Consider the following 142525-nt stretch of genomic DNA (forward strand, 5'->3'; position numbering starts at 1 on the left):
CTATAATTATTTTCAGGTGGGATTCAATGACATACTGGTAAATTAAAGTTGAAGTGCAACAAATCCACTCAAACTCAAGACTTTTTGTAAAAGAAAAGTGCAGGAAAATGCAATGGAAAGTGTGGGATAACATTTGTTTGTCTAACTGCCCCACATAGCTAGAATAAGCAGGTTGTCTGCAAGCTACCACACTGGCTAATGCCTCTCTTTGTACCTTGGGGTAGCTGCTCATGTTGTCTATGTCCATGCGTGTTTGAGAAATTCTTCATGCAATGTCATGTTATTGGTGCCTTTTAACCACACTGTATACACTTTGCCCCATTTTAACCAGAACTTAATGCTTCCTTTGACTACAACTTTGCTACTCCCTCCCTGCATGGCATGTTTTATGGACAGGACCAATAACCTGGCTCTTCTTCTACACGAGCGATGGACCTTGCATTTATCTTTATTTCAAGGCCATTATAATCATGGTGTATTTATAGAACATATTGCTTATTCCTAAATATTATGAAAACCAAACTATTAAAGATGAGGGGGGGTTTTTAGCAGCAAGTGATAGCTTTTGTTAGTACATTTGAGGTTATACTAAATATTATGACAACCAGTTTCCCCTTTGTAATCTTGGTCCAAGGTTCCTTTGTGCCTTGTATGTCCGATAATGATCTTCATTGCATTTCTCCCTCCAAACTGCTCTTGAAAATTTGCAGTCTATCCTATTCACATACAGACCCCACAATAAACTCTCCTTCTTTGTTCCAGTATTAGCTAATTTTAACAGAACATTTAAAAAACATCTTAAAAAGCTAACTGATCCAGCACCTCTGAAGCATATGTTTTTTTCCATCTGTAATAGGGGTAGGAACTTGGATACTTATCTTCCTCACCCGCTGCAGGCTAAGTTCAATAGGTGTCTGGAGCTACCCACCTGTCAATCACATGACATCAGGGGATCCATTTTTGTCCACGCAACTTGAAATCAAACTGTGCATGCAAAGGAACAGCACTTTACAAGTCCTGAAGATTAGCAAATCATAACCACTTAGAGATGGGTGCACAGGGCTTTGCAGAACCCTTTTCGGCCAATGGCTAAGAGAGGAAGATGGCCGCTGTAAGCCGACCTCAGTAAGTTTACTCTCTGATACATTATCTTAATTCATCTCCAAACTGCTCTTAGTATCTTATTATTATACTAAAGACTATTAAACTAGAAAATAAATGAATATAACTCAAACATGGTCCTTACAAGAAAAAGCTATAAAGAATTAGGACTCTCAACAGCAGTTAATGAGGTTTCAGCTAATTCTCAAGGATGCCGGACAAAGCAGACAAAAATAACTAACTTCTGCAGTTCAAAGATAGAAACAAGTCCTCCCACGCTTTCAAGGTCGGAGCAGAAAAATACATCTTATGAACACGATTGGTCAATTTCTAATTCGTCATGCTTGCATTTGGGGGAGTTTATTACAGAGGATGCAGCAAATTTAGCCCAAGAACTGATTCAAGCTACGGAACATTCCCCTCAGGATAAACAATTAGACTCAAAAAGCAAATTGGAAGATACCTTTTTCAACAATATGCCCTCTAACACTTCTATGCCTTCCCTGGAATCATCCCATAGGGGGGACTCATTTGAATTATCACACGCGACTGAAATTGATTATTTCAATGACCCAAGAAAGCCTCATTCTTCGTTCATGTATCCTCCACCATTAGAAGATAATTGGTATCATACAACCACTCAAATGTTGATGCAGATTGCGGACTTTGTGGCCGAATCGAATTTATTACTTTCCACCTTAACTGAGCTACTTCGGAAAACTCCGGTTATATCAAAAACAGATAATATGTTAAACACTGTTGAACCAACCTGGAACGTTGTTACAAAATTTACACAAACAACAGTGATACAACAGCCCCATCTAGTGACTTCAAGTGGAACTTGTAGTCGATCCAAAAAATCTTATAAACAGGAACAAAAGAAGAAACCAAAAAATCAGAAGACATCAAAATCAGAACAAACCAACACTAGTGTCCAAGTCTTACCTTTGAGGATACAAACCACCAAGAATTCAGAGGCACTACATAACTTAAAATCTAAGGGATGGAACCTAATCCTGAAAAGAAATATGCTAGTCATATCAAACTATCCAAAACCTTCAGGTTGGCTAAATCAACATTTGCGTAAACAACATTTATGTGATATTTTAGAAACTATAAGCCCTGGTATATTACATCTAGATCAGATTTCTTCTATAGAATATATTTTTTACAACTACACATCTGCTAGAGCCATGATAACGCTACGAGATGACATTATAACGAAATGTCTTTACAACAAAAGACAGAATCTATTAGAACAGGACTTACTGATTTCTAGAGTATTTATAAATACTGCTTATCCACAACCTTTGGTGCCGTCTAATTCTACTAGATCTGGTCCTTTAATGGAAAACAAAGCTGAGGCTACTGAATTCCTTGAGTTACAAGCTAAAGATAAATATGCTCCCTCTCTGGATAGACCCCATGCAACTTCTTCATCTCAGGAAGAGCTACGAGAAGTATCATATCCTACTATCAATAATCTTACCCCAGAGGAGTTGTTATTAATTGACTCTTATACATCACTGCCAGATAATTAAAAAAAAAGAGATAATAACAAATCTTGAATTTTTGTTATCGACTTTAAAAACTCAAATATCAAATAAATCCCTTAGGATTACAAAGGATGAATATACCAATTCAGACCATCTAAATTATGTCAAAGAAGATTTAGACATTTTAAAAAACTCATCTACGCAATCTCAGGGAAAGGACATGGTGGATATACTCCTTCCAACTACGTCCAGCAACTTTAACCATCTTCGATCTCCTGTAAAGTGACCAGGATTAACTGGTCCTAATTCGACACTGAAATTGGTGTCGTGGAATATTGCGGGTTGGTTTAGTAAAATGCAAATTCCAACAGTTAAAGATTTTATATCGAATTATGATATTATATTAATCCAGGAATCTTGGGCACTAAATGAAATTTATCTAGATGGATTTACACCTTTTTCTCTAGAAGCCTCGCCAAGTAACAGGGGGGAAGGCCCAAAAGAGGAGTTAGTATTTTAGTTACCACTAGATTAAGAGCAGAAGTGATTGCTCTGAACCCTCTTTTGGGACTGGCACTTCCAATATTAGTAAAATTTTCACAACTTACTTATCTAATTGTCAATGTCTACATTCCCCCTTGTAAAGATAAAAAAACGATTAGAAACCATCTTCTGAATTTGGAGTCTTTTCTGTTAAATCTGATAGACTCCTTTCCAGAAGCAATGCTAATATTAGCTGGAGACTTCAACGCCAGAATGGGCACCTCAGATAAGGCACTGTATACTAAGTTCCTTATAGAACCACCTGAACTGGACGGCCCAGTAAACATCCCTTTGAGACAATCCAAGGACAAGGGCATAAATCAGGCTGGATTATATTTATTGCATTTGACAATGAAATTAAATTTGATACTTTTGAATGGGCGTACAAATGGAGATTTAGACGGTGAACTAACTTTTATAACTAATAATGGTGCATCTACCATTGATATGATCTTTGTATCCCAGGAAATTTTTAACTTGATAGAACTTTGTAAAATAATACCCAGATTTGAAAGTGATCATTTTCTGTTGACTATCTCAATTTACAGTAGGAACGATCCTCCATTTTTAGATCAATGTACCTTTGAAGTTTCAGAAGTAGAAACACGTCCAGCTACAATAAAATGGATTCCTAAACTTCACTTGGAAATTACTGCTAGATTAAATTCCTCAGAATTGGTCTTTATTAAAAATCAATTTATTTCAACTTATAGTGAAATTTCATCTTATCACCATCTCTACCAATTGTTGAATAATATACAAGAAACACTTAGATCATTTTCAACTTTACCCCTATCTAGAGATGGTCATAGAAATAAAATTTGGTTCGACCAAGAGTGTCTTGAAAGTAAGAAACAACTTAAAGCTTTACATCAAGCATATAAAATGCAGGGTACTCATGACTATTTGGAGAAATTTAGGAAAGCTAGGAAAAGCTTTAAGCTGTTAATAAAAACTAAAAAGAACCTTGCTCTAAGAAAAACATGGCAAAGTTTAATCCAGGCTTCCAAATTAAAGAATCCTATGTTATTCTGGCATATAATAACCCAACATTGGCCTCAAGCAAGTTTTAAATTAGATTGTGCCATTGCTCCCTCTGTTTGGAAAAAATATTATGCAACTCTGTATCAAACTAGTGTGGCTAATATAGAGGCTCAGCTGGATCTACCTTCAGAATTTCCAATATGGCCAGCGGTTACAATAGAGGAAATTTTAGATCTTATAGCCTCTCTTAAACCAAATAAAGCCCCAGGTCCTGATAATATACCCCCTGAGGTTTTTAAATCAAATGCAAATTGGTGGGCTCCATTTTTGGCTGCCCCTTTTACCAATATTAATTCTTCTATGATTATTCCTGAGGGCTGGGGAACCGCAATAATAATTCCTATTTTTAAAAAAGGTTCTCGTCTAGACCCAGCAAATTATAGACCTATAAGTCTTCTTAATATAATATCAAAGCTATATGCCACCTACTTATACAGAAAACTTTTAGAATGGGTTAACCAAATGGATATACTAGCCCCAGAGCAAGCAGGCTTTCGGGTTGGTCATTCCCCCTACGATCACATCTTGGTATTGAAGCATATCATCTCTAAGTATAGTAATAGTAAGGGCAAAGCCTTGTATACTGCCTTTGTCGATCTAAAAGCGGCATTCGATTCTATCTCCAGACCGAGACTTTGGGCGAAATTACAACATCTGGGAATCGATAGCCGTTTACTAGCTTTGATACAAGGTTTATATCGAAATACATCTCTTCAAATCCGTTGTAACAACAAAGGCCATCTAACAAAACAAATTCCTACCTCTAAGGGTGTGAAGCAGGGATGTATTCTTGCACCTTTATTATTTAATTTATATATTAATGATTTAATAGCTACAGTTGCACCCATTTCTTCCCATCCTCCAATGTTGGCCAAAATGCCAAGACCCTGTCTGTTATATGCCGACGATATAGTGCTCTTATCGCAGACACCAATTGGACTTAAAAGATTAATGGCATCCTTAACATCTTTTTGCTCTAAAGAAGATCTAATAATTAACCATAATAAAACTAAAGTGGTAGTTTTTTCTAACAAAAGGACCAAATATCGGTGGAGGATGAATAACTTGCCTATAGAACAAGCTAAAAATATTAGATACCTTGGCATCATTTTACAATCAACAGGTTCCCAACAGCAACATGTTACTTCCACCTTGTTGAATGCCAGACGTACGACCAAATCTCTAATATCCTTTTTTCATAATAAAGGGGGTCGACTTATTTCCCCGGTTATAAAGGTATTTGTGGCCAAAATAATTCCACAACTTATATACGGAGCCCAGGTAAATACAACTACGAATTTTTCAAAGTTGGAAACGCTACAAAACTCTTAAGAGCTATATTAGCAGTTCCTACTTGTATACCTAACCACATTCTGAGATTAGAATGTGGAATGCAATCCATAGAGGCAATTATCTGGAAGTTAAGAATTCTTTATTGGTTAAAATTGATTTATAACCCTTCAAGTTTGGCCCCGCATGTTCTTTTAGATAACCATCATTCCCCTTGGGAAACAATGATTCATCATAAATTATCAATGTTAGGTCTCTCTCCTTTATATATATCACAACTGAACTATGAAACTGCTAGAGAACTAGTCAAACAACGAATTAAAGATATAGACTTTCAGAACCATCTTCTTATCAAGAAGCAAAGACATAACCCCAAATACTGTACATTAATGTCATATTTGACGACCTTGGACCTCCCTAAATATCGTAGAGCATTTACTCTAATGAGATTAAATATCTTGCCCTCTGCTATTCTTTTTGGCAGATATAATAAAATCCCTTATTCAGAGAGATTATGCCCTTGCGATATGAAAGAACCTGAATCTAATGCTCATGTCCTTTTTCGTTGTTTATACTATCAAGATTTGAGAAGCAAACTAATTTCTCCCATTTTACGATCATTTCCAGGCAGGGACCAAGCTTTTTATCTAAACTATCTCTTAGGTGATCATTTAACTGAGGTGTCTTTAGTAGTTGCCAAATTTAGTGCTGCGGCCATCCAAATTAGGAAAATCAAAATGACTCAACTATCTGATAATTAAATTTTACATTGTTTTTAATGAATTCAAACACCTATGTACAGTGATGTATTATGATCGTTTTAATATTTCTATGTGATTTTAACTGACTCTGTATGTCTTTTTCTGATTGGTCTATTGACTGTAATAAATCAAATCAATCGGCCAAGACTTGTCTTTATCTGCCCCACACCTGGCTAGCTATATATATAAAAATAAAAGTAGGAGGGTGTGACTTGGCCAACAGAGATTCCTCACTGCTGATCTCTTAAAAATAAAATTAATTTAAATGGCAGATCAGATTATTTGTTAAAGATCACAAACATAAGATTATAATTCTGCTTCTTATCACTTCCTCCCCCTTTACAACATCAATCTCTTCAAGTGAAACAGTAGTTTTATCACCTAATTTCTTGGATACTTAGACATCACCATTATGAGATTCTGTTTTCTTAAAGCTATTTGTTTCTTAGCATCACAGATTACTAAAGACATGTACAAGGATGCTGAATAACCAACACTGATGCAAGCCGTTAGGTTTCAGAATACTGATCTCAATATTACTATGTACCCTTTAAAACTGTTGGTTTCTGTCCCAATAGGGATGAAGCATACAGGCTGCTTATGAATGCAGCCCATGCTCAAAGGAAAAGTTATTCTTTCAAAAGACTTCAATGCATTTAATGCCTTTGTGTGGAGAGAGAAAATCTTGACTTTATATTATGCCAAACAAATTGCATTGTCTATGAACAGCGTGGTTATATTTTAATATTCTATACCTTTGGGGTGTTTCGGTTCAGTTGGGAAAAGAATTAATGACTTTCCTAATTACAAGCTCAAGCACCTGGGTCATTTTAAAGGCATTCAGCTTGTAAGTGTATATATACAGATATAGATATATAGATATATATAAATTAACCACCTTTTAAATAATTTTACAGTGCTTATATTTCCACATTCACGTTATTTACCACAAGTTGCTTTCCACCTTGCATAATTTTTTTTAATAAAACCTTATACAAAACATAACAGGTTAACAACAAGAGACAAAAATTGTATTATGTTGGAATAATTAAAACTTGAGCTTTCATAACAGTCCTGAGGGCAATTATTCCAGTGGTCAGTGCAAAGATGGGATGCAGGTGAGGTGGAGGGGACAAACAAACACATGTTGGATGGAAATCTGCATTTAAACAAGTACAGGGAGCTTGAGAGCATAATGACATGCCACACTTTGTACATAGGAAGACCTTGCCACAGATTCAGTGGCACTAATTTATCATGAGGTTAAAGATTGATGGGGAAAGTTTGTATCCCATGGAACAGAACAATGGTAAACATTTCAGATGCCAAAGTGATGCCTTTGTTTTCCATATTTAAAGGTCCATTACATTTTTTAAATAAAATAATGTATAAGTGCAAAATATTTATAGACTTGTTATAGCAAATTCTGATTCCCTGGATGGCTGATGTTTTTAAAACTTCAAGAACAAAATTGTTCTATAAGAGTTAGAAAATGTAGACTGCTATTAAACAGGACAACTGTAATGGTAGTTTGCAAAAACCCGTAAGCAACAACTGAAGAGCTGATCACAGATCATCTTCACTTATGTTTTCAAACACACAATCATCCTCACTTGGTCTACTTGCCGACATCCTTTTTCTTGGCTTAAAACCAGAATGAAATATCTGCACAGAATCAAAGATATGATATGTTACCAAGGGATAAAAAATGTTAATCAAGAATATATGAAACATACCCCAGTACTGGGAGTGGAAAAAAGTGTCTGAACCAAATTTATGAACCCAACAGCCTTATTAGAAAGATTATCTGAGAACCACCTAATTGTGCATTGGACAATACCAATAGCAGCTAGCCTAAAGGTATGTGACAGGAAAGAGAAAAGATTTGTGAAACCCAGTAACCCTCAGGCTTCTGACCCAAGCCTTTACCAACCTGGTGCCCTCCAAATGTTTTGGACTACAACTCCCATCAACCCCAGCCAGCATAAAGGCTGCCCAAGAGATGTTACAGATATAATACTGTGGGAACTGCATTGAACCAGCTTATATGAGGCAATGATAATTGTTTATATAGCACTATAGTGAGTTCAGAGCACTCCAAACACATAAGGTCAGTAATCCTCACAACCAGAAAGTAAGGGATGTTGGAATCATCATCACCATATTGCCAACTGGGAGTGTATGGGAGGCTCAGGCTGAGAGAAGAGCAACTTGCATTAGAGAGCTCCAGTGACTTGTGAGAGTCAACCAGCAACTTCCTGGTTCACAGTTGAGCCATCATGTTACACTTAGGACCCTCCGCCTGTCTGCAACAGGCCCATAACAAAAAAAGAATCTTGTGGTATCTTAAAGACTAACACATTAATTATGGCTTAAACTTTCATAACTATAACAGATGCATGTTTTGTTATCTCACATTATATACCTGTAACTCAGGATAACACTTCATGCCTCTGATGAAGTGGACAGTACTCTACGAAACCTTATGCCATAATAAATTTGTTAGTCTTAAAATGCCACAAGCCTCTTGGTTTTTGCAGCAATAGTCTAACATGTCTACCCTTCTGGAAATACCAAAAGGCTTCATTGTGGTGATGATGATGGCATGTAGGATTGCAAGGAAGTTACTAGCCTTGAGCAAGTGTGGCAGTCATCTCCAACTCTACCCCAGCCCAGCCCCTCTTAGGTCTTCATCCAGTTTATACAATTTAATTCACAAACCTGACTTAGCTGGATGCTTGGTTTCTTAGCTTTATCTGGTTCAGGAAGTTCAATCTGCTAAAACAGATTGTTTAAATGTAAAAATCACTGTTATACATAAAATTAAAGACAAAGCTACACGCAACATGTATTTCAAGTGTTTTCCCAGTGAACGCACTGGCAACTACAGTACAGCACCAGCAATCTTACCTACAATTCTCACTTGACCTTATCAGCAAGATCTCCAGCAACATTAAGCACCTTTGGTGCTAGTGGCATTCATATATTTATTAGGGAAAAGTGGATGAAAGCGATATGGGGTTTTTTTTTGCCTTAAGGAATTGACCAATTTCTATAGTGAACCTAGAATCAATCAATAGACATCAGACAATACTCACTACTGAAAAAGAAATAATTGTTAAAGTTACCCTGAGTTAGATTTATGACTCTTACCGAGGAGAACGTGGCATTCTATAATGCCGTTATGGAGAGGGCTTTCTCAGTAGTGGCCCCCAAATTATGGAATGATCTCCATGACGAGGTGCGCCTGGCACCAACACTGTTATCTTTTCGGCGCCAGGTCAAGGCTTTCCTCTTCTCCCAGGCATTTTAGCATGTTTTTAAAAAAAAAAAAAAATTTGTGTTTTTAAATTTGTATATTTGTATTTAATGTTTTTAATTGTTGTAAACCACCCAATGAGCTTTGGCTATGGTGTGGTATACAAATGTAATAAATAATAATAATAATAATTTAGGGCAGGCCAGAAGACAGTAGCGGAACTGGATATGAACAAATTTGCTGGGCAACTTCAAACAAATTTCCCAGTTCCTTGGCCTTCATTTATAAAATGGGAAGTACACAACTTGATCCAATATTCATGTTTACTTGGAAGTACATTCCAGTTCCATTGGACTCAGTAGGATTTGCTACAGAGTGCATAGGATTGCAGCCATAGAATGTTCAAGTGAGGATCTCTGGATCTAGTGATGGCTGGTGCCCATTGGGACTGGCAGGACAGAAGGCAGGGAGACCAACAGGAGGTGGAGCCAGAGCCAATGACAGGCAGAGTCACCTCCTGATTGGTTAAGTAAGAAGACAAGTAGGTGAGGGCTGGCTGAGGTTGGTGGGGCAGCACCCCATGTGCCCTAATGGATGAGCCTTCACTGTTTGGAGCAATGGACCTCACAACTTCACATCAATGGTTAGGTAAACTGGATTGCCAAGCTTTGCTCACCATTTCTTGATCATCTTGGGTTGCTGTCATCAGCTGCTCCGATATTATCTTTTTTAGGCAACTGCTTAAGAGAAACGCCTGGACATGGGATAAATATTGCATCTTAATTTTAAATAAAAATATTCTTTTACTAAACCATCTTATCAGGAGGTTCGTTCTGCACAATATAGGAAATGGACCTTTAGTGTGGCGGCACCTACCCTGTGGAATTCCCTCCCCTTAAATATTAGGCAGGCACCATCTCTGCTATCTTTTCGGCGCCCTTGAAGACTTTCCTCTTTCAACAAGCCTTTTAAGTTGAGACCTATCCCAGTCTGCGTCTGTATTAGAATTGCTTTTAATATGTTCTTTAATATGTTTTTAACGCTTTTTTAAAAAGATGTTTTTAAAGCTTTTTAAAAAATGTTTTTAATGTTGTTTTGTTTTAATGTATTTTAAGGTCTTTTTATGATGTTTTAAGGCGTTTCTGTTTGCTGCCCTGGGCGCCTGCTGGGACGAAGGGCAGGATATAAATCAAATAAATCAAATAAATAAATAAATAACACTTCCGGCTGTAACTGCCACTCCAAGTCCCACCACATGCTCCACCTTCAGGGACAGCAGGTGCAACTCTGCCCAGGCAAGGCTTCCATCAAAGACCTCGACCTCATACCTCCCTGATGGTTGATGTATGCTTTGTCAGAAATGTTGTCGGTCCTCATGAGGACATGGCATCCTATGGTGTGCGGTGTGAAGGCCAACAGTGCCAGTCTCACTGCCTTAAGTCCCAGCCAGTTGATACTCCGCTTGGTCTCACTGGTGGACCACACTCCCTGAGACACATACGTCTCCAAGTGTGCTCCCCAGCCTAGCATACTGGCTTCAGTTGTAATCACTTTGTGGACCAGAGTTTGTAGGCTCACCCCCTGTATCAGCCGATGGGGTTCCAGCCACCACTTCAATTGCTGATGTAGGACCAGTGAAACCATGATCAACATGTGCTTTGCCTTGGAAATCTGAGATTATAGTGGCATTAGACTTGGAAGCAACAGATGAGAGTGGAACCAGGACCAGCTTACTAGGTCCTGACAGGACATCAGCATGCCCTGCAGTTTGGCCAAAACCATCAGGTCCATTGAACCTGAGGCGTTCACCTTCTGTGTTAGGGCCTGAATCTTGGAACCCTCTCATTGGTAAGCTGGATCTGGAAACTCCTCAAATCTATCAGCACCCCAAGGTGTGTAATCATTTGTGATGGGTCCAGCATGGTCTTGTCCATGTTTACTACAAATCATGCCTCTGAAGGCACACCAGTGTGGTTTCCATGTCCTTCTTGCACCGAACTTTTGATGGGGCCCTGATAAGCAGATCATCTAGATATGGGTGCACTCTCACCCCCAGAGTCCTCAGGTGTGCCACCAGGGCAACCAGGACCTTGGTGAAAACCCTGGGGTAGGAGGCGAGTCTGAAGGGAAGAGCCCTGTACTGAAAATGGCGCTGACCATAACAGAAACGCAGGTATCTTCTGTGTTCCCTGTGTATGGGTATGTGAAGATAGGCCTCTGACAGGTCTATGGATGCCATCCAGTCCTTCTGAGTGATGGCCTCTGAGATGAACTTGAGCGTTTCCATCCGGAAACATTTGTAGACCATCCTCCTCTTGAGCCATTTGAGATTGAGTATGACCCTGGTATCTCCATTTTTCTTTAATACTAGAAAGAAAATGGAATAAACTCCTTTCCCCAGTTCCTGACTCAGAACGGCTCAATTGCTTGGATCGCCAGGAGCTGCCTGATGGCTGTGTTGAAATTCTGGTGTTTGCCTGGTTTCTTGGACCTTGGTGTTGCCACAAATTTCTCTCTTGGCTGTCTGGAAAACTCCAAGGAGTAGCCACAGGAAACGGTTTTGAGAACCCATTTGTCTGTCATGGTCCCAGCCCACATGTGCACAAACTGGAGAAGTCTGCCCCCAATGGCTCCTTGCGAGGCTGGGGACCTGGTGTCATGCTGACTGATCCTCCTTTGCTCCTTTCTGGAATTTACTTCCTGATGAATAGGTGGATATATGCCTTATACCATTGGTCCATCTAGCTCAATATTGTCTACACTGACTAGGAGCAGCTCTCCAGGGTTTCAGACAGGGGTCTGTCCCAGCCCTCCCTGAAGATGCCCAGGAATGCACCTGGGACCTTCACAGTCATTAACCAAAATGGAGACAATAGTCAAGAAATCATAAGGAGGCTAGGACTGGGGAGATGATGAAACTGAAGTTATCATACTTTGGACAATGAGAAGACATGATTCACTAGAAAAAACAATAATGCTGGGAAAAACAGAAGGGAGTAGAAAAAGAGGAAGACCAAACAAGAGATGGATTGATTCCATAAAGGAAGCCACAGACCTGAGCTTACAAGATCTGAACAGGGTGGTTTATAACAAATGCTATTGGAGGTAGCTGATTGATAGGGTCGCCACAAGTCATAATCGACTTGAAGGAGCATAACATACACACAACTAAGCACAGGATGGATGGCAACTGCTACTTCAACGGACGGGTTAATGCAATTGCTGTTACAAAGAAAAAGAACAAAACTTAATAAGTGAGGAATCTGGAGGGGGTGCTTAAGCATACCCACAGCTTCTTTCCTTCAAAATCTACCAATCTGTTTTGCCTCAATGTGGCAATGGAGGAATGCAGGAAATCGCATTGGCCAACATAAATTCTAACTCTACAGTAGAGAAAATGAACTGGGAAGAATGAACTGAGGCAGAGAAGTTGTAGATGAGGACGGGTTAAGCACCCTGGTCCCACTGCCTCTTGGTTTCCAAGTCCCTACTCCCAATAAGCCAGTACTGCCCTATAATCTCAATATGTGTACAGAAGACAAAGAGAATGGGCTCATCTACATCGTGGTTTACTGTGTGTTTGGTGCTACTAACATCTCATTTAAATTTGCATGGTTCACATGACGTTATTGGCAAACAGAAGCTATCACACAGTTTCCCCCCTGTAAATCTGTACTAACCCAATCCACTGATATTACAAAAAGGGGAGAAAAATATGTGTGGGCTTTGCTTCCTTCCTCCATGTAGGCACTTTGGTTCAAGGCTTTTAGGTTGGTGTGTAAATCATTCCCCTCTCCATGCCCACTGCCTTCTCCTCCTTTCTTTCATTTTGTTTTGTGTAGGTTGACAAACAACTTCCGGCTGCTCTCCGTTCTGCTGGCCTTTTTTATGTTGCTGCAAATGGTGCCTTCATTTTCTTTCCCCCCTAACTTGTGCACAAAAGCATAACATTGCTCAAACAGAGATTTGTATTTCTGCTGTATCCTACCAACCATAGGCACAGAAAACACAGATATTTGCACATCCAGGTTTTTTTTAAGGAACCTACTGCAGCTGGTAGAATAGACTGAACATGCTTGGTCACCTAGCAACCAAAGGGAGTGGAGAGGGCAGGGCCACAAGGAAACAGTGAGATTAATCTTTCCCATTAATTTAACCTTCCCATCAATTTAAGTAGGCGTACTACTTGTGTGAACGGGAAAAAGCAATTGGCAGCTAACACTGAGCAAGAACTGTGGATGATGCAAATCTATTACAAAGGTAAATACAGTGTATTTCCTAAGAAGAAATGCTCCCATGTAGATGAGCCCAGTGTTGTATACCCCTCAGGCTTTTCCTTGTAAATGCAGCAAAACAAACCTGCTTTGTGTTAAAGACAATCCATCTCCACATGTTGGAATCGTTGTACTCAAACCTGAGCTCCAAGAACTGGTCAAGGTCTTGGCCTGTAACAGATCCCTAAGCAGTTAAAAAAAATCAAGAAAAAATAAGTGTAATGTGGTAGTATTAATCCAGGGATTCTCTAGTCCATACTGGTGTCCAGTCACACCTATGCTAAAATCCTGGGGTTGTATCTGGCCAAGTTCTACTCACAGCAGACCCATTAAAATTAATGGAGGTTAATCATGCACATTAACTTCAACTGATCTCTTCTGACTAGAGCTATAATTGGCTACAACTTCTGATTTCTTCATTTGTTTTCTACAGGCAGCTGTCAGTTCCTCCCTGGGGACTGGGGGCAGAAAGTGTCTAAAGGAATCAGGAGTCAGGCAAAGTATCAACTTAAGTTGCGAGTATCAACTTAATCTGTTACTGAGAACATTTGGAAGAACACAGAATGTTAGGGTACCCACTGAAAAATGGATAGGTGAGTGAATGATAAAAAGGAATTGGCTTGCTTAAGCTCCTAACAGCTTTTAGTAAATATTCTGAAGGTGGGCAGACTAGGGTTGTTGCGATGTGTCAGACTGAATAAACAAAAATCAGTGAGTCTCTGCATTATATATATAGGGATATTTTGGGAGGAAGGAAATTAGAAGGGACACCTTTTGCATTTCACATTGTCTAAAACAGGAGTGGCTACCCAGTGACCCACCAGATGTTGTTAAATTCCAGCTCCCATCAGCCCCAGCCGGCATGGCCAATGGTCAGGGATGATGGGAGTCATCCAACAACATCTGGATGGTGTATTAGTTCTAGGTCATATAAATAAATATTTTTAGTCTGCCTCTCACCCGGAATGCAGATCCCGAGGTGGATTACATAGATTTAAAAATACAAAGCATACATAAAACCATATATAAATTTAAAAATACAAAAACATACAAAGAACCATACATAAACCAATCCATAAAATCCTTTAAATCCTTAAAAACATCAGTACAAAAGGATAACTTTTTTATCAAATGTTTGGATAAAAAGATGGGTCTTCAGTGGCTGTCTAAAAATGGGGAGAGAGGGGGGCTGATATCACCTCACAGGGGAGGGCATTCCATAGTCTAGGGGCCACAACAGAGAAGGCTCCACTGCAATAGAAGTGACAATCTCCTGCCCCCAACAGCCATCCCCAAACTTGAGCCATCTAGTGCTATATATCAGAGATGGGGAACATCAGAGAGGGGGGAATATTCATATTTAAATTGCATTTTATTTTTCTTATTACTTACATTGTATTTTATTTTTTATGACTGTATTCTATGGAATTGAAATTGTACTATGATAAAATACAGTATAAGAAAAGAAGCAACAAAAATACAGTAAAATCATATAGCATCTAGCACAGTGCATTATGATTGCTAATACAGGCAGAAAAAAATAGTCTGCCAAGACTCCCAGCAATTTTCAAGTGGCCCGCAGGTGGGGAAAAGTTTGGAAGCCACTGATCTAAAGAGAAAGGATGCCTTTTCACAGAAGTAACTCACATGCAAATCTATGTATATTTAATACATCTTGTTAAAGCTGTGATTAATTGCCTTGGATTTTTCTAACTGACAAACAGACTGAGGAACAAAATCAGCTTGGGATGAGATTAATCACTCTTCTCAACCTTGGGTCCCCAGATGTTGTTGGACTACAACTCCCATCAACCCCAGCCAACTTAGTCAGTGGCCAAGGATGATGGGAGTTGCAGTCCAACAACATCTTGGGACCCAAGTTTGAAGAATAGTGAATTAGATGACCCTGCTAAAAAGGAAGCCTCCATGCTCACTGTCTCATTTTAGTAAGTGGGAGTGCAGAGCACTCTTAGTCTCAGCAATCCAGAAGTATGGGTTGCGTCAAGTAAAACCTGCCCTTGCTGGTCCACATGTTTTGCAGAATTCAGCACAGGATGAGTATAGGTTGTGCATTAATGGTTCTTTTGGCATCCTAGAGGCAAAAGTGACTTGCCTATCTCTGGAACACTTCTTGCCCTTCCAGTTGTGGGTTATCCTGCCAAACCAGGAGTACAAAAATCCACCATCTGGATAAGCATTCAGTTGCTTAGAATTCTTAGAACCATTTGACTTCATGACACAAAAATCATGTAAGAGGGCACTTTCTAATGCGTTACAGACCACCACATTGGCAACAATCGCACATGTGAATTTCTTGCTGCATGTACATAGGGTGGAAAGCCATACATATGAATTCATTTTCATTGGCGATCACTTGTGGCCGAGTAAGATTGTCTTCCAAGATAAGGTCTTTAACAGTGGGTCTGTAAGTGACTGTAGAGGCCAATTCTGGATCCACACAGCCTCCCACAATGAGGACATAGGTTTCCAGATGGAAGATAGTAGCGTTGAGGATTTGTTTGACGTGCCTTCCTCTTAGCTCGTTTGTCCCGTTTGCCCTGTATTCATGCTTCTTCAATGTCCATAGCACCTTTGATAATAGCGAACCTCCATTTGGGACGTTCATGGGCCAAGACTTCCCAGATCGCAGTGTTCACGTTACACTTTTTTAGATTCGCTTTAAGAACATCTTTAAACCTCTTTTGCTGTCCACCGATATTCCGTTTTCTATCCTTAAGTTGGGAGTAAAGTAGCTGCTTTGGAAGACGGTGATCAGGCATTCAAACAACATGGCCAGTCTAGCCAAGTTAATGTTGAAGGATCATTGTTTCAACATTGGTAGTCTTTGCTTCTTCCAAAACACTAACATTAGTCCGTCTGTCTTCCCAAGTAATTTGCAGAATTTTCCGGAGGCAGCGTTGGTGGAATCTTTCAAGAAGTTGGGAGTGGCGTTTATAAATGGCCCATGTTTCACAGGCATACAGTAATAACTTCATCCAAACACAAGTACATGCAGCAAGAAACTCACATAAAGGCGATCGGCACATTGGTTTTGTGTGTGTTACTGCCTATCTGGAAGGAACTTTCCTTTTGGGGGTTTTCTAATGAGACATGTGGCATAACTCATTTTGGGGAAAGGAATCCCAGAATAAGAAAGTTAGCATAAAAAGTGGTTAAAGTAGTAAAGTTGCTATTAAGGTACTTACTAGAAATGTGACCTGCCAGCACCTCACCCTGTTGATCTTGAAGCTGACCTCTTTGATCTGGTTACTAGGCAACTTTATGCAGCAGCTAATCTCATTATTTCCTACACAAATAGCGGCAGTACAGCCTGCTTCAGGGTAGTCACAGGAGCAAGGAGCAAGCTGTATGTATCCATAGTGCTGAACCTCCTGAACCAACTCTAAAAACTGTGCAAGAGAAACAGAAACTGGAGAACAGTGGGTTATATAGTACCACATGATGCAGGAAGGTAGTGAGGGCTAGCAACTTCACCAAATGACTGGAAGCCAAGGACCCTGTTGTTATCTCGACAAGCTCCTGAAATCACTGAGGGTTACATCCCACATTTAAAATTAATGGAGGAATTCTCACAGTACTCATTTGAATATGAATGTCAGTGTCAGGTGGGAATGATTAATATGTTGGATGAAAATGTGTATGGTGGCTCAGCAGTGCAGATTTAATTCCCTACACTAGTAACTTTTCTTTCCCAGTGTCTTTAGAATAACTGGAAAGAGCACTTCTGTGTTGTTGAATTGTAAAATGCTGCTCTTCCGCTTGCAGACTTATTTATTTATTACATTTGTATACCGCCCCATAACCAAAGCTCTCTGGATGGTATACAACAATTAAAACATTAAAAACAAATATACAAATTTAAAAACACATTTTTTAAAAAAATAAAAATAAAAAACACATGCTAAAATGCTTGTAGGGCAGAACCTTCTCTCCCTCCTCTCCCCTGCAGCCCCCTCCACACTCCCAAAATATGCTGTAAAGGACTGGAGGACACTCCAGAGCACATTCTGAGGGCACGAAAGAAAGGGGAAAGTCCCACTGTGCAAGTGGAACTCCATGTGCAGTGTTAGATGCAATCTCAAGTCTCCAGAATTTATCCACTTAAATCTGAAATAGTCTTATTACCAAAAGTAATAATTTATCTATTTTTGTAGTAAATGATTTGCAAACTATACTCTTGCTTTGCATATCTAAGATTTCTTCAGTGTACAAGTACTACATGAGGTCCTGTAAGTTCTGATGGGATGAAAGAACAGGGCTGCTTCAGAACATTTCAGGCCGGGGCTGGGGGTATAAAATAAGGTTGGACCACCTGTGTTAAATAGGGATGAAAATAACAACACTTAACAGAAGGTTAACAGCATGCCTCCAGTCAAAGGGGAAAAAGGCAGAGCTCTGCAAATTGTGGCCAGGGCTATGGAGGGACAGTTCTCCAGGCCTACAGTATGTCCCGTTATTTCTTCCTCACTCTTGTCCCTGGAGGTAGAGTTGGAGGTGCAAATATAGAGTATGCTGGGGCTGCAAGATCGAAGGAAGGTTTTGTGGAACTGGCCATGACCCTCACCAGGTCAATTCCACGTCTTTTTTTATTTATTTATAAACATATTTCTATACCAGAAAATACCAGAGCAGTGTACAAACTAAGACACCATTAAAAACAATACAGATAATCATTGAAGTGACTGGCTAATAAAAATAAATAGATTAAAACAGCTACAAAGGCTGGCCCTGTCAGCATAAAAAAGTCTTTGGAAAATCACGAGGGTGCCTGCTGAGTCTCTGCTGATGGAAGAGTGCTCCACAGCATGGGACCAGCAATGCTACATGCCCAAATTCTAGCTGAGGCTGGTCAGGCCTCTTCCTCTTCCCACTCCTCCCTTGCCTCTGCAGAAAGAGCTTAATGGAAAGGCCAGAAAAAAGAGGTTCTGGTTTGCCAGGGAACAGCCTTTGAAACAGCTCTGGTGCAGGAAGGAAGGGAAGAGAGAGTCCTTCCTTCCTACCCCATCACTTGTATTACACGTGTGGGGAGTAAATGCTCGTCCAAACTTTAGATGGGACTCCACTAGTTTTTATGAATGGCATCAACAGATTCCAACACTTCTGTACACCCTGTGTAGTGGGGCCAAAGTTTTTGGGCGGTTTGGCTTGGATCCTAAGATTAGTAAACTTAAGGGAAGTTCATGGAAGAAAAGCTTCCCACTCCCTGCTCAACCCTGGAGCCATCTGCAACCCCTGAAAAGTCTCTCTGGAAGGTTGGGGGCCCAACGCTGAACAATTGCGTGGAGGAAGGGGGCACAAGTGTAAAGAGACAACAGGAAACTCTTGTTCTGGTTACCTCCTCAAAAGTTTCATAAGGATGTTCATGAAAGGAAAAAAATCTAGGTAGAACTGAAGAACGCAGTTAGCCTTTATTAGCAGATAGATTCTCTGCTATCTTCACATCATAGCATCTGCTCTGAAAAGGGTGTCAGCATTCAAGCATGTTACCTTAATTTTGTTCGGTGCTTTTTGTAGCATTTGAAGCTTCTGCATCTGTCCATCACTAGGCTTGATCCAGTTCTTCTCTATTTCCTGTAAAACCTTAACAACAACAAAAGCAAAAGCTATCTGTGAAGGTCCTTGATTCATTATTTTCGATGACAAGATTCAAGTAGCCGGCCTCCCAGGTTATTGAGCTCCATGAACTGATAGTCCTGCTGATCCATCTTGTTGCGCTGTGTGTAATTTGTGTTGCTTAATTTCATTTAAAGCAGCACCACAGCAAGCAGAGTAACAGCAGATGTTGAAATGCGAGTGTGCCAGCATGTGCGTGCGTTTACCTAAGAAAGCAGGCTTTTACTCTGCATCAGCATCACTGAGACTCGAGACTTAATAAAATAAGAAAAGCTACTTTATTTATAGAAATACATTGTAGATAGAAAAGCAAACCTAGTTCTAACTAACTAACTAAGTTGGAGGCATAATGCCCAGGTGTAGGGGTTAGCCTCATGGCTTGGAGAGAGCAGAGACAAAGGAATGTCTCCTCTCTCCCAGTCAGAGAAGGAGTGGAAAGGGCGGAAGGAGGAGGGGCAGGTAAGCTTCCCTAAAGATGTAACAGTCTAGCGACAGAAGGAAGTCAGTCAGAGCATCACAGGTAAAGGTAAACAAGCCTATCCATCTGGAGGATCCTAGCTCTATTTTTCCTCTGGAGCACAAACAAAAGAACAAAACAGGAGGTGTTCTTGCCCCACTTCCAACACATATGGGATTGGGTTTTTCTCATACTGGCACAGCAGCAGGAGCAGAGGGTGGGGAACAGGACTGAACTGCAAGACATTTCTCTGATGCAGCATAGTCAGCATGACTGCCAAAGCAGTTATGGTAATAGGTCCCTGAACCCCTCAAGTCCCACCATGCCCCAAAGCAGTGGTAGGTTGCAGACAACTACCCCAATGTTAGTACAACTCTGTGCATCACTGCAGCTCAAATGGCTTTTACAGCTGAGTTGCTATATAATAACACCTGTAAAATGCATTGCAGTAAGAGGGAGTCAACCACTGATTTAACTGCAATGCAACAAGGAGGCCCGTGACATCCTCACAGAGCCATTAAATAAGCATTTTCATGTTAATATTTATAGTTCACCCTGTCCACATGGTCTCAAGCCTGACAAGACACACATTAACAATTTTAAAATATGTTTTTTAAAATATTCTCTTCATGATCATCCCAGAGTGCAGAACACAGAATAATGGGCTCAAGTTATAGGAAGCCAGATTTCGACTGAACATCAGGAAAACTAACTTATAGCAGTATGACAATGGAACCAATTTCCTAGGGAGATGGTGGGCTCTCCAACATTGGAGGCATTCAGAAGGCAGCTGGACAGTCACCTGTTGGGTATGCTTTAAGTTGGAGTCCTGCATTTAGCAGGGAGTTGGACTCGATGGCCTTATAGGCCCCATCCAATGCTACTATTCTATGATCCATTGATTCTATATGCTGCTAAAAACCCTGAATTTTTTTGCAACTATTAGAGAACTAATTCTCAAGTGGATTGCTGCTGATCCACCTATTTCCTGCCTTCCACCCATTATGGGCAGAGTTTGGGTGAATGAAAAGCAACCAGGAATAGGATCTGTGGAAAAGCTCACTCAGGGCTAAACTGGAGAGGTTGGCACCAGATTCAGATGCTTAAGCAGAAAATTGTGACAACCATTTACAAACTGTGTGTCTGATTTATAACAGCAAATGGGATACACAGGTGGGGAGTGCTTAAGTCTTCCATCACCCACTGCTTATCTCCCTGAGAGTGCTCTCCTCATGAGGGAAGGGCTGTAGCTCAACAATAGAGTACATGCTTTGCATGCAAAAGATCATAGGTTCAATCCCCAGCATTTTCCAAGATAAGCTGGGATGTGTTCCTGCCTGAAACCAAGGAGAAGCTGCTGCCTTGACAATACTGAGCTAGGTGGACCAATGGTTTGACTGGGTATAAGCAGCTTCTTACATTCCTATGTTTCCTCTCAGCCAGACTCACTTCTGATATTTCAATATCCCAAAGCCTGGGGGGGGGGGAGAAAAAGCCATCAGGAAGTCACCCATGGGTAGCATTCACTGCCCTTCATCAATGTATCCCTTTTGCTATCAACATCTCCCTATATCCCTCACTCTTAAACACAGATCTACCACTCTTACATCTAGTTGGCTAGTGCACCTCTTGTGCATATCACACACATATATGGTAGCACTGGCAGATGGAGTTGAGAAGTTGTGTTTGTTCAAAACAAAAGTACTTTTAAACACAGTTCTCAATGATTAAGAGGTCAGTTTCATTTCATAATGACCATTCAGAAGTAAAAAGTAGCATTTTTTTTTTAGAGCTTACTTGCATATAGATAAAAAAACTTACCTGGATATAAAGCAAGTTCACTGAAGCTCTACAATCCATAAGCATTTTATCAAGAGAAGGGTCCATGTACCTGTCAAACAGGGAGAGAGAAAAAAACCACAGAAAACAAAAACATTGATCCAGTAACATATACGCAGAAAGGGCTATAACTGAAATATTGTTATAGCAGATTCAGGTTAAAACACATTTTGGTATAGATTCACTGCCCCATATATGCCAATATCTAAGAGGAGGTGCAAGACTCATTTAGCAAGGTAACTGACTTACTGATGAATCACCAATTGAAGCAACCACTGTTAAGTGCTAAAGAAAAAATGCTGCATCTTACATCCTTTAGGTGGCCATAAGTCGGAATCGACTTGAAGATAGTCCATTTCATTTTTCACAAGCCATAAATGAAGAAAACCAAATTAGTTTGAGCACAGCCCATAGAAACTGAACATATGTGTTTCTGCCCTCCTCCAGCATATTTATACATTTTAACGCATATTGCTAATTTCATCTTCCTACTTACCACTTTCTGATCCCAATCTTACAAGGCATTTCCTTCATACTCCAAAGACTCACATAGGGAAGTTCAAATTCTGCCAGTTTTTTCAATACTAGAGGTGAGAGGAAAAAGATACATTTTGGAACTCTGTTAAAAAGGAGGCTGTTTATACAGTAGGGCCCCACTCATACGGCGGGTTACGTTCCAGACCCCTGCCTAAAAGCGAAACCCGCCTAAAAGCAGATCTCATTCAATAGAATGGTGCTCGACGCCTGAAAAACACCGTAAAGTGGAACAAGCACTGTATAAGTGGGGCTTTACTCTAATTGAAAGCTGCCGTATTAGCAGAACGCTGAAAAGTGGGCCGTCGAAAAGCGGGGCCCTACTGTATAAGGTTGGACACGTTACAATACATACAGGGCTGTGTGCTGTCAGTGCTAAATACAATGTGCCCATTCACATTTTGTGCCTAGAAAAGCTGGATTCTGTGACCTATACAGATTAGCAAAGTAATAACAAATTATGCAAAATTGCTTAGGTCACATAACAGAGGAGGGCAAGGAGTTATGTAGAACACTTCTTCCAATATAAGACCTAAATGATCCATGCATTATTTCTATAGATGTTCTTGGTCTGATAATATGCCTACACAGAAATGAAAGAGCACTTCCAAAAAGTCTTATGTGCATTCTGAACAGAAGCCCACACCTGACCATGGGTTACAAAACTGAGACACGCTCATGTAGGATCCAAGGGGGAATAAAACTCCCTGGTAGCAGCTCTCAAAGAGGCCACAATTTGGAATCATAAACCTGTACCCACCAAAAAAAAAATCACCTTCAGTTCACTCTGCACATATTCACCTTTGCATAGGATAATGTTTTGTACAGCAGGTTATGACTGACTGGATGAGGCCAATGTACTTTCCCTTTGGAAACTAAATATTATGTGGTGGAGGAAACCACTCTAGATGACTTCTCACCCTCATCTCTTTCCTAAGTTTATCTATGCAGCTGTCTCTGAAGATACGTATTTTGTTAGAGATTGTTGAATCACTATCCAGGAAGATACTGGAGACCTCCCAGCACTCCAAGGAAACTCATGTCCTCTTGGGTACATGTGACCATTTTACACTGAGCACTGTGAAATATAGATTCTGGCAGACCATTAATATCATGTCATACTCTGCTTGCACTGCTACTTTCTCTGCAGATAAAATGGGAATGTTGGCATTTATGCTATGAGGTTTTGCAAAGTTCCTTCTTGTTCCCTGTGCTTAACAGATCGTTTAGGGCAGGTGTGGGGAACCTTTGGCCCTCCAGATGTTGCTGAACAACAACTCCAATCAGCCCCATTAAGTATGGCCAACTGTTGTAGTTCAGCAACATTTGGAGGGCCAAAGGTTCCCCACACCTGATCTAGGGATTTGGAGTAAAATGTAATCAGTATGCTCAGCTTCTTTTCATCCGAGTCAGGTGAAGCTGTGGAAGTACTAGATCAGTGCTTGGGTTTGGTAATGGGGTGGATGAGGGCCAATACACTGAAGCTGAATCCTGACAAGTCAGAGTATTGTGGCTGGATGGCTTTCATATCTGGGGTTCAGCCTGTTCTAGAAGGGTTTGCACTCCCCCTGAAAGGGAAGGTTTGTAGTTGGGAGGTTTTCCAGGATCCTGCTTCATCACTAGAGGCCCAAGTACCCTCTGTGGTATGGAACTATTTACCAGCTATGCCTGGTTCACCAGCTACAACCACTCCTAGGACAGTCTAGCCACAGTTATCTACAGTCTGGTAACCTCTGGATTTGATTACTTCAGTACATTAAATGTGGGTCTGCCCTTGAAAATGGTTCAGAAGTTTCTATGATTATAGAATACAGTGGCCACATTTGGTCATATTTGATTCTGATCCTATCATGCCAATACGAGGAAGAGTTGTAGCTCAGTGGCTGAGTATTTGCTTTGCATGCAGAAGGTCCCAAGTTCAATCCCTGGCATCTCCAGGTATGGCTGAGAGAGGCTCCCTGCCTGAAATCCTAGAGAGCCACTACCAGTCAGTGCAGAAATCATACTGAACTAGATGGACCAATGGTCTGACTCGGTATGGTAGATTCTTGTGTTCCTGTATGAGAACTGCCTGCCTGTTCACTTCCAAGCCCAATTCAAACTGCTGGTGCTTCCCTAAGAGCCGTAATGCATGGCTGGCAAACATTGTTTGGCTCAGGGGCCACATTCAGCCTTGGTCGTTCCTCAGGGGGCGGCATGCTGGCAGTGGGTTTAGTCACCGCAGACTCTCTCACATGTACTCAGATGTAGCCTACCACTTTGCTCATCTCTGCAGATCACTAAAGAGTGTATTCCTTCCTCCCTACTCTTTCAGTGACCGATCTGATGAGTGATTTACCTCTGGTTACCTCCCGACAGCACTTCAGCAGGATAATTTGGAAAGGGGTATGTGTGTGTCATTTTGTTGTGGCCATTGTTAAACAAGTGGGAGATGGCAATCCTTGCCAATTTACTTCAAATCATCCAGAGATCTGCTAATAGATCCCAACCCACCTTCTACCCACCCCTGAAGTAGAACACCCAAAGCAAGCAAGATGTTACTTGTTTATTTAATTTACTTCCTTTCCTTTATATATTGCCTTTCTTCTGTAACAGAACCCAAGGTGGTGTACATGCGGTTCCCAGACAGTCAACCATCCAGGTACTGACCACACCCAGACCTGCTTAGCTTTAACAAGGTGATGGCTTCATGTGCCTGGGACCCTATCTTGAGATCTTTCAGAAGATACACTTAACTCCTTTAGTATGCACCAGCTAAACGCAACTTGTGAAGCAACCCCAGCCTTTTTCACCTTAAAAAAAAATGTGCCAGTGAAACTAAACAAAAATGATTCCAGTTTTTACGTGATCAAACATTTATCTTTAAGAAATGTAAAATACAGCTTTGTTTTAGATTTTAAAGCCAACCAAATGTGAAGAGAGAAAAAAAGAGTTCAGCCAAAATGTTGCTTCCACAAAGAAGTCACCCATAAAGCTCTCCTACTTTATACAAATGGACAGGAATGTGAATGTTGTGTCTAATGTGCTACACAATATACTTCTTACCAGACAGCTCCCCGTTGTGATCTTGAAAAAGAAATAAGCTGAAGTACCCTATTAGTTCTCTTGAAAGCTCAATCTTGTATGATACAACCTGGGAGAAAAAGAAAAGAGGTACTTTCCTGTTAAGATTGCCAATGGGCTAAGTAGTCTAAGGCGATCTCTATTTTAAAATTGGAGGCCTTTGGGTAACAAGCAACTAACAAGTCTAACAGTAACAACACTTTTGTATCAGGATGGATTAGAAAAATGCAACAGTTAAATCTGTGTTGTGTCCCACAGAAGTTTAGAGAAGTTGAAATCACTGAGGTGGTATCTTTTTGTGGATTAATAGTACTTTAGAAATAACTACAAATTTTCAAATTCTTCATAACTGTTCATCATGAAAACTGAGAATGAAAAGGCACTGCATATCTACCTCACTGATTCTATCTACGGGAGCATTTGCAGCAGTTCTTTTTGCCAGGAATCACTGGTACAATCCAAATTGCTCCATTTTGATGGGGCTTTGTTGACAAGAAATAAGTACCTTCTTAAGCTAGTACTTTCTCCCAAAAATTCCTTGAGATATTTGGACAGATACAGCAGCAGCAGATTGCTTAATGTGCTTCTGAACATTTCATTTGAGGTACTGTAAAATACATTTGAAAAATCACTTACCTCTAGCACTCTTTCAGCAGTATCTGATGTCTGAATATCAATTCTGAGATACCTTCCATCAGCAAGGTAAACATCCAGAAAAGCTTGTTGGGTTTGGATTTTAAATGTATCCTACAAAATATGAAAACTTGGAAGTGGAATGCATACATATGTGAGCCTTGTGTCTGAAGGCAAAAACCTCAGCCTCTTTACTTTAGAAAAATATGGTGGATGTTAAGCAAACTAGCACAGAAATGGATGTTGTAACTGAGAAATAATATATTCACTGTATGAGCTTAACCAAGGATGGAGAACCTGTGGCCTTCCAGATGTTGTTTGATTCCAACTCCTATCAGCTCCAGCCCCCATGGCCAGTGATCAGGAATGAAAGGAGCTGTAGTCCAAAATATCTGGAGGGCACCAGGTTTCCCTTCCCTGCCTTAACCCCAAGAATAGTAAAAATGGACAACAGTAAGATTCAAAAAGCAGATATTAAGTCTGCAATATTTAATCAATTAACTGATTAGAAAAATTGATTTAAAGTGTTTTGATCAATTAAAAAAGTGCCCCAATTAAAGAGTTAGACTACAGGACTACAGCTGAACATCAGCTTTTCTTTTCTTTTTTACAAGTTTCCAACATATGTAACATTCAAAATGGGCAGAGGAGTAAAATGACCCTGCTCAGAGCTAGGAATAGCAGTTTTTTTCCTAGCCTGCCTCCTAGTCATTACAGCCCTGCCTGTGTGGTGCTCTGGATAATACAGTTTGGAGGGGGCACTGTGAAAAGGCCACCTGAAAGAGGGAGTTGTATTAAGTCTGAGAAGGGTCACAGGATTGGAAAGACAGGCAGAGGAGCTACAAGACCCATGTTCTCAGGTTGAAGAAAGAGGCTGAGTAAACTGAAATGGGTGGGGAAATTTCCCCACTACTTTAGGCTCCTCCAGACTGGTGTGGGGACTGTGGCGTAGTGGTTAGAGTGTTGGACTATGACCTGGGTCCAAATTCCCATATTGCCATGAAGTGCACTGGGTGACCTTAGGCACTGCCTCTCAGCCTCAGAGGAAGGCAATGGTAAACCACCTCTGAATACCGCTTACCACAAAAACCCTATTCCTAGGGTTGCCATAAGTCAGAACTGACTTGAAGGCAGTACATTTACATTATTCTGCAACATGTCATTAACTCAATAATAGTGCATTAGTAGTGGATTTATACTGGACCGTCCACACTTCATTCCAGTTTATTAGTTGTTCTGCAATGCTTCCTCAATATTATTGCATTATTGCCTTCTGGAGAGGCACTCTTGTACTGCAGCGCAACAACAACAACAAAACCTCAACCTGGAACATTTGTGGTGTAAAAAATTGCAGGATTTCTGCAGGAAGCTATGGAACATTCACTGACTGGAAATGAAGCAGTATGTCTGCCCTGAAAGTTTTGCAGGAGCAAACAGTATTGAAAGCAGGATCGTGTATAACCGTCCAGATACCATCATGAGCACAAATCACCATGAACGCACAATAACAAGGATGTTTGGAGAGGTCCTTTAAGTGTCCTGCACAGATGGGAGGCTGCTGTTGCCAGCCTTCTCGTAATCTTCCCCCAAGAAAAGGGGCTCTAGGGGCTCTATTAAAGAGATACGCCTGTTTTTACAGCATACCCAGTGCTATGACTCGCATAATAAGACTTTCCAGTCTGCCAGTACTGATTCCTATTCAGGTCAGTAACATTACAGAGTATCTCTATAGGTATGTAAGGTATTTCTGAGCTGCAATATTATAACACACTAGAGCATTAAAACCAACAAAAAGTATTAATAAGCGAGACTGAAGAATCAGCAAAACAGGCAATTTAGAACAGAAGTTACCAGGTAATTCCACTACTCTACTCTGATTTGGTATCGAGGGTGGTTTGCTGAGTTAGGCCTAAGGCAGAGGTGTCCTCCAGCAGCAACACCAACAATGGCCAGTGCCTAGGGTTCATGGAAGCTGTAGTCTAACAGTATCTGGAGGGAGCTACATTGGCCACACTGGGCCTAAGGCTCAAATTATGAAGCTAAAAGACTGTATAGTCACACATCTTTTTCAGAAGCTCACTGGATGATGTTGGCCAGTCAGTGGCCTGGTTCACACAACACACAAAGCCAAATCATGAGCTGTCACCAAGGTTTGTTCTCGGTTACAGGTCATGGTCAGCGAGAGGATAGCTTAGCTACAAGCCCCAGTTTGGACAACACACTAAGCCAAACCTCTCCTCTTTGGGAGCCCACATGCTTGCAAGGTCTTGCTACAACAAGGTTTGGCTTAGTGTGTCATGCAAACCAGGCTACTATCTTTCAGCCTAACCCATCTCACAGGGTTGTTATGAGGGGAAAATGGGTGAGTGCGTTCTCCAACACTGGAAGCATTCAAGAGCCACCTGGACAGCCACCTGTTGGGTATGCTTTAATTTGGATTCCTGCACTGAGCAGGGCTGGCAGGGGCCTATAAGGCCATCAAGTCCATCTCTAAGGATCTATGATTCTATGTCTGCCATCTGGAGCTCCTTGGAGGAAAGTCAAGATACAATTGTAATAGATTAAATATCTACCTACCTACATTTTTCAAAAAGGATATTGTTCAGTTTTTTGTTTGTGTGTATGGAATTTTCCTCTGGGATCCTTAGCCAATCAGCTGACCCATCCGATCTGGCCACGGTGACACATGCCTTAGTCACATCCCATTTAGATTACTGTAACGTGCTCTACGTGGGGCTGCCTCTGAAGACTGCTGGGAAACTTCAGCTGGTACAACATGCCGCAGCCAGAATGTTAACTGGGGCCGATTACAGGGACCATACAACTCCCTTGTTAAAAAAGCTCCACTGGCTGCCAGTTTGTTTCCGGACACAATTCAAAGTGCTGGTGCTGACCTATAAAGCCCTACACGGCTTGGGTCCAGGCTATTTGTCAGACAGCATCGCCCTCTATGTGCCTGCCCGGGCCCTGAGATCCTCAGGAGAGGCCCTTCTTTCAATCATCTGCACAAGTACAACTAGTGAGGATACGAGATAGGGCCTTCTCGGTGGCTGCCCCTAGGCTTCGGAATTCCCTCCCTAAGGAGATAAGAATGGCCTCTTCCCTGCAGTCCTTTCGTCGACAGGTAAAAACTTTCTTATTTCAGCAAGCCTTTGATTCTGAAGGCGGCTAAGGATAGGCCCAAAAGGAGGTTATATCGTTCTTGCTTATTTTTTAATTATTCTGATTTTATGAGTATAGTTTTTAATTATCAGAAACAGTTTAATGCTATTTTAAATTAGAGTTCATTTTTTAATTATATCTGTCTATATTTATTTATTTATGTATTATATGCTTTTAACTTTGGTAGGTTTTAATTGTATCTGTTTTTTATCTGGAAGACGCCGTGAGTTCCAATTTGGAAAAACGGCAGGGTATAAATAAAGTTAATAATAATAATAATAATAATAATAATAATAATAATAATAATACATGGTTCTCCCCCTTCCTTGTTTAATCTCCACAACAACCCTGTGAGATAGGTTAGGCTGAGGGACTGTGACTGGCCCAAAGTCACCCAGTGAGTTTCACGGCTGAGTGAGGATTTGAACCCAGGTCCTAGTCCAACATTCTAACCACTACACTGCATTGGTACAAGAGCCTTAGAAGGGGTAGTTAGCTAGCAAGAAACCCCCTCCCTCCCCTGTGCTTCTGTTACAGCTGCAGAGCCCCCTTCAGTCAAGAATTCTTTCATTAAACCTTTGACCCTTGCGCAGCTCCACCTAGGTACGCTGGAGAACATGATGTCCTCCAAACCTTTAAAAAATGGAGCAAATCAAGGCCAGCTCTGCTGTGCAGCAAGGTGAAGCAGGCTGTTTCAGGTGGTAGAATTTAGGAGAGATGACGGCAGGAATTGAATCATGAATGGTGTAGCTAGTGGTGCACTTTTCCCCAGTGTTCACCCTAGCACAGGGTGGAAGCATTTGGAGCTCTGTTTCAGGCAGCAAAATGACTTGGGCTGACATTGGGGGTACCTTTCTTTACTTAAGCTTTTATGGTCTAGTCCAGATGCTATAGTAGTCTGGTTCAAAACACTGAGCTGGGATGGTCTCCCTGTACCTGCCTCATTATGTTTGATTTCAGCTTATTATGGTTGATTATAGTGGTATTTTTATTGTGGGCTGTATCCAACATTAGTCCTACTTAGAGTAGTTCCCCTGAAATTAATGGACCTGATTAATTTTGGTCCATTAATTTTAATGAGCCTCCTCAGAGTATAACTGAGTTAGATATAACCTTGTGTTTCATTGCACATGAATTGGATGATACAAACATCAGCTTGTTATGGTTGGTTTGGGGAGTATTTTTTACTGTGGTTTTATTGCATTTTAATTTGATATGTTGTGTAAGCTGTTTGGGAGCCTGTTGACTGAAAATGGAATAGAAATAGAATAAATTAAAGAAAAAAGGATAAAGGACTTTTAGTAGAAATTTAAAAAATTAAAATAGAAGTTGGGCATGAGGAAACCTCCAGGAGGCATTAGCATCTTAGAAGGAGAACTAGGTGGCGCAGCAAACACCTTTCAGGTTGTTGGCACTGTCATCAACTGATAACAATAATAATGATGATAATAATAGGAGGGTAAAAAATAAATCCAATACAAATGTGTACTGCTTTTAACCAAAGATGACAAAAATGGATGATTAAACAGTTATCAGTTCAATAGGTAACACTTACAGCAACAATATAAATAAAAGGAGATTAAAATAGCCTTGCATAGATTTTTTTTAAGGAGGTTTCCTTTGATTGACATTTAATCCTGATTTCCTTGCACAAAGCTTACATGAAGGTTAGATAATAATATCTGGTCTTTATAGAACATTCATCCCGATTTGTTTGCAGGGTGTTCATACATCTTCCTGTTATTCATTCATTCATCCCACTCTTTTCAGTGCATCTCTGTCAATTTCCTAATTGTAAAAAGTCTGATTCTTTTTTAAAGTGCATTTGTTGCTCTAGGGCAACAGAACACTTTAATTGCACAAACCTAAGTCCTGGCATGCACTGAATCCCTCCCGCAAAATAGTTTTGCGGCTCCCAAAGTCACTTCCATAAGATTTTGCTCATGTTCGTATACAAACCTTATTACTAATGCATAAAATTAGAGATTTTGGTACCTAATACAGTGAAGTTTAGTGATAATGATCTATTTGTCCTATATACCGATACTAAATTCATTCTCCAAGTATGGATATGTAGCCAAAGCAGGAAGGCTTTTTTAAAAGTAACAGTTGTGTGTCCAAATGGATACTGAGTGGACACAAATGTACACATAAAATTTAAACAAGGAACCAAGAACACACATTTAAACTGGATTCTAAATAGATACTGGGGCTGGGGGGGAGGCAAGAAAAAACCTTTGCAGAAAGGTAAAGCATTGCTCTTTTACTGAAAAACATAAAATATTTTCTTTTCAGTCATGTCTAATCTCAGAACAATTCTTTTATGATCTCAAAATTCTGACATTAGCAGTTTTTATTGTGCACTATGCACTTTTTAATACATTCTTTTAAGTTACTGCAAAACAAAAAATAAAAATAATCCTCAGCTATGTTTTTTTTAATACCAGTTGTGTTTTTAACCATTTTTTCTAAGTTCTGAAATTAGAGTTCTCGAGATTATTATTATTTTGCTTTTTAATTAATGTATTTATGGATGGGTGGGCAGGCTACTAAGAATTTTGCTAGGTTAGTAACTTGTGTAAATGCATTTGCAATGCTGTAATCATTGATCCACTTTTGCCTCAATCCAAGTATCAGAGCTTGTACATGGGAGAGTGGCTTCCACGTGCAAACCATTTGAATGAAAGAATAGACACCCAGTAACAATTCCTTTTTAAAAAATGCTGTGCAAAGCAGCACAAGGAGGAGGTATCAGCAGGCTTTAGGGAACCCTAGAGTTTGCAGAAGTACAAAAACTATTTAGAAAAAAAGCCTAAAGGGTAGTGGGAGGCAAAACATCCCAAGGAGGAGAACTGAGGACACTCAGCGGGCATGGAACGTTGACCAAGTGTTGGAAGGGAGCAGGGGAGGAAGGAAACCCTAGAGGGAAGGGGGAATAGAATGGAGTATTTTGGAATAGGTCATGGCTGGAAGGTAGGCAACCTGATCAAGAGAAATCTGCACTACGACATTTTGATGCAGGTCCCATTTGTTACCATTTAAGAACATGCTGATTTTCAGTCTGCAAGGAAAATAGCTTAGCTTCCTTGCTATAAGTATGAGCAAAACTAAAGAAAGAATAGCATGCAAAGAGCTAAAGACAACTGTTTTTTCATCAAAGCACCTTATTGTGGAAATGTAGACTTACCTGCTGTAATTTCCTGAAGAAATTAATAAAGACATCACTGTTCGTAATACTTGGATCAACTGACACTGAAAAGCAAAAGCACAAAAATCAGGACTTACTACTTAAGGCAGCAAATATTTTGTCATTTTATGACAAATAGGGAAGCTGACAACATATAGATGTAATTTCACTAATAGGCAAAAAACCTTGCAGTTTAAGAACATGCCTATAGCCCACAGCTATTTCTATCAAACTTTAAAAAGCAGGGAAATTGGGCAGCCATAGTGAATGCACCAGTCTCTCTGAGATATTGTACTGCCCTACACATTTGTCAAAATGCAAACACAATTTGGGTTGGTCTTTCACAGTCCAATCCTCTTCCTGTGTAGCTTGGAAGAATTTGGTAGCGTGCCTCTGAGCATATGGTGAGTGGTGGCAACACCTGCAATCAGGACTACATCTCCAAAAATGGAGAATTACATTTTTGTATGTTTGTTGGTGTTCTTACTTTGCTTCTTTCCTGTGTCACTACTGTTTCTAGAGAGAATCTAACCTAGAAAATTATATTTCTCTCATTGTTCATCCTAGAAATCTGTGTCAAATTTATTTTTATTAATTTCAAAGCCTTTTTATTGGTCATTGTCATGTGATGGTGAAGACAGCATTTTGTGTTTCAAACTGAAGGTTATGCTCTATTTCCCTTTTGGGTGCATTAACAATTGATTCTGAAACTGCACTTTGATGTAAAATCAGACTGATTACAGTATGTTGCTACTTAAACAATGACTCTAGCTGCTGGAAAAAACAAACTTGGCCTGCCCAAGATGGATGTTTTCAGCCTGATATGTTTAAACCACTTCACTTAAGGAAAGGTGGCTATAGTCCATTAAAAACCTAGAGCACGCCTAGGATTTTGCTAGAATATATTTCACCTCCCACTGTTTTATCTTGTGGAAATTGAGACGCTCCTCATGTTCATTGAAAGTCAGTGCCATTATTCCACTATTGTTTTTGCAGTTTTTTAGTGTTGCAAACTGTTGCTATACTTCACATATTCATAGAAATGAAGCAAAAGAAAATGATTTACTACAGGAAACTTCACTAAAATTGCAAAGTAAATTAAACATCTTTAAAGTGACTATCTGAAGTATATCAACTGTTTTAATATTGTTGCTTCCCCCCTGCTAAAACAAGATCAGCATAGCACCTGTCTTGTTTCTGTTCTTTGGGCTGATTGAAGGTGTTGGCACCACTCACCATATGCTCAGAGGCACGTTACCAAATTCTTCCAAGATACACAGGAAGTGGATTGCGCTGTGAAAGACCAACCCAAACTGTGTTTGCATTTTGACAAATTTGTAGGGCAGTACAATATCTCCGAGAAGAGGTCAGGCTTCCTGTTCCCCTGGTGCATTCACTATAGCTGCCCAATTTCCTTGATTTTTAAAGTTTGATAGAAACATCTGTTGGCTATAGGCATATTCTTAAACCACATGGTTTTTTTAACCTATTAATGAATTTCTCTGCTTTTTAATCCGGGAGCTAAGAAATGGGATCCTGTGCAAGTTTGCTGAGAGTGGACTGATCGTTTGCATGCTTATTGAGTTCAGTGGGATTTATTCCCCTGCAATCATCCTTAGGATAGGTGAAACTGACCACAGGGGATGGGAGGAGGAAGAAGGGCAGGAGGAGGGGATGAGGAGGAAGGGCAGAGGGGAGGAGGGGGGTGGGAGCAGGCAGAAGGGGGAGGGGTGGAGGAGAGCAGGTTTGATCATTTGCACGCTTTTGAGTTCAGTGGGATTTACTCATGGTTAGGATAGGTAAAACTGACCATGGGGGGGGGAGGAGGAGGAGAGGGAGGGAGGGAGGGGCAGGGGAGGGGAGGGGAAAGAAGGATGGGAGGAAGAGGGGAGGAAGAAGAAAGGAGGGAGGAAGAGGGGACGAGAGGAAGAAGAAAGGAGGAAGGAAGAGGAGAGGGGAAGGAGGGGAAAGGCAGGTCTGATCATTTGCATGGTTATTGAGTTCAATGGGATTTACTCCCATGCAATCATGGTTAGGATAGGTAAAACTGACCATGGGGGAGGGAGAAGGGGGAAGGAAGAGAAGAGGGAAGGAGGAGGGGAGGGGGGACTGGAAGGGGATGGGGGAGGGAAGGGCAAAGTAAGGGGATAGGAGGGAGGAGGAGGGGAAGGCAGGTTTGATCATTTGCATGCTTTTTGAGTTCAGTGGGATTTACTGCTGTGCAATCATGTTTAGGATATGTGAAACTGACCTGGGGGAGGGGGAGGGAGGGAGAGTAGGGGAAGAGGGAGAGAAGGGGAGGAAGGGGAGGGGTAGAGAGGAAAGGTAGGTGAGGGGGAGGGAAGGAGATTGGGTGGGTGGGCACTGGGCAGAGGGAAAGCCCCTTTCCAAAAGGAAAACATTGTGAACAGTATCATTGCTTTTCAGGGTTTCACATACCTTTTTATTCTGCAGCAGGCACAAGTAGTCTCCCACCCAGATTTAAACCAAAGCTGTCCCTGGTCACATCCACACCAGACCTTTATTTCACTTTAGGAAGTCATGGCTTCCCCCAAAGAATCCTGGCAAGTGTAGTTAGTGAAGGGTGCTGAGTGTTGCTAGGAGACACCCTGTTCCCTACACAGAGCTTCAATCAGAGTGGCTGACTGTTAAACCACTCTGGCCACTGGAGCTCTGTCGGGGGAACAGGAGTCTCATCTCAGCATCCTTCACAAACTACACTTCCCAGGATTCTTTGGGGGAAGCCATGACTGTCTAAAGTGACATTAAGTGGTGTGAGTGTCGCCACCTGATTAGGCAAGCCAAGCAGCTGTGAGTATGGCTTTTAGAACACTGTTGGTTCTTACTGCGCATGCCCAAGCTTGTCATTGACTTCAATGCTAAATTTCTTAAATTAATTCAAAATCAGCAAGGAATTTTTTTAACTTTTAAACTGTAGATGATGAAGGTCAGAATATGGGGCAAGATCAGAAATAGGATTACAGGTACTCTGTGAACATGGCTGATTTTTAATTAATTTCAACAAGTTATGAGAACTCTGGAAAAAAAATCCAACAGGGGTCTGCTTTTCTCTCTGTCTCTTTTTACACTGTGAACTATCAATTCTCTGACTGTTTTGTGTATTGCCATGAAAATTTAGACGGTTGTTAAGCAAGGATTTCTGAGTTCAAGACAATACTTTTGTGAGGTTTTGTTTTGAAATGTGCTTATGGGAAGCATCAGAATGGCATAGGGGCTATTTTCAATTTAACATTGTGGAATGCAAAAAATCCATGCTAGCTATAGTATACAGCCACTCTTGTGGCTGTATACTAAGATTGTTGTTATGTGCCTTCAAGTCGATTATGACTTATGGTGACCCTATGAATCAGCAACCTCCAACAGCATTTGTCATGAACCACCCTGTTCAGATCTTGTACGTTCAGGTCTATGCTTTCCTTTATGGAATCAATCCATCTCTTGTTTGGCCTTCCTCTTTTTCTAATCCCTTCTGTTTTTCCCAGCATTATTTTCTTTTCTAGTGAATCATGTCTTCTCATTATGTCTCCAAAGTATCTCAGAACCTCAGTTCCATCATTTTAGCTTCTAGTGATAGTTCTGGTTTAATATTCTGATACCCAATTTATTTGTCTTTTTCGCAATCCATGGTATGCACAAAGTGCTCCTCCAACACCACGTTTCAAATGAGTGGATTTTTCTCTTATCAGCTTTTTTCACTGTCCAACTTTCACATCCATACATAGAGAACAGAAATACCATGGTCTAAATGATCCTAACTTTGGTGTTCAGTGATACATCTTTGCATTTGAGGACCTTTTCTAGTTTCTTGTAGCTGCCCTTCCCAGTCCTAGCCTCTTCTGATTTGTTGACTATTGTCTCCATTTTGATTAATGATTGTGTTGAGGTATTGATCATCCTTGACAAGTTCGATGTCCTCATTGTCAACTTTAAAGGTACATAAAATTTCTGTTGTCATTATTTTAATCTTTTTGATGTTCAGCTGTAGTCCTGCTTTTGTGCTTTCCTCTTTAACTTTCATCAGCATTCATTTCAAATCATTACTGGTTTATGCTAGTAGTATGGTATCGTCTGCATATCTTAAATAATTGATATTTCTCCCTCCAGTTTTCACACCTCCATCTTGGTCCAATCTCGCTTTCCGTGTATGTTCTGCGTATAGATTAAGCAAAAAGGGTAATAAAATATACCCGTCTCACACCCTTTCCGATGGAGAACCAATCGGTTTCTCCATATTCTGTTCTTACAGTAGCATCTTGTGCAGAGTATAGGTTGCACATCAGGACAATCAGATGCTGTGGCACCCCCATTTCTTTTAAAGCATTCCATAGTTTTCCATGATCTACACAGTCAAAGGCTTTGTTGTAATCTATATAGCAGAGGGTGATTTCCTTCTGAAATTCCTTGGTCCGTTCCATTATCCAATGTATGTTGGTGATATGATCTCAGATCTATGTGAGAAGGTAACTAAGAGAGGAGAAATTAGTTGGAGTCGCAATGCTCGATAAAATTGGCATCGTAGTAAAACATGAGCATTCGTTTCAATTTCTCCCTCCCCACATGGGCACAGTCGGTCCTTATACAGAGTTTTATTATATCGTCCTTCTAAAAGTGCCGAAGGAAGAACATTGAGTCTGATCCAGGTAAAAGCCTTCGGATAATTGGGAATAACTAAATCTGATATATATGACATTGGGATCAAAAAACGTAAATTGCATCTCTGGTTTTTAATTAGGATTTGTTGGTGTTGGACATCTATGTCTCTTATTCGCTGTCTAATATTAGACCGTGCAGCTTCTAGGCCCATTTCGTAGATTGTTTGAATTGAGAAGCCTATTTTTAAAACTTTAGTTTGGATCGCTTCAGCCCAGGTAGATTTATAATTATCAATCAGAATATGGGGGGGTTAAGCCTTCAGGATCAAATATGAGTTTTAGCCAAGTGTTAATCCTATTGAGCCATACTCTTGATTCAATAGATTGGACCCCCAACTCCAATCGTAAAACACAGTTTGGTACACACGAAGGGACGGCCATAATAGATCTTAAAAATATATTTTGTACTGTTTCTAGCTCCTTTAGATTATCACTGGCACTCACTTGGGACCCAAATGTAAGTTGTGGAATTATTTTAGCATTGGAAATTTTCAAAGCAGGAGGAAGGGATTGACCTCCTTTGGTATAGAAAAAGGTTGTCAGGGCTTTCGTTGTTCTTCTTGCGTTTAACGCCGCCAATTTGGTATGCATTCGATGACTTCCTGATGTTTGAAAAATTATTCCCAAATATTTAAAGGAACATACCTGCTCAATTTCTTGGCCTTCTATATACCAATGATGTTTAGTTCTTTTTTTGGTGAAGGCCATTACTTTTGATTTTTGGTGGTTTATTACCAGTAGTTCAGAGGAACAATAAGAGGCTATTTGGGAAAGTAAACGTTTTAAGCCTATTGGGGTCCTTGAAAGTAATACTATGTCATCTGCATAAAGAAGAGCGTTTCTCGGAATACCTGCAAGAATCGGTGAATGTAAAGAGGTGGCGTCAAGTTTTGAGACAACATCATTAATATATATATTAAACAGCAGGGGTGCCAAAATGCAACCCTGCTTAACACCTTTAGAGGTTGGAATTGGGTTTGTTAAATATCCCTTATTATTACATCTTACTTGGAGGGTAGTTTTTTTCTGAAGACCTTGTATCAAAATTAGCAAACATTTATCTATTCCTAAATTATTTAGTTTTGTCCACAATCTAGATCTGTCTACCGAATCAAAGGCGGCTTTTAAATCTATAAATGCAGTATATAGTGCATCGCCTTTGTTACCTGCATACTTAGCAATTAAGTGATGTAATATCAGGGTGTGGCCGATTATTGAGCGACGTAGACGAAAGCCTGCCTGTTCAGGAATTAGAATATCTTTTTGGTCCAACCACATAGTTAGCTTATTGTATAGATGAGCTGCATATAGTTTACTTATGATGTTTAGTAGACTTATTGGCCTGTAATTTGCCGGATTAGACTGTGGACCTTTCTTATAAATTGGAATGATAATTGCTGCACCCCAATCCTCTGGAATCCTCATTGTAGAGTCTATATAGGTAAAAAGGGTCGACAGAATGGGAGCCCACCCTTTTGCATTTGTTCTAAAGACTTCAGATGGTATATTATCGGGGCCAGGTGCTTTATTTGATTTTAATCGAGTAATAAGATCTAAAATTTCCTCGTTAGTTACTGGAGGCCAAGATGGAACATCGTTTATGATAACTTGCCTTTCAATTGCCATATCAGAATTAGACTGGTAAATTTTTGAAAAATAATTCTCCCAGGTAGTTGATGATACCAAGCAATTTGGTTGGGCATATGACTTCGGCCAATGGTGAGCAATTAAACGCCAAAAGATGTTTGAATTTTTCATTTTGGCAGCATCTAAAAGACGCTGCCAAATTTGTAAAGTTTCTAACCCTTTCTTCTTCCTTATTAATCTTTTATATTTTTTTTTAGCTTCACAATATAGTTGAAGATGAACCAAAGATCTACTTGACTTATACGTTTGATAGATGGCCGTTAATTCTTTTCTTGTTTCTCGACATTCCTTGTCAAACCAAGACTTAGATTTATAAAAAACAGCACTTGGTTTAGTTTTAGTGTTTTTTTGGATGGTCGCATAAAGAGCATCCATCAATTTATGAAGATCTTGAAAGTGATCTGTTGGGTGGTTGGGAGATAGAAGTTGGGCTTTAACATGCTGTATTTCTGAGGTGTTCAAAGTAAGTGTAATAGCCTTTTCTAATTTGGGCACCCATCTAATCTTGGCCTGGCGGATGTCAACTTCATCATCCACAAACGTTCGTTGGTTTAAATGGATATGTTCATCTATGCAGTTAAATTCCATGGATAAGGGAGAATGCAAAATTATGAATCGCCCAGAAAGTGACCAATTTCCAACCAGCTGAAATAACTCTTCAGATACAAACATTAGATCTATCGACAATGAGCCTCTAACGGAGCTAATATTGATCCTGGAAGAAAGAAATGCGATGTATATTGAACGCTTTCAGTCTGTGTGCCATCGTTCAGTTTTCCATATTTCTTAACACATTTTATTCAAACTTTGGACAGATTCAGTCTCAGTAGCTTGTAGCAACTCTGCTGGTATGCCATCTATTCCTGGTGATTTGTTTCTTCCAAGTATTTTAAGAGCAGCTTTCACCTCACATTCTAGAATTTCTGGTTCTTCCTCATACAGTTCCTCCATGAATGAATCTGTCATCCTGGCATCTCTTTTATAGAGTTCTTCAGTGTATTGCTTCCATCTTCTTCCATCTCTATCAGTCAGTGTGTTCCTCTGTTGATTATTCAGCATCCCTACTCTTGGTTTAAATTTGCCTTTCATTTCTCTAGTCTTTTGTAACAGGGCTCTTGTTCTACCGTTTTTGTTGTCCACTTCTATTTCTATACCATTACTATTGTAATAGTTCTTTGTCCCTACATACTAGTCGCTGTATTGTTGTATTTAGGGTTCTGTGTTTCTATCTCCTTTTGCTTTTGCTTTCCTTCTCTCTTTAACCATTTTAAGAGTTTCGTCAGTCATCCATTGAGGTCTTTCTTTTTAACTAGAGGTATTGTCTTTTTGCATTCTTCCCTGATAATGTCTCTGACTTCACTCCATAGTTCTTCTGGTTCTCTCTCAACTAAGTTTAGAGCCTCAAACCTGTTCCTTATTTGATCTTTATATTCTTCTGGGATGTTATTTTAATTGTATTTTGGCATTATGATTGTTTTGTTCTTCTTTAGCTTTACTCTGATTTTCGATACGACCAGTTCATGATCTGTACTGAGTCTGCTCCTGGTCTTGTTTTCACAGAAAGTATGGAACTTCTCCATCTTCTGCTACCAATTATATAATCAATTTGATTGCTATACTGACCATTTGGTGATGTCCACATGTACAGTTGTCTTTTTGGTTGCTCAAAAAATGTGTTTGCAAGATACAAATTATTGGCTTCACAGAATTCAGTCTTTCTCCTGCTTCATTTCTGTCTCCTAAGCCCCATTTCTCCACAATTCCTAGTTCTTCTCTGTTCCCTACTTTTGCATTCCAGTCCCCCATGATTATCAGCACATCTTGTTTTGGTGTGTGATCAATTTCTCCCTGTACTTCTGCTTAAAATCTCTCCAATTCCTCTTCTTCTGCGTTTACCGTTGGAGCATAGACTTGGAGGATGGTTATGTTAATAGGTGTCCCATTTAATCTCGTTGACATAACTCGCTCAGACCTTGCATTGTAGCTCCTAATTGCTTTTGCTACATCACTTCTCACTATTAAAGCAACCCTTAATTTCTCATGTCCTGCATAAAATATTTTGTAGTTGCCCGATTGAAAATGTTCCATTCCCATCCATTTTAATTCACTCACGCCAAGTATTGTAATGTTGATACATTCCATTTCTTGTTTGACAATTTCTAACTTTCCCTGGTTCATGCTTCTCACATTCCATGTTCCTATTGTGTGTGTCGTACAACTCCGGACTCTCCTTTCGCATCTGTGCGCATCAGCCTCTGGGCTTCCTTTCAGCTTTGACCCAGCTGCATCATTAGTCACAGCACTACTCGTACTTGTCCTTTGTTCTTCCCCAGTAGCTCAGTGAGTGCCTTCTGACCTGGGGGTCTCATCTTCCAGCACTATCTTGTGTTGCATTTTGGATACTCTGTTCATAGGGTTTGCGTGGTAAGAGGTATTCAGAAGTGGTTTATCATTGCCTTCCTCTGAGTTTGGATGCATCTTAGTCTGGTGTCTCAGCTTTGACCATTCCACCTTGGGTGCCCCTGCTAGGAGCCTAGCCTCTTGGTCTAGACTCCTGACGACATTGCTCTCTGCTTCTTCAACACTCTCAAACCCCCTCACCACGTTAAGGTGTGCATCCTAGAGGGGGATAATTAAGATGGTCCATACATATTCAAAACAAACGTAACAGAAAATAACAAAAGACGTGGATAAATTGCTTTGAATACTTTTACAGCACATTGGAAGATCCAGAAATGATTGTGCAGAATGGCATTCAGGAGAGATGATCACTACATTTTATGAACCACTGATAAAACATACAATGATTTTTGAAAATTATTTCCACATTAAGCATGACAATGTTCTCCTCTCCCTTTCACTCCTAAGTAATTATTCAGGAAATCAGATTTAATTCAGACATTGGGCTATATCCAGTGCAGCACAAGTGCAAGGATGTTCACACAAGGGGAATTCCTTGCTGTTCCTCCTGAAGACAACCTCTTGTTCCCCCCCACACACACCTCTCCTGAGGGTCAGAGCTGCTTCCAGTCAGTTTTGCCTCCCACTAAAGCCCATCACCACACATCCTAGGCTTTTCTTGAGGGCTGTAATGGGGGAGGAGGAGGAAACAGGGAATTCTTCTTTATGCATCAGATATTACCCATACTATATACAGATTTTATAGAAATTTGAATGGCTGTGGCGGTCTTTTGGGAAAGTTGATTTGAGGGCCATTAGTGGCTGGTCAACCAGCCAGATGGGCGACTAATAAATTGAATAATAAATAAATAAATATGAGAACAATATTGCAGAGTCTTATTTACTTGAGTTTGTAAAGAACAAGAAAGACTATAGTAATATAATAAATACTCTAAGGCTCAATCCAAGAGAATGGATGAGACAGCATCCAACAGTCGTAGTCCAATGAAATTATGCAAAAACATAATATTTTCACCGCATGCTTTGAAAAACTATTTGTTAAAAAAAATAAAACAAAATCAATCAAGATGATTCACTGTACCATTCTGTAGATACTGTTCTAGCTGAGCTCTCCTTTCATCAGCCATTGACTTAGTCATTGCAAGGTAGAATTTCGGAGGGAATGAAGGCATGCCTCTCCCAAAGATCCGCCTTAACTGAAAAGACAGGGCAACTGTTGGACTGGTTTACTTGTTAGAGACAAGAATGCTGACAAATAATGGACAGACCCAGGACATTCTAGGAATGTGGTTGGAGCAGAGCAGGACAAATGAACTGAGCACAACTGTTGACAAAAGCACATTTACAAAGCTGTAACAAGCATCAACAATGCAAGTCAATATATGCAATTCCTTAGGAGAATTTTTAAAAAAGTATAGAGGTGTAAAGCAGAGATGTGGAAACAAGTTAGCAGGATGGCTTTCCTAAATTATGAAGTTTCCCTTCCTGGCCAGTTTCCTTTGCCTCCATCACATTTGAGAACAAATATTTTTCCCTTCTTGGAAAGATAGTAATTAACATGCTTAATATTTGATTTCAATCTTTCAGAACTGGATTGTATTAACTAGCATGTTGTACAGCAGAATGGTGATGCCTCACATGGCTCAAATGCAAGAATTATACTGTACACTTCATGTACGCTTCCAGGCACCTTTTTTAAAATGTATATCTGTGTCTTGGAATCTGAATCAGTAATAGTATCTTTCCGATAAGAAAACTTAAACTGGGTTCTAACGCAATCTAAACATCTCAAAGGAGGCCACTGCTTTTCATGCCTGGGGAAGGTATTTCTGTATTGCTGGTTATAAGGTGTTCCCTCTTGTTAAGGGCATCTGAAAAATAAAGAGAAACCTGTTCTTCTCAGTATTACTCAATTCTTATCTCATAGCTGTTTGGAAGTTCACCAACACCACTTGGAATTAAAAGAAGAAACCTTAAACCTTTAATTGGGAATCTGAGTAAACAAGAATCAGTGGAGAGAAATGGGGGGGAAAGAAACTGTCCTTCAACTCTACATGTCATTTTCCCATGCAGTTTTTATTATTTGCTGCAGAATATATACCAGCCACCCTGAAATAAGCCCAAGAGATCTGCCACGGTGCTGTCCACGTTATGTCAATGAAGTCACTTGAGTCAAAAAAGTTGGACATACTGAGTTGTATCCAATATAGGTTCGACTCAGTATACCTTTTGAAGTTAATGGATAATAACTAAAACCCATTAATTTCAATGGGTCTACTCTAAGCAGAACTTAGATACAATTCATCAAGTGTGCTTTTTCCCCCATCCTCATATCCTTTTCAAAGCCACTATATCTCTAAACTCTGGCCACATCAGTCAGTTAAACTAAGATGCTGCCTGGTATGTTTTGCTTTAAATTAACAAAAATGTTAACACTGTCCCATCCTGAGATGCATTTATAAAGTTATTTATATGCCACCTTTTGGGACACAGCCCATCCAAGATGGCTTGCAGTGTTGTAAAAGCTCAATAAATACAATGATCCAAAATAATCAAAATTAACAAGACAGCAGCATTAACAATTATTAAAAGGACAAGTAGAAATGATTACAATGACTAATGAAACAACTGAACTACATTTGCAACACAGCTCAATAGATATTTGTTTGAAAAGTAGTTATTAAAAAGAAATACACAAAGGGCAATGTCCTATACATATCAACACTCTCTCCCTTCTGCAGTAAAGCTCTTCCATGTACCTTTATTTATGTTCCCACCCCCACCATTTCATTAGAACAATTAGTGCTGCATATATGCAGGCATTATTTATTCCTAAAACATATTGACTGTACACTGCCTAATACTTATGGTTCTTGACCTCTGCAATTGGAAAGGTCAAACTGATTATCTTTCTCCAATTCTGAGAATATTCTCAGGGACTGTTCCCCAAGGGCACGAAGGGAGAGGAGAAATGTAATTAAACACTTTTGAGGCACACACACACCAAGTTTCATGTGACAGAAAATTGCTAGTGTGAAGATATATCATCCATTTGTGTACGAATTTAGAAGGATATCAGATACTCCGAATCAAGGGAACATTTACACAGCCATCTATCCAACTTACATATCTGAACCATAAATATTGATGTACCTTCCCAAATTTAGGTGACACCCCCTGACATACACACACTCAATGAATATTATAGAGCAGGGATGGGCAGAAAGTACATTAGGATCTACTGGTTGATTTGCAGTAGACCAGCAATGATTTCAGACTCCCAATTACTTAATAGCAATAATAAAATAAATTCTACCTCCCCATCACTACATGGAAGAACTGTGAGTTCAGCTCAGTTCTGGTACTGAGAACAAATCTCTGTACTCAGCAGTAGCTCAAAAGCACCATGTTCTTTAATTCTAAATGAATGTGTTTTGCACCTGGCTCCAGTTGGTAGTTCTCAGGATCCTAGCAGAACACAAAATAGACCCACAAGGGCAGATCCCTAAAGTCTGCCCTTCCCTGTCAGAGAATACTCCATTGTCCATGCAAACATATCCTCCAAAAGGTTTTCTGGCAGAACATGAAAAAGGAGCAGCGATAACGGAAGGAGAAGAAAGGCAATGAACGGGAACATCTTACCTGTTCATTCCAGTAGTGCAATTGACTGTAACGCACCTTGCAGAAAAGGAAGCCTTCCAGATACACAGAGTACAGCTGAAAATACATGGCATCCCTAAATGAATCCTCTTGGGAGAGTTAAGGGAATTGGTGACTTCCCATTATTTTCCCTGAACAGCTGCCTCATATAGCCCAAATCTTCTCATGATGATCCTGCAAATCCCTCAGACCAGGGCATCGTCCTATATGACCAACAGCACACCCACAATTTCACCCCATACACCCACACCCGCTATATGGCCCCTCCCATAGTCTTTACACACAGTTAATCCCCAGTTCCCATCACACAGCTATTCACCCCTACGCCTTCCCAAGGTGCATATACACCCTCTCTGCCTAGTCTAGGCATGCCAGATACTTCTTACTTTCAAAGACTGATTGCTCCAGGTCATTTGAGTTCCAGATGTCTATTACTTCAGGAAACAGAGTGTGATGCTTACTAGAGAAATGGAAATGGACTGCCTTCAAGTCGATCCTGACTTATGGAGACCCTATGAATAGGGATTTCATGGTAAGCGGCCTCCCTCTGAGGCTAGTCCTCCCCAGCTGGCCAGGGCCTGCTCAGTTTGCCACAGCTGCACAAGCCAGCCCCTTCCTCGTCCGCAACTGCCAGCTGGGGGGCAACTGGGCTCCTTGGGACTATGCAGCTTGCCCACGGCTGCACAGGTGGCAGGGCACATAACCCCTGAGCCACGCCCTGTGGGGGTGATCTTTAGCTGGCCCTTGACACCCAGGAGACACGAGCAGGGATTTGAACTCACAGCCTCTGGACTCCCAGCCAGGCTCTCCTCCCCACTGTGCTATACCAGCTACCTACTAGAGAAATAAAATCACCTTTTCCTCAAAAGTAGTTCATGAGTCTTCATAGTTAACTTGAGAGGGTTCAAAGAAGTGGGCCACAATAGCCATTTATCTCATCTTCTCTCTGACAGTTGTATAGCCTCAGACTGCCCTCCCTCCCTCTCTCTCTGTACACACAGACCTCTCCAAAACACGCCAATCAGCAGGGTCCCTTTTCCACACATTCTACTCTCAAATGCTTCTCCTTTCTTACACTATGGCTGCATATGCACCATACATTTAAAGCACAGGACTTCGCCCAAAACTCCCACTGCAGTTTGTTACGGGTGTCTAGGAACTGTAGCACTATGAGCAGTGAACTGTAGTTGCCATGATTCTTTGGGGAAAGCCAGGTGCTCCAAGAGTGCACTAAATGGTATGGTATGTAGGTACGCTGCTGTAAATACAAATCTGTGCCACCTAGACGCAGGCTCCTTCCAATCTTTGCAACAGCCAAGCCCACAGCCCTCCCCACAGCCGCTAGGCAAGCTCTTCATCTCTGGCAGCCATTCCTTTCCCACAGAACGCACACGCTAACTGTGCATCCCACCCACCCCACTCCACATGGCACACCGTCATTTCCCACCCCATCTCAGCGACGCATAAACTCACCCTTACAAGATTTCCTCCCCCCCGCCCCGTCGAACAACTTCTGCGGATCCGTCCAGCAACTGCCTGCAGCGGGCAGCCAAATCCACACGCCTGCTCTGCCTGCCTCTCTCTGAAGCCGCGCCAGCTGAGCTGCCCGCTCCTCCATTTCCCCCTCTCCGCCCTCCACGCTTGGTCACACAAGCAGTAACGGGGGGGGGGAGGAGAAAGGGTAATGAAACTCTCGTCTTTTAACACGGATTAGGAGCGCACCTCCCGCGCGTTCCGATGGCCGCAGGCGCAGTTCCATGCCACCAACTTGTTTGCCATTGTGGCTTCTGGCGTCTAGACCAGGCGCGCCAGGTCTCCCTCGGCTCACTAGCCGCGCGCGCGCACTCTCCCTCGCAGCCTCCGCGCGCCCCTCGTCTATCAGTCCCACCACACACACCCCGGCTAGGGGCGTCTACCCCACTCCCCCTTTCTTGTTCAGAAAAGCTAGTTCACCACATAGCGGCCGCCAAACTTCTCCAGCAGCTCTTCGGAGAGAGGGATGCTGAAGTGCATCTTCATAATACCGGCGCGAGGAAGGCGGAAAGCCAGCCGCTTGTCAGGGCAAATGGGATAGGGCGGTCGCGGCAGCATTTGTTTTCCCTACGTGATGGAGACGAGGCTGTCTCCTCCCTCGCGAAGGAGGGAAGCGCCCACCGAGGCGAAGCAACAGCAGCAGGTGGGGCCTTAATGGATGTCTGGCTGGCCAGGGGAGCCAGGCTAGATTTCCTCTCCTCGATAATAATCCGAAAGGCGGGAGGAGGAAAAAGGGGCTAGGGACCTCTCATTACTACCACCACACACGCAGAAACATGTGGCACGTAAAATATCACATGGTCTATATTAGGGTGTTGTTTTTTTAAAGTCACCTCCTAGGAGGGGGGAGAGTGGCATGAACAAGTTAGGTCCTCTCATTTTATAAAGCCGCCCCCTAAATGGTTTTTGGAAACCAGGACTTCCTAATGTATTATTTTTATATCCCGGCCTTTCTTCCAAGAAGTTCAAGGTAGCGTAACTAACTAGGGATAAGGGAGGAATTCAATTAGGTTTGCATTTAATGACGAAACTACTTAATTTGCCCTTTCCGAAGCAATGCGCGGACTGAAACGTAGCCACCCTTCGAAATTTACATCTTTTCAATTTTGGCAGTGCAGTTTTTCAGCCAAATAATGTGTACACAAATGGGTATATGTTAGGATAAAGTGTTTATTCGAGTGCATATGTTAGGGAAATAAGGGACATGTAAAAGTCGGAGCAGAAGGGCTGGTTGTTATTATGTGCCTTCAAGTCGATTAGGATTTATGGCGACCCTATGAATCAGCGACCTCCAATAGCATCTGTTATAAACCACCCTGTTCAGATGTTGTAAGTTCAGGTCTATGGCTTCCTTTATGGAATCAATCCATCTCTTGTTTGGTCGTCCTCTTTTTCTAATCCCTTGGTTTTCCCCAGTATTATTGTCTTTTCTAGTGAATCATGTCTTCTCATTATGTGTCCAAAGTATGATAACCTCAGTTTCATCATTTTAGCTTCTAGCGATAGTTCTGGTTTAATTTGTTCTAACACCCAATTATTTGTCTTTTTCGCAGTCCATGGTATGCACAAAGCTCTCCTCCAACACCACATTTCAAATGAGTGGATTTTTCTCTTACCCAGGTCTTTCACTGTCCAACTTTCACATCCATACATAGAGATCGGAAATACCATGGTCTGAATGATCCTGACTTTAGTGTTCAGTGATACATCTTTGCATTTGAGGACCTTTTCTAGTTCTCTCACAGCTGCCCTCCCTAGTCCTAGCCTTCTTCTGATTTCTTGACTATTGTCTCCATTTTGGTCAATGACTGTGCCAAGGTATTGATAGTCCTTGACAAGTTCAGTGTCCTCGTTAACTTTAAAGGTACATAAATCTTCTGTTGTCATTACTTTAGTCTTTTTGACGTTCTGCTGTAGTCCTGCTTTTGTGCTTTCCTCTTTAACTTTCAACGGTAGTCGTTTCAAATCATTACTGGTTTCTGCAAGTATTAGTATGGTAGTAGTATAGCATGGAAGGGCTGGAAGGAGCCCTTTATAAAAGAAATTGATGTAAAAACATTGGGATGTGTCAGACACTTGAGAACAATATTGAAGAACAAAAACCCTTCTGATGTTATATTTTATTAACCCTTTAACAACCAAAATGCCATCCAGAACTGAACAAAACGGGCCGGAATGGCAACTTCCCAGGGAGCCAGATCTACCAACTTCACCAAGTCACACATGACTGGATGGGATTGATGCAATGAGCCACAAAATTTCTACAGAAACCACCTGTTCTGGGCCATAATACGTTTTTCCAGAAAACAGTCTAGAATGACAACTTCCCAGGGAGCCAGACCTACCAAATTCACAAGCTAGTTTTACACTGTCCTGTGAAAGAATGTACACAACTCCATTAGATTATGGGAAATTGCTTTTAAAAAATGTGAGAGAGTTGCACACAAAACTGCATACAGTTGTATATTAGGAGAAATTTGGACTCTAATGATTATGACCTTTCATGAAGACTTTTAATATATCTATCTATCCCTGTTCTACCAGTCCTAATACCCTAATAACAATAATAATAATAGGCATCACCAAATGGTCAATACAGGAATCAAATTGATTATATAATTGGTAGCAGAAGATGGAGAAGTTCCATACTTTCTGCAAAAACAAGACCAGGAGCAGACTCAGTACAGATCATGAACTGATAATATTGAAAATCAGAGTAAAGCTAAAGAAGAGCAACAAAGCAATCGTAATGCCAAAATGTAATTAAAATAACATCCCAGAAGAATATAAAGATCAAATAAGGAACAGATTGGAGGCTTTAAACTTAGTTGACAGAGAACCAGAAGAACTATGGAGTGAAGTCAGAGACATTATCAGAGAAGAATGCAAAAAGACAATACCTCTAGTTAAAAAGAAAGACCTCAATGGATGACTGACGAAACTCTTAAAATGGTTAAAGAGAGAAGGAAAGCAAAAGCAAAAGGAGATAGAAACACGCTAGAACCCTAAATGCAACAATACAATGGGTAGGGACAAAGAAAACTATTACAATAGTTATTGTATCGAAATAGAAGAGAACAAAAAGGGAAGAACAAGAGCCTTATACCAAAAGATTAGAGAAACGAAAGGCAAATTTAATCCAAGAATAGGGATGCTGAATAATCAACAGGGGAACACACTGACTGATGGAGATGAAATAAAAGGAAGATGGAAGCAATACACTGAAGAACTCTATAGAAGAGATGCAAGGATGACAGATTCATTCATGGAGGAACTGTATGAGGAAGAACCAGAAATTCTAGAATGTGAGGTGAAAGCTGCTCTTAAAATACTTGGAAGAAACAAATCACCAAGAATAGATGGCATACCAATAGAGTTGCTACAAGCTACTGAGACTGAGTCTGTCCAAATTTTGACAAAAAATTGTCAACAGCTATGGAAAACTAAACAATGGCCCACAGACTGAAAGCATTCAATATACATCCCAATTCCAAAGAAAGGGGATCCCAGGGAATACAGTAATTATCAAACTATTGCCTTGATATCCCATACAAGAAAGGTAATCCTCAAGATTCTACAACAAAGGCTCTTACCATATATGGAGCGAGAAAAATGTCAGATGTCCAAGCTGGATTTAGAAAGGAACGAGGTACCAGAGATCATATCACCAACATACTGTGGCACGCCTCCCCCAATCTCCGAGCGGTGAGATTTTGGGGGTCCCTGTGCCCCTCTAGGGTTTGATTTCCTTTGGGAAGAAGATCAGCGGACACTGCGGTGTCTTTATGAAATATGATTTATTTATTTACACACATTCCAACCTGAGCTCAAGAATGGAGAGGTTCAATACATCAGCAGTCTAATAGCCAGCTTTTCCATCTGGGTGCAGGGGCGTCCTATAGCCATGATTCAGCAAGCCAGCCTCTCTGCCTGCCTGCAGCCACAGCATAATCTCTAGACACTCTCCAAAACTACCAGTATAAAACTCTCCTAGGCTCCAGGAGGGGGGGAATGCTCTCCTGAAGAGTTTCAATAACAAAAGGATCTTCCTGACCCATTTCACCAGTTGCCGGGGCAACTAAATAGGGCCATTAACTACCTGGCCACTCCATTTGATTAACAAAGGAGATTCATCTGGCTAGCAGAGCTAGCCCCCAGGGCATAGGATTCCAAATCAGAGGCTGGAAAGGTGACCCATAGAAATCATCCATTCCATGCTCATAACAATACGTTGGATAATGGAACGGACCAAGGAATTTCAGAAGGAAATCACCCTGTGCTTTATAGATTACAACGAAGCCCTTGACTGTGTAGATCATGGAAAACTATGGAATGCTGTAAAAGAAAGGGGGGTGCCACAGCATCTGATTGTACTGATGTGCAACCTATACTCTGGACAAGAGGCTACTGTAAGGACAGAATATGGAGAAACCGATTGGTTCTTCATCAGAAAGGGTGTGAGACAGGGGTGTTTTACCCTTTTTGTCTAATCTATATGCAGAACATATCATATGGAAAGTGGGATTAGACCAAGATGAAGGAGGTGTGAAAACTGGAGGGAGAAATATCAATAATTTAAGATATACAGACAATACCATACTATAGCAGAAAGCAGTAAAGATTTGAAACAAACGCTGATGAAAGTTAAAGAGGAAAGCACAAAAGCAGGACTATAGCTGAATGCCAAGAAAATTAAAGTATTGACAACAGAAGAGTTATGTAACTTTAAAGTTAACAACGAGGACATTGAACTTTTAGTTCTACCAGTACTTAATAATCTAACCTTGAGTGGGGAACCTGTAGCCTTCCATTTACTTTGGAATCCATCCCTGTCTGTTTCACCCCCAAAGATCAGATCCCTCTTTCCTCACAATCCACAGCCACCCACTGCAAAAACAGACCTTTTACTCTGAGCCGTTGCCCCAAGGTTTTCCATTTGCTTTCTTCTGAATTTTGCCTAAAATTTGCCCAAACTCTCACTGCCAAACTTCCCTTATTCCTCTGACAACCTCTCTTTATCTTTCTAAAAACAAACAGCTCTAGTCAGCAGCACCCATTTCCCCCTTCTGGTACCACCTTCACCCATTCAGCCAACATCCTTCCCCCTTCCACCATCCATGGTGGATGAAGTGACTCAGGCAGTCCGTAGAGACCAGTAAAATTATCACATCCTAACCCTATGTGTTCTCAGGGATGCTTTTAAGAATAACTCTTGAATTGGTTTTAAACACTTCTAAACTCAGCCTAGCATTAGTGTGTTGTTTATAGATTTTGTTTTAATAGTTTTGGTAAATGAGCTAATTCCCTTTTTGATATACAGTAGGGCCCCACTCATACAGCAGGTTACGTTCCGGACCCCTGCTGTAAAGCAAAAACCGCTGTAAAGCGGAACCCATTGACTAACATTGACCAAAATGGCACCCAACGGCAAAAAAACACCATAAAAGCGGAACAAGTGCTGTAAGAGCGGGGCCTTTCTGCAATTGCCAACCACTGGCATTAGCAGAACACTGTAAAGTGAAGCGCTGTAAAGCAGGGACCTACTGTAATAAATTTACTTTACCTCTGTGTATGTCTTAACTCCTAGGGTGCCAGATACAGGAGTGTGCCACTTATCAGTGTCAAAAGAACCTAAAACTGAGAGTCAGGACTGCATGTGAAAATTGCAGGCTGGCATGCAAACACCACACCTCATAGCATAACAAATTATATCAGGGTTGCTCCAGTCAGAGCTAAGTCTTTGTGGGATCACTTGCACTGTTTCATTGCTGCTTGGGACCGGTCATATTACCGTTGAGGAGAGTGAGCTGGCTGGTTTTGGATTACAGGAAAGTGCTGCAAAATTGTTATTTAATTTCTTGTTGTTGTATTTTTACTGCCATGAAAGGGAAGACGCGCTTGTGGGATTTTATTTATTTATTTATTACATTTATATACTGCCCCATAGCCGAAGCTCTCTGGGTGGTTATGTTTCAGCTGTCAAAATAACTCCAGTACTTTGCACCTTGACACGGAGGCAAAATTTCCCTCAGGCAGCAAAGTATCTTGGGTTAGCCCTGGCTTCTGAGGAGCCAGTAAGGAGCTGGATGGACTAATAATGTTCTATCTCAGTATGAGGCATCTCCTTACATTCCTGTGGCTCATCTAGAGATAGCAAGGTCAAAACCTTTTGTTCCTGTGTCTTAAAAGCTGCATGATGGAAATCCAGCAAGGAAAAAAAGAGAGAGAGGGCATCTCTAAGGTACACAGGGAAATGGTTATTAGGCCCAACATATTTTGACAAATGTCTTCTTCAGGGGAAGCACAAGACACGATTGTAGACAGAGGAACACTAGCATGCTTTCTGCAAACTATTTTCAACTGGGTGTTGTTACTGATTTTTCTTGAGTCTACCATTTTGTTTCATGCCCCTGAAGACTTTTGCCGAAACGCTTTGGGGTCTAATAAGCCATTTCCTTGTGTACATTTTGTTTATTTGTTTCTGAATTTCTCCATTTCTTCTTTGGAATTTCATCAAGGTCAGCTGTTGTCCTGAACATCCACAGTGGCTCATGCAGTCTGTGTAGACCTGTAAACCGGGTAAGTGTTGTTCTCTAGGAAGGTATAGTTAACCCTGTCAGTGGTCCCTCCCCCTTGTCTCTTGAACTTTTGGGGTCACCAGATGCTGTATGGGGCAAGACTGCTGCACCTGTAATATCTGGATAGAATAGGGAACTTTACCAGGTATTGCAGGGTGTGAGAATCTGTATCTGCTCAAATTCTCACCCCCACTCCCAGCTGTAACATTTTAAAGCCCTCATGAGGACATTAAATCAATTGTTTAAATAAAAATGAACGATAAAAAGTTCATCGGTCACTCCCAAGCCTTAATTTCTTAATGTTTCCTTGTATAAGCCTAGCTTGACCTCAGTGAAAGGCAATCTAAAATATGGAAGTATGTAAATGACTTAGGCATGCAAATATTAAACAGGTTTTCTCCCACTTATATAGAACAGGCTGGACATGATGCTTCAGCAATCAGGGAAGAAAGGAAAAGAAAAACATCTTTAACAGTTTATTTTCTGAGGCAAAGGATATTATTTACATCAAACCTAGCAGTTCTGAATGCCATTTAGGGGAAAGTGCTGTGTGAAGATGTACATGGGTGTACTTGTAAGCACATGGATGGCCAAGAGGATGCTTGGCGCTTATGCATGTTTACTGAGAAGACTATATTAAAAGAGACTTGCATCTATGTAAGCTCTTCTGTTTAACTCCCGGCTGACAATACTTCCACCTATTTCATGTCTGTGTAAGGCTACTGTTAAGGGCCAGTAAAACACATCCATACACACACCCCAAACTGCAGTATGTGCTCTAGATAACACATTCATCACATTGGGCAACTGTAACATAGATTGTGATTGCAGGAGTGGCATCTCTAAGACTTTGTAAATGTTTGTGATGAAGATGTCAGAACTCTTCCCACTTGTTTAACCACATTCCATTACTTGCCCAAACAGGTTGTGTGCCATTTAGTGATTTTTTAATATACATTTTTAAAAGGTTGTTGGAGATTGTTCACTCCCTGTTTGCCCATGTCTTGGTTTCTAGCTTGGCTTCTGTTTTACGGAAGATGGTGTGCTTTGGAACACCAGAATCCATTCAGACAGAGATTTTGCACTTGTTGTTTTGTTCTCATCTTTTAAGAATTTTCAAATTCCCCACGTCTAAAATGCTATATTGCTTTGTGAATTCTGAACACTATTCAATCTGGTAGCATCAGAATCTGTTCTGAGATTATTATTCTTTACTTAGTTAATTCCTCTCTGCTTAATTACAGGAAATGCAGAATGCAACACTGGGTGTACAACTCAATATCAAAAGCAGAAAGTGACAAGCATCCAAAAAGCCAAGAATAAAAAAGGGGAAACGCCAAGATGCTGGAAAATGTGGTGTTTATTTTCAAAAAAAGCCCAAAGGTTTTGGTCACTATGTTGTCTGGCCTTCTTCAGGGGATGGTCTGCAGTATTGTTTTCTAGCAAAATTGCTTGAAATGATAGACGACCACAAAAAAGAATTCTCATAAAATAAATACCAAATTTTCCAGCATCTTGGGGTTTCCTCTTTTTTATTCTTGTACAACTCAGTATATGAAGAGGCTCAGGTTCGCTTATTAAGAGAAACAAAGCTTCTAGCTCTTGTGACTGTGCAGATATGCTTCCAAATTTATGGGCATTGCCTGGTGAAACCTCCATGATTAGAGAAGAGGCTCAGCAGGATTTCCAACTGGCAGGAACCCACTAGATCACATAGCTCTGCTATGTCTATAACTGAAGCAACACAGTATTGTTTTTAATGGTGTTTTATGTTTCATCATTGTACACACCACCCTGACATTTTATATGGCAGTGGATAGTAAAAAATAAAAACACATTTAAAAAAACAGAACAAATGATGAAAATAAAGAAATACATGGAAAATATGCACAGGTTTCTGAATTTAGGTTTTCTTGGTGCAGACTTTCAGACAGGGATTGCTGTTGGTTTTTGCAGCAGTGGACTGACCTGGGAGACCAGGATTTGAAACCCCGCACAGCCATGAAGCTCCCTGGGTGACCTTGGGCCAGTCACTGCCTCTCAGCCTCACAGGAAGGCAATGGTAAACCCCCTCTGAATACCACTTGCCATGAAAACCCTATTCATAGGGTCGCCATAAATCGGAATAGACTTGAAGGCAGTCCATTTCCATTTTCACACCTGTATAACCATTAGAGTGCATCATTCTCTAATTACAATGACATCCTTCAGACTGGTGGAGCTCCCTATTTCTGAACAAGGGTTCTTAAATTATCTTTGTTCAGCTAGTTTGAGTTGGCTACATTTCCCCATAATCTTAGCACCTGAAAGAAATGCAAAGTCGGTTGTAAAATGAGACAGGCAAACACTTGTGCATTTTCAATGCAGCTTCAGATCATCTGGAACAATTTTACCATTTGTGGTGAGTGGTCAAGGAGGTAGGAAACAGAAGTGCCTTTGAGCAAAGCAAGATTTTTCCCCACAGATAAACACAATTAATCCAGAATATCTGGGATTAGCGAGATGAGCCTCCAAGCTAAGCACGTGCAATTTTAAAGTATAATTTAGCTCCAGCACCTCTCAAAAGTTCTACACTGCATTCAACCGAATGAACAGCTAGAATAAAATCAGCAAATTAGTGTAAGCCCACATACTAGTCAGTGAGACTGCATCCAGTTAGTATTTTCTGCTCTACTACAGCAAGGGTAATGTGAGCCTTAGAACATTTATTTGTGGAATTATCCCACTCTCCAGCGAAAAAGGGTCCCCTGAAGGGGGTGGTCCCTGTCTCCCAACTTACCATCTAAGAGGACAAAACACAAAAAGGGAAATGGATTGGTAGGAAGGAGGAATCAAACTCAGACACAAGTGTTTACTTAGAAATGCACACTGGTAAATTGGAAGATAGAAGAGAACCGCTGACTAAGCAGGTTGGTAGCCAGAAAATAAAACGCTGAGCGCAAGCAGCAATGAGAAGAGCTGCAGCAGATTTTTCACAACCTTATGTAAAAATCAAGTTCATAGACAAGGAGAAAATCCTTATTTAAGGTGTCTCAATTGGAAACTGTGAATATGAGAAGACCACCACCAGGACTCCAACATTTGTTAAAGTTGTTAGGGTTATTGGTGTAACAGAAAATAGTAAAAATACTTTTAAAAAATTACACTGTTGGGCCCCCGTACATCAATATCACTCTGTTTGTAAAGTGGGTGACCTGCCTTGCCACACTGTGGATACCAAAATAGAGGAAAAGGCAGGATAGATCATAAAAGTCCCCCAAACTGTAGGAGGAACCCCTGAGATAGACAGGAAAACACACACACACACAAAGAGAGAGAGAGAGAGAGCAAGAGAGAGAGCGGACTCTCATGCTGGCAGAAAATGTTTGCAGATGGCAGGCATAAGGTTGCATGTTCTCTCACTTCCTGGGTTAGGAATTACTAAAGGGGAGGGGGTTGTGCATGCCCTTGGGTAGACTTCTCAAGCCAATTCCTCCCTTATGCAAAGGATTATTTAAAATGGGAAAGGCAATACAACCTCTTGAAGCTTGAAGGACTTCAGCATAATCAGAAGCCTCTGCAAATGCACAGCAAGTGAGGATACATCTGAGCATACATTCATTAAAAGCAATGCACATTGCCAATAAACAGCATCCACACTGAGGCGTGCATCAGAAGGCATATGTGATTTAGGCCTAGATTTCTTGATCTAGCAAGTGACATATCCAGGTAGGCTACTCATACACAGGTATCTCCTTAGCTGAAATAGGGATGGAAATAACTGTAGAGAGGAAAGGTGGAAATAAAATATGAGTAGTGCATCCCCCAACAGGAAGCGCACTTGTAGCCAAGAGCTGTTCTTTAAAAGATTCCTCTGTGGCAGCTAAGAGAACTGAGCAAGAAGGCAGAAACCACACACCTTGATGTATGTGCCTAGAGAGAGGCGAGTGCCTGCCAAAACCAGGGCTTGGAAGATTACTTTTAAAAAGTAATAAATTACAGTTACAATTACTTGGCCCCAAAAAGTAGTAATTACCGTTACAATTGCTCTGAAAGTAACATTACTTTACTTTTTCTCAAAAGTAATCACTACAATTACATTTCAGTTACTTTTTTAAAAAAACTCCTACAAGGTGCTGGCCTTGGCTGCTGCACATCTAAGAAGCCTAAAACAATATTAAAAATAAACACACACACACAGGGGGTAGTAGAATAAAAAAATTTATCCATAAGATTAACATAACGGCATAACAGAATCTCACATCCCCCCAAGCAATGAAGATACCCCAACTCTTTAAATCAAATTTTACACTTGAAATGCTTTTATAATATGTTTCTGTTATGTCTCAAAAGAACAAGATGCTCAAAGAGCATGTCAGACAAGGAATGTCTTTTTACAGTCATTACGTTACCACCAGTACTGAACAGGCGTTCTACTGCGGCGCTTGAAGGCATGCCTGTGTTGTGCTGCAAAAAACACCGCAGCACACGTGGAAAGCCATGGAGTGATGACACTTCCCTGCTGGGAGACCTCAGGTACCTCACCAGTTCCTCCTCAGCAGTGTCCACTGCTGACTTCTTGCCTGGGGCAGAAAGTTAAAGAAGTCATCTGCTAAGTCATCTCCTTCCTGGTCTTTATCTGAAGACTGATCACTGTCCTCATTAAGTACACCCATCTTTATTTCAGCTTTCAACAAGGCTTCCATTGTGTATCTAAGAAAGAGAGAGGATATGTTAACACATATATGTTAGGAAACCATCATCTGCTCTTCATTTCCTGATGCTTGTCATGTCCCCTGGTTCAGGGTCCAGCCTGAGCCTGTGGATGATGACATGGAAGGTAGGAAGGTGACCAAGTCACCACACTCATGGGGCAGCACAGCAGACCCGTAAGGATTACCTGCAGCAACCCAAGGTTGTGATGAGGAGCCCCAGGAAGAAAAGGCCCAGCCCCTGCCTACCACCTTAAGCCCTCTGATGCCTCCCTTGAGACAACATTTCCCTTGGAGTAATCCACCCAAAGGGCTTCCCTAATGTTCTTACTTGTTGGTATGGGTGGTGGCCTGACACGATTCCAGCCAATCTAGTTTGAAGCGAGGGTGTAGGCAGGCTGCCAGAAGAAGCCTCTTGTCCTCCCAGATAGCTGCAAACCGCTTTCTTAGGGCTTCGCGCACACCTCTCAGCAGCTGAAAACAGTATGTGTACCTCTCAGGTTTGTTTTCCAGTCCTTCTAACTTGCGGTCCAGATTGCAGAGCGTTGGTAGCAAATACCCCATGAACATGCCGTTCTCCCGTTGCAGGATATCTAGGGACTGAGCTAGTGGCTCCATAATCTCTGTGTATTCCTGTACCACTTCAATCTCGGCAGCTGTGATCCTGGACAAGGAGCAGCGGTCCATTATGGCATGCATTTTGAGTGGCACAGTTGACAGGAGCTCATGTAGTTGCTTCAACGCATCAAAGGTGGAATTCCACCTGCTCTTATTCGGTACCTTCAGATACACACCACATTGCGCACGGATATACTCAGCAATCTGGGCTGAGTGGTTGTGCTTGGACCACAACTTGCTGCACTTTCCCATCAAGGAACGAAACTGTTTCTTGAAAGGACCAAGAAGACTACTTTTGGAGGAGTCAGAAAGCATGGCCTCTATGTCTTGTGTTGCCACAAGGTTGAGGGTGTGGCTAGCACATCTCTGGTGTGGTGGTAAAACAAAATCCTCTCCTGAGTCTGCAGCTTCTTCCTCTGCCTCAGGTCCTGTGTCCAGGATCTCACAGATAGGCACAAACTCCACCTCAGCCTCCTCCTCCTCCTGGTTATCACCATCATCGTCACTGGTGCCTGCAGTTTCCACTGGTTCTTTGGCCATGAAAACTCTGAACGCTTTCACAAAGTTGGAGCCATTGTCTGTAGTAGTGCACATAACTTTGTTGTGGATCCTGTACTGCACATGTATATCATGCAGTGCTTTTGAAAGGACATCGTATGTATGGCGCCCCTTCAGACGCTTACAAGCCAAGGCCCCGACCTCACGTTTCAGGGTAGTTGGGTTGATCCAGTGGGCTGTTACCCCAAAGTAACTCTTCTTGCCATTGGTCCAACAATCTGCAGTGGTTGCTATATATGCCACAGCACCCATTCGGTTTGCAAGAGTTTCTCTCATGTGGCATGCTCTCTTCTCAATTCTGTCTCTCAGAGTCTTGGCACATATGATGGTGAGATCTTTGGGGAGTCCAATGCAAACCAGATTAATGAATGATGGTTTGTCCACAGTCTGAAGTGGTAATGTCTCCTCTACAATGAAATCAATGATTCTCCTGTTGAGATTGCTCTGGGTGACAGACTCCCTGCCAGATCCCCACCTCTCAAGGGTTGTCTGCTGCTGCTTCAGCATTTTGGGAGGAGGGGTGTCATGCATTGGTTCAGGAAGGCCACGTCTCCTTGCCTTTATTGCTTCTTCAATTGCTCTCAGCTTCTCAGGGTGTGCCCTCTGAGGAAGAAGAACAAAGTATGAATCCAAGAAAAAATGGAAGAGGAACTTCACAATTTAAACATAAATAGACAATGGACACTCTTTGAGGACCAGCATGACAAAGGCTTACCTCAAAATGTTTCTTCACATTGGATGAGGAGGAAACAGCTGATCTCAGATTTTTGATCCTTGGAAGGCAGTAATTGCATCGTACAACAACATTTTTCCCACTCTGGCTCACAAATGTACAAGCTTTCTCAAAGCCAAACCATGGTACTTGCTGTTCTGCAGATGTGGCTGTGGGCAACTGGCACTGCTTCATGCCCTCCTCCTCCTCATGCACAGGGCCTCATTTCTGAACCTCACTTTCTAGTTTTGCCTCCTCAGGATCAACAAGCTGTGACTCAAGTGGCCGCACTAACTGACTGCTGCTCTCAGCAGCAAAACCTGCAACAGGCGTCTCTGTAATAAACAAGAGATAATGCTCCTATATGGGTGAACTTCAGCTGTGATGTGCCCCCATCTCTTCCCCATACTGCAAGATCCCCCAGTCAGAGTGGAAGTAAGCAGGTCGATAGCACAATTAAAAGAGATCCTATTTGCATCATTTTTGCTCACTGAATAACCCTGCCTGGGCCAGTCTAACCTACTATCTCACAGGGTTGTTGTGAGAACAAAATGAGACTAGGGTTCAAATCCCCACATAGCCATGAAGCTCACTGGGTGACCTTGGGCCAGTCACTGCCTCTCAGCCTCATGAAAACCCTATTCATAGGGTCACCATAAGTTGGAATCAACTTGAAGGCGGTACATATTTTTTTTATTTTGAATATGATGATTATGATAATAAATATGCAGCATTTCAAATTAATTCTGTATGAGAAGCATTCCATGCCAAGCTTGGAAAACGAAGGATGAGGTATAAAATGTAGACAAAAATACTTTTGACAAAATGCCGTTTATCTTTTATATCTATATCTATAATTAGCAATACAGCTAAATGATGTATGTAAAGTATTTTTTCTTTCCCTTTTCTTTTTTATTAATATTTTAGTACTACTGCTAAAGTTCTGATGAAAGAATAAAGCATTCATTAGCCAAATTCAAATGATTAGAACACATCACATCAATTCCACTGAAGTTGGAGTTTTTGCCATAGAAAATGAAAAAAACGTATAACCTATGATAGCCCAATAGACAATCAGAACGAATATAACCCCCTATTGCTTCTCATTTGCAAATCTTGCAAGAGCTAAGGTAACTCTAGATCATGTGAGTTCAGGTGATGCATGTTATGTACATTTGTATAGATATTAGCAGAGATTGTCAACAGTCTCTCTCTGTCTGGGACTGGGAATCTCTCTCTTTCTCACAGAACATGAGTTTGAGAGCTGGGGGACTGAGAGGAGGAGCTGCAAGGACCCTACTTCTCACCTCATCTCTGCCAAGAACAAAAAAATCAGCCTTAAGCCATTTATTATACGCCTAATGATTTTTTATTTTTATTATTATTATTATTATTACTGAGACAGTTTTTGTCCCACATACAATTCAGTCTTGTGATTAAACAGGACAAAAATACAAATAAAAAGAAAGATGGAGTTCAAATAAATATACAATAAAAAGCTAGCCGGCATTTTAAAAGGCAGGAGTGCTCTGTCTGGATAAATACAGCACACAGGTATGCATGGGAACAAGGGGGAGAGTTCAAAAAGGGGGGGAACGAAGAGAAGCCCTACTTCTCTTCCTTCCCCCCCTTTTTGAACTCTCCCCCTTGTTCCCATGCATACCTAGGCAAGGAGAGGCAGGGGGGGCAAAAATGCCACGGGGGGGCAAAAGGGGCCGTGGGGGGGCACACACACACACACACACACACACACAAATCATCGTCACTCACCTCCACAGCTCTTCACCATTCTGCTGCTGCCTTCTCCTCCGTTGTCCTTGCCCTGGCTTTTTCCTCCGGCGTCCATTTTTTCCTCTCAGATGCTAGCAGGCCCTGCCTATTCACCTCTTCCCTCGTGCCTCCTAACACAGATCACGAGGGAAGAGACAGTCTGCACAGAAGTCCAATCAGTGTGAGGCACATGTCTTGTGTTAACCAATCACAGCCAGGAGCTGACTTCCCCTTGTTCCTGCCCCCAAGTAACATCCAACCTAACGTGGAAACATTAAAGTTGCAGCTGAAAAGTAGGGAAATTACTAGTCGTTCCGTTACTTGCCAAATGTAATGGAATTACCCACTCGTTATTTAAAATTGTAACTAATTACAAGTAACTCATTGAAAATAACAAGTTACTTCCAAGCTCTGGCCAGAACTCTAGCATAGCTTGAGTTTTCTGAATGAATCCTGTCCAAGCTCAGAACCAGTACATGTGAGAGCAGAGACCATAAAAGCTGCATGGTTGGGCAGGAAGAGTGAAGTTGTTTTTGAAATCGACAATGTAAAATTACAGTTTGCCGGACCTCTTAAGTAGAACTCAACATTCTCTATCTTCTAAAATGTGTCTTAGTTCTGCTTAAATCCGCCATCCTTTCCCTTCCCCCTCCTTTCAGCCTTAAACATATGCCTTCAGAAACTGTGTCAGTCTTTATAAGGAGGCCCACCCCCACCAGTATGAAAATCCTAATTGAGACAAAAATATTTCCCAAAACACCTAATTAGTCACTTTACATATTGGCAAGATTTGTGCACTGGATTTAAAGCACTCTGAGTTGGACTCAGAAGTGCCTTTTTAGATGTTGATGTCTTTGAAGGATGGAGGGCTTTTAAAAACACTTAATAATAATAATAAATTTAATTTTTGTGTCGCCTATCTGGCCGAAGCCACTCTAGGCGACGTACAAACTAAAATTCAGTAAATTACAATACAATACAATACAATAAAATCAGTACGATCATTAATCACAGCAGCATGAAATCAGTTAGGGCGATCAATAGATAATAAAATATCCCCAAAAAGTTAGCCCTCCCTGGAATTCCTGAAGGCCTGTCCAAAAAGCCAAGTTTTTAATGCCCGGCGAAATATATCCAGGGAAGGGGCATGGCGAAGATCGAATGGGAGGGAGTTCCAGAGAGTGGGGGCCACCACTGAAAATGCCCTCTCTCTAGTCCCTACCAACCTAGCTGTTTTCGTTGGTGGGACTGAGAGAAGGCCCTGTGTGGCTGATCTGGTTGGGCGGCTTAATTTGTGGTACTGGAGGCGCTCCTTCAGATAAACTGGGCCGAGACCGTATAGGGATTTAAAGGTTAATACCAACACCTTGAATTGGGCCCGGAAAACAACTGGCAGCCAATGTAGGTGAAATAATACTGGCGTGATGTGATCACGGCGGCGGCTGTTTGTAAGCAACCGAGCCACCGCATTCTGCACCAGTTATAGTTTCCGGACCGTTTTCAAGGGTAACCCCACGTAGAGCGCATTGCAGTAGTCTAATCGAGAGGTGACCAGGGCGTGTACCACCAGCGGGAGCTGATGAATAGGGAGGTAGGGTTGCAGCCTCCGTATGAGATGTAATTGGTACCAAGCTGCCCGGCTCACTGCCGAAATCTGAGCCTCCATGGACAGCTTGGAATCAAGAACCACCCCGAGGCTGCAGACCTGATCTTTCAGGGGTAAACTCACCCCATTAAACTGTAGGTCAACAGCACCCAACCTCCCCCTGTCACCCACAAGTAGCACCTCGGTCTTATCAGGATTGAGCTTCAGTCTGTTCCTTCCCATCCATCCACTCACGGATTCCAGGCACTTGGACAAGGTCTCCACAGCCATCTCTGGTGAAGATTTAAAGGAGAGATAGAGCTGCGTGTCATCTGCATATTGATGACATCGCAGCCCAAAACTCCTGATGATAGCTCCCAGCGGCTTTACATAGATGTTAAATAGCATGGGAGAGAGGATAGAACCCTGTGGCACTCCGCATGTGAGGGGCCAAGGGTCTGAAACCTCATCTCCCAATGCTACCTGTTGATGCCTGTCAGAGAGAAAGGAACGGAACCACTGCAAAACAGTGCCTCCTATTCCCAATCCTTCCAGGCGATCCAACAAGATACCGTGGTCGACGGTATCAAAAGCCGCCGAGAGATCCAGGAGGACAAGAAAGGTGGATTCTCCCCCGTCTAATGCCCTCCTCATATCATCCACCAGAGCGACCAAGGCTGTTTTAGTACTATGTCCAGTCCTGAAACCCGATTGGTATGGATCCAAATAATCCCTTTCATCCAAGTGTGCTGCCAACTGGCCAGCCACCACTCGCTCAATGATCTTCCCCAAAAATGGCAGATTTGAAACTTCTAGTAAAGTGTTGTGTGAGAAAACTGAAACTAACTCCAAAAGATATTCTTGTATTTGTGAGCTTGCACAAGTGGAAACAGGAGCGCTGCCTACTCTAGCACTGTAAGAACTCTTCTGCTATTGCTTACACAAGCATTTGTAGAATAGAATTAGTGGCTTTTATCTGTCCTGCAAGCCATGTACGGCTCCCAGCCAGTTCAACTGTAGGTCTTGGCACCACTTATTTGAGCTCTTTGCCAAACCAGATCTGTCTGCTTCAAAGTGAGAGTTGTACTTGGAAAGAACAAGGGTACATAATTCTTTACAGACCTCGGAACTCTTAGATCTTGGTGATGGAAGGAAACAAAGGGAGTAGGGAAAATCCCCAAAGGAGACCCATTGGTTAGTGCAAGCTGCAATGTTAAACAGTGCAAAAATATAAAATGAACTCCACTCAGACAGATGTGTAAATGAGCATGAGTTTCATGCATGGGCGAATCTCATCAAGGAGCTCACCAACTTTTTTCTCTTTAAGGCTCTTCTGCTTTTCACAGGGAGGTACTATCGGAAATCCCCCCCCCCCCGTATTCTACTAAGCCACAGAAGGAGTGGAACTGACATTGTCAACAGAGAAAGGTACTTTTAAGTTTTAAATCACTTCACATTCGTATATCACATACAAGGACATCACTGTAAAAGTACTAGCTGTAGATAAACCCATCTCTCAAAACATTATACCACAAAGGTGTATTGGAAAGAAAAAAGTAGAACTGAAGGAAACCAAAACTGTCTTAAACCCAAGACAAATACACCACAATTTCTTTCTTAATAAAAGCTCTGCTGCTGTTTCTCTACAGCTATGTAAAAATTTGGTATGGTGGGAAGACATAAACTGAAGGGAGTTTCTGTATTCCTCACAGCTACTATGAACTAAACATGCACACCTCAAGTGTAGAAGTGTACAGAGGTCACAAAGCAGCAGATATAATTTACAAAAAAACCCTCCTAAGTACATCTTCAAATATGGACATTTCTGGGATTACAGCACCACCCAGTGGCATAGAGACTCCTGCACAAGCTGCTCAACCCTGAAACTGCAAAATTTGAACTACAGGAGGTGTTTGTTCTTGTGTGTCAACTATTATGAGGACTTGATAGGCAATCTTATGCCATTTTTCCAAGACAATACTTAGGTTCCTACATGTAAATGACTTAGAAGAATACTTCTAGGACTCAGCTACTGTAAGATGGGAAATTCTCTCAACCATTGTTTACCTGAGATGTGGAATCTAATCAAGAGGGCATTTAAGATTGACCAGAAAACAAGCCGCTTTCTTTTATTTCAGGTTATCTGGGAAGATACATGACCAAATTGAGGCATTCAGTGGTATTTTTGATATTTTACAGCACTACATCCCCAAAATCAAGGGTTTAATTGCAACTCTTCACTGACATTCTCTAATGGTAGATAACCAATACCAGAATGGGATCTTGGGCTTGCTCTAACTGTTCTCACCCACCAAGTTGTCCATGCTCTGGTGATTTCCCATCTGGACTACTGTAATGTGCTATAAATGGAGCTGCCCTTGAAGACTGTCTGGAAGCTGCAGCTAGTGCAGAATGCAGTTGCTTTGCTAGCGAGGCAACCCAACGGGATGTGTCAGTGATGAAAGTGCAGCACTGGTTGCCAGTGAACTACCACGCCCAATTAAAGGTATTTACTAGCATATAAAACCCTTAAATGGCTTGGGATCCAAATACCTAAAAGAGCACCTTCCCCAGTATCAACCATCTCAAACCCTACAATTAGAGGCGAGGCCTTGGTTATGATCCTTGACATAGCATTTTCAGTGGCAGTTTCCTGCTTGTGGAATACTCTCTGTGTCCCTCATGATTGACCTTCAGGAGAAATATAAAAATATTCCCGTTTATCCAAGTATTTGGGTAAGGAAACCGTTCCTGGTAACCTGAAGATAATTGGTTGAAAGAATGTTAACTATAACTGTTTCTAGAATGCTTTTTATATTGATTTGTTTGCAGCTGTGGACTCCTTCAGGAGGAAGGGCAGGACAATCTCAAATATATACAGTAAAAGGACTGGAAAGCACTTCACAGTTTAACTGAAGCGTTCTGAACAGGCTCTTTTGTAGTGTTGGAAAAACTTATCTGCAAATGAGTGCAATACGACTTGCCTCAACAGTAATGGGGAAGTTTGCTTAATCCTTTCTCATGCATTTTTCAACTCAAAAGGGCATGCTCCTGAGCTGCCACTCCCCACCCCTGGTGCAAAATGCATGGATGCCCCTTGTGGATCCTATGTGCACTTACCTGGGAGTAAATCCATGTGAACTCAATGAGGATTACTTCTGAGTAAACATGCTAAGGATTGCATTTAGCCATTCTTGAAGGAAAGCATGTCCACAGCTAATATACTGAATTATCAAAGCATGCACTTATCATGGTATATTGTGTATTTCAATCCTGGGTATTTATTTTGTAACATTTGTGTAATTGGTTTTCTTTCACACAAGGATAAAAAGTTCAAGGCTGAGAGTAAAAGGGAGCATCTTTCCATCAGTAACTCCTCCTTTCCCTAGCCTGTTTCAAAACAGTATGGTTGTATTATTTTTAGTTGGTTCTGATGAATATTTGGGTACACAAGGTTCAGACCAGTTCTGAGGCCCATAGAATTTTAATCCCACACTTGTAAACTACTAGGTATTTTGGTCTTCTGCAATCCTTGGATTTCCCCAGCCCTATTAGTACCTCTTTCTTATGGCATCATTTTGGCTATGTAAGCAATGACACTTCTCAACTTTGGAAATGGAGCAAGTGGTTAAAGTAAAGCACTGGGGCATGTGATAACCACCTACTGTACAGAGGTAAAATTAACATTTGTTCACTTTTGCTTCTGGCTCTGCCCACCACTAGCATATGCCCCCTGAAAAGTTGGCCTAGATGGGAATGCAGTCATCACACTGAAAGAGGCTCCTCACTTCTGATTAGAGGAATTTGGATCAGAATTCTTTGTTATCTTTTAATGCACCCTCATAAAAACAGATAGCAGCACTTTGAGGTGGATTTCGATCAATACTGAACAAGTCTGACTGCCATTTTCATCAGACAGGGGGTCACATAGACAACAGAGAATAGTGCTGTTGTAGTGAAAATGTGCCAAGGACACTGATATTGCAGGAATGAAGGGAGGACGGATGGAACAGGGGGCAGAGCATCATTGCAGCATTGTAACATAGAATAATGCAATGTAACTGTTGCCATGATTGTGACGGAGGTAAAGGTATATAACTGTCTGTAACTAACCACCATTTTGAGGAAGAGAGTTGAGTCCTGTACTCTACTCTGGCTAAGCGCTTAGCTAAATAAACAACCTTAAAACAGGCTTTGGCTTCATTATTAAGTCTCCTCAAAAAGAACTCAGTCGTAAATTCCACGACAACTTCTCATGCTGTTGGTTGGACCACTTCAAGTTAAAAATACAGGACTAAAGTATGGAAAGCTGCCAAGCATCAAAACAAATTAATATAGTTTTACAAATGGATACTTAACAGCTGTTTCTGGAGCCCAGGATTACCATGTCCCATCAACTGTTTGCTCCCCTAAGTAATCAACTCTCCTTTACCAGAACCCCAGTAAACTATATGACAGCTGGAACCTGTTGACTTGCAACAAAACCCAAGCACATTGTTCAGTTCACTCTGTTACAGAACTCTCTCCCCCCACCCCGGTTCTCTTTTGTCAGGCCTGCTGCCACCTTTAAAAAAAAAATATTTTAATTTACAAGCTTAGTAGCTTTTTAAACTAGGCTTTTGCCTAGAATAAGAGCTCTAACTGTGATTAATTCATATCTATCTGTATTACTAATAAGAACATAAGAAGAGCCTGCTCGATCAGGCCAGTGGCCCATCTAGTCCAGCATCCTGTTCTCACAGTGGCCAACCAGGTGCCTGGGGGAAGCCCGCAAGCAGGACCCGAGTGCAAGAACACTCTCCCCTCCCGAGGCTTCCGGCAACTGGTTTTCAGAAGCATGCTGCCTCTGACTAGGGTGGCAGAGCACAGCCATCATGGCTAGTAGCCATTGATAGCCCTGTCCTCCATGAACTTGTCTAATCTTCTTTTAAAGCCATCCAAGCTGGTGGACATTACCGCATCTTGTGGGAGCAAATTCCATAGTTTAACTATGCGCTGAGTAAAGAAGTACTTCCTTTTGTCTGTCCTGAATCTTCCAACATTCAGCTTCTTTGAATGTCCACGAGTTCTAGTATTATGAGAGGGAGAACTTTTCTCTATCCACTTTCTCAATGCCATGCATAATTTTATACACTTCTATCATGTCTTCTCTGACCCGCCTTTTCTCTAAACTAAAAAGCCCCAAATGCTGCAACCTTTCCTCATAAGGGAGTCGCTCCATCCCCTTGATCATTCTGGTTGCCCTCTTCTAAACCTTTTTCAACTCTATAATATCCTTTTTTAGATGAGGCGACCAGAACTGTACACAGTATTCCAAATGCGGTCGCACCATAGATTTATACAACGGCATTATGATATCGGCTGTTTTATTTTCAATACCTTTCCTAATTATCGCTAGCATGGAATTTGCCTTTTTCACAGCTGCCGCACACTGGGTCGACATTTTCATCGTGCTGTCCACTACAACCCCGAGGTCTCTCTCCTGGTCGGTCACCGCCAGTTCAGACCCCATGAGCGTATATGTGAAATTAAGATTTTTTGCTCCAGTATGCATAATTTTACACTTGTTTATATTGAATTGCATTTGCCATTTTTCCGCCCATTCACTCAGTTTGGAGAGGTCTTTTTGGAGCTCTTCGCAATCCCTTTTTGTTTTAACAACCCTGAACAATTTAGTGTCGTCAGCAAACTTGGCCACTTCACTGCTCCCTCCTAATTCTAGGTCATTAATGAACAAGTTGAAAAGTACAGGTCCCAATACCGATCCTTGAGGGACTCCACTTTCTACAGCCCTCCATTGGGAGAACTGTCCGTTGATTCCTACTCTCTGCTTTCTGCTTCTTAACCAATTCCTTATCCACAAGAGGAGCTCTCCTCTTATTCCATGACTGCTAAGCTTCCTCAGAAGTCTTTGGTGAGGTACCTTGTCAAAAGCTTTTTGAAAGTCTAAGTACACTATGTCCACTGGATCCCCTCTATCTATATGCTTGTTGACACTCTCAAAGAATTCTAATAGGTTACTGAGACAGGACTTTCCCTTGCAGAAGCCATGCTGGCTCTGCCTCAGCAAGGCTTGTTCTTCTATGTGCTTAGTTAAATCTAGCTTTAATCATACTTTCTACCAGTTTTCCAGGGACAGAAGTTAAGCAAACTGGCCTGTAATTTCCGGGATCCCCTCTGGATCCCTTTTTGAAGATTGGCGTTACATTTGCCACTTTCCAGTCCTCAGGCACGGAGGAGGACCCGAGGGACAAGTTACATATTTTAGTTAGCAGATCAGCAATTTCACCTTTGAGTTCTTTGAGAACTCTCGGGTGGATGCCATCCGGGCCGGGTGATTTGTCAGTTTTTATATTGTCCATTAAGCCTAGAACTTCCTCTCTCGTTACCACTATTTGTCTCAGTTCCTCAGAATCCCTTCCTGCAAATGTTAGTTCAGGTTCAGGGATCTGCCCTATATCTTCCACTGTGAAGACAGATGCAAAGAATTCATTTAGCTTCTCTGCAATCTCCTTATCGTTCTTTAGTACACCTTTGACTCTCTTATCATCCAAGGGTCCAATCGCCTCCCTAGATGGTCTCCTGCTTTAAATGTATTTATAGAATTTTTTGTTGTTGGTTTTTATGTTCTTAGCAATGTGCTCCTCAAATTCTTTTTTAGCATCCCTTATTGTCTTCTTGCATTTCTTCTGCCAGAGTTTGTGTTCTTTTTTATTTTCTTCATTCGGACAAGACTTCCATTTTTTGAAGGAAGACTTTTTGCCTCTAAGAGCTTCCTTGACTTTGTTTGTTAACCATGCTGGCATCTTCTTGGCCCTGGCGGTACCTTTTCTGATCTGCGGTATGCACTCCAGTTGAGCTTCTAATATAGTGTTTTTAAACAACTTCCAAGCATTTTCGAGTGATGTGACCCTCTGGACTTTGTTTTTCAGCTTTCTTTTTACCAGTTTAGTAATTACCATCTCCAGTTTGCCCCCACCTTAACAGAACAATGTATACAAACACATTATTTCAAGTCAAAATACTATTTGCATGTTCAGTTCTAGAAAATGTTGCCATGAATTTTATGCTACAATGAGACAAATCTGGCTGTTCAATCCATTTTAGTGCTTATAGACACCCAATAGGTGATTCAATGTAGGTTAATCTTGTCTGCAACTGAATTTGCATTGCAGTATATGGCATTCTAGATTCATACTTGACAATGATATCTTATAGAAGCATAGAAAGAAACTGGCAAATATATCAGTGTTTAAGGAATTTTTATTAAAGCAAGAATCTTATAATCCAAATTATGGTTCTTTGCTCAGCTATCAATTCTTACTGTTAACTACAACAGTAGTGATATTCTGAGCATTTCCACAGTAAATTACAAAATTAAAGAAAGGAATGCTTTAAATTTTTTGTACTGTGCTGAAAATTCTTTTCCCCGGGTTTATAAAACATTAATTTGTTTTTTTAAAACTTTTGCTATTTTTTTGTATTTTAAATCAATAGGTAATCTAGGACTAACAGTTTTGCTAATCCTGGCATTTGTTGTGTACATAAGCTTCAAAGTTTCCTTTCCTTTTTTTATTTATTTTATATTTTGCAATGTTTTTCTCAATATTTAGTAGTTTTTCCATGTTTAGATATTTTTCTTCGGTGAAGCGAAATTATAATTCGTAGTCCCAGATCTTCTGCAACCAAGAGAATTAAAGTATTAATAATAAAATATAATTACCTTTGAAAAACAAATTCATTGTATTATATACTACTAAGTGGTAATAAAACCAAACAGTGTACTCTGACCAGGTACAGATACAGTATTTCTATTGTCCTAACAATGGCTAGGGATATTGAGAACATGCCATGGGTTTGCTTGATATCTTGACTGTGCCAGTCCATAGAAATCCGGCGTTACAGAGTTGCACTTATTGCACCAAAGTTGCCTGGACACAGATCTAAAGAACGATCTAAATACATTCCAATAAATCTTTTTTGCAGAAGTGTCACCAAAGTAATGCGTAATACAACACAAGTCATACTCAAGAGTAGAGCCACTGAAATCAATGAACTTGTCCACTGATTTTAATGGATCTACTCCAAGTGTGACTAACATTGGGTATCACTCAAAATGTATATACTATAACGTTGCACAAGGACAAAAATGCATCATATGGCTTTTGTATTTTCTAAGTTACTAGTAATTATGACTACCACAGACAGCCCTGGTTTTGGTTCAAAAAACAACACAACTTGAATACTCATCTCTGATCTAGAATACCAATAATGAAAAAATACCATGCCATCTAGGCAAGTAGTTTCCCCACTCTTTGAAATGGAAGTCCTCATCCATGGCTGTGCAGGATTCAGAGGGGATACTGCAACAATACAGCCAAGAGCACACAATGCAAGTGTAACCTCAGTCAGCAGTTGAGGGTGACAATCTCATTTCAGCAGAGCTGGGGCTGTTACTCATTATGATGTTCTGCTTATACCAGAAAGTACCACAAACATTAGGTGTGCATTACAGTGAGCAGATTCCTTTTATTAGGATACTGTGGTAAGCCACCAGTAGCTTGTAAAGCCTCACCATCCCCAAAAACACCTATTCTCTTTGGACCTGCCTGCCTTTAGAATGTACTCATTTTGGCACCTGCTTAAAGCTTTTCTGTTTAGGCAAGCCTGTCCGGACACATAGATGTTGATCTGTTTTAATCTTTTTAGTTAGTAGCTGTTTTAATTGTTTTAAATATGTTTTCAATTACTTGTTTTTCACTGTTTTATTGATAATGTTTATGTTTTTTAAAGCCACTTGGAGGTCTTTTTACTTCAAGTGGTATACAAATTTTGTTCAATCAATAAATCACTCAATCAACAGTGTATGCCTGCATTTGAAACCTATTCTTCAGAGTACTTACATTAGACACTTGGAACACCCGCTGGATTGTTAACTGCTTTTTGAGCAGCTTCTTTAGCTTGGTGGGCTTGCAATACGGCTACAGCTTCATCAACCTAGTTAAGGTAAAAACAATTTTATTAACATTCCTGTAAAGGTAATCAGTTCAACAGCTAATCTGCGTTTGGAAGAAAAAAAGTACCACTGAAAGAATCCACCTACCTTCGAACGAAGAGATTCAGGAGACTCAAGCATATGGAGGAGTTCAGAGTTGTCAATCTCTAACAACATACCAGTGATTTTACCCGCCAGAGTAGGGTGCATGTTTTGAATAAGAGGGAATAGGCGTTCTCCTAGAAAACAGTTGACGAGTTCATAAGATTAATACTTGTCTCTTTAGTATTCTGAATGCATTTGCTTTAACATACCTCAAAATTAACACATATTGGCCTCCTGCATACAAAAGGTACTTTATCTGGAAAACAGCTCCTGCAGACTTTTTGAGTAATAGTTGATGCCCACCATCAATTTAATTGTTTGGAAGATTATGAAAACACCTCTCTTGACACCCTAACACACTTTTTTGGCGGGACTTCACCCACCCATCTTTTACCCTCTTAATTGCTTCTTCCTCATCCTCCATGGCTCTTACAAACCCTCTTTTCATCCAAAGTCTACTGAGTCAAACGGACCTGCAGCACCTGACCCCCTCTCCTAAGCAATCCCAGTTGGAGCCACAACATTTTTAGAAATCCTGGCTCTTGAGGGTTGGGTCCAAAAGTGCAATTCTGCACACAAAAGAAGGGTTGTTTTAATCCCCAAACTCGAGTAATACAAGAGATAAACAGAATTAAATCCAAAATGTTTTTCCCTGTGCAACCTCTTGCAAAAGCGGAACATCAGAACTGCTAAACAACCTATTTCAGCACTGTGTGAGCTATTGCACCAGCATGTGCAGTACCAACAGCTATTGTCTTTGCACTCATGGTTCTTTGGTTCCAATCCTAGCCTTTTGGACTTCTCAATAAGACATACCAAACTGTATTGCTCTGCCTGCCTCCCCTAGGCATTACTGTGCCATTCCCACTACGCAAGTCCCACGTTCAGTCAAACACCAACTTACCCAACATCTGCTTTTGTTCTTGTGGAGGGGCAGAAGCCAACATGGAAGCAGTCAAAGGTTCCTGACCTTGCACATGGACAGCAGGCTAGAATTGGATAACATTTAACAAGATTAAGTTATGGGACAATTTATGTGGCACTCAAATTGTATCTGCATTCATGTCACTCAGGAAAGCTCACTTTGACACTAGCAAGGACAAACTCAAGTCCACCTACTGATTTCAATAGGCTTAAGCATGTTTGAACTCTGCATAGGTTCAGATTGCTTTATAATTTTGAAGCTCACCCCTAACATAAGTGCTGCTGTAATTGTTACATTTACCTGCTGCATAGCAACCTGAGGCTGTGTATTAAGATGTTGTTGAGGATTGCGAACACCAGCAGCATACTTGTACTGAGGAACGGTGCGCACGGCTGGAGTAGCTGCAGCAGCAGCAGCTGCTGGACGTGGACCCATGGTTTGTGTGGATGTGTTAGCTGGGGAGGGAAAGATTGATTTCAGCCAAAGTGGCAAATTCTGTTGAAACTGCATTTCACCAGATTTTGTTTAGGTTTAGGTAGTCTTTTGAAAACATTATATTTAAGTTTCAGACACAACTGAACTGCACACATTTAAGAATATAAGAAGAGCTTGCTGGATCAGGTCAATGGCCCATCTAGTTCTCACAATAGCCAACCAGATGCCTTTGTGAAGCCCACAAGCAGGACCTGAGGGCAACAATGCTCTTCCCTCATGTGGTTTCCAGCATCTGGTACTCAGAAGTAGTGCCTCCAGCTGTGGAGGCAGAGCATAGCCATTATAGCTAATAGCTGAACTAAGCCAGTATAATTAACTGAACTCCAGAGCTCACCAACACGCTGTGTTGACATTACTCGTGGAACCTGTGATGATGCTGGCCTCATGGTACTGAATGGTGGTCTGGGAGCTGCTGGGCGGATGGCACTTGGCATGTTCTGGAAAGCTGAATTTAAGATAATTCACTGTAAGTATGCAGTTTGGAAGCAACATAAATCAAGCTTCAGTTAGCCATACCCATACTGCCCCAAATCCCTTAAGAAATGCAAGTCACTTACGATGAGGTCTGGCACCCTGAGCAGTCCAGCGAGGACTTGGTCTGAGCTGAGTAAGTTGGCTAGTAGGATAGTATGCAGCACGGTTTTGTGTCTAGTCAACAAAACAATAATGTATTGTTTTATTCATCAACTTCTGTGCTTTATTACAGCAAAAAAACTTAATGGAATTATTCTATTCTTACTCAAATGCTTGATTATTCTATATAAAAGTATCTGGGCTTTCTAAAGTACTACACTCAAAACTATTTTAATACACACCTCGTGTCTAGTACTCTACCGCAACTGTACACATTTCTACTCATTGTATTAATAGGGACCATAGTCCGAATCCTTACCTGTGGAATAGCTGCCATGAAGTAACCTGAAGGAGGTGCTGGCTGGTAAGGGTTGATGACTGGATTGGGCACAGCTCTCACACTTGCCATTCTCTGCATGTATTGGTTGGTGAGGTGAGCTTGGCGTTCTTCTTTACGTTGGGCTAAGGCTACATATAGTGGTTTGGTGGCCACAATTCTACCATTCATTTCTGTAACTGCTTTGGTTGCTTCTTCTGGTGAAGAAAAGCAGACAAACCCAAATCCTTTACTGCGACCCCCTTCCATCATAACCTGCCAAAATAAAAATGCAACTGTAAAAATGCAATGCAGAGAATAGCACAGAGAATGTGAAGTTCTTTCACTATAGTTTGCGACTGAAGATAATCTAATACAAAAACCAATCATTTGTCAATTTCTTGGATGACTACCAGACCCTGCATTCTGGATTATTTTGGATTTATACACTGAGGTACGTTGCCTACACAGACAGGCAGATTGATTGGAAGGTTTAATGATGTTGGGATAGCTGGCAACAATACTGCAAGCATACTGAATTGGATCCAGACTTTGATTCTGTTGGCAAGACCATTCCTAGGGGTTTTCATTCAGGGGTGCACCTACCAGCAGAATGCAGGAGATAACTTTTACACTTTTACAGATGCAAAACTCCCCTCCCCTCTTTCAACTACTGCAATCCCCCCAATGGATCAAAAGCCTTCTGTGGACAGAAGGAGTCCTTTTGTTCAGACAGTGAAGTCTGGTTCCAATGCATATCCATGCAGCAGTACGCTAATTTCCCTAAAGCTTTAAATAAGAACCAGTCAACAGCTTTTTAAAGTCTTAACAGCATACAGATTTTGTTCAGCTGAAAACAAACTGATATTGTGTGTAGATATTGCATTCCGTGCATGTACTGTGCTTTCAAGATAGCTACCTAATGAAAAGTAGGTTATTTTCCAGTATTGTATTTTACTAATTGATATTCTGTCCTTCCTCCCAGGAGCCCAGGGCGACTAAAAACTATGTTTGGCACTATTCTCCCTGCAAAGCATAAGCCAATGAAAATTCCATTACCTTTGCACTAGTAATTGTACCAAATGGTGAAAATTCTTTACGTAGGCGCTCATCATCAATTCCATCATCAAGATTTTTCACATAAAGGTTTACACCCTGAAAAGTTAAATTGAACATATGAAGTGATCAACTTGCAGAACATATGACCCAGCGAAAACTATGTGTCCTGTTCATATTCTACCTGATATCTGGTTATCCTGTCCTGCTTCATTTGCTCAAATTTGCGCTTGAGCTCTGTTTGTCTTTCTACTTTTTTCTGAGCTCGGCCAACGTATATTTGTTTTCCGTTGAGTTCCTTTCCATTCATCTCATCTACAGCCTTCACAAATAAAAAGGGTACTTTAAAATGCTTATCATGGTTGATTTCAAATGACATTGGTCCCACAATCAAAGAGCAAGAGTGAAAGATAAAAAGAAAAAGGAACCTAAACACATACAGACTAGGTGGACAGTATGTACAGACTGAAGTAGTGTGCTTCCATTTTCTAAGTACAAGAGAAGAAATAATACATAGTATGAATATCCATCAGAAGAGACTTGACAAAAGATTTAGAGCAAGGGTGGAGAACACCTTTTAGCCCATGGCCCAGATCTTTATCTCCCCCACCGTTTTCAATAATTTGATGCCATACTGATAAGTTGGCCTGTGTGTGTGTGTGAGGGGGGAAAAGGACAGAGATAGCAACCAAGCAGGACTGAACTCCCCATGCATTAGATGAGGCACAGGGAGATCCAATTCTACTTTTTGCAAGGTTTTTTGTGCCAGCAGGTTCCCCATGGTGAATTTGCTTGAGCACCCACACCAAGTAGGATTGAATTCCTTCGGCATTACCTGATGTGTGTGGGGTTCAACACTACTTTCTAGTCACAGGATCCAGCCATGCCTCTACCTGCCCCACACCTGATGTCACATATGACATCAGATGTGGGCTAGTTGGGTATGGTTTGGGGAAACTGGACCAAGGTCCCCAGTCCTGATTTTGAGAACCGATTAGTATTCCCTGGCTATTAGATCCATATTAGAAAACCAAATATGCACAGAAGTGAATATAATTAATATAAAAGCATCTAGAAAGGCAGATTTGGCATAGTTTCGTATCCGTTTACACAAAATAAAAGGGTCCAAAACCACAAACTTAACCACTAACAAATTTAGAATGCTTGACAAAGTTCTTATAAAGATGCGTTCACTTACTTTCTGAGCATCCTCATGTCTTTCAAAACTGACAAAGCCAAAGCCTTTGGATTTCCCACTCTCGTCAGTCATAACTTTCACACTTAAGGCAGGTCCTAAGAAGTATACAAGATTTAGTTTATTTATAAGAATATTTACACACAAGAAAATCTCAGTTGGTATACAATTATATCATTAAAACAAAATACAGAATAAGCAACACTTAATTAAATTCTCTACAAAACACTTGACTAAAGAATGTTTCCAGAAGATGACAATTTTTTATGTATTAGAATACTTATAACTGGCTAACTCACAATATATGCATGCCCTATTTTTAGAGAAAGTGTACTCTGTACATCAGGCATGTGGAGCCTCACATCTGGGGGCCAAATGTGGCACCGCCAGGCCTCTCAGTATGGTCACTGGAACTCTCCTGAAACCACACACAGAGTGTTTTTGCCTGGCTGAAATGTGTCCTTGACCTCTGATAATGCCTCTTACTTCCCTGGATAGAGGTCAGACAGAGGGTGTGTAGAAACTAGCCTACTTGTACAGAGGTAGTATTTATATTCATTACTCCACCCACTTGTGCCTCTGGTTCCACCCACCACTGGCACACGGCCCTTTGAAGGTTGCCCAGAAGGGAATGAGGCCCATAGGCTGAAAACATTTCCCCATCTCTACTGTACAACATACAGCATACTGAACACTAAATAAAACACTGGAGGCAGCTGGACAGCCATCTGTCAGGAATGCTTTGATTTGGATTCCTGCATTGAGCAGGGGGTTGCACTTGATGGCCTTATAGGCCCCTTCCACCTCTACTATTCTACGGCTATTTACTACCAAGTCTTGGCAAAATCATTTGTAGCTAAGGCGACTGATTCAGGAGACTAGTTTTCCAACTGCAGTTAAAAATCAATAGTTTGACAGTTAGATGTCCATGTTAATCTCTTGTATGATTTGTTGAACTCATTTTATAATGAATGTTTGGATTTCACAGGCATACTACATTAACCCACAGAAGAAAATTCACTATAGTCATGAAATGAACAGGCTATATTTTACAATTATTAACACACCAATAAAATGCTTTAAGTTTTACATTAAGTATGTACATTAGAGAGATTTTATTCTGCCCTGCATGAAATCACCTGGCTATTTTCAGTGTATGGAAATCGAATTTTTTTTCTTATTTTATTTAACATTGCTAATGACAATGTATAAGCAATTGGGAACAAGCTGCGCTATCAAGCCCTCTTCTCTCTTCTGTTCTGGAGAGAAAATTCCCATCTCTGGCCTTACTGGAGGTTAAGTGTTACACTGGCAAGAACTTAACATGGTTAAGATTACCAAGGATCTGAATCCAGTGTGGAACCCTAGTTTCAAATCCGTAAGTGACCGACCCTACTGGCAGCGAACAAATGCTGCCAACATATCACAAAATGAGGTCAGTGTTAAGATCCAATGGCAGGAATTGCACTCCAGAAGGGAGTCAAGAACGTAAGCAAGTGAATGGAGAAAGTGCTTAGCTCAGTTTCTGGCATCTCCAGTTAAAAGGACTAATAGCCTGACATTGTATAAATCGAATTATAATAATGAGTTGGGGTGGGTAAGCCACAATTGGGTGAGAGCACACAAGAACCTAAGTGATTTTTATATACATGAAAAACTAGTGACATTACCAAACTTGCCAAAGAGTTCCTTAAGCCTCTCATCGTCCATGTCTTCTCCAAAATTCTTGATGTAAACATTAGTGAACTCCTTAGCACGAGCTCCAAGCTCTGCTTCACGTTCTTTACGAGATTTAAACCTTCCAACAAATCTAGTTTAAAAAACGAGAACAGCTGCTTAGATTTTACAAGTTTCAGGGCACTAACTTTCTTTTCATAACGAAGAACTGTATACAGTAAGAGCTACAGAGGTGCTTACCCATACCCTGCTTCAGTTCCCGGCGCGCGAGCAGCTGCCATAGCACACTGCAATATTCCCCAACAAGGGAGATAGCAGAGTAAGCGTCTGCCAGTCTTTCTGTCTGTCTTGGAAGACAGATTATTCAGAATGGGGCAGCCATATTACTCCACTGTTTCCCCAGCCAGATAAACATGGCAATGTGCTACAACTGCCCCAATTGTGACATACTGTCACTCTCACAGTTCCTATGTAATGAATGAGACAATCTCCTCCCTTTTGTTTTCTGTACATATATTTCCAATTACTAAACCAACACTAGAATCAGAGCTGAATTTCAGCTCAACGATTATGTACTCACACTTTACGATCATTAAGCAGCATTCCATTCATTTTTTCAATAGCTCTTTCTGCCGCTTCTTGTGTCTCAAAGTGTACAAATCCATAGCCTTTGGATCCATTTTCATCACATACAACCTATGAAAATTATTAGGATGTTTGTGAGATGACTGGCATGCAATTATGCTAATTTCAATGCTGAATTACTGATCTAGGTTTCAATCTCTGCTGTGGGTTTTTCTTCACTTCAACTCACCTTACAAGAGAGGATGTTTCCAAATGCAGAAAATGTATCATACAAAGCTTTATTATCAATTGACTTATCCAAGTTCTTAATGAAGATGTTTCCAACGCCACTCTTACGTAGAGATGGATCACGCTGAGACCACATGATACGTACTGGTTTGCCTTTAATGACATCGAAATTCATAGTATCTAAAGCTCGCTCAGCTGCAAAATAAGTTAATTAATGTTAAATTACTTTAATCTGAAGGCAATGCAAATTTTACATACAATATTGTTATTCAGAAAATAAATTGTTCTTGCCTTTATAATCAGCCTACAAAATTCAGTTTGTTCTTGGCTTCCTGAATTCCATAAAATTCAACACTATTCTAATCTGTGATGTTCAGGAAGGATTGTGCTATTCCAGATGATGGGGTAAAAACCAGACCCAGGGGTAAGCATTCTAAATAGAAACACGATGAGGGGTATCCAACGAAGTAATTCTGCTAGCACAAAGACTTTTAGCTATGCAACTGAACTTCCCCTCCCAATTCTCACCCCCCAACAAATCTATTCTGAATTTCCCCTCAACCCCGTGGAACAGATTTGGGGAGTGCAGAGGTGGCATGCACAGAGAAGAGAGGAAGGGAGAGTTGCACTGCACAAGCAGAAATCCTTACACTAGTGGAAGTACATTGTTGGATACCACCCAATATAATTAAACTGCCCCAAGGGTATTGTGTACTAAAAAATTCCATCAATTTTCACCATCTTGTGAAATGAAAACTACCATTTTTGAAATCTGAATATGAGATGCAAGTCACTAGCAACACTGGAGAACAGAGCACTTGAACAATAACAATACTTGAGGAAAGGCTGTAGCTCAGTGATAAAAGCATCTGCTTTGCGTGCAGAAGGTCCCAGGTTCAATAGGCTGCTGACAATCAGTGTAAGCAGTACTGAGCTAGATGCACCAACAGTCTAACTCGGTAAAAGGCAGCTTCCCTATGGTTCCTCCCATGTAATGGCAGGTAAAAAAAATATGGTCTCCCAATCTCCCTTGTAATTTCTTTGGATCCATCTAGAAAAATGTTATATTGCTCACTGAAAAGAGAAGGCCAGTTTATTGACCTGATACCAACATACAAAATAAAAATTCAGAGTTGTAAGCAGACAAAGAAATTGAAAGCCGTTATGGATCTCTAAGTATAAAAGGTTACCCACTCTCGATCAGAATCAGCCATAAAATCCCAAAATTACCACTTCAAAGCAACCCTTTCTGTACAGTACAATTATAAAGATAACAGGAATTTTTCATGAACGAAGGATCTGGCAAGACTGACACTTAAAGCCATCCCTTTTTAACAGATTTCAAACCTTTGTGAATTCCAGCCCTATTATACAACAGTTCCATACCCACAGCCAAAAACCGTTTTCCATCCCAGTGTCTCTACCATCCACTGCAGTTTTGCTGCACAGCCCAAAAGGATGTCAGCACACAGATCCTAAACCCAAAAGTGTTACTTCCCCCAATTCCATATGATGATGCACTTTTTGCCTTGTATGCTGAACATTCCTTGACCTGTGAGAACGTTTGAGACATCAGAGTACTATGGGAAATGGCCATAGCTCAGTTACAGGGCACCTGTTTTACATAGAAACGTTCTCAGGTTCAGTCCCCACCATCTCCTGGAAATGGCCTGTCAGAACACCTGGAGAGCTACTGCCAGTCAGTGTAGACCAATGGTCTGACTCAGTATAATGCAGATTCCTATGTTCCGATATCTGTATCTATTATAAGATGATCACTGATGAGCAATATGGCTAGAACAGGTGCACTCACTGACCCTCCTCAACTCAGAAATTAATTTGGAGAAGGGGGAATATTGTCAATTGAACAAGAAACCTATCGATGGACAGGCTCTCTGTTCCAGATTGCACCTTTCCTCCCTAACCACTCATGTTCCAGATGAAGCAATTGGAGAAGACCCACCATGTCTAATTTCATCTTTGTACTGCTTTACTGTCCAGCAGCTCCTTCAATCATCATTAGGCGCTGCCTACATTAAGATTAGAGTTGTCATCTGTGGAAGCCAACGCTGTTGGAGCCCTTCATCCCAGAATACATATCCCTTTCTAAATTTCATAGGTATATATTTAGATTCTGTGTAACAATCTGCCAGGATTAGTATCAGATCCACTGTCTCTGGGTGAGCATCTGAATGACAAATTACCCAAGGTGTGAATTCAGCTAGCCAAGCAGTGCCACCAAATGCCTGTGCAAACTGAAAAAGCCTGAGTGGATGCTACCAATTAAAGGTGCCTTTCTGTCTAATGGTTTCTTGCTCTTTAAAGAAAAGGCAGAATGCTGTGGCAACTTCAAGCTAAAAACCCACTGGAAAAAACAGCCAGTCTCTCGCAGTTGGCTATTCCTCTGGTGGAGGGGAGTGGGAAGCAAAGGTTACTGCCTGAGAAGCTCTTTGCATCCCTTCTGGCCTCAACCTGAAAACAGAGCCAGCCAACGCTGTCGCCTCAATTTTTCAATAATGCAGCACTGACAACAGCTCTGCCTGCCTCTTTCCATGCACTGAGAGAACTGCCAGCTCAGCACAAGCACTGCTGTAGCACAGCTCTCTTCCATGCCTACATCATCTGTACTGAAGGGGGTAAGATGGAGCTAGAATTCAGCAAAGATCAAAACACAGATGGTTGTGATCTTGTTTGGGACACTGTTTTAAATGCGTGGTTACTCTAGCAAATGGTAAAAATGTTTTTCCATTGGAATACTTATTCATGAGCCACGGGGTAAGTAAGATGAAGCAAATTATAAAAAAGCACAAAGACACAGTTCTATTACTGGTTTATGACGGAATAATGGGGCAATTGTTGCCCTTCAAATAAGGTTATGCTTTGCTTATACAAATTTTCTGTGAACTCAGAAGTATTACTTGTTCCAAAGGCAGTCCTTCAAATCACTTGAATTGAGAAACGTTTATTTTAATATGTGAGTGCCAGAGTCTACACAAAAATAAGACAGGCTGCTCCATGTCTGTATGATAATTTCCTAGCTAAGGAGAAAAGGTTATTAAATTAACCAAGTTGAATTCCTTAATTTTTAAAATCCATGACATGTGTCTGAATTGGCTTACTCTTGCTAAGTATATAAACTTAAAACTTGACATATGTAGACTCTCCCATTTCTCTCTTAAATATCTGGGGTGAGGAGAAGGGAAGAATTCTGTACAACTTCAAAGTCAGCTTTCAGGATTGAATACTATTTGGTCCAAATTAAGTTGCTGTTTTACATTGACCAATCTTCCACACCAATGCAGCTACAAAAATTTATTACAACTGTGTTAAATCTATCAGAATCTACACGGCTTACTGATTAGTAGTCAAACCTACTCTCCACTTATGCCTGCAGGCCAACTGCTCTCAAAGTGCCAGTCCTAAGGTAAGACTGGCAGTTGGGTAAAGAGAAAAGTCCTCCCAGAACTTTCTCCGCTCCTATTTCTGATGTCTCAACGAGGCAAAATGCCCACCCACCAGTAACGTGGCCAGCTTAAAGGCCCTTACATTCCTGTCTAGCAGCAAAAGGGATGGGTTGTGCAACTTCCCCTCTTGTTTGAACTATGGGCTATCTATGCAGTAGCAGAAAGAGGGAGCCAGTAGGAGAGTAGATAATTTTGAAAGACATCCCACCCATGTTAAAATCCATTTAATGACCTTTTCATTTAACACAGGCATTGTAAATTAGCGCCCACAACCAAGAAGCAGAAAGTACCCCACTTTAGAAACACATAATTAAGCGTGGCCTGCACTAGTTCCTCCTTTTATTTTCTGCCGGCACACGACTCACTCGCGCCCCATCCCTCCATCGCCATTTAAGGTACTAATTATCCTGGCATTTCCTCCAAGTCGCTTGTCATTTCGCCGGTCCTTGGTGAGCCGGCGGAAGCCAATGCCTGACACGCCCTTGCTGGGGACTTTTTTCCAGGGCCCTGCCTCGTGACCCGAAGTTGGGCCGGTTCGGTGGTAAACGCAGGCCCTGGCGGTGACGAGGCCTTCTTTCCCTTCCATTTCGGTGTAATGGAGGCACCTCCCCGCCACGAGGCCTAGCGTCGTGTCTTCCCCCCCTCCCCACAACGTGGCGTGTGTCGCGCGGCGGTCAAACTTGCTCGAACCAAACCGAGGTTGGGCCTCATGCGTGCCTGTCCCCTGCCCACGCCTCTACAATTATCCCCGCTCTGGACCTAAACGTTAAGAAATTTCACGGAAAGAAGGAACAGAAAAGAAGAGGGCGGCGGCGGGCTGAGAGAAAGGAGTTGTTAGGCGGCGCCGCCGCGAGGCAGGCCCAGGACTCTGAGAGACTGAGTTTACTCTGTAAAATGGATGCTCTAGGGATGACTCGCGCGCGGGGGGGAGATGAAGAGAAGAGGCGGAAGGGGAAGAACGTGCGGCAGCCCTCGTAGGGGGCGAGAACATGGGTCCGAGAACAGGAAGCCGTCAAGCCGGGCCGGGAGGGAAGCTTCAGGTCTCCCTCTCCAAACCGCTCTGGATTCAGTCCCGGTCCTCGAAATCGGTCTGACTGCACCTCGAAGTCCCCAAATCCCGCGCCGCCATCCCTCCCGGGCTCTCCTTCCACGTGTCCCGCCCCCATCGCACCTTCCCCTCTCCCCATGTGCCCGCTCCTCCAGGTGGCTCCAGCATATGCGTGGGGAAGCGAACCCCCCCAGCCATCTATCTCTTCCACATCACGGCCCTCTCCCACCCCGTCTCCGCCATCTCCCCCGGTTCCTTACCATCGGCGGGCTGCTGGAAGTTGACATAGGCGTAGCCCAGGGAGCGCCGGGTGATCATGTCCCTGCAGACGCGGATGGAAAGGATGGGCCCGGCAGGGCTGAACTTCTCGTAGAGCATGGCTTCGGTGACATCGGGGTGCAGGTCCCCCACGTAGAGCGAGGCCATCGGGTAGCTGGGGGCGCTGGGGTTCATGCTGGGGGGACGGGGAGGGGGGACGAGGAGGCAGGGCAGACTCACGAGCGCCGAGGAGGCCGCGACGGGTCGCCGGGTTCTAAATTCAACGGCTCCGCGGAGACGGTTAGCGACGGTTGGCGGCTCGTTCGACCGCTCGTTGCTGCCGGCGGGAGAAGGAGTGGGCTGTTGCTGTTGCTTCTTGTGGCGGCTCTTCCTTCTGCTGTTGGTTGTGGCCTGGGCGGGTCTCCTCTCTGCTGCCCCGGGTCTGGGACTTCGCTTCGCTTCACCGGGTTATTTTATACCAAACCGGCCGGTTTCAGATAGGGACGGGTGGTAGTCGAGGGATTTTTTTATTGTTTTTTTCGGGCTTTTAAGATTTTTTTGGATTTTTAAAGGTTTTTTTTCTTTTAGTAATAAATGGTGCGGCGGAGCTGGTGTGCCCGGGGAAGGCCGGAGCACACACACTACGCACACAGCACCGTCAGCGGCCGGGGGACAAGGGGAAAGCCACCGCCCCGGCCGCGCACTATATATAGACGCCCCGCCCCCAGCCGCCTCCACCATACAGCTCGCCACTCACTGAAAGACCTCAATGCGCATGCGCCGCAACAAAAAAGGTGGTGGGAGGAGAAAAGGAAGGGAGGAGAAGAGGAGCAAAAGCTCGTGGCGGTGGTGTGTGACGCCATGCTTTACTAAAAGGCATAGGGGCCCAGGTTGGAGCAATAGGTTGCGCATGGGCAGCTGGTAGACGCAAGGAAGAATGGTCGGCGAGATCATAGGACTGTTGTGGGGAAGGACAGGACAGTGGTAAGGAGGCAAAGAGTGCCGCATGCGCTCTTGGCGTATTTGCGGTATAAAAAAAGGCTAGTGACCTTTGTAGAGGACGCATGCGCAAGGGGAGCACTAGGCTATTATAAGTCTACGAATGATAAGAGCAAGCATTTTCGGTAAAGAACGCTTCAGACAGGAATTTCTGGGAGCATGTGATGGTCAGGTTTTAGACGCATGCGTAGATGGTTTTTTTAAAAGTACCTATAGAGAAAAAAGTTGTTAAAATTAGGGAGGGGCCAGGGAACAACTTGTGGTTGTTTACCGTGCTGCCAGTAAAGAAAGGGAGGGAATCTTTCTCTATTAACCTTATTGATATTGTTTCTGTCGTAAATGCCTATCAGTAGGACTAAATATCAACCTTGTTGATATTTAGCTCTCTCCTCCATAACTAGCTTTTCAGCCAAGGTTGACTACTAAAATGGCTTGTAGCAATTAAAACACAATACAAATCAATAGTAGAGTCTTTGGAGGCTGTTCTTTTAAAAATAGTTCTTCTGGTTTGTAAGATGAGATGTACTGGTTTTATTCTGATAGTCCTGCTTTATTAATTTTTCTTCTTTTTCTGTAGAAACTATTGCTAATTCTTTTTGGAATTTTAAAAACATGCCTAACAACTTGGAGACTGCAGGGGTGAAATAAGAATATAGGAACCTGACTCACACCAGGTCAGGTTATTCAACTATCTAGTTCAGTATTGTCGTTCTTTTCTTAATTTATATGCTAGCAATTTCCCCGGTTTATTTGCAAATTCAAAAGTCCTTTGTTTAGCAAAATTTAATTTCCTTTCAATTTCTCTAACTGTCAACATTGACACTTGTTTCTGTAACATTTTAATTTGATTTACAGTAGAAGCTTTAGTTGGATTCTTTTTCAATTCTTCCTCTTTTTGTTTTATTTCTTCCAAGATCAATTGCATTTTCTGTTGTTTCTTCTTTTTTAATTCAGAATTACATTTAATAAAATATCCCCTCATAAATGTTTTACTTGTATCCCAAACAATATTTTCATCTGTTCCTTTATGTAAATTGTGTTCAAAAAACTCTTTTAATTTCTTCTTACATTCCTGCACTATTTTATCATTCTGTAATAAAGATTCATTTAGTCGCCATCTAAATCCAAGATTTATTTTTTTTAAAGTCAATATCACTGGATTATGATCCGAAAAGGTTTTTGGTAACACATCCATCTTGGAAATATCTTTCACTAAATTTTTAGACATCCAAATCATATCAATCCTCGAAAATGTTTTATGTCTTTCTGAAAAGAAAGATACAAGAAGGAGATGAGATGTTGACAGACAATTTAAAAATCCAAAGGGTTTTCCATCAATATTATTCAACTTTGTATAAGTGTCGGGAAATTCCCTCAGAAAAAATAGAAGAGTATATATCCAAACAGAATTTGCCCAAAATTACAGATCTTCAGAGACAAGCTATTAATGGTCCTATTACATCAAGAGAAATATCTGAGGCTATAAGTAAAATTAAATTAGGAAAGGCGCCAGGACCGGATGGACTATCAGCAATGTATTACAAATGCTTGGAGGAGGAACTTTTACTACCTTTACAGTATACAATGAATTCTATTTTACAAGAGGGGAAGATACCGGATAGTTGGAAAAATGTCAATATAACATTAATACCTAGAGGAGCAGGATTTAACTAAAACAAAAAATTATCGGCCAATATCTTTACTGAATAATGACTATAAAATTTTTACAATGATTTTGGCTGAAAGAATGAAAATAATATTGCAACAATTTATTCAGGAAGATCAAGTGGGGTTTTTACCTAAAAGACAATTACGCGATAACGTCAGGAATGTTTTGAATGTGTTGGAATATCTAGAACAACGAAATGACATACAAGCTGCTTTGATTTTCTTGGATGCTGAGAAAGCATTTGATAATTTGAATTGGAAATTTATGTTTAAGGTTCTTGAGCAAATGGACTTTGGAGATAATTTTATAAAATGGATCAGATCGATTTATACATCACAGAAGGCACAGATAATTGTCAATGGGGATTTAACGGACTCATGTGAAATACAAAAGGGTACAAGACAGGGATGTCCATTGTCCCCCCTTCTATTTATTCTGGTTTTAGAAGTGCTGCTTAGAGACATAAGGCAAGACAAAAGGATTTCGGGAATAAAGATAAAAAAAGAGGAATATAAATTGAGAGCATTTGCTGATGACTTGATAATTGTATTAGAAAATCCCTTGGAAGGAATCAAAGTATTGATGGATAAATTAGAAGAATTTGGACCATTAGCAGGATTTAAGATCAATAATCAAAAAACGAAGATGCTGGTGAAAAAATTATCTTTAAGAGATCAAAAAGAGTTAATGGAGAAGATAGATTTTAAAATAGAAGAAAAGGTGAAATATTTAGGTATCATTATGACAAATAAAAATTCAAAGTTGTTTCATAATAATTATGAAAAACTATGGACAGAGATTAAGAAAGATTTGTTAAGATGGGATAAATTACAGTTGTCATTAATGGGTAGAATATCTGTAATAAAAATGAATGTATTGCCGAGAATGATGTTTCTATTTCAAACAATACCTGTCATATCCTCTGATCTACCTTTCAAACAATGGCAAAAAGATATTTCTAAATTTGTTTGGCAGGGGAAAAAACCAAGAGTTAAATTTAAATTATTACAAGACGCCAAAGAAAGAGGAGGGCTGGGATTACCAAATTTGAGACTTTATTTTGCTGCTTGTTGCTTAGTCTGGATAAAGGAATGGATTCTATTGAGGAATAAAAGATTATTGGATTTGGAGGGTCACAACCTGAAGTGGGGATGGCATGGATATCTATGGTATGATAAAGTAAAAGTTAATGTGGATTTTAATAATCATTTTATAAGACGTCCTTTGTTGAATATATGGAATAAATACAAAACAAGGTTTTTTTCGAAAATATCACTATGTGTTTCAAGTCAAGAAGCATTTTATAGAAGAGAAATGGCTGGAAAAGAGAAATGGTTAACTTACCAAGAACTATTAAAAAATGTGCATGGTGAATATATAATGAAAGAGAGAGAACAATTAATAAAGGAAGGATATAGTTCACAATGGTTTGCCTATTTACAATTGTTAGAAAGATTTTAAATGGACAAGAAAATGTATGGGTTTGAAATAAATAAATCTGATTTTGAAATAGGTTTGTGTACAAATGATGAATGCATAATTGCAAAAATGTATAAATTTTTATTAAAAATGGACATGGAAGAAGAACAAGTAAAAGAGTGTATGGTTAAGTGGGCAAAAAAATTTGGTTATAATATACAAATGGATCAATGGGAAAATATGTGGAAAAAAGGTTTGAAATTTACATTATGCTATAATCTTAAAGAAAATTTTTATAAAATGATGTATCGTTGGTATATGACTCCAGAAAAGTTGTCAAAAATGTATAGTAATGTTTCTAATGTATGTTGGAAATGTAAACAACAAGAAGGATCTTTTTATCATATGTGGTGGTTGTGTAAACAGGCAAAATTATTTTGGGCACAGATAGGTAGGATGATGCAAAAAATCTTAAAGATAAATATTCAGTCAAAACCAGAATTTTTTTTATTGGGTTTTATGGATAAACAAAAGGAAAAGAAATATGGAAGAATAATATTATATACGATCACGGCAGCAAGATTACTATATGCACAAAAGTGGAAAATGGAATCGATACCAACAATGGAAGAATGGCTATTGAAATTAATGGACTTAGTTGAGATGGACAAATTGACATGTCTTATTAGAGAAAAAACGACAGATACATTTCTTAAGGAATGGAAGCCTCTTTTGGACTTTTTGTTGAAAGAAAAAAATGAAATGATGATAATGGGATTTGACGATTAATTAAGATAGACTTTGGAAAAAAGTGAATTTCGTATGTTCTAGGAGACAGGTTTGATATATATTATATACTTATAGCTGATCTGTAATAAATCGGAAGTCAAGTTTTTCTTTTTCTTTTATTTTTTTCTGTTGTATTGTTTTTGTTGTATTTGTATTTGTTTTTATAAAAATTTGAATAATAAAAAAAAATTATAAAAAAAAACTATCTAGTTCAGTATTGTACATCCTGCTCAGACTGGCAGTACCTCTCCAAGATCTCAGGCAGAATTTTTCTATCACTTGCTATCTTGTCCTTTTTAAATTGGAGATTCCAGGAAATGAACCTAAGCTCCATTAAACTGTGATTATTTCCCTTAAGGCAGGGGTGGGGAATCTGTGGTGCTCTAAATGTTGTTGGACTCCAATCCCATCAATAAACCCAGCATAACCAAAGGTTCGGGATGATAGGAGTTGTCATCCCAACAACATCTAGAGGGCCCCAGGTCTTCCACCGCTGCCTTAAGATAACAAATATACTAGAGACAGGATAGTCTTTATTTTACTGTTGTTTCTGTCCTTTACAAAGGACAATTTTTTAAAGTTACATTTATAGTCAACTCTAACCTGAAGGAGCTCAGGGAGCATACATGGTTTCTCTCTTTCTCTTCCCATCCCCACCTCATATCAACTCCAAGCTTTCTACCCTAAAGCAGGAAATTCTGTGCATCTTAACTTTACCATCAGTGACAGAAACTTGTGGTGGGTTCCTGACATTATGGTTGGATGACAACATTAGATGAGCACTTACTTATTTGATTACATTTTTGTCCCACCTTTCTTCAAGAGAACTCAAGATGGCACAGAGAGAGCTCCAAAGTGGTCTCCCAACTAGGTGCTGACGAAACTATGATCTGCTTGACTTCAGCATAATGCTGCTCCTATTTTCTTAAAATAGATCAGCTACCTTTTCACGGCTCTTGAAATAGCATTAGAATTTTATTTCCACCCTTTTAATACATGCTTATGGGCAAGGTGGAGATTATCATTCCCTTGTGAATATGCTGTGTCGGCATGGGGTGCAAAAATGAGAGGAGAGAGAACAGAAGCAGATCCCAAAAAGCAAAGAGTTATGTAGGGAATTCTTGCATTTTTGACATGTCCCTGCCAGCCACCTTAACCATCACCTTCAACTTGTAAAGGGCGGAGGACTAAGCATGTATGCTGCCACCAAACATTTGCTTATATATGTTTGTTTAAATATTTATTAAAATATTTCTATCCTACATTTTCCATCCCAATCACAGAACCTCTGAGGCAACTGGGGACTGCACAAGTACAAAGTCTCCACTTAGAATCATACAGTGAAAAGGGACCTTCAGAGTAATTTATTTCAACCCCCTGCCAATGCAGGAATTTTTATTTATAACATTTATTAGTTGCTTTTCTTCATAAAAATGAACCCAAAGTGACATACAATTTAAAAAATTAAAACAATATAAAACTAGCACAACTAAAAGGTTAACCAACACAATACTACATGAATAAGACAGTGGAACAACCCACCCCCCAAAAGAGGCTACAACATCAAAAGTCCTCCAAAAATTAAGAGCCTGGGAGAAGAGGAATGTTTTTGCCTGGCAGCTAAAGATACATAATGATGGTGCCAGGTGTGCGTATCTGGGGAAAGCATTCCATAAGCTATAAACTAGGAAGAGTTATTTTGTTATTCCAGATATATTAACATGGAATACTCCAAATTCACATTTGAACGGGATGAGGGATAGGGATGAGGGATAGGGCTGGGAACTCCCTGCTTAGAGAAGTCCACCTCACCCCCTCCCTGATGTTCTTTTGAGACAATGCAAAGACCTTCCTTTTTAGCAAGACCTTTGCTTTTTAACTGCTGAAGGTCTTCATGGAAATTTGATTGCTTTTAACTGCTGTTCTTATTTTAATATGTTGTTCTTCTACTTCCTTCTAATCAATAATGGTACTTTTAAGTGTTTTTTAAAATTAGGTTTGTGTTTTTATTGTACTTATACATTCCTTGTTTGTTCACTGCCTTGAAGGTTTTACAAAAGGCAGTATATAAATGTTTTAAATAAATACATGCAAGAATGTGTAGCCATATTTGTGGTGTTAATGTAAATCGTGCTGCCTTCCTACTTGTTAAATATTCTTTCTGCACCATGTGAAGATCTCACCTATTTTGAGGTTGCTTTTTTGCTATCTTTCTGGCATTTTCTGTGCATCAGGAAGCATAATTCAATCTTTTCTCCCCTGACTTGAACTTTGCCTCATGCCTCTCATTACTATTTGTGAGTACGAATCCTGAAGAAATTGCTAGAGTCATCAGTCCCATTTGTCACTTGGTTGTTATGGTTTGGCCTTCTCGGTGGCTTGTGTGTCACTCCTTTAAAGGTATTTGGCCTATTCAGAGCATCTTTGGGGTTTGATTGCTTTCTTCATTACTTCAAGGTAACTTAGCTCAAATGCAATTAACAGTTATCGTCAGAACAAACCATTCAAATGGCATTCCAGTATAAAGAGAGAAATAACTAGTTCCACTGGTAAAATGGCCAGCTCAGGCCTCTGAATGAAAGAGTTTGGGGGACTGTGGTATCCTGGAATTTATTAGGTCTGCTAACCATCCACTTTGTCTGTTTTCTTGAGTGGTTTCAATTGCACGTTCTGAGATTGATTGATTTCTGTCACTTCTGGACATTTATGATTTAGTGTGAGGGCTTTGAGCATCGAGCCCTTCTCTTTGCTTCTTTTTTTGTTTCATATTGTTCTGCAAGCTTCCTTATTGTCATGACGGTAATGTAGAAATCCCCTCTGTAGAATATTAGTTGCATAACTGCTGAATGCAATTTTTAAAAAACAACTTTTAAAAAAAACCTGACTCTGAAGCAGAGTAGCTTCTGGCTGCTACTTTGGATTTGCTCCTTAAGAATGTAAGAAGAACCTGCTGGATTAGGCCAGTGGCTCATCCAGTCCAGCATCCTGTTCTCACAGTGGCCAGCCAGATGCCTATGGGAAGCTCAAAAGCAGGATCTGCTTTCCAGTGCCCTGATAGTTCCAGAGCATTGTGAGGAATAATGATGGTAACTGCTAAATAAACATGGCAGCTGCTGTCTCTCTCTTTCTCCCCCCTCCCTGCTCTGTAGTGTCACATTGGGAGCGAAATCCCATATGGTGGCTGGAAGATGCTCATTGCTCTGTTGTTACCAGAAGGTGGTCCACAAAAATTGATGAGTCGTCTTCTTTGGAATGGCAAAAGGGCAACTCCCTAGATAAGCATATCGCACAAAGACAGTCTGTAGGACGCAGATAATTAGTTGGTGTCATGGGTGGGTGGGTGGGTGGGAGGCGGAGGCTGTTCACATTGTTTCCCAGTTTACAGAAGAAGAGATGCAATGTGAGTCTGTGATTCTGATGTTACATAGAAACATTACTGCAGTTTGTGTAAATATTTCTCTTGCAATAGTCACTGACCAGCCTATGGTCAGAAAACCAGCTCAGATTAACTTGGAATTCCATGAAAGCTTAGCACACCACATTTTTTTTTGAATCCTGAGTCATGAGTGCACATTTTGTATTCACAGTTTTCCCAGTAAAGACCAGCTGTGGCCTAACATGCTGAGTGGCCTTCTACAGATATTCTGACACACCAACATAGCAGGTGTCCACAAACTTAACTGCATCAGAATGGTGCTGCTTACAACACCAGCATTCCCTTACTGTTATCTTGGACCTTTTGGTGGCTCTAGAACCAAATTGTTATAGGATTGCTATCTGATTACTGATGATAGGGCTATCACTGTGTGTTTGCAGTGCTGGATTCTACTTTGGTGTTTGAACAAAGTGTCATGGGACAGAGTGACCGCTTGATGTTCCTTAATGGCTCAAAGACCTTTCCACAAGAGGAACTAATGGTTGCTGTATACAGAGAATGCCTGAAACTTAAGAGCTTTGTGTGTTGAATAGGAAGTAGATTTGGAGTCAGAAGCTACAGTTTGAGAAGGAAACAATGAGAAATCCAGAGAGAGATGTAAGCTGAAAGCATCTGGGGGGCCTTGCTGTGGATCTGATGTCGGCCAGTGGATTTTCTGCTTTTAGAGAAATGTTTACGCTGTTTGTCTCCACCTCTCTTCAACTTATACAATTGTAAATAAGCTCAAATATTACAACAATGTTGTAAACGTCCAGTGATCTCCCCTTCCAAAGGAAACCATACTCCCTTTTCACCACTTATTGTGGATATCTTCATAAGGAATGATGGTTGATCTGACTTATTATTTATATACTGTGCTAGATACATGACACTTTACAAAGAGCAGGTATGACAGGTCCCTGCCCTAAGGGGCTTGCATTCTAAAAGAAACAACAGAGGAAGTAGGGAAATTGAAACTGGTAAGACAGGAAGAATATGTGATCATTTTAATAACATGGACTTTGGCTTAATTACATTAAAGTGTAGAAACTAGGGCATGGGTGGAGAACTGGTGGCCCACCATATGTTCTTTTTTTTTTTTTCAATAATTTTTATTCAGATTTTCATAAAACATACAAGACAAAATCATAAAACATTCAAAGACAAAAAACAAAATCAAAAATAGTTAAACAAAAAGAAAAAAAAAAGAAGAAGAAAAAAAAAAATAAAAAATAAAGAATAAAATATTGACTTCCCATTTGTCAAAGATCAAATCAGTTATAAGTCTATAATATATAGCAATCCTGTCTCTTAAGTCATATTATAAAATCACTTTCCTCCAGTAGTTATCTTACTTAATCATCAAATCTCATAAACATTACTTTATTCTTTCCACAAAAAGTCAAAGAGAGGTTTCAATTCTTTAAGAAATATATCTATCAATTTTTTTTTCCAGATAAGCATATCGATTAATCCATCTCATTACTAATTATGATAATCTTATTGTCATAACCATAGTCAAAATAAACATTTCAATTAATCCATCACATCAGAATCTGTTAGGTTCAGTAATTTCAGTAGCCATTGTTCTATTATCTCTATTAGTTCCATTTTCCATCTTCCATCTTCAGTAGTCTTGTTAAGTCCAGTAATTTCAATATCCAATCTTCCATTATCAGTATTCCATAATAATCTTGCTGTCAAAGCCATAGTCATATAATAAGAGTCTGATGGGAATTACCTCTATCCCAAATATTTTCTTGCCATCCATTCTGAATAAGTTGCTGAAATACTGCTGTAAAATCATATCTCTGTTCTTTTTTTCAAAATACACTGGGTCATCTCTTAAAAGTTTTTCCATTGTCACATGGCTGCAGTTAGTTCCATAGATTTTCTCTATATTGGGCTCCATCACATCATTCCAGTCCAGAAGATAATCCATGCCATTGATAACTTTATCTCTAGAATCTTCATTAGTTTCTTCAGAGATAACATTGAGTTCCAAACAATAGATTTTATTTCTAAAGTCCATAGACTCCAAATCTTGTTCCTGTTCCACGTTTGTTCCAATCTCCGGGATCTCCTCTCTCACAGGGACCCCTATTCCAGTCTCCAGGGTCTCCTCTCTCACAGGGACCCCTATTCCAATCTCCGGGGTCTCCTCTCTCACAGGGACCCCTTCCAGGGTCACCTCTCTCACAGGGACCCTTATATCTTTAATCTCCTGCTTCATTTTACTCAATTCAATTTTCGTTATCTCAATCTCATTCATTATTCTCTGAAACATAGTTATTTCCAGATTCTCAGCCACTTTCTTAATTGCCATTTTAAAAGAAAAATATAGGAAAACCACTTCTTATTTCAGCAACAATTGGGTTAATACTCCAAACTTGGTGACATCACAGTATAAACAGAGCAGACAGCCTTATCTCTCCAATAGTTAAGTAAACAAAATGCAGTTCCCAGGATCGAAGCAATTAATGGCAATCGTCAAGAAACAGATTCGTCAAAATAAAATAGACCAAAAAGAGAGTAGTCTCAAAACAGTATAATATTTTTCAAAATAAAAATCTGGAATAGAAATCCCTCTTCTGTGTGTATCTTTAGAATGCAAATCCAGGACAGCTTTTTGCAACAAAAACAGAGATAAGCTATTAATTAGTGCGTAGCAGAGAGAAGTTACGGCTCCCCAGTGAGATGTCAAAAACCGATCAATCTGGCAAATCTCTTTTAAACAGCAACAATTTAAGTCAAGTAAAAGAAAAATATAGAAAGAAGGGTGCTTGCCTGTTAGTGCGTTCTCTCTTAGAAGATAAGATGAACGTTCGCTTTAACAGATAGAGCTTGCTGTTGAAAATCCGTCCCACCTTCGTCGGCTGGACCTCGTCCCATAAATTAATGAGATCTGGTCGTCCCAACAAAAATAGGCTTTGAGGTTAATCTCTTCGTTTCTCCCTACCCGGGAGAAGTTTAATCAGTCAAAAAAAAAAGAAAAAACTGACTGATATATCTGAATAAGCTTCTTTTGAGGCAGGAGCCCGTCTCAAAAGCAGGCACAGGCTAAGTCACCCTTCCCGGAAGTCCGGCCCACCATATGTTCTTGAACTCCTGTTCCCATCATCCCTAACTATTGGACATGCTGGCTGCAGCTGTTGGGAGCTGAGTCTAACATCTGGAGGGCCAGAGTTTCCCCACCCGTGAACTTGGGAGAATAACTGAATGGCTTTCCAGAAAAGTATGGTCTCTTCCTAAATTTGCTTGTGTTCCACCTTGCTCACTTGTATCTCTCATCAGCCCCTCTTGGGCTCCATCCAGAGTCAGTAGCATGAGAAAGTGATGTAATTTTATTTATTTATTATTTAATTTGTATCCCGCACTTCCTCCCAGCAGGAGCCCAGGGCGGCAAACAAAGCACTAAACACACTTTAAAAATAATAAAAACAGATCTTAAAATACATTAGAACAAAACAGCGTTAAAAATATTTTTAAAAAAACTTTAAAAAGGGGGGTTAAAACATTATTTAAAAACATTAAGCAATTCTAACACAGATGCAGACTGGGATAGGTCTCACCTTAAAAGGCTTGTTGAAAGAGGAAAGTCTTCAAAAGGCACTGAAAAGATAGCAGAGATGGCGCCTGCCTATAGTCAAAGGGAAGGAATTTCACAGGGTAGGTGCTACCACACTAAAGGTTGTGCAGAACGAACCTCCTGATAAGATGGTATCTGCAGGAGGCCCTCACCTGCAGAGTGCAGTGATCGACTGGGTATGTAAGGGATAAGACGGTCTTTCAGGTATCCTGGTCCCGAGCTGTATAGGGCTTTGTACACCAAAACTAGAACCTTGAACTTGGCCCGGTAGCAAATGGGCAGCCCGTGCAATTCTTTCAGCAGCGGGGTGACATGTTGGCGATACCCTGCTCCAGTTATCAGTCTCGCCGCTGCATTTTGCACCATCTGCAACTTCTGGACCAACCTCAAGGGCAGCCCCACATAGTGCGGATTACAGTAATCCAGCCTGGAGGTTACCAGTGCATGGGCAACAGTGGTCAGGCTATCCCGGTCCAGAAATGGCCACAGCTGTCTTACCAGCCGAAGCTGGTAAAAGGCACTCCTAGCCACTGAGGTCACCTGGGCTAGTGACAAAGATGGATCTAGGAGTACACCCAGGCTACGGACCTGCTCTTTCAGGAGGAGTACGACCCCATCCAAAGCAGGCAACTGACCAATATCTGAATTCGGGAGCCACCAACCCACAGCGCCTCCGTCTTGCTAGGATTCAGACTCAGTTTATTGGCCCTCATCCAGCCCACCACTGAGTCCAGGCAGTGGTCCAAGGCTTGTATGGCCTCTCCCGATTCAGATGTTATGGAGAAATAGAGCTGGGTATCATCAGCATACTGCTGACACCTCACCCCAAAGCTCCTGATGACTGCTCCCAAGGGCTTCATATAGATATTAAACAGCATGGGGGACAAGATGGTACCCTGCGGCACCCCACAGCACAGCTGCCAGGGGGCTGAAAGACAGTCACCCAATGCTATTCTCTGAGAGCGACCCTGAAGATAGGATCGGAACCACTGTAAAACAGTGCCTCCAGTACCCATCTCACCAAGTTGGCCCAGAAGGATACCATGGTCAATGGTATCAAAAGCCACTGAGAGATCAAGTAAGAATAACAGGGTCACACTCCCCCTGTCCTTCTCCCGATAAAGGTCATCCATCAGGGCAACCAAGGCCGATTCAGTCCCATAACCAGGCCTGAACCCAGACTGGGTTGGGTCAAGATAATCTGTTTCATCCAAGAGTACTTGCAGTTGCTGCGTCACAACCCTCTCAATCACCTTCCCTAAGAAGGGGGTACAGGCGGGCCCCACTTATACAGCAGGTTCTGTTCCAGACTGCTGCCAAAAAGCGGAACCCATTGAAGATAATTGTGCGTGTCGCGTGAAAATGGCGTGCGACGAGCAAAAACCACTGTAAAAGCAGAACAAGCGCCTTAAAGCGGGGACTTTCCCTAATTGAAAGCTGCCGCATTAGCGGAACACTGAAAGGCGAAGTGCTGTAAAGCGGGCCCTGCCTGTATTTGCAACCAGTCGGTAGTTGTCACAAACCAATGGGTCCAGGGTGGGGGTTTTCAGGAGTGGTCAGATCACCGCCTCTTTCAAGGCGGCCACTCTCTCCTGCAATGATGCATTGACCACACCCTGGATCCACTCGGTCAGACCCCCTCGGCAAGCTTTAATGAGCCAAGAAGGGGAAGGGTCAAGAGGACACGTTGCTGGCCACATCATCACAAGCACCTTGTCCACGTCATCAGGCCGCATCAACTGAAACCGTTCCCAAGAAGTTGCAGCAGACGGTGCACTGGACACCTCATTGAGGACTACAGTAGATGTGGATGGGGCATCAAGACTGCTACTGAGGCGAGCAACTTTACCCTCAAAGTGCCTTGCAAAGGGCCTTGTAATGATGGGACACGAAATGAACTTAGTAGTAGATGCCTCTGAGGTTCCACCACATACTCAGAACAAGAATTTCTCTTTTCGTCTGGCTGTGTCAAGCAAAATAGTCGGCTTTGATTCACAAATTTATTCAGAGTTTCTGTTTGATAAAACGGCAGAACTCCCAAGCTTTCCCCCCCATCTTAGCAACCCCCAGAACACACAGTCTCTGTAATGAGGCTAAGTCTTTTCCATGGCAACTAGCAATTCATACCTCAGAAAATTAACAGAAGGAAATCGCTGTTTTTAACGATATTTAGCGAAAGGATGTTAGGTGGCACTGCGGAGAAGTCTTGCCAGCTCTGTTTGTCAGGGTGCTCATCTGAACTGCAGAGGAAAGATGTAATCCTAGGGTGCAAATAGGGTCAAAGCAGGAGCTCTAGTCCAGCAGGGAAAAATCAAAGTTCCACAGAAACAGGAACTAGAGAGGAATGCAGACAGGTTACTCTTGGTGCTCGGACATTCTGTCAGAATGGCTCTTGGACATATTATAATTCAAACATGAGATGCATTCAAAAATTTGCTTTCCACTCATCTATGTGGCTTTCCCACCCTTTCCCCATTGTATTGCCCTATTGTCCTCCAAAAGTCAGGGGCTCCTCAGGAAAGCAATGGGATGTGGCATGGGGGGGGCTGCAATGGGAAGACCTCAAAGAGAACCTTTTGGGGGAGTTCAGGAGTTTGCAATGGGAAAAGGAAACAGGAAAGCCATATTGTTCAAGTGGCTTCCCGCCCGCATAATGTTTCAGTGCAACCCTGTTATTTCTTGAATACCTAAAAAAGATCTAGAGCATGAGGAACCTCCAGCAACAGGCCTAATTAGGCCCACCAAGCCTCTCTGTTTGGCCCACAAAGCCATTTTAGCCAAGCCTTGCCCACCTGTCCACCATCTGACATCAGCTGTGGGACAGGTAAAGTTGCAGCACAGCTGATTTGAAAGGAAGAACTGGGAGCACATTTTTAAGGGAGGGCGACAGGGAATGTCATCAAATTCAGAAAGTGCCAAATTCAAGCCATGGCTTGAATTCAGTCCGGGGTGGCAAAGGAAGAGAGTGTCCCTGGTTTTTTCTTTGCACTGAAGTTCCAGTCACCTGATTGTCATACGGCATAAAGTGATTGATTGGAGGGTGGGCCCATCCACCAGCCAAAGTGGCCCATGGAAGGTTGGCCACTTCTGGATCTGCCCCCCCCGCCAGATGCAGTCCCCCCACCCCCAATCTAGACAGTAGACACTGTATGTAGAACACAGTAAAAGGCACAGGCCCTTCCTTGCAGCTTTCAGTGGAAGAGAAGGCACAGGAGCAAAGGGGACTGGAGGAAAAAGTTAAAGGCAAGAGATCAGCAACAGAGTGGACAGGTTAATTTTTAACAGCCATTTTAACAAACATGCAAGGCAGGAGCCAGAAGAGTGCCAAGAGGTAGAGGCACTGTGGGGAAATGTCACCCTTGGCCAGCCAGTTTGAGCAGATGTGTATGAGGAAGCTATAACTTGGCAGTAGATCAAACTGCATATGTAAGGGCTCAGATTCACCCCTAGCATCTCTTATTAAAGGAGAGGTCATGGGAACCTGTTTCCTTCCAGGTGTTGCTGGACTACAGCTCTGATTATTCCTGGCTATTGGCCAATCTGGCTGGGATTGATGAGAGATGGAAAGCCAGGAACATCTGGAGGGCCACAAGATCCCAGTGTTCAAGGATGGCATGTAGCAGGGCCAGCAAAGGCCTTCTCTGGAGATTTTGGAGAGTGGATTGAAGTATGGGTAGCCAGTTCATCTCAGCTGAGTTTGCAATCCAATAAATATGGTATAGTATGTCCATGTTATATCCAGAGCTGAATTAACTAAAAAGCGAAATATAGTTTGGAGTAGGGTACTTAGTGTGGTACAAATGAATCTGCAAAGATTATGTTTGTTTACTCACATTTATATCTCACATTGAGAGTAGCATAACCTAACATTCATATATTTTAATTTTTAAAAAGAATTAGCAAAAGATTAAAAAAAAACTCTTGTTCCCTTGAGAGAGAGAGAGAGAGAGAGAGCGCTATATAATAAGGATGAAGAGGTGATAATGGTGTTGGAAGTCAGAAACACAAACAATTCCAATGCAAAGCATTTTTCACAGTCCACAAAACCTTATTTTGGGGATCAGCCATGGGAGGCTATCCTACTCCTTTTGCTGGGCTCCTTCAAAAGTCACAATCTCACAACAAAACAAAACCACAAGAAAGAAGAAGCCAGGATTCCTAGCTTCAGGAGCAATTTGACTGTGAACTTATGCTATGGTGTGGATTTAACCTGTTTTTTTCCAGTGAGAGAAGCGACAAAAAGAGAAACGTTGAACTTATTAAACTGATTGGAAGGAGCCCTACCACTGTATCAGGGGTGATAGTTAACTTTTTTTTTGGCCATATGTGCCACATCAAAGTATACAGCTGTTCCTTTCAGTGCCTTACCCCCTACTTCCCAGGGCTTCTTGCCTGAGCACAGCTTAACCATTTTATTTCTGGCAGCCCAATCCATATGAGTGTGCCTGTTTCCACCAACTGCTGTATGCTGAAGGCAACCTCGGAGGATAATAATAATTGCAGCATATATTATCAGCACTTCTGTTTGAAAATATGGAGGTCTTGCACAAGACTTCTATATTAAAAAAATAAACAAAAATATATATTGGCCCATTGGAAGTCTCTGCAAGGCAGTTCCTTGGCCAGCTATTTGTTGCATGAGAAAAAGCATCAAGCCTCCAGGATGGCTGTGGAGTCCCAAACCCACTATCAGGGTCTGCAGCTCTCATGAAGACCCTGCTGGCCAGGGCAAATAATGTCTGTGACAAGTGGCCACTGAGTTGCTGAGATCCAGTGGAATCCAGTGCAAGTGGCCACTGAGTTGCTGAGATCTAGTTGGAAAAGGAGGGTCACGTGGCTGCACAGAAGGAGGAAAGCAGCTGGACAGAAAATACAGGAGGATGAACTTGGTAGCCCCATCTAGAGTATCTGGATTAAATAAATGGGGCAAGGAATAAAAGGAATGTTGTGGATATAGCCTACTATTGACCACCCAATCAAGGAGAAGACTAGGATGAAACTTTTCTAAAGGAAATTGCCAATGTTTCAAGGAGGTATGATGTAGTAGTAATGGGAGGCTTCAATTACCCTGATATCTGTTGGGAAACAAATTCTCTCAAACACACCTGCTCCAATAAATTCTTGACTTGTATAGCTGATAGCTTTCTCCTACAGAAAGTGGAGGTACGAACTAGAGGATCAGATATCCTTGACTTGATTCTAATAAGTAGAGATGACTTACTGGATGAAGAGGCAGTTATGCGAACTCTGGGGGAAAGTGACCATGCTTTACTTGAGTTCTTGATTTTAAAGGAAGCAAAAGCTGAGAGTAGCCATTCATGTATCCTGGACTTCAAAAAAACAAATTTTAATAAACTCAGCACAATGATAAGTAAGGTCCCATAGGAAGAGACCCTGATGAGAAAAGGAGCTCAAGATGGGTGGGAGTTGCTAATAAAGGAAATTCTAAAGGCACAATTGTAAACAATCCAACAAGGAAAAAAGGGGAAAGACAGCACAAGAAGCCAATGTGGCTTCACAAAAAGCTCAGAAATGACATGAAAACAAAAAGGGCACATATAGGAAGTGAAAGGAAAGCCAGTCCACAAAGGAAAAGTCCACAAAGGACAGGTAACACAGAATTGCAGGGATGGTGTGAGGAAGGCTAAAGCTGAGAATGAGGTGGTTAAAGATGCCAAAAGCAAGAAAAAAGCTTTCTTCAGGTACATCCATAGTAAAAGACAGAAAAAAAGAAATGGTAGTACAGCTACTAAATGAGAATGGCAAAATAACAGATGACAAAGAAAAGGCAGAAGTGCTCAGTTCCTACTTTGGCTCAGTCTTCTCCCAAAAGAGGGTCTGTGATCCTCCTAGGAAACATGAAGTTGAAGGGGCAGGATTGTAGCTTGAAATCGATAGACAAATGGTCAAGAAATACCTAAACATTTTGAAACAAGTTCAAATCTACAGGGCTCAATAAACTGCATCCTAGAGTATTGAAAGAACTGGCTGAAGAACTCTCAGAACCACTGTCTATTCTTTGCAAAATCATGGAGGATGGGTGAAGTGGAGGAGGGCTAATGTCATTATCTTCAAAAAGGAGGAACCTGTGAACTACAGACCAGTCAATCTGACATCAATCCCTGATTCTATAGATTCTATAAAATTCTAGAGCAGAGAATAAAGCAGTCAGTCTGTAAGCATCTTGAAAACCATGCAGTGATTACTAGAAGCCAACATGGATTTATCAAGAACAAATCCTGCCAGACTAATCTTATCTCATTTTTTGATCAGGTAACCTCCCTAGTAGACTGTGGGAATGCTGTGGACATAATATATCTCAACTTCAGTAAAGATTTTGACAAAGTGCCACATGATATTCTGATAAGCAAGCTAGCTAAATGTGGGCTGAATGGAACAACTTTCAGATGGATCCACAGTTGGCTACAGAATCATACTTAAAGAGTGCTTCCCAATGGTTCCTTCTCAAACTTGGGAGAGGTAACGAGCCAGGTACCACATGGCTTGGTCCCTGGCCCAGTGCTCTTCAACAGTTTTATTAATGACTTGAATGAGGAGGTGTAGGGGATGCTTATCAAATTTGCAGATGATACAAAATTGGGAGGGTTAGCTTGGAAGACAGAAACAGAATTCAAACTACTCATATTCTTGATAGGCTGGAGCATTGAACTGAAAACAACAGAATGAAATTTCATAGGGATAAGTGCAAAGTTCTACACCTAGGAAAAAGAAACCAAGTACACAGTTATAAGATGGGGAATACTTGGCTTAGCAATACTCCAAGCGAGACAGATATTGGAATTATTGTTGATTACAAGCTGAATATGAGCCAACAGTGCAATATTGCTGCAAAAAAGGCAAATGCTATTTGAGGCTCCACTAACAGTTTCCAAATCGTGTGAAGTACTAGTTCCTCTCTGTTTGGCTGTCCTGAAACATAACCATGTATAATTCAAATCTGAAAACTGAGTTTTACACATGAGAGAGAGCTGCTTTAGAATGGATGAGAAATCCATTGTTTCTTTAACAGTGTTTCTTCAGTATCAGAGACCCTGATCCACAAAATAATTTATATAGGTGAGTATAGGACAATCAATCCAATTCAAATCAACAGGCACAAATGGGTTTAAATCTCAGAACTGTTATTGAATTGAACAGCGGTCTGTGTAGCTCTAGCTCCTTTTTAGCCTTAAATGTTTACATTCTGAGATCAAAACTGCTGCCGCATGACAGTCTATAACACAGTCCTTCTAGATATGGCCTAGTTTTGAGAAATGCTAAACATCTCAAATTCCCAGCACCTCTGAAAATTGGGCCATTGTTTGGTTGCCTGACTTTGCCTAGCCTGACAGTTTGGGCGTTGGGACTTTTTCATTTTCTCTCTCTCATCAGATTCAAAGCTTTAAAGCACACACAGTGAGGCTGCTTTGCTGTTCCAGAATGCCTGACTGCAGCAGGGAGGATTTCTGCCTTTTCCAGTGGTCTAAAGATCTGATGAAAGAACACGGCTGCTCTCTGGCTTTTATCTTGCTTTGTACTGATTTTATACAATCTGCAAGACAACAAAAAGAAATTACTGACTAACTCTGCCATGGGAAATTGTTTCTACCGTCCTGCAAATAGGTTCTTTTAGAGTGTCATCTTTGTATACTGCACAGACATACACACACCTAGTTTAGCAATCTAAAACTTTTGAGGGTTCATAACACTGCACATGCTTTATTTCCGTAATCATAATTATAACACGGTAAGGTAGGCCAGTATTATTACCCCGTATTACAGATGAGTAACATATGCAACTATTTGTTTGTGGTGTGGTAGGCACTGTTGGTGTAATTAGAAAATAAAATTCTTACATCTATGTGGATTGGGCTCTCAAAGACAACACCAGGCCCAGGGTAGGCAGGATTGGCTCAGAGCTGGGAGGAAAGCAACAGAGCATGCTTGAAGAGGCTCACTAGCATTCCAAATGGCCTTAGCAGCTGCTGGGGTGGCCATGCCCCTACTTTACAGAGAACAGTCCTTTATTTGAAGGAATGTCTGGCTCAAGTCCAGTTTCAAGGTAGAGTGGAGGGCAGGGGCCATGAAGCTGCCATCAACAGCTCCTGGAGAGCAGACCGAGCAGGCTTTATCTGACCACACCCTTACACTCGTCGGTGGGATGTATGTATTCTATTTAAATTATAGTAATTATTTGTAAAGGTAATTAAATTAAATCCAACAAAGTCCTTCCACCAGCCAAGGAACTTCTCCTTCTCATCTCCCTGAGCCCCCACCCAAACTATTTTGGAGGGCTGGGGGGAACCCAGAACACATTTGGGGGTGCAAAGGGAGAGGAGAGGGAGGTGGAGTTCTGTTGCACAGCCAAAAGTCCTTACTAGTGAAGGGGTGGGGAACCTTTTTGGTTCTGAGGGATGGACTTTCAGGTAAGAGCCAACTTTCTCATCTGGCCCCACTCCATGGGCTAACTTTGACAAGTGGGTGGGGCAACCCAATGTCAATTACATGACATTGTCATGTCATCACATGATTGACATGTGGGTTGCCCTTCCCACCTGTCAAAATCCTGGAGTTGCCAGCCCTATGGTTTGCAAGCCACTGCTCCCCACCCTGATCCTTTCAGCCTCCAGCACCTGAGGCTGAAAGGATCAGTGGGGGGGAGGCTTCAAAGAGCAACTTTGGGAGGGCGATTCTGTTTCCATCCAATGGAAACCCTTCTCCTTGAGCAAGGAATGCTCCTACTGCCTGCCACTTCATGGGTGGCTGGGAGCGCTCCTTGTTCCAGCAAAGGAGCAATCAGGAGCCCACTCTAAGTTTCCAGTTTTTCCTTTGAAGCCCTGACCTTACCCACCCCACACCTGATGTCATGTATGTCATCAGGTGTAGGGTCATGGGTGTGGCTTCCCCAAAACGGCCTCGTGAGTCAAGCAGGGAGGCCTTGTGGGCCAAGTTTTGCCCGTGGGCCAGACGCTCTGCACCCTGCACTAACAGATGCATTTTCTTGAAAACTGCCCCCCAAATTAGCATATCCACATTCTATGTAAATCTGTGCTTTTTTGCCCTTTTTTGGGGCAGGTGAATTCTAAGTGGCCGTCCTACCAGCTACTGTTTGGGTTCTCCAGTCCTGTCCTCCAGGTAGCTCCCTTTTTATGGACAGGCACACGTGGCTCTCTCTTTTCTGTGCCAAACCTGCATGGCCTGGACACCCCTGGAGCCAGTGTGACTCCACAACTTGATGTGGGGCCAGTATACTTCACCATTCACTTCCTATTATTCCTGGCCATGTTCAGCCAAGTTCAGGAGGAGCTTCAATAGGAGTACTCGGATGGAGAAGGGCTGGAACTCCATGATGGAGAATCTACTTTGCATTCAGAAGGACCCAAGTTTAATCCCTGGGATCTCTAGGTAGGACTGGAAGAGACCCTGGCCTGAAACCCTGGAGAGCCACTGCCAGTCAGTGTAGAGAATACTGAGCTAGATTGACCAATGGTCTGACTCAGTGTAAGGCAACGTCCTATGTTCCTATTCTCTTGGAGTGTAGCCTATGCTGGTAGGAGCATATGCCCAGAGTAAATCCTATAGCAGCATACCTTCACTTGCATCTCTGAGAGCCAAAACAGACACAGCACATTTGAAGCACATGACTTCCCCCCAAGAATCCTAGGAGCTGTAGTTTGCCCCTCACAGAGCTACAGTTCCCAGCACCTGTAACAAACTGCACTTCCCAGGATTCTTGGAGGAAGATCAGGTGGTTTAAATGCATAGTCTGTGTGCTTGTGTTTGCTAGACACATGCTTGTTGCCCCCCCTGCATTATCTCCCCACACTCTGCTTCTTGATGACTCCATGCCCAAACCTGTTCACTTCCCATGCTTGTGGGTGGGAGTGGTGGTGGTGGGTTGTAATCAAAGCTGTAGAACACAAGGAGATAAGGTAGGATGGGGGTAGGTTTCACTCCCATTTGTCCATGCGCTCCATTTAGTAATAATTGTACTATATCCAAAGTGCGCATTTAGCAAATGTGTGTATGTATGGTTTGACTCTGAGTTTGCCTTTTTTGTGCTTTGTAACATCAGGCTGCTGATCATCGACAGTATCCTATTCACATGCAGACAGGAGAGTAGTGGCAAATTCAGAAGCGCAGGGTCCCTTCATGATAGTCACAACCATGGCCCCTCCCCTTCCCCTCCTTTTTTTTTTTTTTTTGCTGCTGGGTAGAGAATGAGATCATTGTTAATGCCTTTGCTCACCACAACAAATGTTCCGAGGAGCCAACGAGCACGAAAGTGGAGTGTATTAGCTATGTTTTGTTGTATTATATTGTGTGATTTTATTGTATTTCTTGTGTTCACCGCCCAGAGAGCTATTGCTAGTCGGGCGGTATAAAAGTCTAATAAATAAATAAATACTGAGAAGAACCTTCTCAGTGACAGACTCACCTCCTTTCACTCTGATTGGCTCCAATCAGCGGGAAAGGACAAGGAACCATATTAGAAGACTCTTCTCAGTGGCTAACACTCTTCCCTTTCATGATGATTGGCTCATAGGATATTGGAAGCATAGAGACTTTGCTGGGACCCTGCTCCTAAAAAGGTAGGGATCTAAGACCCCCCTGAGACTCTGGACAACTACACCCCTGCATGCAGATCACAAAGTTAGGCTTAAATATTTATTTGCAAGCTTGGTGCCCATATTCAATAAGACTTTTCAAATGGCAGCAAAATTGTTCTTTGAGTTAACTGTAGTCTAAGAGTATTCCCCCCAAAAGCCAATTTTCTTCACTGATCAGTTCTGAAAATGAGAATCTTTCACCCCATATTTTAAAAGTTCAACTTTATTGTCCAGAAGCCTGTTTGGTTGCTGTCAGAGCATGTGGATTTATTTTCTGCAGTATTATGCTCACTTTTTTGCCAAGCAGTTCAGTTTGCTTAGCGATTGATCCAATCATGAACAGTGACCGTCCCGCAGAGTTTACCTTATCACCATTTACTGTGGTTCTGAATAAGGTACTGAAGATGTGGGTCATGAGCTGTTGTGTGTCACCTTGAAAGGTCCAGACTTTTTCTTAGCTTTTCTCTTTAGACTTCTGTCACAGAGTTAGAGCAAGCACATAAGGATCTAATTAGTTTGGGGAGGGGGGAGAAGAAAATAAATAACTGATCTGAATATTTTGTGCCATTCATGGAGGCAGCATGACAGTGTTGCTTGCTTGAGCTATCTCACACTTTTGCATCCTAACATGTAGCATATTTAAAGGGTAGGAGTTTCAATTTCTCTCTCTCTCTCTCTCTCTGAATGTATAATTGTGTTATGTGGGTAGCAGTTTAACTGAAGAACATTTCAGATATTTTTATTGAAAATAATGCCATTTTGAGACTTTGGACAAAAGCTAGGAGATTTGCAGGAAATACAGGATTTTTCAAAGGGTTTACTGATGGGCAATCCAGGTGTAGCCAACATTTTACTGCAGGATATATCATTTTAAAAACACATTTTTGGCAAGAGCTCCTCCTTCAGGCTGCAATTTTAAACCCACGTTCCTGGAAGTGAGCACCACTGGTCTACATAAGACTTACTTTCTAGAATATGTGCATAAGATTGTGCTGTCAGTCGTCAGTTACAACAAACTGCAATTTTTATTGCATTTCTTGAAACTTGCGCAGTAGGAAGCATTTTTCTTTATACAGTAATGTTTTTGGGGGTGGGGGATTAATCTTATTTCTGTTATGGGAACACATTTTTTTGCCAACAGTCTTTTTTTCCCTTTCGGGATGGAACCGGTCTGCATCTGTCACCATGTATGCACACACAACTGTGTACATATGCTTACACAAGCACACACATTATCTCTCCTTGCTCCCCCCAGTGCCCCTCACCTTTTCCCTTCTATCCTCTTATTTAGAAGAGCTTTTCCAGTATCCTGTTGAACCTAGAGTGTCCCTGCTTGGAGGATGGAGACCATCGCTCATGACCTCTGACTGTAATTTGAGACTAAACTGTTATAATGTGTTCAACATTGGTCTGCCTTTGATGACTATTTAGAATAGAGGTTGCCAACCTTTTTGGTCCACTTGGCAAATTTGGATTTTTGAGAAAGTGCAATGGGTGGCAGTCACAAAATGGCTAGCTACCATAGGGGCATGGTGTAATACAAAATGGCTGCTGTGGGGACGTGGCATAACAAAATGGCTAAAAGCAGAAAACGGGACAGAATGACAATCAACTGGAGAAAAGACACCTATAACAACTGCAGTCGCTCACAGAGAGAAGCTCTTTGCAATTCTGCTCTGTTCAGAATGGATGGGAGGATAGATGTCGGATCTGGGCAGCCAATGGAATGTTGGCATGTTTAAGGAGACATGTTCAGTGGAGGGGAGGCTGAGCCAGTGGAAACAGGAACTGAGCAGGAAGAGCAACAGTCTCTTGTGCATTGTGAATGTTTGAGGGGATATTTACTGAGGCCTTTTGTGGGCACCATAAGAGGCTCTGGCAGGCATACTGCTGCCTCCAGGTGCCACGTTGGTGACTCTGGTTTACAAGCTGCAGCATCTAATGAAGAATGTGCCCCTAGAATTTGGCTGCTAGGAGCACATGAGCCTAGTGCTGTCTGATCTATTCTTGTTCTCTGTTTTTGTTTTTGTTTTTTGATGTGCTGTTGATGATATATAAAGCCCGAAATACCCAATACATTACAATGGCCAGATTCTTCCCTATGGCCCAGACATCTGACCATGCCATCTGTGAGTTGTCTAATTGTTGCGGATACATTGAGAAGTGTCATTGGGAGCAGCCCACAATTATGGAATGCCTTCATCTTAGAAACTTGCCAAAGTCTGAACTTGAGCATCTTGCAGAAGCATTGTCAGACCTTTTAATTTGTGTCTGGCATACAGCAGCTGAGGAGGACTGTGTGTGCAGTGAAGATAGCAGTATTCCAACTATTTGGAAGACAAATGTAACTTTTAAAAAACATACTGGAGTCCTAGGAACTGGGTACAGTAGATTCCACCCCCCAAAATATTTTGCTATTAAAGAAGTCTGCATACTGCTTTACGCTAGAAATAGAAAATGTTGGTGTTCATATGTGGTAAAATTGCCATGTTCTTGAGCTCCAGTACATCAGATTATTTCTCACTCTGTTTTCCCCCCGTTTCTAAACTCTCTGCAGTGTTATGGTGTGTACTTAAATGCTATTGTGAAAGCTAAAAGGCCAGAGATCTGTACCAGCGAGATAAGAAAGGAACATGTAGCTTTCATAAGGGAGTGCCAATTTCTTTAAACTGATATGGTGTGCTCTTGATAGTACTGTATGGCTTACTCTGTTTGTACACACTGTTCTGTGATGATCTGTTAGCCATTGCCAGTTCCAAGTAAATTTTAAAGAATAAAAATGTTAAAGCAATGGATATAGTGTGAATTCTTTTCTTTTTTGGGTGTGTGTATAATCACACTTCCCTATTATGATGAACTATACGGGTGTATATTTTTCCAGTACTTCAGCTGAGTTGGGGAAGGATACAAGGAAGTTCTTTTGCAACCAATAAGAAAATTCCCACTTTGCTTCCTGAGTAGATGCTATGCAAATGAATTGATTTACAATGGAGCACAAAACAAATAATTCAGCAGGCACCAAGTGTAGGAAGGTAATTAATTCTAGTTCCTACCTAGATAAAACTAAGAGCTAAACTAACCATGATGCTAACTGAGTGATTGCAAAACAGCGTGCATGTTTTTTGTTCTGTAAATATCAGCCACGGGGAACCTGAGCAACTTCAGAACCACAGGGAGTGGGGACGAGCACTTTCGTTCTCTCTCCCTGCCAAAATCCCAACACTCTGAACCTGCTATATGCATTTTACTGGAATTCTCCATTGTCATCAATGAAGAATACCAATAAAATGCAAACAGCAACTTCAGAAGAAAGGTTTTTGTTGGGGCTAAGCTGCCCGTCTCCACTCCCTGTTTTTCTGAGACTGCTATTTACATAATTTTAAAGGCACATTATTTGCATTCATGCAATTAATATTCCTACTAGTTTGGGCCTTGAACTACTGATAAGGACAAAAGTGACACTACACAAACAGACTCATTTTGTCCTGTATAGTGCGGCTGTGAAAGGAAGATCAGGGGTGCAGGAAGAAGAGGAGGCCAAAGGTGGATTTCCACAGATGCAGTGGTGACTGATGCTCATTGGGACTGGCAAGGCAGATGGCAGGAGGGCCAGTACAATGTGGAGCCAGAGCCAATGATTGGCAGAGGCAGAGCCAATGACAGGCAGAGCTGACTAATTATGGTTTTGCCCCTATCCTCCCTCTTGTTCCTCTCTCCTCCTCCTACAAAGGCAACACTGAGAGTAAGAAGGAGAGAGGAAGCTGACAGCCAGTGCCACCCACTGGATGGGATGCAAGTAAGAAGGTAGGCAGATGAAGGATGGCTGAGAGCAGATTGAGGTTGTTGGGGCTGTGCCTCATTTGCCCTAATGGACCAGCTTGCAGTGGCGACTGGTGGCAGTGGGGCAGTGGTATCTGCTTTGGGTTTCAGTCCAAACTTTTAAGGAGCTGTCCAAGGTAGCACCTTGGACAGCTCCTTGAGAGTTTGGACTGAAGCTCGGAGTGGATTACACTCCCCCACAGGCACGGAGTTGCCAGCCGCCACTGCCAGCCTGCACTGAACGCACATACCCTCCTAGCTCTGATCAAAATTTGAGAAATCTGAGATAGCGGGATGAGGATTCTACAGTGATAATCTGGTGACATGGCTCCAACAGGCTGTTTTATATAAGCCAGCCCATACTTCAACAGGAGAATACTACCACATTCCTAGTTGCCCACAACTGATACTCCCTACAATATAACAAAGAAAATGACAATAACTTGGTCATTTGGTGTGCATGTGGTCCTGTACATCAGCTCGAGGTCATAATCCTTTCTGGCAATCTTATGGGGACTGTGTGCCATTGGTGGGTGGGTCGGGCCCAACACAAAAGCGGGCAGAGCAACTGATGTGAATTTTACCTTTGTATGGTAGTTGGGCTTCTTCACACTGACACACCCCTTTCTAACCTCCATCCAGGCAAACAAGAAGCATGATCAGAGTTCAAGGACTGAGTGGGATGTGTGGTCTGTTGAGAGTCCCAAGGGTCAGGCAGAGAGGGCTGCATTTGGCCCCTGGGCCTGAGGTTCAACCTGCATTAATGGTTTCCCTATTATACTTTTATATCTTGGGGGGGATGAAATGTAACCCTCTACTCTGACAGTAAGGTGGTCGATAACATTTCACACATAGTAATGTTGGGCTAGGCCTATCTCTGGTCATGCTGCATTGACTGGGGGCTAGATTAAGAGAGAGTTTACCTACCTGCAATCCTAGGTAGGCCAAGGCACTGGTGCATAATAGGCCTCAGTCAGGACTGGAATCGGCACCAGGCATTCTTGGGCAGTTGCCTGGACCCATTGCCAATGCCACTCTCGCACCCCTTTTTTTGTGACACTTTGATGAGTTTGGTACCATTTGCTTTTCTACAAATGCAAATGAGGAACGGATGTAGCTCAGTGGTAGAGCATCTGCCTTGCGTGCAGAAGGTCTCAAGTTTAATCCCTGGCATCTCCAGGTCAGGCTGGGAATGTTTTCTGTCTGAAACCCTTGGAGACCCACTGCCAGTCAGTGTAGACAACACAGCGAGGCAGAACAATGGTCTGACTTTTTACAAAGCAGCTTTCTTTGTTCCTATGCACAATGCTCCAGAGTGCTCCAATGTAGTATCACTCCAGGGCATTGTGGGACATGTGGATTATGACTCCAAGTTGCCATAGCATCCATGGGATCACTACTGTGGCTGCTTGCTGCCAGGTAGGCCTGCTGGGGGAGAGGTGCCTACTGACATAGGTGGGGGGCAATTAGAGGACATCATACACAAGACACTCTCATATCTGGAGCGGGCCCTGACCTCAGTAAAATGCTATAGAAACTATTAATATCAAGCCATTTCTCAGAAGAAACTGCATTTGCTACAGATGCAAACAATATGGCTGTGGCATTCCCTTGCAAAGAACAAGCATGCTGCTTCGTGCGCTAGGCTAACATCACATCCCTCTAGAAGGTGCCAACAGGTTGAGAGGACAAAAGGTTTTGATCATTCCACTTTTCTTGTTGTTCAGTTTGTACTTTCCCATTTAAAAGACATGGCCCTTTTGATATGTGAGAGGACTTCAAAGCTCTTCATTGTTACATGAACCAGCAAGCAGTGACATTTGCTAAAATGTCTAGGCATCCTCTTTTTATGGCAAGGGCTAGCTTCCGTGTTTCAGTGGAACAGGGTGTTTGTTTTTTGCACATTGCATCTGCAACCACAGAACTAGCATTACGTTTTGGAATGTGGGAAGTAATGGGTGTGCCATGGGAGACATCTGAGGTATCATGAGGTTCACACATTACAGTGTCCCCATGAAGAAGTCCCTGCCAGGGAAGAGGAGGAGGAGGAGGCCAGTGGCAGAGGCAGCTCATCAACCACTGGTTGCAAGAGGTGAGCGCTTCAGTATTTTTTCCAGCTTCTTCACTCTGTTCATCTGTCCTTATCTCCCTGGCCCCTGTGGAGTTTGATAGGTGGGTGAGGCCCCTTCATGTCAATCACCGGATGTCAGGTGAACCACTTTTGCCTGCCAGGTTTGAAATTGAGCGGTGTTTTGTAAACCCCCCTGATCAGTGATGGCTGGAGATTGCAGGGTGCACAGCACTTTGCAAGCTCCACTGAGCTGCTGATTAGCAGGGCCTGCAAAACCCCTTACGGCCAAGCCCCAAGAACACATGCCCCACACCTGACATAATAAATGATGCCAGGAATAGGGAAGGTGGACTTGGTTTTGCCAAAACAGTCTTGTGGGCCAAAGGAGAAGGCCTGGCAGGCCTAATTAGGCCCATGGGCCGGAGGTTCTCCGCCACTGATTTAAGAAATGTCTGGCCCTAAAGGCTTTTGGATGAGTGGGTGCCAATGTCTGTTACAGTACTTAATTAGAAGAAGAAAGTATGTCCAAAAAAAATCCCCAACATGGAACGGAGGAATCCCAGGCTAAATAATACGTAGATGGCTGCTGTACAGCTTGACAGATTGTTGCAAAAACCCCTTGTTATCATCAAATAGATTTTACTCTTCATCAATTTAAATACATGCTTGGCATGCAGAAGGTCTCCTGTTCATTCCCTAACATCTCCAGCTAAAGAATTTCAGATATCAGGCCTGGGAAAGACAACTGCTTGAAACATTGGGAGGGCACAGCCAGTCTAGCAGTACTAAGCTAGATGGGCTTGCAATCTGAGTCAGCATTACGCAGCTTCATGCATTCACATTTCAAGCATGTGCCATGTAAAACCTTGCAACACTGCATCGCTATGTGAGATGTCATTACCGTGATGCAACATTACAGAAACTGCAGCTATTGCAGCATCATGCTGATTCTTCCTGGAATTACTAAATTAGTGAAACCCTTTACATCCTTTACAACAGTAATGGATGAGCAGTGTCATTGTTCCTGAAGGGTTGTGAGACAACATGGTGCATTTCAGAAAAGGGACATTCCCAGCTCTACCTGTGAACGTCCGGGATTGAACCAAGGACCTTCTGCATGCAAAGCAAATGCTCTACCACTAAGCTATGGTACTTCCCAGTTGTTGCTTCAGGCACTTCACACAAACGTTTGGACAGAACCAGCAGCAGCCATGATGCCGGCCGGGGCTGGTACCAGCGGTGTGTCTGTGCTCCCAGGGATGCCCCCTTCATGAGATTCACATGCAAAAGGGGCTCTACTTAAGTGAACTGACCGCTGATAACTGTTAACTTTGTGTAAAGTGTAGCTCCCTGCAGGATGCCTAGACTGTAGCCCTGAGCATGTGCCATATGAGACTCTGTGAGGCATTTTTTGGTGACGCCATTTTGAGGGATAGTGGGAGACATGAGAGTGAAAAGAGACTGGGGAGACCACAGGGAGCAAGAAAACAGCAGAAAATTGCAGCCTTCTGCCCTCACACAGTATTAATCCAGCTGCCATTCCACAGCCAAGGAGTGACAGAGGCTGAGGCCTACAGCAGCATTACAGCCTAGGACTAAATAGCAGCAGATAGGGTTGCCAGGTCTCCGGTTTTCGGCCGGAGTTTCAGGGAAAAAGGGGCCGTCTGGATGATCGGCTTTAAATTGGCCGCCTTCCCGCCCTTTGTCATTGAGGCAGCGAGAGCTGGTGCCGCCGGGGCGGGCTCTGTCTTCCCAGCCAGAGATGCCCTGCGGCCGAGGCCAGAGGTGCAGCCTGTCTTGGACAGGGGCGGGCGGGAGCGGCAACGAGGGGCTGGCCCTGGGCGCACGAGGCGGGCGCTGCTTAAAAGGCCGGTCGGGCGAGCGCGGCACTGTCATTCTCCCTCCTGCTGTGGGCGCCGCTGGGCGGGAGTGGCCGCGATGGAGCTTGGCGGTGGCGGCGGCGGCGGCGGCCGCAGCATCTCTGGCTGGGGGGGGCATCGCGGCTGCTGCCGCCCAGCGGCGCCCACAGCACGAGGGGTGAAGCGGCCGGGCGTCCTCGGGGCTAAGAAGGAGCTGGCCCCGTCCGGCGTCCACTACTGCTGTGGGTAGCAGGCTGGAGAGAGAGAGAGAGAAAGAGAGAGATGCTGGAGAAAGAGAGAGAGGCTGGAGAAAGAGAGAGATGCTGGAGAGAAAGAGAGAGATGCTGGAGAAAGAGAGAGATGCTGGAGAGAGAGAGAGAGAGATGCTGGAGAAAGAGAGATGCTGGAGAAAGAGAGAGATGCTGGAGAGAGAGAAAGAGAGAGATGCTGGAGAAAGAGAGAGATGCTGGAGAGAGAGAGAGAGAGAAAGAGAGCGATGCTGGAGAAAGAGAGAGATGCTGGAGAAAGAGAGAGATGCTGAGAGAGAGAGAGAAAGAGAGAGATGCTGGAGAGAGAGAGAGAGAAAGAGAGCGATGCTGGAGAAAGAGAGAGATGCTGAGAGAGAGAAAGAGAGAGATGCTGGAGAGAGAGAGAGAGAGAAAGAGAGCGATGCTGGAGAAAGAGAGAGATGCTGGAGAAAGAGAGAGATGCTGAGAGAGAGAGAGAAAGAGAGAGATGCTGGAGAGAGAGAGAGAGAAAGAGAGCGATGCTGGAGAAAGAGAGAGATGCTGAGAGAGAGAAAGAGAGAGATGCTGGAGAGAGAGAGAGAGAGAAAGAGAGCGATGCTGGAGAAAGAGAAAGATGCTGGAGAAAGAGAGAGATGCTGAGAGAGAGAGAAAGAGAGAGATGCTGGAGAGAGAGAGAGAGAGAGAGAGAGAGAGAGCGATGCTGGAGAAAGAGAGAGATGCTGGAGAAAGAGAGAGATGCTGAGAGAGAGAAAGAGAGAGATGCTGGAGAGAGAGAGAGAGAAAGAGAGAGATGCTGGAGAAAGAGAGAGATGCTGGAGAGAAAGAGAGAGAGGCTGGAGAGAGAAAGAAAGAGTTTGGCCATAATCCTCAGTTTCTTACTATTTCCTCTGGATAATTGCACTGCTGGAAACGGACAGAATCATCATGTAATTGTCTTTTCTTGACAGGATGTGGGAGTGAGATTGAAATGACAACAAATAGGAATGTTTGCCATTTTTCCATTTTTCTGCACATTTCCCATCTCCCCAAAGCAGCCTTCCCCAACCTGGTGCCTTCCAGATATCTTTGGGCATACAGCTGCCACCAGCTAACATCTGGAGGGCACCAAGCTGGGGAAGTCTGCCCTAAATTGTCAGCTGCTTCAGGTCTATCAGATCTAAGCATATGGTCACCCTGTTGTGGGAAAGTTCCCATTAAACTGACTCGTGTTGTCTCATTAAGTCTCTAATGTGGCAATTTAAGCGAACAGACCTGATCTTGTTCTGGGTTTTGGACTTCCAGCAGGGGCTTAGACTAGAAGGACTAAAAGGCCCCTTCTAGCTCTGTGATTCTATGCTACATGTGTGTGTGTGTGTGTGTGTGTGTTACACACAAATGCACAGGCACACACACAAGCATACTTTTTTTCTTTGATCAATTTTGCTTAGAAAAAAAGTGTCTTGTTCTTGTCAGTTGACTTCCTTTTTTATTCTTTGTATGTACTTAAACAAGCTGGTCTGTTTTAAAAGAAAAGCTTGGTGGTGTTTGTGAGAGCCCACGAAAGAGCAATTTCAGGTAACTGCCACAGCCAAATGGTTAAGAATTGGCCTTATGACATAATGTGTACTGGCTGGTCTCTACAGAATTCCAAACACCATTTCAGACTTAAGGCTGCCATCTATTATCCCAAAGGCAGCCAAAGTAGCATCCTCCAGATATTGTACTAAAACTCCCATGAGCCCTATCCTGCTTGGCCAGCAATCACAATAAAGTCCAAAAACTTGACTGCATCTGTTTAATTATATGCATGGAAATGGACTGCCTTCAAGTCGATTCCGACTTATGGCTACCCTATGAATAGGGATTTCATGGTAAGCGGTATTCAGAGGCGGTTTACCATCTAAGGCTAGTACTCCCCACCTGGCTAGGGCCTGCTCAGCTTGCCACAGCTGCACAAGCCAGTCCCTTCCTTGTCCGCAACTGCCAGCTGGGGGAAACGGCTCCTTGCGACTATGCACCTTGCCCACAGGTGGCAGGGCACATATTCCCTGAGCCACTCACTGTGGGGGTGATCTTTAGCTGGCCCTTGACATCCAGGAGACACAAGTGGGGATTTGAACTCATAGACTCTGGACTCCCAGCCAGGCTCTCCTCCCCACTGTGCTATACCATCTGTTGCATGAGCATACAGTTAACATACAACTGACTTCATAGCACCATGCAGATAACAACTGGCTCACTCTGCATTAGCATAGCTGCTGCAAGCACTCTTAGTTCATTTTTACAAGATAGTTCAACATGCTATCTTGTTCATTAAAAAAATGCATTCATTCCTGACTTTACCTCTTACCACTTCTCCAGGCTGTAAAAAATAAAATAAAACACCTTCCACTTTCCTTTTTTGTATCTTTAATTCAGTTGTTGTTGTTAATGTGCCTTCAAGTCAATTTCAACTTATGGTGACCCTATGAATCAGCGACCCCAATAGCATCTGTCATAAACCACCCTATTCAGATCTTGCAAGTTCAGGTCTGTGGCTTCCTTTATGGAATCAATCCATCTCTTGTTTGGTCTTCCTCTTTTTCTACTCCCTTCTGTTTTTCCCAGTATTATTGTCTTTTCTAATTAATCATGTCTTCTCATTATGTGTCCAAAGTATATGTGTCCAAAGTCAGAGGAAGGCAATGGTAAACCACCTCTGAATACCTCTTACCATGAAAACCCTATTCATAGGGTCACCAAAAGTTGGGATCGACTTGAAGGCATTCCATTTCCATTTTCCATCCATACTCCCTAAGGTGGTGAGAAGGAATGACCTTGTCACTTCAGCTGGACCTCTTTTAGGTAAGATTTCTATTTTAATTTCCAATCAGAAATTTTTTTTTGAATGGTATGCTGCACGCACACGTGGTTGATACAATGTATCATGCTTCATGACGTCACTAGGGCCCGCCCCATGACATCACTAGGGCCCGCCCCATGACATCACTAGGGCCCGCCCCGTGACATCACTAGGGCCTGCCCTGTGACATCACTAGGGCCCACCCCATGACATCACTAGGGCCCGCCCCCATTTTCTCAGGTTTTTGGATGGTTCCGACCTGGCAACCCTAGCAGCAGAGGCCACTATCACTCCCTACTCATGGATAACTGATTTATTGGACTTCATCCCCCCTCCGTAAGTATTTCAGTTTGAGACACATTAAATTATATGTTTATCTGAGTGCTTCCCTCCCTCTTTGCTTCATTTTCTTCAATAAATCCTTGTCAGTGAACATTTTTGCCTTTCATTTTTATTCCGTTTTCAACATTTTTGGTGGGCAGACCAAATTTAAGAATTGTGACTTGTAACCAACTAACTTTTACTCAAGAGTCAACCTATTGCAGTTAATGGATCTTAACCATGTCTATCAGTTTCAGTGGGTCAGCTCTGTGTATTAGCGTTGGATACGGCCCAATATGAATAACCGTACATGTGAGCAGATCATGTGTGTGAATGCACACTCTACACAAATTGTTCGTCCATTGCCTGTAAAGTGAGAAGAGCCCCTAAGAAAGCAGGGACAGCAGAAGGAGATGGGTGGCTTTGGATTTATTTATTCATGGAAAGATTTCTTACCTGCCCTTTAGGGCACAATTGCCCTCACAAGGCAATGTTCAGAATGCTACAATATAACAAATGTTTGATAGACTGAGATGAGGTCGTCGTTACTATGCTGCCAAAGGTTCCTGTAGCTGTATGGGGGTGTTGTTTTACTGTTTTGTTTTCATACATATTTGTTTTAGTTTTTAACAATGTCGTAAGTCGCTTGGAGACCTTCAGGTAACAAGCAACTAACAAATCTAATACATACTAACAAATGCATAAAAATAATAACATTGAAATTTTGTTGCACTCTTTCAAAATGAGCAAGGCCAATTAGCCCATTGCACTGCAATTAATAAAATGCAGGTTGAAATAGAAATATCAAACAGAATATTTGTTTACTGATGCAGCCACATATATTTCTAGGAAGGATGCCAAATAAAAAAAGAGGACAGGGCTTCTGCCCCTTTAATCATTCTGAAGAAAACTATTAAAGGTGCAGAAGCCCTGTCTTCTGTTGCATTTGGCCATCCTATTTCCAGGGGGATGGGAGTTCACAGATCTGAGGGTTAGGTGAAGAAGGAGAAAGCCAAAAGAAGGCATCTAAGAGAGGAAAGTGGCACAGCACAGGATCTGAAGAAGATGACACACGTAACAAACCCAATCTCTAGCTGCAGGCCTTTCCCTGGTATTGTTCATGGGAAAGTAAGGAGGAAGTTCAAACCAAACCTCCCTCCCAGTGTACAGCCCCACTATTAATATTTCACTTCTATCTCTTCACCACCAGAGAGCAGCCCTCTAGTTCAGAGCTGATGATCACAAAGCAGCAAAGCAGCAAAATAAAATGTTGTCATTCCTCGAATTCTCAGACTGTTCTCTTGTTGCCAGTCCCACAGGGGGATCTGTGAGGACTACATAATAATTCACCGGGTAATGCATTGGAGATGAAGCAGTTCCGTATAAATGCAAAGCATTACATTTCACAGACCTTTGAATCTAGAGATGAGAAGGCCTCTTGAATCGCTCTGTTCAGTATATGGTGCCCCCTGCTATTTATTTATTTTTAAAATTACTTTGGCACATTCTTCATGTTTTATTGACAACTCTGCATGGTACATATCCACACGGATCCCTCTTTTCTCCTGTTGATGCTGTCTGTTAAAAGGCCCAGAGCATTTTGGAAAAACTCTCTCTAGACAGCCACTAAAATATTCTCTTTATTGGGCTATGTTTTTCTTGACTACCTGCCAAAGTTAACTTCTGCATTTCAAGCCAAATGCTATTTAGAGCCATTAAGTCAGCGGGATGGCTCTCTTCTCTGTGCTGGCTTCAATAAGTATCTGTGCAATTTAATTCTGGAGTGCACAACATGCAGACCAGGAAGACACTGGGGCCGTGTACTCCAAATATCTTGATAGGTGCAGAACATTTTTTCTGAATTACAGAACTCCACACACTCGCACCTAAAAAAGTGTGTACATCCAATGCCAGAGGCATTAGCAAAGGAGGCTGACTGGAAGGAAGACCAGAGAATGAATCACATAGAAATGCAGCAGGTAACCTCATCTATGGCTTGGCATTTTATTCTTACAGGCTCTTTAAGTCTGCAATTTTAAATACACAGAAGGACAGGGATTGGAAACTACAACTCCCATCATCCCTGGCTATTGGCAATGTCGGCTGTGGCTCATGGAAGTTGGAGTCCAACAACTTTTAGACAGCCAGGGGTTCCCCACCATTGCCGTATAGAGTGTGCCCCGGTGAATGCAGTGAGAATTATTTCTGCATAAACCTGCAAACTGGCATGACTATTTAATTTATTTATTCTAGGGCAATACTTGCAGTTCTTTTTCAGAAAACAGTCTGGGAATAAATGCAATGAAGTAATTAATGTGCTTTATCCAGAGTAATAAAAGTGTCTGCCTTCTTAAAAAGAAAAAAAGAAACACAAGCTTCTAGCCCTCACAAACTCAAGTGGTCACAGGGGAAATTTTGAAGGGGCTGTAGCATATACCTTATTAAAATTTAATAACCATTTATGACGTTTAATTTTTCTGACCTCATTTTACAAATGCTTATTATGGAAGTGACCAGGAAAGATGCAAAGTTCTGCACTTGCAGCATCTTTGAAGATGCAAAGGTGATCATGAAACATATCTTCCAGTGCTTGAGGCTGTCTTTGGAGCTCACATGTCAGATGGTATAAAATGAAAAAGAAAGTGGGAGACAGCCTGTCTTAGAAAAAATAAAAATATGTTCTTTCTTTCAGTGTAGTCTTTACCACTGCATGACAAAATAAGGAAATGCAAAGGGAGCTGTGTCTGGCCTTTCAGGTATTGCCAAGCTGGTGTCTTTGACCATTAACTGGATGAACATAAGTAGTTACCAAAGAGAAATAATTTGTAAAAAAGTGTAACAATTTGAGGCAGATTTATTTAGGTGTCTGTTCCATCATTTTGAGCAGTAGGAGGGCTCTGCAGTCCTAGTGGCCAAGATCCATCATAAATACATTCAACACCCTTTTCTCTTTAGTGTGTTAATATAGGTGACTCCCATAAACGCCACCCTTGACTTTAATCGTTTGCCTATTCTTTATTCTAACCATAGCATTCTGAAGATTGTATTTTGCTGTCCCTTTTCATTTCCGCAGCAAATCTTTAACATCATTTTCACAAGTGGCATTAAAACCAGCTTTTAGTCTAGGCCATGGTGTTAAATCAAGCATGGAAGCAAGACATAAAAGGGGGCAAGCATGTGACAACCAGTGTGTGGAATAGCCAGAGTTTTGGATTTGGAGTAGAGAGTTCTGGGTTCAAATCCTTTTGTGAGCCTTGTGAGCTGCCTTGTGGGCCTTTTGGCCAAAAGGCGGCATAGAAATAGAATAAATAAATAAATCCATTGTTTACCTTGAAACATCCAAGATTTAAAACACAAATACAAGGTTGTAGTCCTCATGAACTGAATGTCATAGAGAACGCCGGAGTGATGTGGAAACAGTTATTCTTAGCCTAACCTCACAGAAACAGGTAGAATGAATTTAGCAATGGGGGGGTGTTTGTTGAATGTTCTGCCTCTTCTACTGTGCTTCTAAGTAGGACTTTGTACCAGCCAATCTAATTATCCTGTTATGGCTGTTGGCTGGCTGTTTCTTTTGTTATGCAAAGCTCTTGTTAATGGCCCGGAATGGTTGTGGCTTAAGCCACAGTTGGCAGAACTCTCTTGAGTATTTGAATGGGAGAGCTACCAGTCTGAACTTGGAAAGTAACACACCCCTTCCTCCCCAGCTAAGGAGAAAGATTGATGTGTGTGAAGAAATAAATAAAACTTTTCTAAGTCTTACAGCAAGTTGGCTCTGCATAAGTCTCCAGTGCTCCTTCTTCCAAAGGAAGCCAAACTCAGATAATGCTACCCCAGAACATAAGAACATAAGAAGAGCCTGCTGGATCAGGCCAGTGGCCCATCTAGTCCAGCATCCTGTTCTCACAGTGGCCAACCAGGTGCCTGGGGGAAGCCCGCAAGCAGAACCCGAGTGCAAGAACACTCTCCCCTCCTGAGGCTTCCGGCAACTGGTTTTCAGAAGCATGCTGCCTCTGACTAGGGTGGCAGAGCACAGCCATCACAGCTAGTAGCCATTGATAGCCCTGTCCTCCATGAATTTGTTTAATCTTCTTTTAAAGCTGTCCAAGCTGGTGGCCATTACTGCATCTTGTGGGAGCAAGTTCCATAGTTTAACTATGCGCTGAGTAAAGAAGTACTTCCTTTTGTCTGTCCTGAATCTTCCAACATTCAGCTTCTTTGAATGTCCACGAGTTCTAGTATTATGAGAGAGGGAGAAGAACTTTTCTCTATCCACTTTCTCAATGCCATGCATAATTTTATACACTTCTATCGTGTCTCCTCTGACCCGCCTTTTCTCTAAACTAAAAAGCCCCAAATGCTGCAACCTTTCCTCGTAAGGGAGTCGCTCCATCCCCTTGATCATTCTGGTTGCCCTCTTCTAAACCTTTTCCAACTCTATAATATCCTTTTTGAGATGAGGCGACCAGAACTGTACACAGTATTCCAAATGCGGACGCACCATGTGTGTGCGTGCATGCAAACAAGACCAACAGGGCCATTTTGCTTAGTTTTCCCCCCAAAAGGGTTTGTTTATATTCCTGAGGGAATGTATGTTTCTTGGGGTAGCTTGGTGACACTGATGCAATAGGTAATACTTGTGTGTCATATTAATTATATAATCAGAACAAGGGAAGTTTGTTTTGTTTGTGGCAAATGAGGTGGGGATTTAGAGAGCGAATCGATTTGATGATGATATGCAACTTATCTCCTTTATTTATTGTTATGGCTAAATGACTTATGGTATTTATCAGATCCAAAAGGTAAAGGTGTCCCCGCACTTGTAGTGCGAGTCATTTCCGACTCTTAGGGTGACGTCTTGCGACGTTTACTAGGCAGACCGTATATATGGGGTGGGATTGCCAGTTCCTTCCCCGGCCTTTCTTTACCCCCCAGCATATGCTGGGTACTCATTTTACCGACCACAGATGGATGGAAGGCTGAGTGGACCTCGACCCCTTTTACCGGAGATTCGACCTCCTCCTTCCGTTGGAATCGAACTGCGGCTGTGAGCAGAGCTCACTTACTATGGAAATGCACACAAAATGGTATGTATTGGGTGTGTGTGTTTGGAAGTATCTTCTAGCCCTTGGCAATTGACGACAAAGTCCTGGTTCCAGTGTCTTTCCTCCAGGATAAGGGAGATGCTGCAGATGGACTAAGAGGGTCCACTGATGATGGTCAAGGTCCCATTCTGCAGAAGCAGCCTTTCTGTTGATTGACAAACAGATTTATCTAGCCCGGGGGGGGGGAACCTGTGGCCCTCCGGATGTTTTTGGAGTACAACCCTCATCATTCTCAATGATTGGTCATGTTGAGTGGGGTTGATGGGAATTGGAGTTTAACAACATCTGGAAGACTATGGGTCCCCCACTCCTGCTCAAGCCCTTTGCAGTTTATGTGTCCTGGCCCCATTCTCAGTTATGCACGCTTAGAATACAATAAAATAAAATAGATTATTCTCATCCACGATTAATTGGATTGTGCGTTTTAGGCATGATGCTCTGTGGCCTGCATCCTGTCCCTGCAGGAACAGAGAACTGATGAGCTGATGGGTATTTTCCATGGCTGGCTGGCTGGCTGGTGTTATCCCAGCCCTTTTTACAGCTCCTTGAACAAGAGCCAGAGAGAAGTGGCCGGCAGCAGCATTGCCAAGTTGCAACTCCCAAGCATTACTGCTACTGCTATTTATAATTCTGCCTCAGCCTGTGCTATGCTGATGAGATAATAGCATCGCTGTTTGGCTATGCAAAGCTAATATCCCTCTCCCCCCACTTCTACTGTGCTGTAATTATTTTCTAATTTGTAATCAGCTTTAGTGTGTGTTTTTTATTGTTCACATTTTGTACTGGGTTTGTATTTTTAATTGTCTGTAAACCACCCACAGACCTGAGTTATATAGGCAGTTTACAAATGTAACAAGCAAATAAATCTTTGCTACTGAGCATATATTTTTCTCTCTCAAAAAGAAATGCTGATCTTTAGTTAGATAACTAAGGGGGTAAAGGCTGGGAAGGGGGGCATTGTGAGTGAAATGTTTAAGTGAATATTTTCCTATGGGAACAATAAAGGAGGTTTGGGGGAATCCAGATGATGCTGAAACTACAACTCCCATCAGCCCCATTAAACATGGCCAGTGTCCAGGGATGCTATAGAGTCAATCTGGGGTTTCTGAAGCATGTGCGTAGGTCAGTTGTAGTTTTTCCTACGTATTGGATATGACATACTGGTTTTTTGCATTCAATGACATAAATTATATTGCAGGACCTGCAGGTGATGTTCTGTTTGATGTAATATGTTATGCCTGTCCTAGTGCTTTTGAAAGTAGCTGTCTCCCTGAGGTACAAACAGGTGATACAGTGTTTGGAGTGACAAGGATGAGACCCAGGATTGGTGATAGGTGGCTTAAGCACAACTCTCACTATTAGGAGGCTGGTGAAATGCTACAACAGGAGGCTTGTAGATGACTCTAGCAAGATGTTCAGAGTTTGCTAGCAATGGGTAGCTCTCCCTGATTGTTTGGTGATAGGAGATGCTGGATGGAAATCTACACAAATGGAATCTGTTGTTCTTTGTTCTTTGAAACCTCATTATGATGGAGGTTTATTCTGACAGAATGGAGGCTCAGTGGATGTTAGAAGAATTAAATTGGGCTAGATGATCTATTTATTCAAACATTACATATAATATTATTCTGTTTGAAATGCCTATCAGTCATAAGACATAATTAAAAACTTCCATATATATCAATACAATTACTTATGCTGGTAATCAATCTGATTTTACAGCAAACTGCAGTTTCAGATTCAACTGTTAATGCGCCCCAAATAGAAATAGAACATAACCTCCAATTTGAAACACACAAAAATGCTGTCTTCACCATCATATGACATTGACCAATAAAAAGGCTTTGAAATTAATAAAAATAAATTTGACACAGATTTCTAGGATGAATAATGAGAGAAATATAATTTTCTAGGTTTGATTCTCCATAGAAACAGTAGTATCACAGGAAAGAAGCAAAGTAAGAACACTAACAAACATACAAAAATATAATTCTCCATTTTTGGAGATGTAGTCCTGATTGCAGGTGTTGCCACCACTCACCATATGCTCACAGGCACATATTACCAAATTCTTCCAAGCTACACAGGAAGTGGATTGGACTGTGAAAGACCAACCCAAATTGTGTTTGCATTTTGACAAATTTGTGGGGCAGTAAAATATCTCAGAGAGGAGGTCAGGTCCCATGCTCCCCTGGTGCATTCATTATAGCTGCCTAATTTCCCTGCTTTTTAAAGTTCGGTAGAAATATCTGTTGGCTATAGGTATGTCCTTAAACTGCAAGGTTTTTTGCCTATTAGTGAATTTTTTTGGATTGCATTTTGTATTTTTTAAAGAAACTTGGAAACCACCCAGAAGTCATAAAAATTATATATATAGATGCATAGTGACTGAGGCTGAAGGTTACTACTGCTGCTGCTTTCAAAAATTGGAGAGAAGTGATTGATGCAGTTTCTGAAAGAAAAGAGTTTTGATGTGAAAGCCAGGCTATAGAGTTGACAGGATGTTACCAACCATTACATCCTTCCTGAGATGCTGGTCACTCAGCTTCAGGTGGCAGTATGTGTAGCTCATGGAGAGGAAAGGAAGATGCTGATTGGATAGGAAAGCACAAGGGACTAATGAAATATAGGAGCACAAGACAGGATCACTTCCCTGACTCATATGCTTATGAAAAATTTAGCTGTAGGTTGTAAGCTATAATATAGTACTGCTGCTAGGCTGGTCCCGAGTAGTGGCTTAAGTAGGGAGAGTGGCAGGGAGGATCTCTTGTAGGCATTATTGGTCTTACTTGAACAGAAGACTCCAGCCCTCTGGTATCAGTTGCCAGCAGAAATGAGACATGCTCCTAGTGTCTTGATATTTAAGCAGCAACTAAATAGGTTTTATTTAAGAAGGCTTTCCCTGAAGTGTGACTCCATCATTTTATGGAGTATTAACTGTATAATTGTAGAAATGGTTGTGTTCTTAATGTCTGCATCTTTTGCATTTTATCTTCTTGTATGCTGCTTCAAAAGCTTTTGGTGGTGAAGTGGTTTATAAATCTGTTAAACAAATATAACACACAAAAACGGGCACACACACCCATTCTTTAGGCCACGCCCATTTAAGACTACCTTGTTTGACCTCACCTCTGCTTTGAAAGAAATGGGTATTAAATAATAAATAGTATTAATAGAGTGCCTTCTCCGCATCACTTAAGAACTGAAGCTTTTCCCAGCACATTTAGTCTTACGGCTTCCATGCAGATGCCAATGTTGGTTGGTGATACAGTTGGGTAACTATAGGCCCCATCTGCACTATACGTTCAAAGCACTATCATGCCACTTTAAACAGTCATGGATTCCGCCAAAGAATCCTAGGAGCTGTAGCTTGTTAAGGGTGCTGAGAGTTATCAGGAGTTCTTCCCTTCACAGAGCTACAGTGTGCAGAATGGTTTAACAATCAACCCCTCTTCCTAGGAAACGTTGGGAACTGTAGCTCTGTGAGAGAAACAGGGGTGTCTTCTCAGCACCCTGAACAAACTACAGTTCCCAGGAGGGAAGCCATGACTATTTAAAGTAATATGATATAGCTTTAAATATATAGTGCGGATGGTGTCTTAGAATTAATGGTTTTATGTTCCCTATTCACTACCACCCTTCATATGGTAATGGGTGTTACGTCCCTTCCTTCAAAATATGGTAAGCCAGCCTAGTTGTGTTAGGAGGTCCTTCTGCTCATTCTCAGCAGAGCGCTGCCTTTCTGCCCTGAAGTCCTGACCTGTTGGTGCTGCTAACAGGGGGAGTCTTTTTAAAAATTAAAACACTGTTCTCCCCTCCTTTGTCAGCATTCTGAGAACACAGTACCTTCCTGTGAAGGGTTCTGAAACTTTTAAAGCATGTTGACGTACGGTGGTACTCAATCTTATCTTCCACTAAAATGCATGCTGGCACTCTGCTCCAAACATAGGGTTGCCATATTGCCCGGTTAGCCAGGCTTTACTCAGATTCTAGCCATGCTACCCAGTGCCCACTTAGCCCATTGGGTGGCCTGGATTCCAAGCTTTCATTTTTTTAAAAAAGCAAACCGCTAGCCCTTGTTGATCCAGACATAAGGCAAAATGTGGAGGCAATTTTCTGCCCATTTTGTGACAAATCAGCCTATTCCCACCTTCCATTTTTCATAGCCACTGAGAGACACCACAGCTATCCTGGGAAAATCAAGAATTTTAGTCTGCTCCTCTGCTGTATATGCAGAATCTAAGCAGTTTAGAAAATTGCACATGCTCACTTGATCAACGTGCAGCTCTGCCCCTTATCCAGAGACTTTCTGGTTGAGACAGCAAGGAGAAGCAGCCTTCATCTCAATTGCCCCTGTGTCTCTGGGAATGTGTCTTACAGTAAGGTGAATACAATGGAAGTGTCTGCCTGCCATCATGGAGAATGGAATAAAGGGGTTTGAATCCACCAAATGTTTCCTCGCCTGAACAAATACAAGATATACAAGCAAACCTCTCTGTAAAAAAGGCTGTATCTGCATTTTTTTGGCCTTGCTCCCGCCCTGTTAATTGGTGCTTACTCCCAAGTAAAGTTGCATTGGAATGCAGCCTCACTCACCCTGTTGCCCAACAGAGCTTCTGTTCAGCAGTTCAGAAAAGGCTGAAATATGTATTTTTAATACATATCCTCCTTCAAAATGAGTGGCAGGCATCTCCCATCGAAGATCACCCCCCTTCATTTCCTCCCCAGGAGATAGGGATGTGTGTGTGCGCGCGTGCGCGTGCGCACACACGCACGCACATGCACACACACGCACACACAGAGAATATTTATTTATTTATTAAATTTTTATACCGCCCCATAGCCAAAGCTCTCTGGGCAGTTCACAACATCAAAATCCCAGAGATCCCAGCCCTCCTCCGTGTGACAATCTTTCATGTACTTGAAGAATTCTATCATATCTCCCCTCAGTCTTCTCTTCTCCAGGCTAAACATGCCCAGTTCTTTCAGTCTCTCCTCATAGGACTTTGCTTCCAGTCCCGATCATCCTTGTTGCCCTCTTCCGAACCTGTCCCAGTTTGTCTGCATCCTTCTTAAAGTGCAGAGATCAGAACTGGACACAATCTTGATTTCTGTCTGTGTTACAATTTGTACTGGTATGTTCATTTCACATTTCCCAATTGTTGATACAAACAACCTCTCAGTCACAATATTGCTTTTAATGGATTCTTTGCTGGCTTTTTTGTTTTATGCTGGATTTTTATACTGCTGCATTGACTTGTTTTATGTCTATTTTGTGTTCTTATTATGTTTTTACATTGATTGTATATTTTTAGTGTTTTTATTATGTTTGCAAGCTGCCCTGAGTTCTAACAGTGGAAGGACAGAATATAAATCCTCTTAATAAATAAATATTCCATAGTGTTGGAAACTAGAGTCTATGCATTTAAAGCTGAAAACGTAAGGGTTTTTAAACATCCTCCCCCCAGTTTTTGATGGTAATTACTAGGCACAAAAACAAAATAACTGGAAAATGCAACCTTTACTATTATTAATTTGCATAATTAGCAAATAATTTCCAAGTTAATCTGCCTGGATTTGTAGAACTGGAATACGGCAATCTATCCAGACAGTGATAAAATGAGTTGGTGCAATCAAGGGTGATTAATCTATACTGCTGGGACAGGATCTCAGAATCTAGCTGTAGGAGAGGAAGATTTAAACAAAAAAAATTAGAAGCACAATGATGGAAATAATTACTTGGCTGAAGTATGGTCAACACATACAGCAGAAAAAGGTGGCAGAATCCTAAGGCTGTACCATTTCAGGTGTGGGAATGTAATTTTTTCAATCCTTTTTAAAAAAAATTCCTGTCAGTTAAAAAAAAAAGCAAACACACTGAAGAGAGCATGCTGGGCTAGAGAACTTGCCTTGTTGATGTGGTAGATTTCTTCTTGCCTAGGGCTTATATACAGGGCCTGGGCATTCAAAAATATAACCTCCCCACTGGCAGTCCGAAGAGCCCATTCTACCAACCCAGGACAATGTGACCTCATTCTGCAGTGGGTGTAGACTAGGCCTCAGCCCCAAGGGAAGGAGGAAAGCCAAGGTCCAAGTGGAGGACAAAGAAACCCTCAGTATGTTGGTTAACAACCAGACCTGAGGTCAAAACTTGATTGGTGGGGCAGAGAGAGGAGGGTAGGATGGGGATAGAGGCTTCAGGTTATAGACAATGGGTCTACTCTTCAGTAGGACTAGCTTTGGATGTAACCCTTTGATACTCATCTGACCCATTACTAAAGTCATACATTCCTTGTTGGTGGTCATGGCAGAAGATGGGAGTAGATGAGGGCAGGGGGGAGAGAGAAAGTATCCAGTTCAGCCATGAAAGAGATTGTTAGGGCATCTCTGTTTCTAGTGGGGTATGGAGAATTTCCTGTTATTTCCCTGTGGGCTTTCCTCAGGCGGTGAAGGGCGGAGGAGCCTGGAATTTTATTTTTCTGTCTCCTGTTGATTTTCTTTAATGGGAGCCATGTGCCCAAAGTTGTGCGGTGCTTTGAAAATTTGGGGGTGGGGCGGTTGCAGACTGCGGCATGGCACACGTCAGGGTACAGAAATGGAAATGCTAATAGTTCAGGCCCAGTATGGGGGCAAAGCTTGAATAACAAAGATTCCTTTCTAACAGCTGTAATTTAGGACTGGGTTTTGGGTGGGAAAGACGCAAGGACATGCCAAGCCAAAAAAAGCTTTTTCTTTTTTGGGGGGGAGGGGGTGTAGAAAGCATGTTTAATAAATCTATAAGGTTTCTTTTACTTGATGGGGCTGGGGGAAACCCCTAACTTTGTCAAAATGACTGCAGGAAGCTGCAAAAAGGTATGCAGGCGGTGGAACAAAAGAGAAAGACAGCAATTTGCTTCACAAATCTGAAATTTCTCTTAGTTATTGGGAACATGCTAAGTGATCTTAATCATATTAACTGTTGGGTGTTAGCCAAAAGTTTGGGGGAAATTATTCATAATGTTCTAACTATTATCCACAACTGTCTTGCTTCTTTCAAAGGATGCAACTTACATAAAAGGTTATCAGTAGCATGTTGGATTTAGTTCAAACATGACTTATTGTAACACTTTTCACTTGGAAAGAAAGAAAAAATCTGAAAAGGGGTGCAACTGTACTTCACCACTAAGAGTTGGGATAAAGAGGGGAAAGACTGCAAGGGGGCGGGTAGAGGGGAATATACTTACTAAACAAATACATTGCTTTTGTTTTAATTCCTACCATTCACAGTCCACTTGGGGGATTGATCATGCTGGTTTTTGTCCCTTGAACTGTTCAGGATTGTTGTAAATAGCATTACAAACCCCTTCCTTGTGATAGTTTGGTCCAGTTTCCACTTGGCTAAGTGACTTGCCTCATGTGGGCTACACAATCAGATGACCCATTTCTTTTAGATGAGAGAAATACTATGTCTTTGCTTAGAGAGGCTTGATGCCAGCAGGTGGCCAGGTTGGGCACTGGCTGAAGGCCCCTGAAGCTAAGACGGGGCCCTGTTGCTGGGGCTGGGCAAGTGTGGCTCCTGCTCCATGATCTGTGCTAGGATTGGGTCATGGAGCATGGGCCCTGTGACCCGATGGTGCCGTGGATCACAGAGCGGGAGCCATCCTCCCAAGCAATACCTTTCCTGAATCCCCATGGCACCATGTTGGTGTGTTGAGCATGCATGCCTCCCATCATCCAAGATGGTGACAGGGGCATCAACATGCCCCTGCTGCCATCTTGGGTGATGGGAGGAATGTGCCCACAGTGCGCTAATGCAGTGATGTGGCCAGGCCTATTTAAGCCCCTGGTGATGGCAGTAGCGCTGCCACATTGCCGCCACTGCCTTTGAGGGCCCATTGCAGTCTGGTGCCAGCTCTGTCTGCTTGGTTATACTAGTTCAAGCGGGTCACAGCCAAGGCAAATTTGCTCTCTGTATGAGGCAACGTAACTCTGCTCCCTCATAGCCAGGCCTGTAGCTAGCCTAAAAGTTCAGGGGTGAGGATATCAAAAAAAGGGGGAATTTTCTTTCTCTAATCAATTATTTATTTTTTGTAAAAAAATTAAGGGAGCAGAAAAATGTTAGGGAGCTGGGACACACACACCCCGCTACAGGGCAGCCATACAGCTTTGGGTATGTGTGTGATTTTCATGCAGAAAGCAGTGTGGGGAGGTGAAGAATTAAGCTGTGTACACACTCCTGTTAACACTGCATCCAGTGCACTCCCACCACCGGTTTGGGAAGTGGTGTGCACACACTGTTAGCCACAATCCATACCTATCCTACTGTTTCTAACAAAATACTGAGTTTTGATGCATTTTCCCCAGACCAGTTTCAAAGAGAATTGAGAAAAAGAATGGCCTAGCTGCATTTGTAGCTAGTAATGTCTACACAGCCGTAGCCTCTTCTCCATCTCAATCCAGATCAAGGCCTCTACAGCTTGCTCTTAAAAAACAACACTCTTAAGGTAAGTAATTGCAACCACACTTCAAATACGTTTTCTAGTTTGACTCTATGTTCCAGCTAGAAACTGTTTTCTCTCTTTGCCTATGTCATTTAAAATTCAAAACTCCTGGTTTGGGCATGTGTGCATACATATATCCTGCAGCAGTGTACTGGTCTGAGACCCCACCCCTCAAACATCCACACCTATAAAGGACATAGGTAGTCTTTCATCAAAAAACTCTGTAATTACTCACCTACAATAATCAAACCAGCAAAATTCCTGACAGTGGTTGGTCTCTGTCATATTCAGATCCACTGAAACAAATGGACATAAGTGAGTGTAACTTAACTCCATTACTTCAGTGGAACTTCAGTATAACTTTAGAAACCACTCAATAGGCAGGTCAATATCCACAGAGAAGCAAAAAAGCTTTTAAGGTTAGAGATAAATTTCTGACTGAATGAGGATTTATATGGGAAGTCTGATGAAGAGTAAAAGGTGTTAAATGCACATCTACCACTTTGCAGAGGCAACCATGACTCTAAAGAAAATGAACAGATGCACTGGGATAGAAGTAAGAAGAGCCCTGCTGGATCACACCAAAGGCACACCTAGTCCAACATCGTATTTCCCACACTGGTCAACCAGGTGCCTATGCGAAGCAGCACACCAGTTCAATATCATATGGTCAACTTTAAAGCCCTCGTATGTCTAAAGCAGTCATTGTTCCTCTGCTTGAGGTCACTGTTGATACAGCTGTAGGCATCAGCACAATGCTTATATTCCTTTGGCTTCTTGGAGGTAGCCTAGACTGTACCACTTCAGACTGCAGCAGGTGAGGTCTGGGGTGGTGGTAATTTATTTGAGTAAGAGTGGAGCTACTGTGGAATAGGACATAGCATTTCCCGGCCTAGCATGTGCTACAACTTGGTCCTGGACTATAACAGTTCAGGAGAACATTTATTTTGCTTGCTTGGATGCTCCAAAATCTCCCTACACATGGATAACCAGTATGTCAGAAAGAAGGCTACAGTTGCATTCTTCTTCCTTGACATGCAAGATTTCCATGTGCAGGGAGATTTTTAAGTAGAGGGAGCACTCAATCATGTGATTTCCCTACTGTAGTATATAAAGTGGTACAAACCAGGAATAGTTTGTTTTTTACCTGTCTGTTTATGCAGACTAGCTTTTAGAATGGAGGTACCCACTTCCAAATTCTCAGAATCCATAGAATCAGATTCATGGATCACAGCCCTTTTAATGCCATGGAATCCACAATAGCTTCACCATGCACGAACCTCATTCTTCTACTCCCTCCCTTTTGAATCCAACTTCACTGATGGCTAAGAGTTTCCAAAGCACATAGAAGGATTGGACAAGCCTTGTCAAATTACTTAAATTAAATGTCTGTGAGGCTTGATGGAAATACCACAACATAGTATTGCTCAGAGCTACTGAGGAACCATTATGTAACAATTTCTGGAAGGCACCGAACACCAGCTACTATTTTCAGTATGAATACAGATGTGAACATTTGTCTTTTTAACAATCATGGAGGCTTTTAGAAGAGTGACAGTGCAATCTTCTGCATATCTACTCAGAAGTACGTCCCATTTCTATGGGGCTCACTCTGAGGTAGGACTGCAGCCTCAGTTTTCCTTGAACATTAGGTCCAAGCTGAGCTTGTTCCAAACACAGTACAACTCTCATCCAAATGGTCTGTGAAAGCAGGATGAACAGAGTAGTATGAATTAAGCTACATGGGGGTTACAAGATGACGTTGGAGGTTTGTATTTTAAACCAACTGTCTACCTAGGACAGCTAAAAAAATGGAAATAGACTGCCTTCAAGTTGATTCTGGCTTATGGTGACCCTATGAATAGGGTTTCCATGGCAAGTGGTATTCAGAGATGGTTTACCATTGCCTTCCTCTGAGGCTGAGAGGCAGCGACTGGCCCAAGGTCACCCAGTGAGCTTCATGGCTGTGTGGGGATTCGAACCCTGGTCTCCCAGGTCGTAGTCCAGCACCCTAACCACTACATCACACTGGATCTCTCTGGGACAGCTAACATTAGGTTTAATATGTCCCTTAAAATTCAATTAAAAACAGGAACATTTAGGTAAATGAATAAATATCCACACTCTCTGCCAGCGTCTTAACATTACTTGTGAAGAATGCTTAGCACCACTTCAGAAATGCAAAACACATACAGTACAGTCCTTTCTCAACTGTACTACTTCAGATCATAGATGGACAATCACACATTTTAGTCCTCACCTTCCACACACACAAATTAAAGAAATTCCCTGGAAATTTACAGATGGCTTTTTTGTCATGTTAATGAAGTAATCTGGGCTGTGTGGAAGCTGATTTGCAGAGTGACTGTGGGAATTGACATTAGAGTAAGGCAGTGACCCTGGCATCCAAATCTAATGTAATGGCAAAGATAAATTGTTTATATATTAAAGAGAAGATACATGCAAAACAAACAAACCGTGAGAAGACTTCCATTTTGTTTCCTAGAAAGATGAATTAGGTATGACTTTGAATTAATGCACCTGTGCCTTTAAAAAGGAATTCTTAGAAGTTTAAAAAAGGTGTGTGTTTGTGTCTGTCTTAATGCACAGCTTTACCAGACTGCATCAAGAAAAAAAATTATACTTCTGATGTTCTCAGTGTCCTCCCTGAAGTCCCATTTCAGAGACTGGGACCTACACCAGCCAGAAACTTCTCAAAAGCTTAACATATGCTGCAGTTTTTAGATCAATAATCTAGTAAAGGAGGAGTCGCACCACTATTTTTTCCTTCATGACTTTCAGACTTCACAACGGGAAATTCACATGAATCTAGGTAGTGTGGATTATGTCAGCAGCCTTGGCAACTGCATGTTCAACATCTGCTGCTCCTTAAAGTGGGCTCCAAATTAATTGTTCCAGGTGGGCCCGGAAGCTTACTTCACCGTTAGGCCAGCCTTGGTGTCCAAACCTACTGTGCTCAGTACCTCTATGATTTTCTATGGGCAGTAGAGAAAACCTGGCATGTGAAGCTTCCCCCACCGCTGCATCGTGATGCAAGCAGCTGCAACAGGGCAGCCAATAACTGTTTTGGTCTTATCATATGATCTCCCTTCCTTGGGCAGTTTCCTTAGCATAATTGTGCTAGCCTCAATGTGGCTTGACTCTGTTTCCTTACATCGTACCAAGGCCAGTTGGGTCAACATCTTCTCTTCACAACACAACACCACTGTTATGATCATCTTACAGGGTGCAACACAAACAAGGGAAAGGGCAATTGGCTCCATTTTACTTTAGATTTCTCATTTCTTTACCTTTTTATACTCATCCTGTGTAACAGAGCTGGAAACCTGCCTTGCTGGTGAATAGCTGTTTCACTGTTATGAAAAACAAAAGTAAATAAATTATAAGGACGTGGCACTCCAGTATGGAAAGAGTGGTGTACAGTCTTCACAGAACTAAATGAGAAGATCCACCCATCCTTGCAAAAGCAAAGTAGTTATTAAGTAGAAAGGGTAGCCTTCTCGGTGTTCACAAATGGCCAGAGGAATGCTCATTTCCTAATGGTATAAAGAAACAGTAAGCCTCTAATCTATTTTTTTAATGTAACGTTTACAAAATAGTATGTTAGACAGGAGGGTTGTGTCACTCAACACTTGTGATGTCATAGCTGCCTAAATAGCAATCCATGGTGGTGGATAGAGTAGCTAGGCAAGCTGGGAAGCAATTGCATTTTCGCAGTTATGAAACTATAGCTGTTTGTTGGGAAATGCGGTATTTTCCCTGTACTCAAGATGCTTTAATTTGGATTAATCCGGATTCCTGCATTGAGCAGGGGGTTGGACCCGATGGCCTTATAGTGCCCTTCCAACTCTACTATTCTATGATTCTACCATCTACTGTGAACAGATTTAGACCCCCCACCACAGATAAATTAATTGGACGTCTGCTGCATAATAAAAACAGTTTTGAAAGACCCTAAGGACAGGCGCTCTGGTCCTATTCATGAAACATCACAGTAGGAAGTATAGAGGATACTGTATCAACAGTAAAGCAACCATAGAGCCACAACATGACACAACCTGCACTCTATCAACTTTTCCTGAACACAGGAACACAGAGTTAATGCCACCCCTCCAGTTAAGCCTATAATGGAAATTTTTTCTAGGCCACAGAAACCATTCAACATCCATACACAAGCCTATTCTCTTTATGTAGAACACTTTGTTTGAAAGGCAGGTGGTACATTTCTAACTGGGTGATGTAAGGTTAAAATATATGCCCTCACCCTTCTTAAAATGTATACTTACCCACATCCAAGATGTACACCCATGTGATTTTTTTACTCCGTTGTTGAACTAATTGACATAAACATAGGCTGTGATGCCTTAGGTTGGAATTAACAGTTTTCTTTAAACAGACATTTGCCCACTCGTCTGATGTAAATTTAACCAGTTTTCTCATTTCCTGGAGGTTGTAGGGTCTGATACCAAAGCATCACCAGAATTTTACAAAAATGTTTCAAAGCTAGGCAAAGATCTGTCTTTCCTCTACCTGACAATATAATCCTCACTCCTTTTCCCCATCCCCACCATCTCCTGAGCTCCAAATGTCAGCCAATCTTTTAGCCCGTTTAGCTGATTTTGCAAGTGCCCTGCAAGCACATCTGCCTGCCCCTCACTCTTCTCATAGCATGCTTGATCTTTTTACTAATAAGTATGAGATTATTCCTCTTTTAAAGTGTGTAGCAAGCTTTGTGTGAAAGAGCCTGGCTGGGAGTCCATAGTCTGTGAGTTCAAATCCCCGCTCGTGTCTCCTGGGTGTAAAGGGCCAGCTAAAGATCACCCCTACAATGAGTGGCTCATGGGTTACGTGCCCTGCCACCTGTGCAGCTGTGGGCAAGCTGCATAGTCCCAAACAGCCCAGTTGCCCCCCAGCTGGCAGTTGCGGACAAGGAAGGGACTGGCTTGTGCAGCTGTGGCAAGCTGAGCAGGCCCTAGCAGCTGGGGAGGACTAGCCTCAGAGGGAGGCAATGGTAAACCCCCTCTGAATACCGCTTACCATGAAAATCCTATTCATAGGGTCTCCATAAGCCAGGATTGACTTGAAGGCAGTCCATTTCCATTTTTCCTGCTCCACTGTAAAAAAAGTTTTGGACATTCCGGATTCCTTACAGGGGCTGTTTTGAGACTCCACGTTTGCATAAATAAAGAGAACGAACATTTATTAGGGAGTGGGAGTAAAAGTGAAAATTCAGGTTAGATCCTTCTTTAGACAAAAATGGACAAAGCAAAACATGATACACCAAGATACCCCGATATAAAATTGTGTCTATTACCATCTGGGTAATTGAATTTAAATGTAACAAATTGCACAACTTCTTGAAACAAGGTAATAGAAGATTGTGCCGGCTTTTATTTTGCATTGTCTAGGTATAAAAAAGCCTTTAGTGGCCTGCGTACACACCATACATTTAAAGCACATGGCTTCCCCCAAAGAATCCTTGGAGCTGTAGTTTATCCCTCACAGAGCTACAGTTCCGTGTCCTTAACTATAGTTCTTAGGATTCTTTGGAGGAGTTGTGCTTTAAATGCATGGTGTATACAGAGCCTTAAGCGACTTCTGCACTAATAATGTACTGCTGAGAAATGTCATCAGAAGTGCTTCACCCTTCATGAAATGAACTTAAGTAACCTACCCACTCTCCTCCAATCTGAGCTGAAGGATAGCCATGGTGAAGAGGAAACTTCTTCCCTCCCATTCCCCTGCCTGGTTACTTGGATTTTGTTGCTGATACATTGACAATAGGTAAAGCACACACACACCACCGTTACGTGGAAAGCTTCTAGGAAATTATGTTTCCCAGGTTCCCTGGATTTCAAGTGCCACAGTGGTAGGGCAGGGAGGAGGCTGGCAGGCCAACCTCCCTTCGGAGCCTTGCAGATGGCAGGTAAGATATTGAGAATTTAGGACCAGGCCAGCAAGAGAACATTCAGAATGTACACACGTACAAGTTTGTGCATGTATACAGTAGTGGTTCCCAGCACTCTTGAATTGTCACTCAAATTGGCAGTCCCCATGCAAAGTGAGACTGGGGGAGGGGACATTGATCGTCACTATTTCTCAGAAGAAATGGTGCCTAAAATAAGCCTCAAATCACTATTGATGAAAAGCTGAATACAAATCAGTTAACATAGTAACATTAAAAAGCATTTGAGTTGCATTAATAGGGAAAGGCGGGGTTGTTTTACTCCTGCAGCTGGAAGACAACTTTGCTGGAGTACTAGAATCAGTTCTGATCACTATGGGCAAAAATTGAAAGCACAGCAGCAGCAAGTTATTTGAAGGTCTGGAGATGTGTTAAGGGCAGGATGTTAGGGACTAGGCAATGAATGGAATATTAGGACTTGTGTGAATTGCCTTTGTAGAAGACCATGCATAAGGGTTAAGTTCTGTTTGGTTAGGAGGCAAGATCAAAGGTCAGGCTACGCAAGGAGAACCTTCTTAAATTTAGTCCCTGCTTCAGCTATGTATGTCCTAAAGGACAAAAACGTACAAAACGGACCCTGAGGAGCAACTACAAAAACAGTGACAAAACCAAGAAATTGGAAAGGTGATTGAAAAAAAGGCACCAGGTTTCATAAAGGGCCATTGATCAAGTATGACTAGGGGGCTCACATAAACATGTAAAAATATCCCCTATCCAGTGTAATGGATCCCAAAGGTGGGTCTCCATGGCTGAACTTTCTGGTTTTAACTCCAACTTTCCATTCCCATTGATCTTGTAGGAGAGAGGTAGCAAAGGGATGTCCAAAAGCTATGAGAACTTCCCAGGGTAGACTGTCCCCCCCCCCAGAAAAGTCATAAGACTTGTTGCAGAACCCTTTTGCAAAAAGTGAGATTCTGTAGTGCCTCACAGAGGTAGCCCATATGGCCACCTAGTGTGTTCTAACAGGGTATTAGTGCCCAGGGCGGTAGAGATTGCTGCACTTCTAACTGAATGGACTGTAACACTCATTGGCAGCAGCTGTACCTTCAAACAATAAGCAAGGGAGAAAATCAGTAACCAATGGTGAATGTAGAGACTCCCTCTTGCCTCCCCGGGCTCCTGGTTTGGTTTGTACAAGACAAAATGACTGGCTTTTTTCGTATGGCCCTTAGTCTTGCTTATGTGTATATGAAGGGACCTGTAGTTATCCAGTTTATGCCAATTCCTCTTTAATGGATGAGATGGGCAGGGCAAAAATTGGACAGAACAATCTCCTGGCTCTGATAAAAAATGAGTTGATCTCGTGCATGGCAGAAGGGTCTGTGCACAAAACGATCTTATCATGAAAAATGCAGAAACCCTGAGCATCAAGGCTTCTCCCTCAACTACACATCAAGCAGAATTAAGAGTGACCAAATACAGTTCCTCCATGGGTAAACTCATGTAAAGGGTCATCCTTCAGATATTCAAAAAGGGAGAAAGTGAAAGCCCATAGAAAAAACTTAAGGAGTAGATGAATTAGAGAAGCACCTTGCAGGAATCATTTGAAAAAATGTGTATTGACAAAGACTTTGAAGAAGTGCCCTTCAGGATATTACACAGGGCTGAGATAAGAACAGTTGTTTGGAATCTATAAGGCCATTACTGATTTCTTTTGCTCTATTGTTGGAAAATGTTCCACATGGTCTCATTAATCCTATTTGCACAGGCATGACAGGTCAATACAGTCTGGATCACTGCAGGGAACCAACTCTCTCTTTCCACCTGCTGCTGCTCAGTCTCTAGGTGTGCAACTGCAGCCATGATAGGTCTGGATGACTGACGGGTCAACCCTGGGAGGAAGAGGCCAGGGTTTGTTGACACCAAGCTCTGTAAAACTGGAAAATGATTATCTCTGTGGCAACATGAAGCCATTACAATCATCTCCATCTCAAATTCTCTCATCTTGCACAGGACCCAGGAGAAAGGGGAGCGAAATCAAGGAAGGAATGTTCTGAATGTTGAATGCTGTCTTGAGTCCTCCAGCCAGGGAAGTTGGTGCCCATGGTAATTTGGGACATGTGAGGGCTGATGCAGGGGAAACATGGTTGACACTGGGCCTACCAGTGCAGAACATTGGACCTCTTGAAGATGCTGCTTATGATCAATCTGAAACCTGTGTGATGGGACTTGGAGGTGCTGAGAATAAAACCTTGTCCATGGGACTATGCAGGCTACCAAACTCCCACAGTTGAGTCAGACGCTCAAGATTCTGAAGTAGCTTGAGCAAAAATTTGTCAGGTGATGATCATGAGTTTTTTGCTGCTGTTCTTGAGACAGGAAAATTTTCTCCTCTGCCATGTCCCAAGACAAAACCTAGATGGCAAGCCACTGGATAGAATACAGTGAAGAGTTGAAGAAACCATGGTGGACTGAACAGTTTGACATGAAAACAGTCTCCTAGATCCTCTTTCTGCTGATGGGAGATCTGACCAGGTCATCCAAGTATACACAAACATGGGCCTCTTGGTTCTTAATTATACTACCATGGCTACTAGCAGCTTTGTAACGACCTAGAAGAGACTAGGCCAAAGGGGAGGCCTTTGAATTGGAACATCCCACATGAAAACCTCAGAAAGTGGCAGTGAGATGGATTAGGACATGCAAATAGGCATCTGTCAGATTAGTCTCCTGATTGGAGTCTTCTGTGATAGTGTAAAGGGTCTATACTGAAGCTTTTGAGTTTTAAAACAGTTGAAAAACTTTACATCTAGAATGGCCCTCCATTCTGTTTTTCTTTGCCACAGTAAACAATATACCTGAGGATCTTTCAGACAGCAAGCCTTGCTCTATGGAATCTATGCTCAGGAGTTGGGAGATTGCCACTATAGTCCTGTGGTGTATGTCTCCGTTTTGAGGTATTGGAGTGAGAAGAATATGTTTAGAGGAAGAATAACCATTCTGCACTGTCAGCAAGATACACCTGTGAGAAATTCAGATCCCATTAATAAAGAATATATCAAAGTTGCCATCTATTGCATGGAACACTGTTGTCAGACAAAGGGTGGCTTGCCTGACTGGTTCCTACCACAGCTAGAATTTAAGCCAGAAGATTTGAAAAAATGGGAACATGGCCATGTATGTTGTGCAGTCCCTTGGTTTCTGTTGTCAGAAGTGCTCCTGTAGAAACAAAATGAAAAGCTTTTCATAAGCTTTGGGTTTCTTTTCTTTTGCGGTGGTGGGAAGACCTTTCCACTATGAGTAAGGGACTGCCCATTCTCTCCCCTCCTTTAAACAAATAATGGAGAGGTTGGCAGCCTGTATACCTGAGGCCACAGAGCTGGCAGAAAACTGCAGCCAGTCCACAGAAGAATGCAATAAACTACCACCTTGCCAACTTATTTATTCCCCCTTGGAGATGTTTGGCTCCAGCAGGGACTTCTGACTGGAATTCTCTGGTCCATAAAACAGAGAGGCTCTGGTTAGGAATGAGTTAGTCAAAGCAGAGGCCTCATTAAGTCTGCAGAATGACACCTTATTTTTACAGAGCCTGGGGCCCTTTAGGTTGCTCATGATCTCCTGTTGATAGTAAAACAATTTGGTCACACTGACAGGCACTCTGGCCCTGTCTAAGTTTTCTCATTCCTTCTGAAAAGATTACATAATCAAGTCTGGGAAGTCTAGGAGTTACATCATTGTGCTTTGTGACACTAGTCCTTATTCTGGTGCCTTGAGGGGCTTCTCCTGTAGTAGCAAGAGCACCTTTGTGGGTTTTGAAAACAGGTTGCGGGACAGTCTGGATTGAAAACAATTCCAACTGGGGAGAGATAGGAAGGGGAGCATCATTCTCAGATGGCTCAAGATCCCTTTCCTACCCCAAGTCACTCTGACAAATGCTTTCCCCCCATACCTTCTACCTTCCAGGGAATTTTATGAAAGAAATGATAGGTTGTGCTGCTTCCATTACAGGGGAGATCCCTAGGCAAACAGGAACAATCACCATTGGGAATTGTAAATTAAAAGCTTTGCTGAGACAAACCACACCCTGTGAGGCCCCTATGGCAGAAGGAACAGGATTTCCAGTTGCTGCTTCAACAAGAACAATTGCTATGTTCTCTCTTCCCATCCCCCTCTATCATGAGAAAGAAAAGGATCTCAAGGTGGCTAGGAGAGAGGGAGGTTTGCTCTCCCACTGCGTATTTGGGAGCAGATGGCTTCAGTCTCCTCTGTCACCATCTGCTTGAACAGACACAGTAAGTTGTAATGACCAGTCCCACTATCCCTGAAGGGAGCATGGGATGGAATAAGATTTTCTGCATGTACCTACCTGGACTGTAAAGATGTCAGTTTCCTCCTTACGGCTTGCTGCTACATTGGAGGGGGTATCTGTATCGGATGTGTTGGTGAACAAGCCTATCATAGTGGAACTAAACTTTTTGCCCCCAAAGTGCCTCACTACTAGCTCACATCCAGGCTTATGTCCATTGGTTGCGTAGAGGAGCTGTGAAAAACTTTTGGCTTCAACAAAGACGAGGCACAACCAGCACTGCTCCTTTCCTCCACTAGACTCAATGTGGACTGATGGAAGGGGATGTGCACCAAGGAGAAAATTGACAACAGCGTTATTTGGCCTTGCATCCTAGGGACTGGAATAGGTATCAGGGCCAAATGGTGGGCCAACCATCTAATTAATCTCCTTTCCTATCTTAGCATTATTTGGAAAATATGGGAGGGGGAAGCAACGCGGGGATGGTTATTTCTTTTAAGGCTTGCAGACAAAAGCTGGAGTGCAACAAAAATCCTACTCTGTCAAGAAAGCAGAGACAAAGCTGGGAACTTTGGAGGGTTCACCTCTCTGGATAGGTCACCAAATCTTTGACCACTGACAGACATCTGCTATCCAGAATTAACCTTTGCTGCTTGCTCTCCTACAGGATGACTGAACAGCTAAAATTGTAGCTGAATATATTTAGGTTAGAGATTAGAAATTCTAAAAGTGGTGGAGCAGGAGAACTTATTGTCTGGAGGCTTAATAGCATCTTCAATCACTATCAGATGTATGAAATTCTAAAAATGTTGACAAGTCTGACATTCAGTACCTCTCTCTCATTCTGTAATGTCCTCTGCCATAGCAATATTCAATCATTTCTAAATCCAAACGAGAATGACCTTGCTCTTACTTATTTCTGTAATGATCTATGCATCTCTGTTCAGGATTGCAACACTTATTGCAATTGCTAATTTGGCAAATAGAGAGACTTTGTACAATAAAATCTGTTCGCAGCTTGCAGAAATCCTTCCCAATAGGAAATTAGAGGTCACTATAAATGGCGACTCATTTTCCATTAGAAAGCATCTCTCCTAGGTGAGAAATGGTACCTCATTCATGCAGATCTTGCCGTCGACAAGCACCACTCAAACAACTGCTTAGGAAGCAGTGCTGACATGTGCCAGCACAGTATGCTACTTTCAGCCAGCTAGTTCATGGCCCTGCAACTGGGAAATAGAAGAGATGCTGCTGGCTGTGTGCACTGCTTTGGATCAGGTAACAAATATTGAGGAAGCAGGGCATGGAGGGAGAAACTACCTCTCCTTGGCTAATCTGCTCAGGAAAGGAAGAGAAGGGGCCACCCCTCCCTGGTTGAAGATTACCATTGCTGCCTTAAAAATAGAATGAATGATATTCAATCTCCTTGATAGGTG

At 41.9% G+C, this 142525-nt stretch overlaps 2 protein-coding genes and 1 long non-coding RNA gene across 10 annotated transcripts; 1 reads left to right on the forward strand and 2 right to left on the reverse strand.

The window, feature by feature from the left end:
- Positions 1 to 7192: 7192 nt before the first annotated feature.
- SNX31 (sorting nexin 31) lies at positions 7193 to 46979 on the reverse strand. Of its 6 annotated transcripts, none has more exons than XM_061604441.1 (14): positions 46632 to 46977; positions 44661 to 44735; positions 42100 to 42214; positions 32278 to 32342; positions 25932 to 26042; positions 25278 to 25365; positions 22195 to 22282; positions 21681 to 21750; positions 19277 to 19369; positions 16975 to 17178; positions 13854 to 13952; positions 10171 to 10248; positions 8957 to 9010; positions 7193 to 7900 (listed from the first exon to the last, which is right to left on the reverse strand). In XM_061604441.1, exons 1-14 carry the CDS (start codon positions 46767 to 46769, stop codon positions 7802 to 7804), a joined length of 1377 nt encoding a protein of 458 aa, XP_061460425.1. In that variant the 5' UTR covers positions 46770 to 46977; the 3' UTR covers positions 7193 to 7801. The 6 variants fall into 6 exon arrangements, 4 of the variants coding, with proteins under 4 accessions (XP_061460425.1, XP_061460416.1, XP_061460435.1 ...); XM_061604432.1 differs by having other exon boundaries at positions 8957 to 9013; positions 46632 to 46976; XM_061604451.1 differs by lacking the exon at positions 46632 to 46977 and adding an exon at positions 46401 to 46577 and having other exon boundaries at positions 8957 to 9013.
- Positions 46403 to 54661, forward strand: LOC133373974 (uncharacterized). 2 transcript variants are annotated; one of them, XR_009759789.1, is made up of 3 exons: positions 46403 to 46854; positions 52730 to 52790; positions 54034 to 54661. It is a non-coding gene; the product is annotated as an uncharacterized LOC133373974 (long non-coding RNA). The 2 variants fall into 2 exon arrangements; XR_009759791.1 differs by lacking the exon at positions 46403 to 46854 and adding an exon at positions 46996 to 47181.
- Positions 54662 to 69968: 15307 nt separating this feature from the next.
- Positions 69969 to 84335, reverse strand: PABPC1 (poly(A) binding protein cytoplasmic 1). Of its 2 annotated transcripts, none has more exons than XM_061604493.1 (15): positions 83646 to 84335; positions 78875 to 79068; positions 78641 to 78756; positions 78054 to 78193; positions 76387 to 76481; positions 75373 to 75510; positions 75192 to 75287; positions 74136 to 74408; positions 73801 to 73891; positions 73578 to 73688; positions 73049 to 73203; positions 72728 to 72812; positions 71827 to 71957; positions 71627 to 71720; positions 69969 to 70399 (listed from the first exon to the last, which is right to left on the reverse strand). In XM_061604493.1, exons 1-14 carry the CDS (start codon positions 83836 to 83838, stop codon positions 71628 to 71630), a joined length of 1911 nt encoding a protein of 636 aa, XP_061460477.1. In that variant the 5' UTR covers positions 83839 to 84335; the 3' UTR covers positions 69969 to 70399; position 71627. The 2 variants fall into 2 exon arrangements, with proteins under 2 accessions (XP_061460477.1, XP_061460469.1); XM_061604485.1 differs by having other exon boundaries at positions 69969 to 70402.
- Between the last annotated feature and the right edge of the window lie 58190 nt (positions 84336 to 142525).

The sequence above is a fragment of the Rhineura floridana genome, chromosome 1 (assembly GCF_030035675.1).
Source record: "Rhineura floridana isolate rRhiFlo1 chromosome 1, rRhiFlo1.hap2, whole genome shotgun sequence".
Taxonomy (NCBI): Eukaryota; Metazoa; Chordata; class Lepidosauria; order Squamata; family Rhineuridae; genus Rhineura; species Rhineura floridana.

What these genes read in the sequence shown, in the direction of transcription:
- SNX31 (XM_061604432.1), bottom strand. Translation starts at nt 46,769, where the DNA reads ATGCTGCCGCGACCGCCCTATCCCATTTGCCCTGACAAGCGGCTGGCT. An exon ending in TGCACTACTGGAATGAACAG is followed by an intron (nt 42,215 to 44,660) that starts GTAAGATGTTCC and finishes CTGTCTTTTCAG; the next exon opens with TTAAGGCGGATCTTTGGGAG. An exon ending in CTGCTGAAAGAGTGCTAGAG is followed by an intron (nt 25,366 to 25,931) that starts GTAAGTGATTTT and finishes TTTTTCTCCCAG; the next exon opens with GTTGTATCATACAAGATTGA.
- PABPC1 (XM_061604493.1), bottom strand. Translation starts at nt 83,838, where the DNA reads ATGAACCCCAGCGCCCCCAGCTACCCGATGGCCTCGCTCTACGTGGGG. An exon ending in GACATGAGGATGCTCAGAAA is followed by an intron (nt 75,511 to 76,386) that starts GTAAGTGAACGC and finishes TTATTTGTGAAG; the next exon opens with GCTGTAGATGAGATGAATGG. An exon ending in AATGTCAACACAGCGTGTTG is followed by an intron (nt 73,204 to 73,577) that starts GTGAGCTCTGGA and finishes TTCCCTCCCCAG; the next exon opens with CTAACACATCCACACAAACC.